Source organism: Lytechinus variegatus, chromosome 2, assembly GCF_018143015.1.
Source record: "Lytechinus variegatus isolate NC3 chromosome 2, Lvar_3.0, whole genome shotgun sequence".
Taxonomy (NCBI): Eukaryota; Metazoa; Echinodermata; class Echinoidea; order Temnopleuroida; family Toxopneustidae; genus Lytechinus; species Lytechinus variegatus.
In genome coordinates, this window is record NC_054741.1 from 24,368,636 (window position 1) to 24,508,519 (window position 139,884).

The window sequence follows — 139,884 nt, forward strand, 5'->3', positions numbered from 1 at the left end:
TTCGAAACACACCTCAAAATAATCATTTACCACCATCAAAACCTGTGATATTGAGAAACATATATATATATATATATATTTTACCAGCAACGTCACTCGGGGAATTGTGGATACGCTAAAATGTTTTCATAGGTTGTTTTCCATAATCATGATAACGATAGAAAAAAACCGGTGATTTTTCTCTGTCTAGCTGTATCCGTCTTTCTGTCACGGATATATCTGTTGTCTATTTCTGTATACGTCTCTTTCTTTCTTCTTCACTCTTTTTCACTCGTCCTTTTCTATTTCTTCTTTCAATCTACATAATACATTCCTCTATCTTCATGTAGCCCTCTGTCCCCCCCCTGACTATTTTTTATATCTATTTCTCGCTTTGAATGTTTGTGTTTTTTTTCCGCTTATTAAACAAATAGATGTCCACGTGTGTTCGGACTGGAAGTGTAAGATGAAGAAGTACATGTGAACTTCTTTTTTTATCAGACGCAGTATTAATTGGCGCTTGGCTAATTCTTTCCAATACGCCGGGGGCGCGATTAGCCCCTTCATTCAAGCGACCATTTTGTTGCATGTAATCGGCAAGTATGTCGAGATGCTTCGTCTCGTCATTTCATCAAAGTCAATGGCTGCGTTTTTCTTCCGTCTTTACAATGTTTCACAATTTCTTCCCGCCCCAACGCCTCGCCCGCGACACCTTTTAAAAATACGGTTATAATCAACGCGATTGACTTGTAAGTGACGTCGCAAAGAGAGAGGCCTTTATATATTTTACTCTTAGAATCAACTGGTTTTGGCGTTTGGGGATCTTGAGGACATCCTAGATTTTGTTTCCTCGCTCAAAACAATCCTGCATGCTCACAGGTACAAAAGCAATGAAATTATGTTGCAGACCTAATCTCTGGACGTGACCTCATCGTGATAAATGAGCCATGATAGAATGATGATTGTGGGTTTTTGTGGGGGGGGGGGCAGGTGATAACGGTGAGATACCGAGGCGACAACAATGAAGTTAATACGCAGATATAAACTTGAAGATCTCACGATTTTCAATACAATTCAATGATCGTGATATGAATATATTTCATTCAAACATGGAAGTTAAATAATCGGATCACTCGGAGAAAAAATATGGCATCAGCGGCATAGTAAGCCAAAAATTTTGAGGGGTCAGATATGCATGGAGCAATAGTTCTTTACATTAATACGCGAGCGAGCAAAATATTTTTACATAATATTTAGAAATAATTTAACATTTCACTCTTTCTTTTCCTCTTTCTATTTATTTATTCATTTTTTTTAAATTTAATGTGATTTAATTTAATTTAATTTATTAATTTATGAAAATTTATGTATTTGATTTATTTATTTATTCATGTATTTTATTTTATTTCACTTTATTTTAATTAATTTATTTTATTTTTTATTTATTTATCTTTTAACTTTTTTTTTTGGGGGGGGGGTGGCCCCATACATCCTACATACGTACGCCAGTGGAGAGTTAATACCAATTTCGGAACATGTATTACGGAGAAGTGTACGTAGTCTCAGGCAGATGAACAGACCTTTGGTTTTTGCAATTTGCATTGTGCGTATAATGCAGAGCCTGAAGCTGTGTGACTAAATTCACTATGTAATATTGCTGCCTCTGGACACATTCAGAGAGTTTGGGGTCTAGTCTTCACTACTAGTATGGTTTAATAAATATTGGTAAAAGTTAAATAACATATAATATATTGGGTCTGTGATTGCAGACTAATGTATACGCGCACGTTGAAAGGGAGTCTCGTGATTGGCTGAAAGTTTTGGTCGCTAAGCTTCGTATGGTATCGATTTCTGGTGATCGATAACAGATATATTGAGACACCGTTGGTTGTGTCTCGAGTACTTTGCAGATCAGATTCTTGTTGATAACTTGCCCCAAGAAAAAAATATTGATAAGTTAATATCCTGAGATGGCTAGCATTTATTACTTTGAAGAAACTTCCATTAAACTGACATTAGTGAAGGTATAAGGTAAATCTGTAAACAAAAGAAAATTACCATTATGTGTGTTACCATTTATGGTGGGTGTGTGTGTTTTATCATTAACTTCCTCAAATTAATTTGATGTATTAGTAGTGTAAAGGAAAAAAAATCATATAGTCATATAGATATCTCGAAATATTTAGACAACTTTTATCAGTAAATCACTATTCTCTTTGTGATTTTAAATTGTTATAGAAATATATACAGATTGATTCTAAGTGTACTTTTGGAATATTCAATTTAATTTGTTTATGTATGAATTCTGATTCAATTGTGTTAATGATTTCATGTTATCCATCATTTTCACATTAAGAAGAAGAAATAAAGCATGATTTTTAAAGAAAAAAAAGTATGCTCCTTTAAGTAAACATGTGATAAAACGTACTCGCGTTCTAAATAGAAGAATAATGTCATTTAGAAAAATTACTGTGAAACAATATGGTTTGGTGAAAGGGTTGACTGAATTTTATTTGGTCTAAACAGAAATGAAAAAAAAATACATCACACAATTCAAACTAAATACAATGTTTGCATGGTAACAAAGTACACAAATTTAAGATAATGGAAAATCAAAGCTCGTATTGAGTTTTTGTATTAAGGAAATAATAAGATTATTAATGTTTAATCTAAAAGTATGAATTCACTATTAGATAACACATATTGTGCAAGAGATCCGATCGAAACTAACAAAATCAACACAAAATATGATGAGAATGTATGACTACAAAACAATTCAGACACTTGGGGGTGAGAAATCCGTTATTCAACAGTTTTTCAACGAAGATACATTTTAGGAAAAGCCATCTGTATTCTGATAAATTCGAACCCCTCCCCCAAAAATGAAAATAATGAAATATAAATAAATAGATAAAAAATAGATAAATAGATAAATGAATAAATGAATAATAAATAAATAGGATTTCACGAATGGGCTGGGAGGTAGGGGGTGCCAAACTTTTACCAATGCATTAAGGTTGACAATTTATTAAAATACCCAATTCAACAGAATTCAAATCATTACCATGAGAAAATATTCTTCATGGTATATAGAGTAACAGAGAGCGTTTTCGGCTACGTTGAAAAGGGGTGTCGTGATTGGCTAGAAGTTTTAGTTGCTAAGCATTGTAAGCTATCGATTTCAACCCTGATGATCGATAACAGATATGTAGACAATTTCCCGAAAAGAAGTTTTAACTTGAAATGTTCCTCCGTTGAAAAAAAACAACATCAGGCGTCTGGATTTCCTATTCTTGGGTTTATAGTGATATTTGTTAGAGCTGATATATCAATAATTATTCTTAATATTATGCCGCAATTCATATAAAGATTTCTAATAAGGAATTTCGAAATACAATTGTCGACATAAACTTATAATCAATTCGGAACACATTTGATTTGATTTTGATTTTATTTATTTATCTGACATAAATATTACAGGGTATTATGTTGGAGAAATTATCCTGGATTAATAATAACGTGAATAATAACGATCAACTAGAGTGAATGTACTAGTGAAGAAGCGAAACACCATGGACAGCTTCAGAAATGAGAGACGTCGAAAGAGAAGAGTAAAGATAGTAAGTTATGGTGACAAAGAGAGAAGGGGAGGGAGAATTTCTTACAACGTACCAATGTCAAGTTTATTGACACACATAATTCATCACAGGAATGTTTTAATTATGCTGTACGCGACTGAGCAAGAGTGCGCGGGAACGAGCGACCGTACTTCAAGCCACAATATCCATACTCTCCAAACATTCATAAATACACCGCCAGGATTCGTCGTGTTTTCCCAAATGTAGGCCTATATCCATACAGGACAATCCCCAAATTCTGTTTATTCAAATATGATGGAGGAGAATTATGGCTTTCTTCTTAATCAGCTACGGCCGAGCGGGCCCGCTTTCTGCCAACAAGTATGACGGATGGTTGTATTCATGATGACAGTCTCAAAAACTAGATTTAATTCGCCCTCGCAAAATGGAAGCACGCACCACCCACACGTGTGCGTCACGCGCACGTCTAAAATAATTAGCGAGGAGCGCAGGTCGGGAAGAATTAGTTGGCGGCAGAGAGTCGTAACAATCGTTTTTGTATTAGGGAGTTGAGATTACAAGAGAGGTTGTCATATCGAATGCCATATATTGATGGGAAATATCAACCTCTTAGAATGTTTGAACGATCTTTCAAAACCGAAACTTGTAAATAAAACAAGAATCAACAACTAAACAAGCAACCAAAGGGGGAAAGCAATATAAAAAACAGACCGGGGCATTTTTGTGCTTTTCAATATTACGTGAATAGGGTAATAATGGCTCTCAGTGCTTTCATCATGGAAATATTAATACAAAGTATTGTGGTTCACAAACTGTACTTTCGGATTTGTTTATGCTGATACTATAACGATTTTTATTTCATCAACGTAAGGAAACTTTATCAAGTGCAAGACGAATAAGAAAAACACCTACCGAAATTAATATATGGCACTTATTATAAGACGTGTCTGATATTCTAAAAAGACAAATCTAGCGCAAGTTATCATGATGATAACATTTTAAAAGCATATTTTATTTTTTCATCATTATATATAACACATGAAAATAATGGTTTACATGAAATCATTAACATAATTGAATCAAAATTCATTTTAAAAAATAGATAAAAATTAACAATTTATAATCACAAAAGGAATAATACAGAATAAAATCTTTTACATATTGTAGAAATCTCTCTGAGCATAATAATAAAACACAAACATACTTATAATCTATATAGACTAATCTTTAGTTGAACAAATATTTTTCTTTTACAATGCCATAATATCAAACTAATTTGAGGTTAATGATGATGACGATGACAGCGATGGCGGCGATAGGTAATTGTGACCATGAAAGTAATCGTCATTAGGCATATGCACTTTGATGGTGACGATGATGCTGGTGGTGCAGACGATGACGATGATGGTGATACTGATTATGATGATGATGACGACGGCTATGACGATTTTGATGATGATGAAGATAATGATACCGACACTGATGATGGCGTTGATATTGATGACGACGATACCGATGACGAGAATGGTAGTGATGATGATGATGATGACGACGATAATGACTATGATGACTACGGTGGTAATTGAGATGATGATGCCGACGCTGATGATGATGTTGATATTGATTACGATGATGATTACGATGGTGATAATGATTATGATGATGATGGTGATGATGATGATGAAGATGGTGATGATGGAGATGGTGATGATGATGATGATGATGACGATGATGACGATAGTATCAAACATCAAACTCCTCTTGGATGATGGATAGTCGTTTCAGACGGGGAGATGCAAGCAAGCCATGAAACCCGAAACAAACTGGCTCTGCATTAATATCCTCGCCTAGATGATGCATGAGCACATCGTTAATGTCCTTAGTCCCATACATCATCATCCGTGTCCTTCTCTTACCCCTTTCTTCTCATCTCTCGCCTCTCTCCTCTTAAGCTTACCCCTCTCCTCCTTTTTATGGCTTCATATTATACAAATAACAACCTGTCATTGCATCGCACAAATAAAGACATAAGAAGATGCATCTCTATTTTGTTTATGCGTTACTTATTGGGTAAATGCATGATGAGGCGTGTTTCACATCTTGTGTTATATTTTCAAGATGACGTGGGAATATATACACACTTGTCTCGGTCGAGTCGTTTCTGGGGAAAATTGTAAATGGCAGCAATTTATTTTCATAAGTGTTGTTTCTCTGTTTAGTGCTCCGCTGAAATATTTTTCGACATAGTTTAAAAATTACTTTATAGTTCGAAGTAAAGAAGAGTTCTATTTGAAATAGTGATTAAGATTTTCTATTTTTACTCAACTTGAGCCATCAACGGTAAAAAATTGTTTCCCGAAACTCCTTCCATTATTTTTGTAAGACCGTTTTAACACTAATGTACACAACATACGATTACAGTTCCGTCCCAGATAATATATATAGGGCCTAGTTCACAAGCGCTAATTTTGTGTCTTGTATGCCACTCCCATCATATTCATTTCACTTAAACTTTACCGAAATAAGAATTTGCAGTATAAAAAATCGACAAACAACAAATATTAGACAAATAAAATCGAGCTCAAAAGAGTTCCATACAATATGATGTTGGTAACATTATTCATAAGGTTTCAGTAACAGATAAGTTAATCCCATTTAAAGGAAATGACCATGAACACAGATAGATATTGTCATTTAAATTATTTCTTGCATTATCAAGTTTGAACAAATATATTTTTATATATCATGCTTAAGTTTTTATTCAAATAAATCAAACCAAATTACTGTTTTTTTTCAAGTTAGTATTTTTTGGCAACCTAGCTTCCAGGCGTCTGTTCCAAATTTCGCATTGGTTGGACATGACCAACCCGATATTGGAGAATGGGGTTTATTTCACTTAAAGATTTGAAAAGGCTTAAATTGAATAAGGTTAATAAAGAAGAAATCAACCTTATATCACGATGTTTCATAGAATACGAAAGATGAAAGGAACATATTGATGAAAGTTTGGGAACAATAACAGAATTTAAAAAAAATGATGTCACGTGTGCTGATTCTTCTTATGTAAAGTAATATAAATTCCATAAAGTGTCATACATTGATGATGATTCTGTGTATGCATTTTCTTCATCAAACAGATATTTCATGCATGCTCGTATGGAAATAAAAATTAATTATTATGAACCATTTCAAAATGGCACTTAGTGGAAACTATATACCAAGACATGCAGGAGAATGCATACATGCCCCATCGAAAGATTATTTGATTTTGGGGGGCAAAATGTAAATGATAAAATTCTCTCATTTTCTATATAATACTCCTACTTTTGTTGGACATGAACAGATATGTCTATAAATGAGATCATTTCATTCATATAGATCTACTTTCCAATTTTAGGAATAAAGAAAAGTTAGGAAGATCGATTTAATTATACACATCAACACTATAATAAACATAGTGATTTTTAAAATTGAAGTATTATATCGGGCAATAATTTTGCTAAAGTAAAATTTATTTTCATATTTTCTTGAATGTTTGTATACCTACCGCTTGTGATACCTCATTTGACCTCGTACCCTTAACCAGTTTAGGAAAGAATTGCTTTCGATTGTGTATTTAAAAATTTGGGAAAATAAAGGTTATTATGCAAAAATGTAATTGGAATTTAATTCACTTATTCCATCTCCAGTGGTATATGGGGGAGCAGATACACTTTATTCAAGGTGTTATGTAACATTATTAACGCGATTTCCAGCTCTGAATGCATCAGAAAAAAAATATATGTAACTTGTGATTTGTGTCTAACGCTTGATGACGCATTTAAACCTTCGGGGAAAGTTTGGCCCATATTTCTTCTTTCCTTTGGCAACAAGAAAGTTGAAATAGTGTTTAGATTTAAAAACAAAGAATTATCGTTCGTAGATGTCATGATTAAAGACGAAGAGAAAGAGATTGGTGAGGAAATGGAATGATGGATGGTGCGGAGTATTGCGAACGCGCGTGATCGATGCACAAATAAATAGAACTTTCATAGAACAAAACCAGCAAAAATGATGGATTGTTTTAGAAATAGGAGGCAAAGAAATTGCGAGAGATACATGAAACGGGATCTTACAAGGGGAAGAGATTGGTTCAGCCTGTCGTATTCTGTGACATGTAAAGTTTTGGCGGTACAATGAATCAAAGTTCAGAGAAAACATGGATTGCATGCGTTAATTTGTTTTTCGAAGGTGAAAGCAGTGCTTTCAATCTGAGGCTCCAATGTCCACTGTTTGTTTATTTACGAAAACTCACCTGAATCATAATACATACAATTAATTAGGATTTAGGCAATTAGCGTGATTTGAAAACAAAATCTTTTGGGGTTATATCACACGACACCGTATTTTTCTTCTGTTTGACAATAGTTTTGACATCGGATGCAACTACAACAGCATAGAGAAATGTATGTGACTGAAATGGAAAAAAAATGTTGGGTACATTTCACATGACGATCACGCTAATTCAACCTGCAATTCATTAATTCTCATTATCGCAGAAAGTGCATGTGAAGAGTGGGGAGGCAAGATTATATGATAATGAGGAAAGTATGATAGCAGGGACGTGAGAGGAAGATGAAAGCGATCAGAAGAATTGAAAAAAAATCATCAGATCATGACCTTTTCAGAGAATGCGATGGAATAAATAATAATCATCTATTATAAATTCCATTTGCTTCGACTAAAAGTTCATCCAATCTTCAAAAGGTTCGAGGAAAACTAGGGAGGATCATCGATAAAGATTCCAAATATTGATCAAGCAATCGCGAGCAATCTCAAAATAGAATGTTGACACACTAGAATGAATGAGAGATGGAGTCAATGGCCGTATAGAAAATCATAATCATATTTATTTCATCTATTGTTTGTGTAGTTGTGTTGACACTGCTCCGCCACGCGAGCACGCTCCAGGCACATTCATTGAATTGAGATCTTATCGACAAATTCATCTCTCCTCCCCATTCTCTTTTTCTCTCTCTCATTTTTGTTGTTGTTGTTGCTCGTTTTGCATTTCCATTTTTTGGAAGTATTTCTTTTCTCCTTATCCTTCTTTGCTTTATTGCTCTTTCTTTCTTTCTTTCTATCTTTCTATATTTCTTTCTTTCTATCTATCTATCTATCTTTCTTTCTATCTATCTATCTATCTATCTATCTATCTATCTATCTATCTTTCTTTCTTTCTTTCTTCCTTCCTTCCTTTATTCCTTTCTTTCCTCCTTCTTTTCTTCTTTTCTATCTCTCTCTCCATTATTTTTCTTCTCCTTATTTTCTTTTCTTTTGCTTCTTCTTCTTCCTCTGTTTTAATCTTTTTCTTCTATTCTCCTCAGACCTTGTCCTTTTTTCTCCACTTTTCTTTTTCTTTCCCTTATTCCTCTTTTGCTTCTTCAAATATATTCTCCATGTTATTAATATCATCATTATTTCTATTAGTTAGTATTATCATTATATAATTATCGTTATCATTATTAAATTACTATTATAATTATTGTTATTATTATTATTATCACGATCACCATTGTTATAATCATTTAATCATTATTTTTACTATTATCACCATCATCATCATCGCTTTAAATTGTCAATTGGAAGAGAAATAAATGTTTATTTGAATTGAATTTAATTGAATATTGTAAATTTCATAATCATCATAGTTGCTAATGTCATTATTGCAATCGCTTATGCACTCTGTAGGCAGTGAGGGAGTGAGCAATAAAGAGAGAGAGAGAAAGAGAGAGAGAGGCACATTAAAGAATCAATTCAATTTCTTTAACTCTGTTACCCACATGGACGTTAAATTTAGACATATTGGCATATGATTCATATTTGGTTATTTGCTTCCCCTGTGAAAATGTGTGTCGAATTGGAGGCAAATAAAGGTCAAGTTTTGGCAGACGAGTAATACTTTCTAATCGGTTTCAGTCACTGTCATCGAACGCAAGAAATGAAAGGTGACTCGATCATTGTCAATATTATATATCATTCACAGCTGTACAGGGTGGGGAGCGATAGAAAGAAATAGATATAGGTAAGAGAGAAAGAGGGGGGGGGGGGGGGAGGGAAAAAGAAAGAGGAAGAGAAGTGGGGGTGACCATCACGACAATCCATGTGAAGATCAAAACTGAAAATTTATTTGAAATGAGATAATTACAGTCTTTTAGGAAAGCATAAAAATGAGTGAAAAATAAGAAGAATGAAGAAAAATATGAAATGATAGGAATATTGACAAACGGAAAAACCAATAGCTTTTTAGCTTGAAAATGGATTTGAAGAGATGGGGAGGGTGCATGAGAGAGATAGTGAGTGGGACAGAGAGAAGGGAAATAAATGAGAGGCAGTGCATGGCGTATATAACCCCCCCCCCCAAAAAAAAAAAGAACTGGCAGAACATGAGGCGTGGGGCAAAAATTTCTAAAAAAGTTGCGAGCGAGCTAAAATTTTGACCTTTTATAAATGAAAATCTGATCTTGTGACAGATTGTGGCATAATATTCAGATAATATCCGTTCACCTTTTTTCTTTTTCTTTTTTTTAAATATAATTTCATACATCATTCGTTTCTTTGGCTGTAAGACTCTTTTGGGGACAAGTACCCCCACGCCCCCAATACACGCTAATGATTAGAGGGGGATCAAATAAAATCAAGAAAGGGAGACCCGGAGATAGCTAAAGAGAGGAGAGATGTAATGGAATTGACATGATATTTGCAACTCTCTCTTGTGACCGTATTTGCGTAGGATATCTCCCCCTGTTTGCACGATGAAATGATATTTGACTTCCGCACATGTAGCAAGTGCTTAAATATTTTTTTGTTGATATACGTTTTCTTAAGCTTGACGGCATAGCAGAGAAGATTTTTAAAGACAAACGCAGACCTCTACTGTATTCGAATTGTTTGATAGATTCATGGTATTATTCATTGATCATTATGCGATATCATTTTGTCTTTAAAATATTGATATATTATATATAATCAATGAGAAATTAGTGAAATAATATTCAGGTGCACTTGGGTAGTATACGAAAGAAGAAATAAAAGGGAAGACATAGTGAGAAAGGGAGAGAGAAGGGGTGGTGACCCAAAATGACTTTTTTATGCAGGTTCCTTCATATTTCACTTTATTTACTGCCATTATCTTTGTATTTTCTATGTAATCAAATGTATTTCTTGTATTATTTTGTTATCTTGTGAAGTATGAAAATAAATTCAATTCAATTCAAAATAGGACACGCCCCTCCCCATTTGATTTTTTTGTAGCATAGATTGTTAATGATTTTTTTACTCACTCGCCACGCCCTCTCGTAAATATTAATTCAGGGTGGTTTATAGCAATCGCTTTTTATCATTGAGACTAGATGTCGATCACCATTCACATTATAACAGCAAGGTGCCTGACTGTTATTTTCTTTTAATATTTTGTCAAACAGTATTGTTTATCTTTTCTCAATTCGCTTTTTTTTTTATATATATTATGGTGTTTATAAAAGCAAACAACTTAAGGAAGCGAGTGAAAAAAATAGTATCTTTCTATTATGAACAGAGACCAAGGCCGTGTGGATCTCTGACCCCCCTTTTAATCGCTTGCTTCACTCGCTCGTAACATAGAAATCATGGTACTTTCGGGTGCAAGTTGCGTATACCTACAGCTGTTGAAAATGGATTGACGCCCATATTATTGACAAATGATCAATGGACTTTCCTTTGGATCATTGTGGATCTATGCATCATTGTGACATGGTAATCAGCATCAAAATAATGTAAAGCATTATTAAAACGTCATTAAAATTTACGAATAAGGATAAGGAGTGAAGGAAGGGGGAGGGGCAATATGACCCAAAATGAGAGCTGTTAAAATTTGTATATAACAAAAGATGGGAAATATTGCTGGAAAAATCGGCTAGACGTTCATGACATTCTGACAGGCTTCAATCACTACTTTCGATACCCTTCAAAGCTAGGTAGGAAACGAGAAGGATTTGGGGGAAAAAAGAAGAAGAATATATATTCAATATCTTGGATCTGCTCTGCCTGAGTAGCAAAGGATGACATTTTAAACCATATTGATATAATTCCCAGTGTCCCGTTTCGCTACTGGATACAGGTCTCGCGGTTACGGGTTACATCTTTCCATGAATATATTTCGGAAATATTTCAATATATCCGCTCAGAAAATATCGCGTGTCGATTTATAGTTTCATTGCTTTTGGGGGAGAATTCAATTTTTCGTCGTATTATTGTGGACACTGGATACAGGATAAGGGTGTGTGTTCAATTAGCACGTTAATCTCGGGCCGGTTATGTATATCATAAAGGAGAAATAGATTGTCCAAGGAATTGCGAATATTGAGTATTCATGAAAGTATCGGACCGTCGAAATGGACGCCTCGAATTTTTTTCTTCAAAGATCACATAATATTGTTGCGTTTAACACCCGCATACAGGTGTACGCCAGGGACGCAGAATGCAGGTTAAAATTTAATTATCTGCATGAACCAAGTTTTAAGATAAATTCCATCATATTGCCCTTTTCTCACTTGATGTTAATGACGACAATTGTGTGAATTCCATAATATTTTCTATCCTATCACGTAGCACAGGTGTATTTCCTTGCGCAAAATAATACTTATTTCCAGAGAAATTTCATTTGGTGTTCAATGAAAATATGAGAATTTAATTATTTCATTATATTTACAATTTTACAATATTTTTACCAATGTTACTTACCATTGTCATTTTCATGAGTCAACTACTAGCAACATACTACTACTACTACTACTACTACTACTACTACTACTACTACTACTACTACTACTACTACTACTACTACTACTACTACTACTTCTACTTCTCATACTACTCCTATTACTACTACTACTAATACTAATACTCCTCCCACTCCTGCTACTACCACCACTCCTCCTCCTCCTACTAATCATAATAATACTCCTACTACTACTACTTCTACTACTACTATTACTAATACTTCTGCTACTACTACTACTACCACCACCACCACTACATTACTACTACTGTTACTATGACTAATACTGTTCATACTGCTAAACTCTCACCACAACTCTACTACTTTGACTATTTCTTTTTATCTTTCTACTGCTAATACTACTATTTTATCTGCTATTGCTACTACTTCCAGTCTTCCACTCCACTGACTGCTACACTACTTCTACTAAAAACTACTACTGATGCATGCCGACACTGTATCAATGTTTTCTTTTTTGCTCTTATACTTCTTCTTGTTGTCTTTATTTTTCTGTGACGCAATGATGCACCCGAATTCACATTAACATTGCTATGTAGGGCAGGTGTCATGCACGCATCAGTACATGTGCTTTAATTTAGCGCAGTAAATATCTACGTCAACATGTACGGTAATTATTAATTTGCTTTGGATGTGTGAGTTTTGGAATGTGCGATTAAACTCACACGATGTGTTCCACGGTTGTGTATAAACACACGTTGCATTTTCGACAATTAGTTTTTTTTTATTTAAATGCAGTAAGACCTGATACTTGCACGTGTATACCGTGATAGGTAATTACCGAGCCTTTTTCTATTGAGTGTTTTCATCATAATCATATATCAGATGTAATGAAAAGGCCAATATATTTTCCTCTATATGGTTATGAGTGACGTATCATATTACACAGTTTTGCGTAATAACTTTATGATTCATACACCCGCCGAAATTTTATAGTCTCACCAATGAACAACAACCATTTGCTCTGTGCCGCTTATAATATGCAATACCGATGTGATATATCGACCTGATGTATTATATTACACACACAATATATGCATCGCTGAATGCAGATATGCATGTATACTTTTGTTACGTAACGCTGAATATGCCTATTTGTTGAGTCTTATTGAAGATCAGATTATAGTAGGTCAAAAGAAATCATTAGACGAATTTCAATGTGCTTCTCCGGTCAATAAAAAAACCTTAATTCTCGAGGACAAAAGGGCTTGTTTCTAACCAGAGATACTGCTCTGAGAGGACCAAAATGGGAGTATGACAAACAATAGATGTAGAAATAACACGCCATAATCAAAAGAAGACAATATGGGCCAATGTATGACCCCTTTTTAGTTGCTTGGCGAGAGGAGGGGTATATGTTTGATAGGGCGAAACGGATGGCTAATTTCAGACATGCATTCATGATATTTATTGTTCGTTACACTTACATGTCATCATAATGAAAGGACGTGTGAAGTTTGAAAAAAAAATGTTTCCCCCTGCATGTATGATATAGTGACGACATAATCTTCAATTAAAATGGGCTTGTACAATTGGGTGGTTACGTGGGCGTGGGCCTGGGCCTTCGAGATGATGCAAGTTTATGGACATTAGTTAATACCATTGCTAATCGAGTCACTAGTTTTCAATGTGACGTCATTATCTCTTTCTGTGTAAGAATGGGGTTCTTGGTAAAAGTAAGATTGGGAGGGGCCCGGAGAATGAAGCAAAAGACCTTGTAAAGGTTTTAACTGGACCAAAATATGAATGTCCTTGAGACAAGGTCAATAAATTAAGACATGAATGGATGACGAAAGAAATGAATTAAAAGAGAAATATACAAGGAAACAACGTCAATAAACGCGAAAGGAATGAATTTAGGTTTTTATACCTCAAGTGATTTTTTAGCGCTCTCTTCCACTTTTCTTGGTCGCGTCAATACAATCTGAATATCGTGGAGATGAGAGGACGAGAGATGAGTGTGTGTGTGTGTGGGGGGGGTGAGGTTGAAAATATATGTTTTTTCTCCAGCCAGCTCATATGATTACAAATTATTGCTTGTGGATGAGGAAAATCATAGCAGCAGAGGCATCACCCCCCCAAAAAAATAGATAAAGAAGAGAAATGTGCAAACAATAACGGAAAAATGAAAAGATTGAAATTTTAAAATATGTATATGAATACGTAGTCCTTAGCAGTTAGTTGAAATTCAATCAAGATGTCTTTATTTTTTGTTCTTAATTATTTTATGTTCACTAAAAGATATTGAGTATATAGTATTTTATTCAAATTCCTCTCTAACAAAAGTGAAAATATGTATTCTTCCAGTTAAGATAACTGCATCAGTGTGAGTAATAAACACAATGCGTTTCACATGAGCGATGCATTGTATTTCAGTTACCATGGTTCGTAATATAAGTTTATATATTTTTCAATTCAAATTCAATTCAATTTTTTGAGGAAGATACAATCATTATTTTCTTTTAGGGCCTTCATGCAGAAACCGAAGGCATATTTTATGTGTATTGACCATTAATAGGCCTGTTTGCAAAACTATCAGTTAATGTTACACCATAACATTTACATTTCATCATTGTGTATGTGCTAAATTTTCCTGAAATATGCGGAAAAGACTATTATGTAAAGAATCGAAGGTTGTATGTCGGGTTTCGTTTATTTGTAATTTTCATTTCTGCGTTGACTTTCCAACACTTCCGTATCATCTCATCTGCCATTAAACATGACTAAATCTTCTTCCTGTCGGGGCTACAAAACAGCATTTTCTTATCACTCAGAAGATAATAAAAATTGCAAATTGTGATTGATGGTTAAAGGTTAAACTCCCTTATCATTTATAAGTACGCTGTTACGTAACACATCAAAATTTTAATATGCTCGTATGTCGGCAGGTTTAATCAGGCGTATCTGCAGTGAACGATCGCGATAGAAAATTGGATTGGTCAGAAATTGTTTCACGTCAGGCACAAAGCGACCATGACATACCACACGTAGTATCTGATTTTGCCCAGTAACTCGGACAGCAGGCGAAAATGAATTGAATACATTCCTCGAAAAAAATGAAGAGTCTGCTATGAGAGTGGTCAATAGAGCATGTTTGTCCCTGAAAATGACAGATAATGGCACTTGGATTGAGAGAGCCCGCGCGAAAGGAGTTTTGTTAAACTTTTCGACACCTAATTAGTATATCGACCAATCAGAAAGGACCATTCATAGCGGAGCAACAAGCTCTCTATTGCATAAATCATAAATTGGTGTACATGCGCACACATGTAGGCGGATCTCCCAACACCGTGTGTGTACACATTCGGCATTCACCGCATACACACACACAATTCCTGTATGTGTATGAATATGCGGAATACCCCACTATGAGATTTTACGTTTTAGTATGTGATTGAATGCACCTAAGTAATCGAGCGCATTTAGGATACGAGGATCCCCAGATCGGACTTTTTTCACCTCGAAAAGATCGCGGATTTTTGACAGAAAAACCTGGTTTCACCTTGGACGCCGCTTTTTCCCGTCCATGATGTCGCGGCGAAAGCAGGCGAAACCTCAGCACATCGGAAGCGAGAGGAACCCCCTAACTTCCATTGAGAACGGTAGGTAGACTAACTTTTATCTTCTATGTCAGGTAGTCGGTAGTAGCTGCCACTTGGTGGAAACGTGGTATCTGTTTCTATTCCTCGGCGGAATTTGGAGGAGCATCCATGCCGCATCCTCCCGCGGAGGGAACACCTCCAGCCCGAGCGCTCAATCACACTCTGCGTCATTTCTTCGATTTTTCTATCCAATCATATTTTCTTCATTTCGATTGTGCTTGATGTGTTAGTTATCTTTCATATATCACCACTTTAAGGACATGAAGATATTTCTGGTATTATTTCATAGCTTGGACTTGTAATTGTGATGGGGTAATCGAATTGATGCCTTCCTCCACTCTAGTCTCTACACCGTTGTGGAACGAGATATCCACGCCGCTCACTCGGCAATAGTCGGACAGGAAACTCCGCTTCGCATTCCGAGCAGTGGCACTCGCCTTTTCAACTGTTTTCATGTTCTCTACACAAAACTGCTGCTTCTTTCTAGAAATGATATATCTTTTCACAGAATTGCACTCAGAATGTAATAACAGAAGAAGATAGGGAAGAAAGAAAATTACCAGCCAGTGCTACCTGACTCAAGTCAAGTTGAGAGAAAGTGATCCATTTTAGTTGAAGGCACAGAGCAGTGTTGTTTTTTTCTATTTGGCTTTTGACAGCTACAACTTTCTTTTAGTTTTTGTTACCCACCCGCCAGAAGTACTTGTTGACGTTATGTTGGTTTCGTGTCAATTCTGCATCCGGACGCCCGTACTTCATAAGAGAATTCACCCGGCGCTAACATGTAAGGAAACGGCTCTAAGCTTTATATTTCCCCCCTGCATGACAAAAATTATGCCACAAATGAATTTTGCAGATGTTGGTTCATCTATTGTTTTGTCAGATTTTGCCAATATTTGCTGAGGAAGTTACTTTCTTTTCCACCCTATCATTTTGGTTGTCATCTTTTGGAAGTTCACTCTTTTATGTGCTAGTTTGTGGTTTCAAAGTGATTTTGATTGGTTGACCTATTGATCCCTTTATGAAATCTGAAAACATGATATATATATATATATATTTGGATCAATTGTAGTTTGTATTGTTCTTGAAAGTTTAACCCAAAAAAGTATAACACCACTCATATAAAAATATGACAAATACCTGTTTGAGATATGTCTTGTCTTTATATCCAAATATGATTTATTATCAGGGTGTTGTTATATGTGTATGGAATTTGGTTTTATTAATTATTTTGTAAAACTGGGAATGCATAGTATAAGCATATGATAGGGCATTCAATTAGAATGGGGAGATGATTTTCTCTCTGAGTCTAAAGTGATTTCATTTCGAGTGTGATCTGGTTTTGTAAATATGTAGAAAACTTTGGATACCTGTTCAAATTTTTACACAAATATGTAACCGGTTGTAAAATTTCAGTGTTTTGTGAAAGAGGATCATGTAGAATTATTGGAAAGGAGAGTTATGCATGTTGGATTGTTTTTAAGACATTCATCATGAAAAATTAATTTGTGATTACTCACACATGGCTTTCTGCCCTACAGATTATGATCATGTATTGAAAATGTTTGTCACATTATTGAGGGTTTTTTTTATCAACAAAATTCATTATTTACTTGAAAATTATCTTTTTATGTATTAAAAAAATATATATGTATAGGCCTATAATATACCTATGATAATATACATGTTGATTTCTTTTGGCAAAGACATGATATTTAATTTTCTGGTCTTGTGATTGAATTGATGCTTGTACATGGACTGTATCCATTTAAAGAAGCAGTGTCCATTTAAGGATTTATATTCAAGTTTATCAAAGAAGCATACTAGCGTATGTGAGCTTGTGTTTCATTTCTATGAACTAGGTGTTAAAGAAAGAATATAGACAAGTGTAAAGGCATTGCTGAGTGTTTGGTGTTTTTGGTAATATTGAATGTTAAATACAACAAGCTTTAACACTATTCTGCCATTGCATAAATCCAAATCAATCGAGATCTTACTTCCAGGAAGTTGAAATATATTTTGTGAAAGTTTGGGGTGTTTTTTTTTTGTCATATTGATTTTGTGTTTGTTATATATCATTTCAGCACTTAAAACTTTTCCTTTTTTTCAAATTTGCTGCATATATGTATCAATAGTATAATAATATTATTTCAAATTATTGTTATTTGGAAGATGCACCAAACATTTTTTATATGCAGACATTTAGTGCAAATTGATGTACACATACAATTTTAGATTTCCTCACCTGATCAGTGATGGGTTTTTAATAATTTTTTTTTGATATCCTATTGAAATTACAGAAAAATGATGTTGTGAAATCACACCCACTAACATAAAAGCAGGATTGATTTTAGAGTTCTTAAAAACGAAAAAAATCAATTTCACATCATAAAACATCAGTAAAAAAATCAATTTAAGATGAGATCATATTTCTTGGATACACTGCCATATTATATGGAGATTACAGCATCATTCTGTTTAGTATTGAATGGCATAGGCCTTGCATATTTTTTTCCATAAATATTTTTTTAGGAATTTGATTAGGGGCGGTTTTCTTTTCTTTTTTTAAAGAGGGGGGGGGGTGGTATGGTGGCACATGTAGGCCTGCTGGCTCTGTATTTGAATATTGATATTGGATTTGCATTATTAGTTTCCAATGGGGATTGAAAAATCAATTAAAAGTTTTGTTGAAGGTGGTGTCAGATGTAAAGTATATTACTCATATTTTCAGAAGTGATAATTTATGACTTTATGATACCAAGGGTGTTTCTTGCTGTGTGGCTCAATTTCTCTATTAGAATAATCTATTGAGCACCAAAAACAAGCTGAATAATTGATTGCTTGTATTCATATTTCAGCTGCCCCTATCTTTATGTACCATCCCATAAAGCAAAAACTAAATTGAAAAAGAAGAGAAATTGATGATATATTGTGCTACTCAAGGATAGGCATATTACATTTTTTTTTGGCTTTCTGTAGTTACAGAGTAGATGCAACCCTCAGCATGTGAAAAGAGCAGACTCCCTCAAATTTCCTTTTTAATTGAAAGAGGCAGCATGCAGACACAGTGAATAATTGATAAATGTTAGAAATTAATATTTTAATTTCTGATGTATGAAACCATTTTGCCAAACAGACACGATAGATGCGGGGAAGCTTGCATCAAGGCTAAGATTCAATTAACTACCAAAAATTAATATCGAGAGATGGGCCAGACATTGAGGGATGGGTTCGTTTGATTGGGAATGCAGCGGTGAATTTGTGAAATCCATTTTCTTTCGACCCTCACAAATGATAAATCTTTCCGTCTGGGACAGGTGTGGAAACCTAATTCATCGTTGACACCTTCTAAATTCATTTCGATTCATTTCTTTTGATTTTTTGTGGGGATCCTGCGGTGATCCTTTCAGCGCATCTTCTGTTATCGGTGGGCCCAGCCGTGTGTTAACGATGGTACAGGTGTGGGATATGCTCCTGTTTCGTTAGAGTAATCCACACTCACATGCAATATCTTTCTGTCAAAAAATGTCATTGGCGCTTCATTTCCATGATAGGAATTTATTTGGCTGTCATCTTTCAGGAGGGTAGGAGTAGGAGGCTGTTTGGCATGAAGGGCATCCTCTCTCGGCTAGCTAGCCATCGCTCTGCTCCCTCCGTTGTTCCAGCAGACTTAATTTAGATCATAGCTCGTTCCAATGAATGGGATTGAGTAAACTGTGGAAATGCTATATGACCATTGTTTGTGATACAAGTATCATATTCATAATCCAATATCTCTGCTCACTCCCTTAACGCTTCACTTCATCTGAAATGATCTCGTAACACAAATCATGCATCCTTAATACTTATTTTTTAAAAGGGAAGAAAATTACAGATTGTGAGGGAAAAATGGTTGATGTCTTGGTGTAGTTGTTCATTTTTGTAGTCATGTTACATGAAATAGTGGAGCACAGCTGCCGTGGTGGTTATTTACTTTAGATGTAGAGCTCTCCCGTCCAGGCCCGTGTCGCATTCCCATACTTGAGAAACACCAAGATTGTAGTTTGATCCGAATTCATAATCATTGCGCCAAGTTTGTATTGTGTGGGTCCATTGTGTCTGTGAAGTCAAAAGGTCCACTGAGCTGAAATATGAGATAATGGTAATGTAACTTAAGTCCTTTTTCACCTCAAAACCATTTTCAGAACCAAGACTTTTGAATAAACAGAAATATTACCTCGCTAGTTGGTGATACAGAATTCGACTTATCAATATTATTTTTAAGAGTGCATATTTCGGTTCCATACTTCCATTTTACCTGAAATGAAAAACTTTTAACTTTTGACTGAATAAGTTTCAAGTTCTTTTCTGTCTGTGTGATATTATGACAGAACTATTACTAGACAGAGAATGATGGAGAAATAGGAGAAATACCTTAAAAAGAGTTTGTTGATACTTAATGCTTGAATGTGACCCATTCATCTACATTCATAACCTTTCTTGCTTTGTTACATATGTATCGTCATTAGAAAACTTACTTTTGCCATAGTACGCGACTAAATGTTGGTCATTAATTCAACTGACATTAATTGACCTACACTTGGCGTGGTTGCCTAGATATGACACAAAATCCCAAATACCATTTATCAATGATCAGGCCATAAAATTATAGAGCTACCCCCCTTCTTTTTTGTCTCAAGTTTGGGTATCTTTCATCCCGGTGCAAGCGAGGTGGTGCCATAAAACTCATCTTGTGTCTATTTCCAAACAGAGATGATGCATTGATGGCCATTTGTTGCAAACCAGAAGTAAACAGCAGAGATGTTTCCATATACCAAGGGAGAGACACTAGCTGACGAGGGGAGCACTTAAGAAATTTAAGCAGAAATCTTGAGACTCATAAAAGGGGGGGCACACTTCTCCCCGTGTGTCGGAACATCCATCAATGACAACCAACAAATATAAATATCAAACAAGTGAATTTCTTTTCCATTTTGATGAGAACAAGCATGATTTTTTTTTATGTGTGTGTGAGTGTGTGGGTTAACACGGTGTCTCATTCTCTCTCTCTCTTTCTTGTATCTGTATTCGGTTCTGATTCAATCTTCGTTTTTACGACACGATCCATCCCGCTCAGCGCCTAGTGGCATTACGACTGATTGCCACGCGCATGTCCTGTGCTCATGAATGCCCATTAAAAGTGGAGAGCTAGGGCGAATATTCCCCAGCATGTACATCTTGTCTTATCGGCTGCATGTTTGTTCAGATTTGAGGGGCTGTATCGGCAAACTAAGAGCTCTGATTGATAAGATATGCCTTAAAACCTTCTGCACAATTACCATTTGATCCTTCTTGTACTTGTCTATGGCCGTGATCATCCCTCTCCTCGGTGTCGGAAGAAAAGCAAAATCAAATCCTAACATTTTCAGCTCTCTAGTTCACTTCATCTCCTCTAATTTTCCAGAGAATAGCTGTCAGTTTAGTAAACGGGAGGGTAGGTGTTGAAGTTAACTAGAAGATTTTCTGACTCCCCGATGTATGTCGGGCATTGCGTCCGTAAGAATCCTTGAAGATTGGCAGCACCATTGCCGAGCAAATCTTTCATAACAACCAACGATTACTGCACGGGCCTATCACTACAAGTTCAGAATTCCAAAGAAAAATAAAAGCTACTCTCCCTGGATCAGCGGAGTGTATCTGCCAAATGAAAATTGCCCTCAAGGGTTTCATATTCAATATTTTCCCTAGAATTTAAGTTTAATTTGGGAGAGATATTTCAACACAAAAAGGAAAATAAACATGCCTATTGTGAGAACAAATCTTGAAACTTGTTTCCCCCCAAAGTGCAACAAGCAATTGCTAAAAACAAAAGGCTGACCTCTTTTTCCTTTCAACTGATAATCAAAATTCCGTATAAATCCAGTACATTGATGGTAAGTTGCTGAAGATATACTGTCTTTCAACATGTACATGTAATTGTCTGTCTGTCACTTTGGTCAAAATTTAGCTTGTGTTTTTCTCTGTTATGGTTGTATAGAATATTCATTCAGTAGTCAATGTATTCTATCTTACTGCTTTTACTTTTACCAAAATTAGGCAATATTGATATTGGGAGCATATGTTTAGATATGATTTAAACTAGCATCTCCCCAATAAGAAAACAATGATTTGGTAGTTTGGGGTGTCATTTTCATCCATGCATTTACTAATTGTATTTATTTATTTCAATTCTGTTTTGAAATTTTTTTAAAGGTAATTTTTTATTATTAACCTTTTTTTTTGGGGGGGGGTGTTGGCCTTTATTATGATTAATGGTGAATTTTGTACTAAAATACCAGATAATTGTTTGTGTACATGTACATGTATCTGGTAGATATATTGCTTTGAAAATTAGAACAAAATTCACACAAACAAAATATACATGAAAAGATTGATGCAATTAGAGTGCTTTTGCAGAACTTAAGTGATTTTAAGTGATTCATTTGATTAGAACCCCTCTTTTACAATAAGGTTGATTAACGATGTAAAATATATCAAGCTACTCGGTCTTTCTCTTTTTTGTGAAAAGGAGGATATATTTATTCACGTTTCATTTGATAACTTCATCAATGTTATTCTGAGCCCTTGTGGGATGGGTATATGCACACAATATATCCATGAGAAAAACGGTGGGTGAACAAAAAGTCCATCTCATTTTGAAATTATCCATGCCTCCAGCAGTTTTCCATGATATCAAAGTAGGAAAATCGATCGTGTTTTTGAAATTTGATAGATTAAAGATTTTCCAATGAGAAACCCGATACCACATGACTGATTAAGAATTGTGGGAGTTTATCCTTTTTGTAAATAAGAGCATAAGAGCTTATTACCGAATCATAACTCAAGTTATCAAGACATTCTTTTCTATTCATCCACTCCAAGATAAGACTTCTTAATTTTTCTCTTCTCTCTGCTCATCGCACATAATCCCAATGCTAACAATTTTTATTTTTTGCTGAAACCCTGCATGAAGTGGCATACATAGGAATTAAGGGACTTAAGGCCACTTAAATCCCTGATAATTGTATGGATTTTGTGACACAGTTTTTGAATAGTAATTGACATACGCTGCGCCAGTTCCAGGCGCAGTATTCACACCTGTTGCCAGTGTCAAGATTTGCCGCTTGGGCAGAATACGAATTAAAATCCTATTTGTCATCTATAGGTTTGGTCGGAAAGAAGAGGGAGAAATTGTTCTTATCAAAACAAGCCTATGTGAAGCCCCCTCAAGTGTGCAAACAGAAAGAGAAAAGAAACTTCGGGAAAAATCATGATTATTTGGCAAGAAATATGCCTCGCAGGAAGGGGCACAATCTCTCCGTCTCCTTGGCATAATTTTCATCTCTATTTGGGTAGTGTATTCACTTTCATTGTGAACTATGAAGGATGAATCAATAACAGGTTACATAACTTAGAATGACAAGATCATTGTTCTCATGAAGACATTTTCATATTGTCAATTGTTGAGCACATTAATCTCTTGCATTGTCTTGCCCCTTGTATTCCTTCTAATGTAATGATTAAATTTCAGTTTTCAACCCTTGAAATTTCCTGTGATTCCCCCCAAAAGGAAAACATGATTCACTCAGTCGAACTTGAAGCAATTTATTGGTCATGAAATATTAACCTGGCATTAAAATATTGCAGATGTTAAAATTATTAATATGATAATGACCTGTTTGTTACCTTGATATTATTTTTTAGTTGTCATGATTAAATTGAAAAGGAAGGGGTGGGGGTGTCCAAAATTGATATTTAACTTTTAATTAATTTTAATAACCCCTTTGCGATATTGCTTCATATTTACAACATACTCTCATCTAGTATTAATCGCTCAAAACTAATATTTGTTAATTTCTTTCTCCTTTAGTAAACAGACATCAATTTTAATATTCAATTGCTGATGACAACATTTGAGGAATGTTTCTCCTATTCTCTCAAAGGCAAGTTATTTACCAGATCCCCCTAATCGATCTAAATGGGATTAACAGTCCTAGTCACTTCATATTTCTTCGTCTCCGCATCATTTTTTCTGTCGTATGTCGTTTGTCACGGCTCGGCTTCCCGGCACTGTCAAAACGTGGATCGCAACCTGTACGGGACCTTTTTTTTGTCAACATTCCTCTGCGAGAGAATGCCCAGACGAGCATTTGCAAAATTAATTTTGTCATGTAATTATTATTCTATATTCAGCTGTATGATGATTGTAGCAGGTAGGTTATTGGAATTGAGCTGTCGGTCTCGGCTATTTTGCATGGAATAGTGCAACAATATTGCACAATCGTAATGGATGGTCACTTTTGGTGAGTGAGAGATTGGCGTCTAATCGGCAAGACATGAATGGAAAAACAATTGAAATAGGTTCTGTAATTTGTAATTACAAAATTGTCAAGAGGTCAAATATTAACAGAGTGACTGTAACAGAGTACTATATATCAGTATACTGTTGTGATCAGTAAACCTTGTGAGTGAGACGTGTATCAGAACAGTGCATGAATTTATTCATCTGTAAATAGTGCATGAAAAAAAATATTCGGAGGTAATTTTCAGAGAGAAAAAAAATTCTTGTTGAAATCACTCTTTATTTATGACTCAAATTGGCAGTAGATGATTTGCAAATGACATTTATTAAGCATCGCTAGTCAGATGAAGAGGCAAGCACCCGAGGTATAAATTTCATCATGAATTGCAAAATTCTCCTTATGTTTCACGGATACAATTATTACATTATTTTTGTCCAATGATTTTTCCGTTAAACCGAGTGATCTCATTGAAAATTTTCGCTGCACGATTATCATTTTGTATCAGATTAGCACAGAGAGCGACAGGCATATGGCCGAGTGCTGTTTAACAAAAAATAGAAGACGGCCCTCAAACTCCCCACTGAAAATGTATCAATAATTAGATTTCAGAATGGTTAAGCGGAATAAATTTGGTTTTATTTGTCAATCACACTTTCAGTGACACTTTGAGATCAGTAAAAGGGAGTGTTTGGAGGAGGTATTTGTCATAATTCGGGGGAGAGCTTGCGAAGTAAAGGGCTATCGCTGACAGGTCTTCCTCGCTCTTTAAGCAAGGGAAACATATTTAGTGCTCTAGATATTACAGGGTAACACTACATGTAGATGAAATTGATAAGGCATGATATGGTTCCTAATTAGGTTAAAGATGTAATTGGAGAAGAGTGATATGTGCGTTCACTCCTAGACTTTTATTCCAATGCTAAGAGAGGTAACTTCTTAATCAGTTCTAGCCTTCGGCTCATATTTCCATGGCTCTATTAATTAATGAAGAAAAATCTGGGGTCGATACTGCTGCTTATACTACATGTTTCATCAAATGGTACGTCATAGAGACTTTAGAATTATTTAATTGATTTATTGTCAATCTCGGAGGCCATTGGTTAACTTTACGACTTGCTGAAAGGACATTCTATTGAAAATGATAATTCAACTAAAAACTTATATTGGATTACATTTGGGATAAGTATGGAACTTAAAAGACTATCCATAAACTTATGCATATACATGTAGAAGGCAGATTATAACAAATTACTTTTTGTCAATCATCAATGTATCCCAAAATGCAAAGGTTAATTATAAATTCTCCTGTTCACTTACATGTAAAGCAAAGAACAATTTGTGAATTTGAATAGAGACAGTTTCACTGTAAATCATAACTGGGGTGTAATGTTATCCACCTCGGTGATTTGATTTGTTACTATTGTTGACGATAGAATCAATATTTTTTTTACATGTATGTCAGGCAAGATTTGAAATTATATTATTCTGTTAACAGTGTTTGGAGCCAGCAAATTTTACCTCATTCATTAAGAAGTGGAACTTACGTCTTTCTGGTTTTAACAGTTTAACATTTTACATTCAAATTGTATATGAGTGACATTGTTAAGTCATTAGAATGTACATTTAGACATTTGTATTATACCCCCCTGAAGCTGTTCCTAATAGGATCACAAAGTTGTCAGTTGTGTAGCTCGTTGCATAACATCCACATATCACACACTCATGTGCACCGCAGTTCGGTATTGTCAGTCAGCACAGTTGTATTTATAAAATGTAATATCTGGCTCTCTTTTGGATCAGAAATAATTTCATGTGGGTTTGATGATGATAAAACAGCTGCTTGCATCTTGTTTGAGTGATGATGAAAGATAGAAGATGATATTGTTAAGACAGATGTCTTTCCTCTGCTCTCGCTGTGTAGGCCCGTTTCCTGGAGCCCCGCGCTGGATCTTTGTCGCATCCACTGAGCAAAAGTGGCTGTTTCCCAGAAAATATTGACGCCATTTGATTGGGATTTGATTAAAAAGTTGTGATGGAACTTGGCAAGATGGCTGCTTTATGAATTTTTTGTTGAAACCCTTCCTTGTCTCCCTCCCTCTCTCCCCTCCTTGTTTCATACCATCATATGAGGTGGAGGATGTTGCATGTGATAGATCTTTGGGGTGTGGAAATGTCGAGAGTTGAGAAGGGATAGTGGAGACCTCAAACAAGCATGAATTCATATTGTATTCAGAATCATTCTATGTGCCAAGGATGTAGGCTCAATCACATCTGTGTTCTTGATTTTCTGTCTTTTTGTATTTTTCTGACAGATTGATTTCTTTTCTGTCTTTGAATCTACCCACTTTGATCATTCCATCAAGGATTTGAAGGGAAATTATGGGGTCTTTGAAAACGTGCATTTATTTTAGTATGAACGTGAAAAGTGAAAACTGACCCCCCCCAAAAAAAAAAAAAGAGGAAAAAAGCGGATGGAAATGAAGGAGAGATGAATGCCTTAGAGAAGAGTGGATTTCATGTTGTAAGTTGAACTCTGAATAAGTAGTTCTGTTTTCTGTGGAAATCCAGTAAGTTATTGCAAGAAATTTAATTGGAGCAAGAACCGTGCATCTTTCTTCACATCCATACTTATTTATGCACAATAGGTATTATCTCAAACTCTATTAAAAAAATGTACCAGGAGTTCCCAGTGGCTATATTCTTCAAAATAGAGGGCAGTGGACCTTCAATTTGAAGTTGGAACAAAAGAAATTCCAAGGAATTTTGTCATAAACAAGCCCATCATCTTCATAATGGCCATGGAAGTTCTTTCATGCGGTGGACATTATATTGATCTGATTTTCCTGTCTCTGTATCTATCTTATGATCAATCAGGCATGAAATACTAAAGAATCTTCAGTCACCCCCGTGCTCTTAAATTAGGAGATCCAAATTTGAATGATTTAAAGAAAAATACTTTGAATCGCTAGGAGGTTTATAAGGGAATTGAGTTTGGAGTTTCAGAAGGAATTCTAAATCAATTTATCTCCAATTGATCCCTTTATATGAAATTGAGTAGTTCATTTTTCATAGATAAATGTACATGAAATATAAAGGCCAAGTTCAATGTATCAACAAAGAATAGATCGTTTGTAGTTATTTTGGAAAAAGGGTAAGGAGATTTATGGAAGAACACCTTTTTGAAACAAGTATTGTACGACATACAAACAGGGTTCACTGGGCACAGGTTTGACGAGTGCATCATTTCTAAGATTTTAAATAAATAATCATTCTCACATTGACTTTTGGGAAAGATATTTGAGACTGACTTCCCATGATTTATTCATCCAACGTTTTTTATTGAATGAAATGTCGTCTTTCTCCAATCTTCTCTTTTCTTTCCATTTCTTCTTTGCCAACTAACCCCATGGCATCCATTTTTAAGGACCAATGTGTGTATCCCTGGCCTTCATGGCCCTGAACATGGATAGTAATGAGATCATTAGATCTTTGAATTGTCTATTCCACCATGATCAGCACTCTTGAATTTTGTAAATTCTATTTCATTCTGTTTGATAATTTATTTTTTAATTTTTTTTTTAATTTTCAATTTATAATTATGTTATTTATTTAGTTTTTAATTTGAATTTTTATTTTATTATTATTATTATTTTTTTTTTTTTGGGGGGAGCAGTGGTTGCACATAGTCAGATGATTGACAGCTTGTACTAGAACCAAGCTGTAGCAGGGGGTCTGGGCAGGGGTTGCCATTTCCACTAAAGTGAAATGCTCTCCTTTTTGCAATTGTGGTTTCCTTACTTGATGGTGAAGTAAGAAATATTTTGAAGAAAGAATATAGAGTAGAAATTTTGAACAGATAATGGCCAAAGGAGTGGTGAATTACCCTTTTTGTTTTTGTCGATATGAGCTTTTTAGGCAAGAGTGCACGTGGGTTAGGTTGAATGATGTAGGCCCCAAATAGTTTGATATTAAATTGAATGCTGTTTCATATTCAATATCCTCGCAACTACTTGTTGAGATGCATCAGCATATCTGCAACAAAGTACAATGCTTTAGTGGTAATAGTTTGACTAGCTTCATCATTTATGCATTGATGCCACCCCGCTCTATTTATTTCCTGCGATTGTTTGTGAAGAAATATTCCCAAGATGTCAGCCAATATTGATCAATAACAAAGGAAGATGGGGTTATTTTATAAGTCCAGCTCTGGCCTATTATCCTCCTTTCTGACCATTCTTCATCCTTCTTCATGCAAGTCCAGTCAAGAGTGACCACTGTTGGTCTTCCTTCATAAAAAAAGATGGTCTAAGAAACCACTGACCATTGAATATTCCTGATCTAAGGGATACAAGCAAACATTACATGCAAATTGCGATGGAATTTTCTATTGACATGCATACGTCAATACACACAACACCCCCCTTTTGACCAATGTATGGGGGGCCATGAGCACAATTCATGTGTGTATTAAAAAGTTTTTCTTTCCACCCATGACTGCCCATGTATAAGCCGTTTACAATGGTCAGCGGGAGAACAACAGATGATGACATATGAGGCTTTGATAAAGGAACTCTGATAACCTTTATTTCACTGTGTCACTTAATAGCTCTCCTCCCTATTACACAAGAAATGCCTTCCACACCTAGTCTACTCTTGAACTTATCATCCCCATTTTCTTGTCGAGGGGGTGAGAGAGAACAATTGCTGGATTAAAGACCCTTTCATATTCCAGATTCCATATAAATATCCTCCTTCCTTGTTTCTTTTCAAGCTTTCCTCCATGACCAAGAGCCTCCAATTAATCCTCTTATCTAATATCAAAAGGATGTAGACTATCTATTGGAAATAAAGAAATAAAAAAGCTGTAGAAAGACGTACAGCCCTATGTGTAGGCTGTCCTATTTGGTCAAATGTGTATGGTGACAAAGATGTGTTAATTTGGCTGTCTACTTCTCCTGCTTTATTTATTGTATTTACAAGTCATCAACTTATCATAAATATTTCTTTTTAAATGCAAAAGCAGTTGAATCTTGAATTTTCTTTGTGCTAAATTAAAACTGGTTAACCCCACATCAAAGGTACTTGGACAAGGTTTACTTGGAGAACAAGAAGGGAATAACCCCTTCAACTTTACACAAAATTTTACCACCTTTTGTCTCCAACCCTCTGCTATATAATACCTGATAGCACAGACTGTGTATGGAATATATCCAGTTATGACATATGAGCCGGCCATCATAAACTGGCCTGCTGCCCAGCAACAAGCAACCAGTTGGTCAACATTCATTTTGTTAATTTACAATCTTACATAACTTTATGACAAGCTTGAGCTGCGTTTGGTCCTTGAGCATATGTTTTATCACAGTTTATTCTCTTTGTTTCCTGCATTAGCCGAATATAGATCTAATTCTCCCAAACCATATATCAAATTCTTTCTTGCTTGGCAAGCAGTTTTGATTTCAACCCAACTGACTGTTATCATGACATATCATATTGTTATGTTTATAAATCAGCAGCAATTTTTAACAGGGTTTGAATGCTGGGAATGGTATCATGGAGTAATATCACAACTATTCCTTTGTCTCTAAGACCACAAAATTTAGAAAGTTCAATCATTGGACAGGATAACATTGATTTTTATTACTTTTCTCCATATCTGGTCTCAGTTTACCTTTCTGTGAGCAAGAGAACGAGGCTAAAATGATTGCTAGGTGATTGTCAATTTTTTTTTGTTTTGGGAGAGTGAATCTGATTATAAATTCCCACGGTTAACCAGCCAGAGTAGTTTTTACAAAAATCTTCCCTTTATTTATTCAAATGTTACGCATCCTGCCAGGCTGCCAGTGAAAATACGAAGTTCGAGTCATAGGTATTTAGAATTTATTCTGTTTTATTTTTGTTTTGCTAATGCTGTGAACACCCATATTTTTTTAATTTGAGAAATCCAATGGACTTCTCTCAGCGATTCCCATGGGTTATTGATGATGTAGATTCGGTTAACACCTGAACTGCAGTATGAGCAAATTGATTATGAATGGAAATATCCCCATTTATTCCTTAGCACAGCAAATCGTGTCAAATATAGCAGTCAATCGAAGTGTTATCCCCGAGGGCAGAGGAATATCCATAATTTTGCAGTATGATTCACTGATGGAACGAAACGTGATTGTACCCGCCGGCAATACATGAGAGGCAGGCTCACTGAGTTAAGATCTGATTGCCACCCTCCCCATCCAAATCAACTCATACGTTATCTTCGTCAAAATCTGATTTGCCCGATATCGGTCGTTATAACGCTTGAGTGATTCTCCCTGTCTGTCAATTTTTCCATCAGCTATGGTTGACAAATTATATGCTATAAAAACAGAATGGGTGAGCTGGGAGGGGGTCAACTATTTAAAATGGTCCTATTCTTCCAATTTGGGAACGTGAATTCGAATGTTTATCGAGGAAAAAGTATCAATTAGAATAATGGAATGGAAATGCAGATAGATTGATCTCGTTTTTCTCTGTGTCTCTCCCCTTATTTGTTTCAAAATTTTATTGCATGCAGTGCACTCCATCTACATGTACATGTATTGGCTCTGTATTGCTTCTTCCATGGAGGCTGCTTTGATGAACTCGAAAGAAAATTGAAATGTGCATTGGGTGAAAAGTGTCGCTGTAAAAACAAATTAGTGTAGTGAGGTGATGCAGGGGGAGGGCGAACAGAAATAACGATATGAAACAGCGCCTCCCCAAAATTATTCAATATGCGCGCCCTGCGGTCATTTTCATAGGTCTAATCGATACAGGTGAGTGATCATAGAAGCTTAAAGGAATTGTTAGTATGGCACTGGGCGACATCGATTTCCTCGCCGTGAGCGTCCACCTCGCGCTCGGATGCGACGCTGAGCGTGAAAATGAGTGCCACTCATCTTAATCGACAGTGCAGCGATATGCATGTTTTAGCTTCTCTCATTTACTTAGCACCTTTCCCCCATATTTGGGATCTGTACCGTCGCCCAGAAATAATAGAGGAAATTCTTGGATGAGTCGAAAGTGCAGTATAGGTTCACCTTGGTTATACGTTGTAACCTGCATTACTGTGGATCTCTCACCCCTCCCTGTTGAATCGTACTCCTCAAGCATACTCCAATTCTTCGTCAATCTGTTACCAACCCCCAATATTTGCCGCACTCTCGTCGGCTGCAGGTGTGCTAGATATTATCTCTCGCACTTGAGATATGATGCCCCGGGTTCGTTGGTTTTTCCCCTCATCCCCAATATACCCATCTCATCTTCTTTCCACCACTTTTATTATCCTTTTCCTTTGGCTTCATCCCTGACACGTGTAGCATACTGCATTGATTTGTAATGTGCAGAGCAATTTTGGGGTCGCGAGTTTGCGATGTCCCATTTTTGCACTTCATGCCCCCACTTTTTGTGCGATGTTGAGTGCAATAGTGTGAACTTTTGTTTTCATTTACTTCATCAGTTGTATTTTCAGGTTGAATGTGGTAAATGCCACAGACTGAATCTATTAAAAAGATTTCTTTTGATTGTCTGATTGCCTTTTGGTTTAAAACACTTTTCAAAGTGTTCCATTTGTCTGTCAATATCCCCTCTTTTCTCTTCAGTTGGCAGTGTAGGCCTACATTTAATATTTGTCTTATCTCTTTGCCTCATCCCATTAAATTCAACAAATTAGTCCGAAATTTGGTTGCATTTGTTATATTTGAGTCTTTACCTTTTTATAGTAGCCAGCCAGTTCTATAAATTACATGAAAATTCACCTGTTCCAACAAGCCATTATAAGGTGGCACTTTGCATGTTTCTACGCCAAACCAGTTCCCCGACCTCATTTTCCGCTATTCCATTGCCCCACAAAGACAATTCTATGTAGGGTGCTTGCGTAAGGAAATGACTTGGTGTTGGCATATAGGTATACAGGGAGCCACTTCACCTACAAATCATTTGCAAAATTTGTAATTTCCCTGTTTAAAGCAGGGCGAGTGACTTTTCATCTAAATGGAGGAGGAGAACGTCGAGTTTAGATCAAACCTAATCAACACTTGGTATTAACTTAGAGACCATTTTGGAGTGTTGGACTAACATCCCGGCCCAAATTATCTCAGCATCTTGTGGACTACTTTCTCCTTTACTGTGTCGTGCTGGCACCATGTTAGCCATGCTCAGTGGCTGATAGAATATTGACTTTTCCACTCTTTGCCATCCACAAGAAGAAAAAAATATGTAAAAGTTCACTGTCCTTATTCGAGAAAAGAAACAGAAAGTGTTAAAAGGATTTTGCCTTTTTTTAAAAGGTATTTGACTTTTAAGAATCTTGCACACTTTGTGCAATGATTACCTGCTTTAAAAGTGCACCCAGCTGCATGCATACATAAACCATTTTGTTTACACACTTTCTAAACAAGTTTAAAATGATTGACTATATCTATAAAGCTTTGTAAAGAGAGGTTTGATAATATTCAAAACACCCTCTGAAAAAAAAAATGTTTTTAATATAGTCAAACACAATTGTTTACATGATATCCCAATTGTACTAACTACTGAATATGGTCATCTATTCATTTTTTTTTTAATTGTCAAAAATTGATTTGAGGTTTAAAGAAATGAAATTAGCTGTCCATCTTGAAATATGAAGAAAATAGGAAAATACTAATGTACTTGTTGAATTTCATGTCCTTGTCTCTCATGCAATGTCTATGGAAATATCAAGAGGGAATCGCACAAAGTGTCGATGCAAGACTCTCAATAGTCCAATTTCCACTCTCTTTTGATAGTCGAAGGCTGGCTTTTCCCCTCTCCATTATGTGGCGCCCCACCCCAGGGGAGCCCATCTCACAAATGTGGGCTGTCTCGAAGTGACAGATGATGCACAAATTGATGTCCAGGATGGCACTCTTATCACCATTCTTTTGCATCGTTCTCAAAGTGCTTGTGTTACCCCCCCGCCCGCCTCCTGTGGCTAAAAATTGAAGAATTTGTTCTCTTTTTATAGCTTTTTGATTCTTTCTTCCTATTCCCCCATGATAATTTTCTTTGCTGTGGCATTTGCAGCACATGGGATGAAAGTCAATATCTACCTTGATATGTCACATTCTTGTCCCATATACATGTGAGGACTGGACAGAGCGTATAGGATGATGTTTTGAAGTAAAACAAATTATAGAAGTGATAAGAGCCTATTCAAATGAAAGGATATGCGTATGCACCATAATTTAAGCTTTATATTTGATGCTGCATAAAGGACTTTGATGGAATAAGAAGATATGGTGTATGTAAGCCATCAATTGTCGGTGTGAAATGTGGACAAATTAGTCTAAATTAAAAGCATTGATATTAATAAAATGCAAATTATTCAAGATGATTATATTCAGGTGCATATTGATTAGTGATGGAACAAGTAATTTACAAAGCAACAAGAGCAAGCATATTTTTATGAATTTTTCATCAAAGAGAATCTTGCATTTGCAGATCGAAACACGCACAATGCATGTAGGCCAAATATTAATTCTGTTTACAAGGCTCGCTAAAATTGACATTCATAACATGGAGCCACTAAGCTAAAAGTGACTGCTTTAGGGGAATATGGAGACTGATTTTTCATAATAAAGCATTATTTTAAGGATGAGGAGTCAGGGGAATTCTGGGATACTTGATTCGAGGGTGGCCAATACAACCACTGAATTCTAATATGCTCATCATCGGAAACAACATGTGACATAAAGGTGTGACTTTATGCCATGTCAAAGATGTTTTCCATCTCTTGATATTTTGAAGCCACCATCATCAGTTCATCACTCCTTTCATCTCTGTCTCCAATCCTCCCTGTTTTCTTTAAATCCTTATCCCTCTTTCATTTTTAGGGATGATTTATATGTACTGTATTAATTTAAACAGAGCAATACATGTACTCTTATTGTTCTATATTTGCCTGTGCTTGATTAATTTTGATTTATTTCTTCAGCATTTTTAACATGTAGTGCTTGGTATCCATTTTATTTTAGCTCCAGTGCTACATATTTTCATTTGATAAACACATACATATTTATCAAATTTTCATAAAACAAGACAAAATAGGAAATTGAAAAATACAGGTGAGGAAAAAGATATTGCAATGAACTTTCAATCGCCTGATTCGGTATCTCCCAAATTGGCATAGAAATGGCCGAAACAACGGATTTCGTTTCCATAAAAGGGCAAGCAATATAGCCCTTGTCTTGCCAACTAATCAAATTGACTTCCTTACCATCATACTTCCTGCAAAAAATGTTATGTAATAGTTTGTTGAATAAACAATATGCAAAATTCTAATACTTCTGGGCCAGCCTAGCCTACCTTTAGCCAGGCCAGGGCGGGAGACCCGATTGTTCAACAACTCCTGCGATAGGAGACAAGGGGCATGTTGGTGTTGTATTTCCTGTATAAGGAAATCAAATTGCTCCAATCAGGAGAGTAATTACTTTTATGGAGCAGCTTGTACGCTGGTCTGGAGGTGTTAATGAATAAGAATGATGAATGCTGATTTTCATATTGCATCCTGTAATTGGTGTCTCATATTGGTTCTTATTAAAGACTCCATATTTTCTTGTTGCTTAACTGCTCAGTAAGAACCCTGATAATCAAAGGTTGATGATGCATCGAGTTTTCAAATTGCATATTCTTTTGTCATGACTCGGAAGTAGGGTTAAAAAAAAATAATGATGAAATTAATGCATTGTCTCTTCACACACTCTCCCCATTTTACACGTAAGTTGCTAATAGAGGATGTAAATAATTAACCTCTCTGTTATGTGGGGGGGGGTAGTATCACCATGACATTCACATGACCCCACCCGTTCATATTCTCAGTTTCTTACAATATTTCAGATGTTCCTTTTGAGCCAAATTTCATCATCATCCTTTTTTTTTCAATTGTGAGTCATCATGGTATATGAATAGAAATCAAGGTTATCAAATTGTTACACTGTCTAATAATTGCTAAGAAAGAGACAAATAAAATCATGACAAAAACAGAAACTGAATATTCTCTTAGATTGACCTCTTGGTACAAAACAACAAAATCCAATTTCTTTGTCATGTAGAAATAAAATACCAAAAACTGTTTATAGAGTTCGAGAAAATTGCTGTGAAGAAAGGAAATTCCTTTTTGATGAAGTGAAATTTGAATCAATAAAGACATAAGATCCCAAAACTGCAAATTTTATATGAAGGGGAATGAAAGTCCCATCATTGTATTTGAAGTGGCAATGCCTTTTCAAAAACTTTGGAATTCATTTCCCTCAGAGGGGGGACCTGTTGCACTTTTTCGTCGATGATGAGTTCTCATATTGAGATTCATCATTCAATGTTGCTCTCGTCCCAAACTATTTCTTGATATATCATCCTCACGAATGTGGCCGAGGAGAGATGAAATATAATGACCTTTTGATGAATGGAAAAAATATTGGTCTGGAAGTGGGAATATCCAGCAAGAAAATTAGGATAAGTATTTTTTTTCTCCTTCGCAAGCCGCTGCAGCAGCACTATTGGTGATTCATAGTTCTGGATAGATGCATCAGGAGGAATGAATTTTATTGCGAAAAAATTGACGAGATCCCAGAGGAGGCTCCGGCGTAATTGGCGCATCATCACGGCGGTCTAATCTCACCCCGACATGTTGGTTGGATGGACGGTGAGCGCAGCCGAGTATTGGATTTGTTTCTTGGCGTGAGGCTCTAAATGCAGATAAATATTTGCGGCGCTGTTATAATAGAGATATTACAAAGGCAGCCCGCCGGTGAGTAGCGGCCGGGTGAAGAGCGATGAACTTGCCGAAGAGTTGTGGTCGAGACTGGAGAGAGAGAGGGATATTGTCTTGTGTCATTGTGTCTAGGGGTTGCCTTCTGGTGAAATGGAACAAATGATTTCAAGATCACTGTACCAGTTTCTCCTCTCAAACACAGCAATATTGACGTAATACATGTAGTTAAGAAATCTAGGATAAAACTCTTTTATGTTATTAAAGAAAGTGGGCTGATGAAATTTTCTCAAATTGTTCAGTGGTCAGCTTAATTATGTTCAATCTTGCTATCAATTGAATGCAGTTATTTAGACATCAGCAAACTCTTATTTCCTCCCTGTGCTACTTATAGGAATTATTTGTTAGAAACAAGTGGGCATTTGATCAAATGGAATTTACTCGACTTTTAGTCTCATTTTGCTTGAGTAAATGAACATTGGGGAATTTGTATTTGTAAGTGCCAATAAATTTGTTTTTCATTTCAAGTCTGACAATGATATTGAATTAGTGGTTCTGTTGTAGACTTTTCACTGGCCAGCCATATAGCCTACACTTCAAAGATGACAGAAGTAGATTCATCTTATCTCCCAATGGAAAGAGGTAGCACAGAAACTAAACAATTTCAAATAAAAATGTTTATTTTGGTTTATGGGGCTAGTTTATATCACTGAAAGATCATGCAATCTCTGGTCATATTTTGGTTAAAGATAGGATCATTTACAAGGAAACTCTTAATTCTGAGGTTGTTCAGGATTATATAATAATTTTGATCAATGTAGATTGCAGAATATTTCTGTATTATTGTTTTTCCTAATAAAAAAAATAGTACTATCCAAATACAGGTGAAAACAAGAAGTTTTGCAACTAATATACAAAACATAAATTTCTTTTTTTAAGTGGGCAATTTAAGCCTTTTCTGCATTTATCACTTTGCCTTTTTCTTTTTAACCATAATAACCTTGGGGAACAATGATCAGGATTTATCATTCAAACCCAAGAATGACCCAGAAGACATTACAACTTTAAAATTATTGGCTTTAAACATACATTAGTGGATAAGATGGAGGTAGATAGGAGATAATCCAAATCGCTCAAAGGATCAAGGATTCGGACTATTACTCTTCATTATGTCCTTATTGAAAAAAAAACCCACAAGGTGGTTTTCGTAGCAAGTTATAGAAGAATATCACTGATTCTTCTTTAAAAAGATTGTTGAACATGTAGCTTATTTGAGAATGATATTGCCCCCTTGAAAATTGCTTTTACCCATGCCATAAATGCAGATCTTTCAAATAAATTCTGAAACCCACTGATCTGATAAATGATTTAAAACAGGGTTATTCATTTTCTTCATATTTTTTTCATGTCCTGTATGCAGTGCATCATGAATATGGTGTATTTGTTGAATATTTATTCAATTTTTAGCAAACTGAAAATATGAAAAATCTGAAAAAAGTAGAAATTCTCACGATTCTCACCATTTCATGTCTTGCTATCATTAGGAATGAAAGTTTTTACAGTCACAAATTTTTATCAAAAGTTGAAGAGGAAGTGAGGTTAAAACCCAAGGCTGAAAAGTCACAAATGAGGGTGGGAAACATTTATATGCCATATAATAAGTCTTAATATCTATTGTTTATGGCTTGGGTATACCCTTTTTTTTCAAAGACAAGTAGGCCTATGGAGTTCAGAAAATAATTGTATGTATTCATTAGTCCAAAAACATTTTGGCACATAATAGCTAATCATATTAGCTGCATCAGCAGATTTTTTTCTGAAAACAAATGACATCACTTCTTCTAGTTTGGATGTCTATAGGAAATTAAATTTAATGAAAAAATGTCAGATTTTAAAAATTTATTCCTATTTTTTTATTCAAAGGAAAAAGAAGCAATTAGACCTATGTTATGAATGAATTATTATTCATTCATAACATAGGTCTAATTATGTGGTGATTGCACCCCTTTTGTGCACAGAAGGCATGGACTTGTAAATAGTCTTACTTCTTTCATGGAGCAAGTATAGCCTGCATAAAATAGTCAAGAATTACAAAAGTAATCAACTAATTTGATTTTATTGCATTTTGTAAACATTTTGATTTCATGAATTCCATAACCAAGGTAGACAAGTAATAAGTGCACCTGAACATACTTGGGGGAAAAATTGTATCTTTTGGATGGCACTAAAAGTTATTTTGTCATAATATTATTCATCCAAATTACCCACTACCCATATATCTCCAAAACAGCTTCAAAGTTTTTGATTGTGTAATGAGAGTCAGGGCTCGCCAATTTCCTTATCAGGAAAGAAATCATCACCAATATTGCAAATTAATTTCACAAATTTACGTTCCCTCCCCATTTTACTTGCTCATTTCCTGTGTGAAAATGAGCGCAAAGGAAGAGTCTGTGTTATTATTTTTGAATTCCTGCCATCTTATAATTTGTTGTGGATAGTTCTGAATATGCTGGGAAATTTCTCTTATTCGACTCATCAAGGCTGCGATTCTTGACATTATGTGGGAGTTTATAAAATAAGTGTCCTCTTAAATTTCTAAGAAGGCAACAAAAATTATTACAAAAGCCCTTGAAATGAAAAAAGTGTAGTGATATTAAGTTTTGTTTATAACAGGTGGATTGCTTAGTTACCTAAAAAAAAAAACAGGTCCCAGGTGATCTTCGAAGAAATGACAAACCAGTTTAAATGTCCATTGAAAAATTGTGCATCAAAATGCATGCCAGAAACTTATTTGTCTGCTTGGTTCAAATGTATTATTATTTATTAGAAATGAATAGCAACTTGTGTTATTTCTTCAGGATACTGGAAACATCAAGTGGGGGTAAAATTATGGCTTTCTTGACAATAGGAAAATTGCAAATGTTCAGTTCTTTCTGTATTCATAACATCTGTTGCTGTTCGGCGTAACACACAAAATGTAATGTGCTCAATAGCCCTGCTTGTTCTTTGCCACACTGCCAAATCTCTAATTGTGCTTGTCTTGAGTTTCTCTATAGAGGGCAGTATAGCCCAGCAACCCTGTGGCCCAGATCTTCCTTTGCATCAGGTCAAGCGCTAAGCAGCGGATCAATGGCAGTGAAAGTTAAGGGTGTTGAACCTCTGGATGATCATTAGATTTAGCAAGGATAATGCCTCACTCAACCAACTAGAGACAGATCACCAAATTCAGGGGCAATCTGATTTGAAAATTATTTTCCTAGGGGATCATTTGGCCTGTCAGGTCATATCAGGTCTTTTATGGCATTAGGCCATCCTCTAAATTAACCAGGCAAATACTCCAGACTATTTTCAGATATGTACTAGCACCATGGTTTTCTTCCTCTAAACCCAATGACTTCCATCTTTTCAGATCGAATTGGGGCCATCTTTGTTGAGAAGTATTGGATAGGATCTATTCCTTATGTCTTTCGTGTCTTTTTTATTTTTGCGTAGCGAGGACGGAAACAGTGATACCTTAAATTTGCTTTGAAGTTTGTCGAACGTTCCCCACAAGAGAGAGAGAGTGAGAGAGATTATGATTTATGAACGATATCTATTTTTTTAAATGTTTTTTTTCTTCTCCTCTCCTGCCTCCATCTCTTTTTATGAGGAATAGCCCGAAGACTGGGGCAGGGAGCGTAAGTGGACAATTTTGAAAATTTGCAAAGAAAAAGCGAAATGCCACTCCTGGGAAATCAGAGGCTGATTAGCTGTAAATCGTTGCGAGAGCTGCACGTTGACGAAGTTAAGAAGGTAGGAGATAACAGGTATACAGAGAGAGTAAAAGAAGGAAATATGGTTTGCCACAAATTTTCCCTGATTATCATAGCAAGCTTCTTCTTTCCCCTCATGTAGGGTTGAGTTTCTGATTTATAGAGGGGGAGTAGTTTTGACAACGAAATGATGCATACAAGAATCATGTCCTCTTCCGTCAGAGTGCTGATCGCCACGGAAACCACACACCTTTCGTGTGTCTGTATATCATTATATCACTCGCTGTATCATAGGCAGATTCCCCAGAGAGCTGGATTATACAGCACCTGTGATTTATTAAAAAATGGCAAGATTACTGATGTATTGGATTAGATCTTGCTGTATTCAGCAAAGGCAGTAAATTATCTTGGATTTATTCACTCCGATGTTTCCATCTTTCTGCGAGGGACAGAAGAGGGTTTGTCTTGATTAAAATGCTCTCATTTTGGTAAAGTTAAAATATTGAGAGATGGTTTTATGAAAATCACTTGTCCAATGTTTTATTGCGTATAAGAAAAAGGAGTTTTCACATGAATACGTCATGTTATAATAAGATTTAATTTGGGAATATTAGTTATGTAACTGAGTCTTGCCTGACATAGACTCCGTGGATGCAGGGTTATCTAGCTTATATTTGAAGCCCATTATTACTTACGGTGGGGAACAGAGGATATTAGTTATGGAATCAAAGAGATGATGAAATTGAGAAAAACATTTTCTCCGAGAAAAGGAAATTGTGGGAATTTTAGGAGAAAGTAAGTCAGCGAATCGACTCCAGGGATGAAGTCGTCGTGGAACATCTTGGTTGTTGGGCAGGGTATGAAACAAGATGGGTCAAGGAGGAAGGAGAAAGAGGGGTGGGAATATTGAATTATAACTGTGCCACAAGATTCTCAACCAGAGAAAGGATAAGGGACATAGAAAGAAAGTAGCCGAGGTTGTCATATATATTGAACCGTTCCAGTTTATTGAACAGACGTCCGTCATTTTCTCCTCCTCCCGTCTTTCCTTACGGTGAAGACAAAAATCTCCAATTCAACAACGGGTCTGTTTTTTATTTTCTCTCCCTCTCTGGTCTCTGATTGACACGAGATCCAATCTCCTACAAGAGGGCAGTTCATGCTTTCTTCATTTGACACCGAATACACTTCTCCCCTCTGTGTTCCTCGATTGATGCGGAACACCGCTTTTCCAACTCCACTGTTTTTTTTTTCCCTCTCCTGTGCATCGGCAAGAACTTTCTCCTCTTACCCCCATCTCTCTTTTCTCTGGATGATAAGATACCTATACATGAATTCATGTCAACTCTCGCTACCCACGTCTGTTTTTTCCCTATCTCACTGCGCTCGTTGCCAACCAGCGTCTCTTCTTCCCCTCTCAAATCGTCCTCTCCGCGGAGCACAGATTTCTTTACGTTGCACCCCGCTCAATTATTCATTCGGAAGCAACTGGAGATGACGGCTTGGACACTGTTACACCGAACCTCTTTTCCCATGCCATTAAATTTTTATCTCGTCTTCGATTCTCACCGGTTCTCCTTTTTTTTCCATTTTGAAGACGCTTGGTAGGTTGACACATTTCTGCTCTGCCAAAGTGCCTAGTTTGGTTTCATCCAAGAAAAACAGTTATTCTAGGCACGGATTGTAACTACACTTGTTGCTCTTTCATTCAAGTCAAGAGTGGCTCTCATAAATACGCAATGACGGCATGTCACAATATTTGTCATATGTGCAGTCCCAGTCCGCTAAGTGCCATGGGAGATGCCATATGTGCAGTCCGACGACGACGTCTGTCATCCCATCCCAAAAATATTCATAATATTTAGGAAATCAAAGCTATCGCCAAGTATCAGATATTCAAACACAATTCTTACTCATCACCTCATATTTATGTTTTGTCTCTTCTCTCAATTTCAGCAATTGAAAATCTTAAACCCATTTTAGTTTCTTTCTTCAAAAACATGACCATCAGTCATTCAGTCACATTTGTTTTTGTCTTTGATGAGTTTTGTTTATCACTCAGAAAAATCAAGCTCTAACTTTTTCTAGGAACTCTGGGCACAGTTTTTGCAATCCAATAAAATCCTGCTTTTTTCATATATGATTGCAATTGTCCTAGAGGTTTTCATTTCTTGAAAAAGACAAGAAATTCTCGTCAACATCTCAGTCAGAAAAGAGAGAAGATGCTCACCTTTTTTATGTTATCAATCTTTCTAAAAACTCAACTTGCCCTGAGAGCACAAAGAACGCAGATCATATAATTTCCCTGGAAGGTCCAAAGAAAATCAGAACATTCGAGAGAGACTAAAGGAGGGTTGTAACCCAACCCCTCACAAATGAAATAATTGCAAGCAATATTGATAAGTTGGCTATTGGACTTGGTGTCGTATGTCTCCCCGCTTTTCTAGTGTAATAAGCGACAAATTCCTTTACTCAATATCCGAGGGTAGGGAGGGGATGAAAGTCATCGGGCGTTCTTTGGTCTTCTTGTTCTCGTGCGTCGATACATTGCTCCCAAGGAAAGCTGGAGTTGTGATCGTTGGTTGCTCTACTTCTTTGTTAGCTGCACCTCTCCCAGGCATCAAACAATTTTCCATCTCTAATTACACCCTGGTCCCATGATTTCTTTCTTTTTTATTCAACTGTCTTGCTTTTTTCCATTTTGTTTAGATATGTTTCTCCCCCACTGGTTCCCAGCATTTGCTACGATGCCGTTTCATTTCTTCATGTTTTTCTTCGGAGGGTTTGTAGGGCACTTAATATTAACCCATTTGAAAGAATTTTTTTTTTTTTGGGGGGGGGGGTATTTTCTCAGATTTTCTTTAGTTTGGGTCCTATTTGATCAACATTTGTGTTTAACCCAAGTCTTGTGTACATTCAGTGTACGACATTTGGAAACCGATTTCCTTTGTTTAACATGATGTTGATCAGTTGTTGAATTTAGCAAGCCCTTGTTAGGAGGCATAGGCTTTCATGTGCAGACAAATGTCACATGCCTTTGATTTTTGTTTTAATTTCTCTTGAAATATTACCAGTTTCCTATTTTGTTGTGGTTTCCTCAAGGTTAATAAATAGTTTTACCCCCTTTGTTATTCATCCTTAAATTTCTGTGTAGATCAAATCCTCCCCATCCATCTCAATCCATCTTTCAAGACTGGTCTTCCAGTAGTTGTTTTCAACCCCTATCCTCCCCCCTCTACCTCATCCATTCTCCCAGGTCTTTATTTTGCGGTGTCACTCATATTCCATTTTGGCTCCAGGGGTGCCACAGGTCCCCATTGTCAGCTCTTGATACAACAATACTATTGTTTACATTACCCTTCTCATAGCTTCATGCCATAAAAAACTTATATTCACCCTCTCCAATCTGTTTATTTTTCCTCCTCATTTTTCCATTCATATCAAAGACATGGAGGCATCCATGTCCAAGTGGTGCTCTCAAGTAGGAGCAATGGACTCCCTAGTGCACCTTTCTCCTATCTCCTGCCCAGCAAACTCCCTGGAATACCAGATGAAAGTTTCAAGCTAATCCTCATTGTCGCAGCTATTGCTTCTTTCGTAACCCTTGGCGATTAATGTGAGTTGGGCCTGCAAAATTGCATGGAAAACAGTATGAAATTTGATTTTGAGATGGTGTCAATTTCCTCCAGACTTTTCTTTCCTCACAAAAGATTGCCTATTGTCTTCAGTTACACTCTGTTTTTGTTCAGGTGTGTATTACGCTGGCTCCTTTTGCAGTCGGGCTAAAGGTGTCTGGAGAGAAAGGCTTTAGAAATGCTGGGGTTCAGGCAATACTCTGACGATTGTCAACTGCTGAGAAAATATTTATGATTATGGAAATGTCCTCCAAGCTGTTTGACTGTCAAGGGGAACTTTCTGGATAGTTAGGGTGTGTTTAGTCTTATTGAATGCGGAATTGAAACACACTAGGTATAGGCCTGTGCAGATTAAAAACACATGTTCATACTCAAATCTCCCAAACACAAGAAAGAGCTTATCTTTAAAAATACTTTCATCTGTGAAGTTTTGTATTCCGCCCTAGGAATCTATTTTTTTTGTCACTCTAGGAATTTCTAAAAATCAAAATGCTTATGCATTCTTTTCAGAAGTAAATGATGATCACCCCTTTTGATCTGCATGTATTTTGAAACAAAAAAGGACCAAATCATCCTTAAAATGCTTACTTTCGCCCAAAGTGATTGAGCGTGAACACATCCTCTTATGATAGAAAAGGAGAATTAAAATATAGAGAGCATAAAGAGTGAGACTGTTATCAAAAGAGAGTAAAATGAAAGTGAGTGAAAAGGGGAAATTGAAATTACAGAAGTTTGTTGAAAGAAGATTTTTTTACAAGCTCGAAGCCATTTTAGTTTACTCATTCAATAATTGAGTATGCAATGTATGCTTTACTTTTCATCTTCTCGAATAAGCCTTCTGGTTTGGTTATTTGATTACCTTTTTTATAATCCACTATCAGGTGATATTTCAGTTAAAAGATATAATCATTATAACTGCCTTTTGTTTACTTAATTTTGAATTCCTGTATTTTGCTTTACATCATCTTATTGAATGTGAAGCCAGTATGAGTAGTGCATGTTTGAACATTTCCTTGTATAACTTCCCTTTCCTCAGAAAATTGTTATGAATAAACCATAGGTGTATGAGTAATCTTGATTTTATCTTTCTCTCTCTGTAATAATTTTTAACCAGCTTTTGTTTTCAATGTGTTCTTTATCATTATGCAACAAGCAGGAAGTGAAGTCATCTGGAGCTGAATTCAATGTGTGAATTGAAATTGCTTGAATTCCATGAAGTACTCAATTAGTATACTGGCTTGCTTTATGACAGGGAATAGTTTGTTGTATCCTCCATTTGAGTGGTAAATTCATATTTCCTGGTAAGATAACAATGATAAGAGGTGTCCACCTATGCATGTGATAAACTTTATATTGTATGTTGTTGTTTTTTATCCCATACATCAAAACACTGTTTCTATGTCCAGTAGTACAGTACATTCATTTAGGAATATGAAGCATTTGTGAAAACACAGCACATTGATGAATAAAGAGCCAATTCTACAATTCTTCATAACACAAGGATTTGACAGTACGTTTAACCGGGGTCAGTGACATCCACCTTATATACAAAAAGGACATTTTTCCAAGAATGAGACCATCCAAGCTATAAGTCAAACAATATACAATGTAGATAGACTTACAATATCCAATATCAATGGTCAGCCTGACCACTGTGTTAATAGAATGACCACCACCCAAACTGGTACTGAATGAACGATTATATCCCTTTTTTAGCCATCCCCCTATTCAATTTGTGTATATATTTATTGTTATTATTGTGGAAAGGAGGGAGGGGGGGCAGATGGATTTTTTGTCCTTTAATTGATTAATGATAAATTGCCATTAGTCGAGTCATGCAGATACATACAACTAGTAGGCCTACAGGTTTCACTTTGACAGATCAGAGAAATGGCAGCCCCCGAGCTTGAAATACTTTTAATTACTAATTAATGACTACCAATTTTACTGCCTGATGTGTACATTTCCATAAAATTCCATTATTAAATAAAAGATGGGGCACTGTCCTTGGGAAAGGTTATTCATAATTAGCAAATAATTGGCTTTATCTTTGGTAGAATCTAATTCTTCCACTCCAGAAATGTTTAGATCACGACCATATGTTGTCCATTGCGTTAAGTGCCATATTGAATAGAATGTTGATACGTACATCAAGGAGCACTCCACTCAATATGAAGTATGTTTTTCTGTAATTAGTGGCTAGTCCTGGGAGTAATTATTTTGTCCTTATGATAGAGATCTGTTCGTTATCCAAGTAATTTTAACAACTGAAGATGATGGAGGTGGGCGGTGCATGGCAATATTACATGTAACTGCAAGGCTTGACTGTTTATGCCTAATGTTTGCCATGTGTTGAAATTCCCAGTTTAATTAATGAAATTAATTAGCAATGCTAGGGACATCTGTCCTCTTGGAGTTGCCTTGGTGGATCTTTACTGTAGGCATCCCTTTAAGGAGTAGATCTATGGGTGGGCATTTTCTTAAAGACATAAAGATACAGTAAATAAGATAGGAAAGTGGACTGTGGTTTTATTCTGAATTGGGGGTTTAGAATGATGAATGTAATTCATTGGTCTTAGATATAAATAGCCACCTACTTAAATGTCATAGCACTGTGGGGTGGCATGAAGGTTTACAATTTGACTTGTATCATGCTTGTAAGTATAGTTGTGTGTTGATGTGAAATTGGAAGTTAAAAAAGGAAATATTTCCCTTTGACTTTTTTTCACTTCACTTGGTCTTCAGTCTACATAGCTCGATACTGAATCAAAATCACATAGAATATTGACATTTATTTACAATCAAGAAGTATGGAAAATGAAGAATATGATAGTTTTATTTTGCATGTAAGCCCTACATTATGTGCAAAGTTTGACCAACAAGTTATTTTCATTTTAATTGTATCTTGATCACTGAAAATATTCTGACCATGAGTCAGTAACACACTATTCATTAAGATAAGTGATTAAACCCTTCTCCAATTTTTCTCCCTATCTATTCAAATTGCCATATACCTTCTTATCACTGTGTAATCCTCTTTTTATGGTATAATCCTTCACTCATTTTATAATATCACAAAGACCCCCACATTATGACATGGAGTATGTGTATTAAGACCCCAAGTGTTTTGCATACCACAATGTTGATTCAATGGTCAATTTCCTGGTATAGGCCAAATACAGATATGAATAGCTGGGGTGCATAACGCATACTTAATCAAATGGTCACTCTGAATGGTCAGTTTGGGGGGTTTTACTGCTCTTTGTCCACCCACAATAGGTCTCCATGGTTCTAGGGTGTATATGATTATGCAATGTGCCCCTTTGGACTGCTGATTTCAAACAATGGAACAGTTTTTGGAATATTTTTCTTGTTCAGGGACTTGTGTTTGGATAAATATGGGCAGTGGTTTCTGAATGGGGCGTTGAATTGGAGGGAGTGGGGAGGTATTGACAATAAAGATGGTCATATGTTTATGTCCAGTATGGAGATTATCTTGACCAAGGGGATTAATTGGTCATCCTTTTCTGCACTTGTAATTGACCATGGAGTGGACATGGTCATTGTACCATGAAAAGAACCGATACCTATATAACCTAACAGAAGCCTTATAATATAGTAAATAAAATCATTCCCTTTTTAGTAGAACTTTTTTAGACCCACAGTTCGTGGAAGGCCAATGTCATTACATTAATCCTCTTTTATGATATTCCTTCATCATTGTCATACTGAAAATTATAAATATAGGCCTACATAATCATTTTCACATACATAAATTTTACGGTAGGCTTGAAATTATGGAGATTTCTATGCAGGCCTATGTGTGGGGCACGAAAGAATCACTGTCTTAGCATTCATTTCCTATTTATTACATATACATGTATGTCAAAAAGGAAATCAAGTATTGTTGCCTTACACCTTATTACAAAATAATATATTTCATTATTTCAGTGAATGTAAACGTTCAATTTCCTGCTTGGCAAAAATATTGATTGAAATATTTTTTATGGCTGATTTGATCTATAAGCCTATTCACTGTGCCCATGAATCATATATCAACACATGACAATGAATTTTGGTTTTATGAAAACAAGGATTTGGTTATGAATATAGGCCTACATGTCATGTTGCTCAATTGTCTTGTGATTGTTTACTATTCCAAGTCATTGCACTCTCGATAAGTCTGAGGATTGCTTATGATTAGTATAAATTGTATTGAAATATTAATGAAAATGATAAAATGAAAGGAAATGATACGAAATTAATGCTTCCTACCGTTTATGGAAGAAATTAACATATGGGCCTCGTTTCCACCTATATTACAACAATAATCCTTGTGAGGTTGGTTTTACTACCCCCAAAAATATCTTCATCAAAGTTGAAAAGGATTCCTCCATGTTTGTGTAAATTGACATGTATTGCTTTTACATGTATTTAAAGAGGGTCCTTTATGAGTTAGTTTATGGCTTTATGACCCATAGTTGGGCTGACCAACAAACAAGATTAATTTTTCTTCCTTTCAAATGAAGTAGCAGCCGTCCATCCTTTATCTCATTTGTTAGAAAGGCGTCTTGGTCGAGCCAGCGAACATTGGAGGGACAAATATTTATTAGAGGCTGTTATGCAACAAGGAATTTCTCATCAGGAAGTCTAATGAATATGTGTTATTGGCAGTTTAATTTATGGAAAGGTAAATTGGCTAGTTATTATTCAAGTGATGTCACGGGAGGGGGGGGGCTGTTTGTGGTGGTGCGGCATAGGGGAGGGTGGAGATTGAGGAAATGAGGATAGCATGAGGCACGTTGCTGCGAATCGATACCTGAATGAAGCACGAAAACCTGATTGTATCATTAATCAGAGTAACAGATTCACCATGATGATGAATATAATAAAGATGGGAGCATTTTTTAATCAATTATTTGGTTCACTGTTTATGAGCTTATTAGACATTTTTCGTGAAGATAAGTTTTTTTTATTTCGCGTCAAAGCTTTGCTCATTTTTCCTCGTGTGATCTATTTCTGTGCCTTTTCTTTTCTCCCTTGCTCCGTTGCCTCTTTGATGTCCAAGATAGTTATCAGGAGGAGGGTAACTAAAATTGAACCCTTTTAGGTAAAAAAGAGTACCTCAACTTGTACAAGCAGCATTTAGTTGGTTTATAATGATGAATTCAAGCAAACCCTAAAAGGTTTTCTTTATTGCTTTTGATGATAACAGTTAGATGCTTTGTGATTCATATAAACTGTACTTAACGGGGGAGATAGGAACTAACCTGATATTACAAATCTGGGTTGTTTTTAGGACTCGGATCGAGTCGACTGGAAGAGGAGTTTGTTTATCAAGTAAATACATGTAGAAAGTAATAAAAGCCCAATAATACTGTGGTCATTTTAGCAAGTTTCTTAATTTCGTGAGGGTAAAGTGGGGGAAAGGAAACAAGACGATGAGAACTGAAAAGGAAGGTGATTTGTACTTCTCCAGGGGTCATTTTACTTCGATAGAATCAGAATCGTCCCAAGCATGGCCGCGGGGCATGCTATCGCTAAACGATGCTACAAGAAACTGTTGCTTCTTGCGCAACAACGGACTAATGACGAATTAGATGCACCCAAGCTTAGAAAATGTTTCACTTTTTTATTTTGCTGCTGCCTCCTAGTTTTCTGAGGGTTTGTGACTGTTTTTGCCCAGTGTATCCTGGGGGCTTGGCATATGTTCCGGGGCTTGATGGGTGAGAGTCTTTATGGTGTTTTGGTTGGTGTGAAGGCAGTGAAGGGGTAAGAGAATGGGGGTGTTTCAGGCTGGATGGATGATGAGGAATGGCTCATTCATTATAACACACACCTGAAATTCTTGATGGAAATTTTAAGGGTAGGGAAAGAAATAAGGGATGGGGAAATGATTGGAGGTAAGTGCAATGGAAATTGAATCATTGGGGAGTTAATAAAAGAGAATAGTAGTGCAAGATAGGAAGGAATTAGGTAGAAATAGCAACCTTATGAAGCAAAGTGCCAAATGGCAAGGCTTAATAACAAATCAAAAGCACCTCTAACGTCCGTTACATCATGATGCAGGCGTATTCCCTTTCCCCCTTGGTAACTTTTGAGATGCCATTGTTTTTTGACAAAAAAGTTGGAAGTTAAATTTGGAAAGAATCAAAGCGAAGATATCTTTCATTATTCAAAGAGTTAGTTGAAAACACAACAACACCATCCTTGTGATTCCAAGGAATGCAAAGCTAACAGGCCCATCGAGGAGCAACTCAGCACCCTTCGGTTTGCCCGTGATACCGCTCCGAATCGGGCAGAGATGAATTATTCAGCGAATGGTCGGACGCTTGTCATCTGAAGGGGAGAAGCGTTTTCACACTTGTTGAGGAGAAAGACATGAAGGGGTTTATGCTCGGCGGAGCTAATTGCAATTATATTTATGACTTATTATCAAGTAACTGATGGACTAAGTGCCGTTTGGAGATGAGGCATGGAGCAGTGGGTCCCTTGGATCAGGAGATGGGGGCTGAACGAAAGGGAAAGGGGAAGAAACGTTCCATCTAATCATATTTCTTTCCTGGAGTGGGTGTAGGCTGCTCATTGACAGCAGTTTCCAAGATTATTATCTACCTGCTGAGCAAAGAAAAGGGGAACGTGATGAAAAGGAAATTAAGAGGCATTTTTGAAAACTAAAAAAAACATTAGGGAAGTGAATTGATATGAAAACCATCTTTATTACTATTTGATGTATACTTTCATGTATATATTTTGAAATATATATGTCAACCAAGGCGGATGCTCTCATTAAAGCAATTAATTGATACATTTTCTTTTTTTTCATAGACTGTGACCTACATTCGATGTGTTGGTGCGGCCTTCAAGTTCTAGTTTATCAATTTGTTCACTTGTCTATCATTTTTTGTGTGTGTTTATACAAAAGTATGGTATCAGAAAGAGATATATTTGTATGTAATATATTTATAGCAAAACCTAAAGGTCAGAAAGGTTAACAGTAATTGGCATGACCATGGAATGATTATACATATATGCTTAATTTTGCATGTATTCAGTGGGCCAAATTGAAATGGTATTTGCATTAAGAATTTCTAATGATGAAACATTCATATGCAGTACAGTGCATTACACTAATCAGTGACTGAAAGCTTTATAAAGATATAAAAGGTAGACAATTGAAGTAGACCATTAATGGAATGAGATAGTTGGGTAGAGTGGAACAAAAAAGGACAAAGAAAAGGGAAATAACATGCAAATTGGCAATATGACAAGATAAGCGTGAGAAAACCTTGGGATTCTGAGTATGTTGTGTGAGGGGAGAAATGTGCCTGAATTAATTCTGTTAATTATTAACCCTCCGCGAGACATGTAGCTGCAAAGCCAGGCGATAATTATGGAAATATTGATGAAATTATTACGGCCATTCTGCGAGTGCATTTTGACACGGATGAACGATGGCTTTCAAGCGGGGGCTAATCGAGCGAGCGTGGCAAATCGCAGCTCTTTCTTAAACCGTTACCCGTGATTATGAAGCCCTTTCCATAAGCCTGATTATTTTATCCAATCCTTAAGTGGTTCCAACTCCAATATTTTCTGAATATTACCTGACTTAATCATAAACAAGCAAAAGGAGAAAATTTCTTCCGGTGCAACGGATACCATCTCCGGCCTGCCTTGCTCTGGTTTTACTTTGCAGTGTAGGTAATTTAGGTGACTGACTTCACTGCATTAGCTGTAATCAAATAAGGTCTTACTAATTACTGCAATTAATCTGATTGTTCATTTTAATTTCATCATTGAATTTCATGCTCTGCACACTACAAGACGCTGATTGCACAACAAGAGTCGGGAATGAATCATATAATGAAAGCATAATCCTGTAATTGATACATGTAATGAAGTCATCTCTTTTATTGTTACTTTATGAAAAGAAGATGCTTTACTGCTTCATGGCCTGGGAATCGCAGTAAAAATATTTTCAAAACATTTTGGAATTTGAAGTATTACTTGTATAAATGGCCAATGACGCAACTAAATTATAATGCCTTATGTGGTTGAGGTCAAGATGTAATGGAAATTATACACAAGTAACATCAACATGTTGATGGTCATCTTCGTAGAAATTATCAAAAACTTGTTTTGTGGTAAGTAAATTAAGAATAAATCATTTTTTAATAGTTCTCAAGCATGTTTGAGATATTAAAAAGATGTGGATTAAATCTTTTCATACGCCTGTAGACAGATGATTGAGGGAGATGAACTTTCACTAGTAGTCAGGTCCAGATTTGAGAAAAGTAGACTGCCTTAGGCAAATCGTGTTAATGCTGAATTGAGAAGTGTTTTAACATAATTTGAGGGCGCTGAGCCCAAATTTGCTGTTTGCCAACCTTGATTTTGATGTTAAAATCCTCAAATTGGCAAAAACAAAATGGCCGCCATTCTACACCCATTTTACTCTATTCTGACCCCCAAAACTTGTAGCAAAAATGCTTGTCAACGGTTTTTGGTACTTTTTGATCTAAAAAATAACATACTAAAAATCCACCAAAATCCGTATCCGGGAAAGTGGTTATTTTCAAGATGGCATCTAAGATGGCCGCCATTAACTGAAAATTAAAATAACCGGCACTTTATCTACCCTAGACACCTTTTCCGGTGCATACATGTATTCAATGGTGGAAGGCGAAAAAGGAAAGAGTAACATAAACATACAAGGGTACCTGAAAATCCAAGTTTGCGCAAAAATGGCTGCCATATGGCCTAAAAATTCATAATTCATCTTTTACGTATTTTAGTGTCTTTAATTTGGGTTGTATTCATTGGTGATTTTAAGGGTCACGAAGTAAACCAGGAAAAGTTACAAGGACAGTCAACAGTCCACTATATCCAAAAATCCAAGATGGCTTTCAAAATTGGAGTCTAAAATAGCTGTTGTTATCTAAAAACCCCCAAACCTGACAAAGTTTGTTTAATACCAGCCTTGGGCATAATTATGATGTTGGTGTCTAACCCATGGTTTAATGGGTCAAGAAATACGTTGGGACAAGTAAAAAGACAGTCTATGGTCCTCCATGTCCAAAAATCCAGGATGGTTTGCAAAAATGGAGTATAAAATGTCTGTCGTTAATTACAAACCGACACAGTTTGTTTAATAACCGCCTGGAGAATATGATTTTTTAGTACATCACATGGTTTAAAAGGTCAAGTATTAGATTGGGACAAGTTACAAGGACAGTTAGTGGTTCCATTATGTCCAAATATCCATAATGGCTTCCAAAAATGGAGTCTATATAGGCCGTTCTCACCAAAAAAACTGATATAGTTTGTTTAGTATCAGCCCGGGGTATATGATTTTGGTGTTTAATCCATGGTTTAAAGGGTCAAGTAATAAACAAAGACAAGTTACAAGGACAGTCAAAGATCCAGCATGTCCAAGAACCCAAAAAGGCTTCCAAAATTGCGGGTCTAAAATGGCTATTGTTACCTAAAAACTGTCATAGTTTGTTTAATATCTGCCTGGGGTATATGATTATGTTGTCTAACCCTTGGTTTAAATGGTCAAGTAATACATTAGGATAAGTTACAAGGGCAATCAATGGTCCTGTATGTCTAAAAATCCAAGATGGCTTCCAATTAAGGAGACTAAAATGGCTGCTGATACTAAAAAATTGACATAATCTATTTAAAATCCATTTGGGAAATATGATGTTGGTGTCTACACTATGGTTTCAAGGGTTGAATAATACCTTTGGATTAGTTACAATGGTATGAAGCGGTCCATTTTGCTTTCGAAGTGAGTCTTAAAAGACTTCCATCAGCTAAACATAGTCATAATTAGGTGAACAAAATCTACACTACATGCATTGTGGCTTGAAGGCTGAAATAATAAATCGGAACAAATAAAAAAAAAGATGGTCAGTTTCCTTTTCATCGTAAAAAGTCCAAAGCGACTTCTAAAATTGCGTGAAAGTGACTGCTGTCCCCTTATCATGAAACCCTAGGAAAGTCCTGAACACAAAAATGACGTATCAGTGAATTATGGAAATTTTTAGGTGAAAGAGTACCTTATTTTTTAAAGTTTGTTTTTGAATGTTTACTTATTGGTGCACCACCACCTGATTATGTCACTAATTCTTGTAAAACATATTTTCATGAGTCTTAGAAACAGAGACACCAAAATAGCGGCACAAGATGGGATATGAAGTATATTGTCATTTTTGTAACAATGGTGGCCAAATTGAATGTATTTTTGGGAGCGTTCTTCCATTTTCTGACAAAATGGGCAACAGTGCTTCCCTGTAATCTGTCTTCACCTATATCATATGACCCTTGAAATCATGAGAAAGGCCCGAAAATGTTCTTACATTGTAGGTAGATAGTATATGAAATTTGCAGCCAGATTTTTAAGAAATAGCAAGTATTTTTGAAGCCATCATTATTTTATTTATTTTTTTTGGGGGGGGCAAAACTGCACCACCGATATACCTTAATATTTTTCCAATGTGATTTTTCCCTTTGGAATCATGATTTTTTATATGTTTTATTTTATTCTCGGTAGACCCAAAGTTATTTCTACCAGGTGGATATTATAAGAATTTGGACCATTTCAAAGTTACAACGTCCATTATAGACGCCATTAAGGTAATCTTGGATTCTCTGACACACTCATTGACTATCTTGTAAACATGTCCTGATTCATTATTTGCCTTGAAAGCTTTTTGATGATTTGATTTTGAGGATTTACTTCATTTTTGGAGTTGATGGTACGACTGCCGTTGTGGACGCTATGTTGGATTTCCAGGTAACCTTGACAACGTTTTGTAACTATAACCTGTGTCAATAGACTTTGTTTAATCCTGACATGCCTAAGTTTCATGAATTAAACATCTAAACCCTAAAAGTTATGAAATTTCAAAAACTTAATATCGGTTAAGATTTGATGTTGACTTCGCCGCCGCCGTCGGAAAAGCGACGTCCATGTCTTGCTTCTGCTATGCACGCAAGGAAAAAATGGCGGACACGTTAAAGATATCCAATGTGAATATGCCATTATCACCCCCAACTTATAAAACATTTTGCCATATTATTTATCAAATCAGCAGCTGTGAATCATGGCAGCCATCTTGGAATTAAAGATGGCTGACGAATCAATCGGACACCTTATGTTTGCGACCCTGGGTATCAAAAATAACGCATAGATCCCAATTTTTTAAATATAATCACCCATGAAAAATCGTTTAATATGGGAAACTACATTAAAAATGCCGCCATTTTGTTTTTTGCCGATTTGAGGATGAAAACGTCTGAATCATGTTTGGCAAACAGCATTTTTGGGTTCAGCACCCCTGAATTACCTTAAAACAATTGATAAATCAGCATTAACACAAAATGCCTAAAGCACTTTTTCTAAGCACATTTTTAAAAATCTGGACCTGACTATATACTAGTATTAGTATTTTTAGGATTTTGAGAATATGTTGATAAAAAAAGTGAAAGGATAAGCTAGAATATATCAAGCAATATCTTGATGTGGACCTTTTGAATAGCTATGTCAAAAGACTATTATACATAAAGACGCTGTTATGTAACCTTTATCTATTCATATAGCATACTGGTTTCACTTTTGTTCTTACCAAACTGCTTTTGAGGGTAAATTGAAGTAAATATGTACATTGGAGCATGCAGCTCTGTTTCCCCATTGTATGAATGCAAATATTATCTTGTTTGAGTTACTCCTGTGGCAAGTGAAATCCTTTTCTTTTTCTTTCTTTTTTGTGGGCACTCCTTTTTTTTTTAAATTCTCATCTCTATGTGTGTATATAAAGTATAGCAAGGACTTCTATGGCTTTGAGGCTTATGAGAAAACAGTTTGGTTAAGATATATGTTCACTCTCTCTCTCTCTTTCTATTGTTGGGGCTGTTTGAGATGGGGGTGTCCAAACCAAACTAAAGGTTTATATCTTTATGAATTTTCAAGTGTTCTCTTGTTTTCTCAGGCTCCATTTGGATAGGGAAATTTAATGTTTGCAAGGAGATTGTGGCATTTGGCCTACAGTTTTCAGGTTTCTTTTGTAATATTTTATACGCGTTTGATATTTGTTTCTTTTTGGAATCTCTCATGAAGGGTGTTCTCGATTACATTCATCATGAAATGAAAATAAGAACCCCTCCTAAAGTTCAAAATACAGACCCTATGCAGCATTGATTGATTAGCTGTTGATAACAGAGTCATTTTAAACTAATTTGTTAATTGAAAAAAAATCCTCATTCTGGTACAATAAAGCAACTTCACTGTAAGAAAAAGAAATGCCATGTTTTAGAGCAATTACCCATCACAGCTATTTTATCAATGTCATCAAACATCAAACGCAATCAAGTAAATGGGTTGAATGCAAAAAGTCAGATTTGCTTGCATTTTACTTCAAAATTGATTTTCATATCTGTACTCCTGTCCTGATTAGGATGTCATGAAGAAACAAACATTGAACCAATGATTCATACCATTTGCTGATCCCATGTCCATTTAATCTCTGTATTGATGATACCCACAACAGGTGGAGCAGCTAATTGTGCTCTATCACCAGGTGCTGCCCTATTATTTTCATTTCTCGTCTTCCAGATATTTCCTCTCCAAATTACCGCACCTGCTTTCAACCCAATTGATTTACGTAATTCCTATCTCCTTGTCATCTTTCGGCTTCATGTTTTCCAATCTCAAAGCAGAATTTAAAAGTTTTGGGCTTTTTGGCTTGTTTTCCTAGTGCTCCCCCAAAGTCTGCACTTGAAATGCATTGATATGACGTGACTGTCACTTGAGATTCAGAAGGATCTTTGTTACAGTGCAGACGTTCGCTTTGAATAGATGTCCTTCTGTCGCTGAAAGGATGATGTATGATTTGCAAACCAAACCTGTTCATGTGCAGCATGTTGTGACTCATTCATCGATAGCTGAGAAAAATTGGGCAGTCGACCCATCTTCCAAGTGTCAAAATTCACAGCTCCATCTTTTCAATTGATTGGGGCATTACAAACTAACTAGCACATTGCGCTTGAAAGTATGCCATTATGAGTAATAAAAATTATTGACTTTGGAGAAAGGTTGTCACAAGTGTTGCATTTGTTGACCATGCCTGAAGCTGAGGAAAAGTGTCATTTTTAGATTAATTGCTCCCTTAATGAACCTAGAATATATTGGTATTCATGGCCCCCTCCCGAAAAAACAAAGCAATGTATGTTGATTTTCATCTTTAACAACCAATGGTAATGAATTATGTAGACTAAAGAATAGCAGCTTCCTTGTTGACAAATACCAAATGTGATTTATAAGAAAATGTGATGTTTTCATAAATATCAATTCTAGGTGGATAGCTGTGTTGAATTTTCTTTGGGTTGGGGTGGTGCTACAAGACAGTATGAAATTGAATGCTTGTTCCAAAAATTAATGTTTCTCCCTTAATGAAATAGATCTTGACGGATTATTTTTCAACTTTAAGGAGGGAAAGGTCGGCAGAAGATGAAACCTAGGAAGGTAAAAGAGTAACATCTGCATAGAGTCAAGGAATAAATGAATGTTATGATATTTGATAAATAATCAAGAAAGAGCATAAAAAGAGAGGAATGAAACTGGTCCCTGGAAGGAGCAGACTAGGCTTGTTAGCAAGGCATTTGGGGTAACATGTCGCCAGGGGCAGCGGGTGATGACAGCCTCTTTAAAATCACTCTCAATCACTCCTGCATGGCAGGGGTGCAAACATGACCCCCTTCTCTTTTCTGCACCCTTCCTCCAATCATGGACCCACTCATGCTACCACCGCAAATGTCATCTGGAAAGTTTTTAAGTCATTTTAATTTCTAGAAACCTTTTTTTCTGACTTATCATTTAAAAAAGATAGAAATTATAATTATTTTTGATAAGGCTTTAACTTCTGAAATCACAATTTTCAAAATAGAAATGATATGCGATATTCCTATAGAGAGAATAAAAGGGAATTGGTTGTTTGAAAAAAAAACAAGCTAAAAATAAAAATGCAAAGGGTTTATTGCAAATGCTGCTATTAAATGAGCATCACATTTTTAGAAAGAAAAGAAATGCTGTGAAATTGACAATTTTATAGTAAGTTGATATAGTTCCATTAAAATAAAGCCGAATTCAGCAGGGTCTCCAGAAAAAATCTGACTTGCATTTAGTACATGTGACATTTAGTGCCCAGAGAGTAAGAGATCAACAAACTTCTTATATTTTGTTTACTTCTTAAAAAAAAAAAATATTCGGAAATTCTTTCCATCTCACTTCTCATCGACTGCCTAATAAAGTGAAATTGGCAGAAATACCCCCAAAGATGAGAAATTCTGAAGAAAGAAAGAAGACGGGTGAGAGAAATGGGAGGAAAATGTTTTTCCATCCGTGAAAGAGAGAGGACAAATCTTTATGCATTTTTTTGCATGCACCTCACTAGCTGTCATATCATCTCGAGTCATTTTCTCCTGAAATTATCATTGATTTTTCTCACCTGATTTGACTAATATTTCCTGCTGAATTTTTTCCTTCATGCAACAGCAGCACTTACTTGTTCTAATATGTCCTCTTGGTTGCTTCGTGGGAGTTCAAGGTTGTCTGCCCTTGGATTTGTTGGGGGAAAGGAATTATTTTGTATCTGAGAGTTCACTTCTAAACACCTTTACAAGATCCTGATTTTGCTTTGCTAATTTTTATTTAGCTGGTTTAATAAAGTTGATCCCTGGGTACATTTCAAAGTAATTTACCAGGTGTTGATTTTGCTCTGCTAAGTTCTGTTCAGCTATGATAGAAATTGATCTATTGGTGAATTTCAAAGAAGTTTATGAAGGTATCGACTTGGCTAGTTTCTATTGCTAATTTGTATCAAGTGAATTGACTTTTATTGAATTTTTTTAGTCTTATTCTAAAGAGTTTACAATTTGTTGCCTTTGGTTTGCTAAATTCTATAATGCAAATTCAGTAAAACTGATCTTGATTGGAATCTAAAACAGTGGTTTCTTCTATGATTTTCTTATGATATAGTTTTTTTGACATGTTTGCAAGATTAAATTTAACAAATTAGTTTCTAAGAATTTTGTTTTGTATTTATCATGGAAGGAAAAATATTCCTTTGATGAAAATACAAATGAAATGAGCAAATGATGAACAAATAATGAACAAAAACATGAACTGTCATGAACAAGGTGATACTTTCTATGACCTGTTTATGGCATTCATTGTTCACTTTCTTGATCTGTGTGTCACCTTTTGGAATGGAAACTTTCGGAACAGATGTGATCCGCGGAAAAATAAAAGACCTAGAACTTGAAAGAAAAAAAGAGATAGATGCCGATAAAATGACACGAAAGAGGGCTGGTAAAGTGAGCAAAATTTCATGTCCGTCAGCAGTAATATTTGATGCCAAATAAGGTGGCATTTGTGAAAAACATTTAGCCACTTTGCTATCTATAATTTAATAATCACATCAAAACTAAGCTTCAGTGCAAGTGCGAGAAAAAGACAGAACGAAAAAAAAAATTGTAGCTGGTTATGAGTAGCGAGAGGTTATGAAGTTCAGGGTTTAGGGCCATAAATTGAAAATTGGTAAATTGTTATGGGGCTTTTGCCTCTTTTCTCTTTACGCTTTTTTTTTCTTCGGCATTTCCTGTTCGCAGATGCTTGGTAGTTTTTATGTCAACATTGGGATCTGATGTGTGGTCTAAACTGGGAGAGATAAATGATTTCACAACATTCTATGATTGGATGATGCTCCTTGTTCAAAGAAAAGAAGGAAATTTGAATCATCCATCAGAATGATGGCAATTGTTCTCATGTTTTAGTTTTGACAAACACCACGGCAGCTTTAAAGATGTTCTAGTTTTGCTTGTCATACTCATTTTCCAGGTTTTTGCCTCTTCGACTTGTTAAACTTCTTATCTGACTATCCTACACTTTTGGACTAATTACAAAGACCACTGATATGGAGACCATAAAAACAAATCTTTTACTTAATTCAAATCTGTAACAAATGTCATTTTCTAGGAATTTTTAGAAATTATATAAAAAACCAACCCATTTCTTATTCAACCAATCAAAAGAACAAGTAGAAAAAATTGAAAGGATCTTGTTTTCTTTGATTAGAAGTCATGATTGCCGTGTTTTCCTTGATGGGCTAATTCTATTGTTTGTAGAGTAAGCGTAGAGATCCGGAAATGCCTTTGCGATGCTATAAGGTCTGACAAGCAATTTACTCTGAGTCAGATCCTCCTTCTCACCCTTGATCAACGCAAGGAGTTGTGCCTCCTCACTGATGAGGCCTACATCCCCGGCTTTTGAAATCATAAAAATCATCTTTGCCCTTACTCGTCCTGACAGCTCGGCTAAACATCTGTAATCCAACCGATATGGATTTTACAGATTGTGGAAAATGGGGATAAACATCCCCCAAGCGCTTTCTCATTTCCATTGTTACCTTTGCATCTGTCAACGACATGGTAAAAAGCAGGACTGAAGAAGCATCGGCCTGCTCTTGCGCATTGACCGACCATTCGTACACAGAGTCTTCTTTAGTTGTGACGGGAAAGATTTGTGACATTTTCATTTTTCTTTTTGATTTGATGACCGATGCTCAACAATTACACAAGCACCGTGTAAGTGAAATATAAATGATTAAAAAATTGTAGTCGGAAAACAAGCTTTTGTTGCCATTTTTTGGTGCAATTGTCTTTAAAGTCCCCCTAAATTACCTGGAGTAAATAAAATAAAATGAAAAAAAAAGAACTGGTTGAAAAATTTTAGTTGGAGAAGAGGCTTGTATTGCCATTTCTTGATTTATTTTTTGACAGACATCGGCTTAAAGTGCTTCTGCCATGCAGTTCTTGATAGTCTGATTTTGTTTCTTCAAACCTTCCCAGATATCAGCAAAACCCCATCAAATTATGGAATCTATTTTCTGATTGATCTCTGTTTACCTTGCACAGGTGTTGAAGTGAAGATGGAATGGCCAAATGCTTGCTTTCAGATATTCCTCCCCTCAAGAATAATTTTGAGGTTCAAAAAACTTGTAGCATTTCCATTTTCGGTACCCTCAGGTCGGTCTTTCTACTGTTGATCTGCCTATCTTTTTTTCTCCTTCAAGAAAACCCTCCACGTCCTAACTTTTTTCCATTTTCTTTTAAGTCACATGTTTTGTCAAAATTCCTTTTCTCTGTTAGCACAATCACAATTTATGATAGTGTTTACATGAATGACACGCCCAGAGGCAATTTTTAGTACAGGGCATTATTGAAGGAGAAAAATGGAGAGTTTTATTCCATTTACAGCTCTTTTTTTTGCTCGGATATGTCTTGTGATGAATGATCAGTCAGAATATGGTGTATTACCCATTTCAGTTGTCATGTCATTCAACTCATTTTTACTTTTTACCACTGTTTGAAGGATTTGGAGATGGAGAATGAGAGATGGAAAGAGAGGTGGAGGTGGGGGGTTTAGAGAGAGAAGGGGGAGGGGAACAGAGGGAGGAAGGACAGAAGTGAAAGAGAGAGGGGGGGGGGACAGTATCAAGTAGAAGAAAAGTGCACAGGGAAAACATAAAGAGACAAAGGGAAACATGAAAAAAAATGGAAAATGGGAGAGGAAAACAAAATATGATTTTCACAGACCTGCCATTTACCTATTGAAATAAACATAGGCCTACATTTATCCCATTTTCCTGTTTTAATGATAACATTAAAAAAATTACAGTGGTAGTTGATAATTATATTACACTACATTTCTTGTTTCAAAGTAAGAATCTGCGAAGTAAAGGTATCCTTGCTCCAGCTATTTATTTCTTTTCCTTCTCATTCTGGCATCTGCCTTTGAATGCAATACACACTTTTCTATTTTGATGCAATCTCTGTTCCCTCAGACTGAATTTGAAGGGCAAGAAATTTTTGAAAATCATGTTGCCCATTTGGGGAAGGGTCGAGGCTGACGTTTCTGAGGAGCGCATCTCTTGTAACCGTCACTCTCGACAGACATTTTTCATAAATGAAAGAGCTAAAGAAGATGGCCCACTTCTCTAAAATCACTGTCAAGGTGTTTAATTGCATCGTGAAAAAGTAATATCTCTCATGGAATAGTATCTTTCACAAAGGAAATATGTAGATCAGGTTTCATGTATCCTTGCCTGTTTTTATTGATTTCTCATTTTCATTGATATTACTGAAAAATACATAGGTAAACTTGGATAGACAAAATATATTCATCGATGTATAAGCTTACTGATGAAGAGGCTGTCTGAGCAATCAACATTTACAGGAATGACCCCCTTTTCTTTCTATTCTGGGAATTTAAACATGTAGCATAACTAGGTCATTGGTCATAATTTTCTTTCCAGCTTATTCAACTATAATGTGATGAAATATTTCTAGAGGAATCTACACAATGCTATGTCACAGATCTCGTAGGCAATATTCCGTACTTGTATGCAACTTTCAGTTTTTTAATTTTGACTCGTCGTCTGGGCATACAAAAAAGATGTAACCATTTTCCTCTGCCATTTCCTATTTAATATCCTGTTAGTCTCGGCTTCCACAGTGTAAGCAAATATTGCCCATCTGTAAATAGCCTAAAAAATTAATAATTGGAGCGTGGTTTCTATTTTTTCGGAACAGAATCGTGCCATGTTTGTTTTGTGCAATATTCCAACCCCGCAGTGTCGATTCGTCTTGCAGCATTGCAATGCATTGTGGGAGAGATGTGTATGGATTTCATCTTGTAAAAAGGGCCGAGGGAATTTATTAAGCAACGCTCATCGGAATTGACCGATTAATCGTGGTTTGGCCATCCATCATGCAGTGAGAGCATTGTGTGTTCAATACGAATGTGGCTGTCATGATGCGTAATGAGTAAGAAGGTTGTATGATTGCAGGGGGACATGGAACAAGAGACTCAAATGAAGAGATATTGTGATGGATATAAAAAAAGAGAGAGAGAGAGGGGAGGAGAGCAAGATGCTGAGGGAGAAAGAAGAGTAGTTAAAATGAACGTTGAAGTCTGCGGATAAAGGAAATGAACTTTCATAAAGACGTGGGCCCGACAATGATTATGCAAGGTAATATGAATGCCCACTGTGCATGATGGCTCTAGCTTATTAAAGAACTGGCAATTAAATCATATTACTGTTAATTCAATTACCTGGGGACGTAATGACATCAAAATTAAATCTGAAAATCTTGGAAGGGGCGAAATGACTTCAATTCGGACTGGCCAAACATTAAAAAAAGGTTTCTTGGGTGGACTGAGAGAATTCCATCAGTGCTGTCCATTAGGTGTGTCGCAACTGAGGAAGATGTTAAGTGAATGGGATCGGTATGGCATGATATTCATATACAGGAATCCATAAATTTCTGATTTGCTGAATGGCTCGGGGCTAATTTGGGTCTTAAGCACTACCTCTAGAATAAACTTTGAGCATAACTTGTGTGAGAGCTTTCGATTTTGACATTGTCCCCTTTGGTGTATCTGCTAATGCCTATCTCCATTCTTGATGACTTGGCCTATGTCTTGCCTTGTTGTGGATGTCCACTTTGCAATTTTCTCCCGTCTTTGGTTCCCTTTATGGTGAACTTTCGGTAGACTCTCAACTTGATCTACATAATTATGTATTCTGCTGCTGGGAGACAGAAGGGCACCAACCCTACATGCCGATGGTCTGTCAGCAAAAGCCCCTCTAGAACTCAAATTTTACCAATATTCCCTTTTATGTTGTATGATAGCTGTCCAAAATCAGAAGGATGTTGTCTTTGTAACCTTTCTTCACTAACTTGATAAATAATTTCATGAACAATTGTGAGTTATGTCTTTCTGTGAAATCAAAGTAGTAATTCCACAAAAAAAATCTTATTGATATGATGTTTGTAAATCATCATCATATCATGATGGAGCACTTTAGGAACAAGTGTAACTCATATTTTGTAGAAGAAAAAGATAAACCCCATATTATAAATCATATCAGTATAATTTTGTTCCAACTCAAAGCATTTTTAAGAGAAGACATGATAATTAATCATTGTTTATTAAAATTGTGGCATCTGAAAGGCTTGAAGGTGTATTATTTTGTCATAAAAAATATAAGGGTGATTAGTTTAACATTACTGTTACACCACAAACAAGTACAATTTCCTTGTTAAAAATAGCTGAATTTTTCCATTGAAACACACCTGATGACACGTTTAATGGTTATAGTTATCAAGGAAATCTATAAGTTTTTTTGTATATAATGAGACCAAGGACCATATGTTAAGATCTATATAAAAATGTCTAGAAATGTCTGATCATGAAGGATATAGGCTACATATATACAATGAATGATGAAGAAATAGTTTGAAGCATTGTACCTTGAAAACCATACCATCTCACCGATCGCATGTATTAAATATTCTATGGATTGTTCACATGAATAACTTGAAATTTTGAAAAGTGAGATTAGCCGGGGCCTGTTGTTGGGTTTCGGGATAATAATCAGCCTTCTACTTCTTACAAGTATGAAAAGAAATTTCCCCAAAAAAACGTTTTGAATAGAGAGATGGCTTTGTGAGTTTCAACCAAGAAACTTATGGAATGCAATGTATTGTTATTGATGCTGAGTTATTGCATATATATAAATAGTTGGAGGTGAATAGGGAGGGGTGTAAAAAGGGTAGATAGGAAAAGATAGAGAAAACAAAGAAATATGGAGAATAGAACTCTGATAGAGAGATGGAGGGGAGGGGGCTGTTGAAAACATTCTAGTAAAGTATACCTGTATACATTTATGTGGAAAAGGTTGGATTTTAGATAACTTTATCTTTACAAGATAAGAGATGTTTGAAAGATGGAGGGAGGAAGAGATATTTGTTGAAACTAGACAATGAAAATGGATAAGACAAGATTGAAGGAAGAATTTGCAGAGCATAAAGAGGGAGAAGATGGAATAGGTACAGATTGGTACAGTTATGAGGATTAGTGTTGCAAATTGTGCCATGATTCATTGTGAATGACCATAACCCCCTGAAGAAAATGATGATGCAAAAAAAAAAGCTTAGGGATTATATCACCCAATTTTCTGTGGCAGGAGTAGTGTAGCACATGGATGACTGCCCCCTATTGTTGACTCTCTCTCTCGCCTACGTCAGGTAGAAATGATAGATAGTTCCATCTTACTAGAAATAAACTTATATCATTTGAATGATGGCCTAGGGCTTGGCATTAATAGGAGGCCTAAGTAAGGTTCTCAGTACACTTTTACTTTTTGTTTTTTAAGTCTGAAGTTCACCTTACAGTCGAGGAATTCAGAAGCATGTCTGCTTTCATGTAATGTAGACCTACAGTACCAATGTCGATTGGAATAAGAGGCGAGTTTTGATTGGTATTAAGAATTCACATTGTGGCTGATGCATGTTATCATGTATAGATATGCTTTGTCGAATATTGAGAGGAGATTATCTGTGAAGGTTTACGAAGCTTCGCATTGAATTATAATCTCTTGCTCTTAGGCGACTGTCCATATATCCATTCGGACGGACGCCTCGCACATCATTGTGATGTCTGGATTTTCTTCTGCCGATAGCAACCTATGAATGACCACCAAAACACAATAGAGAAATGAAAGTATGCCATAAATAGTTAGAGAAACCTTTTCATCGTAAGATTGTTGTTATTGTGCCCTTTCATGTATAGAGGAATTTCTTATCTCTTTCTGGGTTCATCTTGCAATTCATACAGCTTTGGGAATTGCATCAAATTTTATTTCATCACCTGGTAATACAATGGAGTAACTCTAATTCCTTTTCCCCAAAGGGCCCCCATCATGCCATATTTCAAGGAGGTTAAGGAAAAGAAATGCATGGAAGACTCGAGATTCAATACATTTTAGGTGTTTGCCAAAGTTGACAGGGATTATAAATTCATTAAATCCCATTTCTGTTTTTGTTATAAAGAGAAGTTAGAAGCTACACAAGATCTATACTGTTCTCTTGTCACATGGCATAAATTCATCATTGGTCACATGATATCTCACATGACTCCCTATGTCAACAGGGAGAGTGAATAGGCTGTGTATAATTATATTATTATGTTGGTCCTAAATTAATCAATCCAAGGCTTCATCACCTGATGTAAAATGCTGTCTGACAAGTGAATTCAATCAGTGAAACTTATTTTGAAAATAATAAGAGCAATCTTACTGATTCACTCTTTCTTTCGCAGTAATACAAAGAAAAGATAGTGGTATAAGCCATAGCCGGAAAGTATCCAGTGATGTTGGATGCTTTAGGGTCATTCTTACAGACGTTGCTCATTGCATTGTTGCTATTTAATTGTTTCAAACCAGCCGATCTACCCAGACTTGACCCTTGCTCCTTCTTGTGGTGCAAAATAACTGACCACTGGGTCACAGCTGTCTCGCGGCACGTGAATGATTGGATAGGTAATATTAATCTCCTCTCACCAGCTAAAAAAGCAATACTGGTAGGACAAGGATTCCGTAGTATACAAACTTCTCCCATTCACACCCCCCCCCCCCCCCCTCCTTTTCAAATCTACCCTCTATGTCCAGCTGATTAAAAGTTAGCAGATGAAAAATAAGAGAATCATATAGATGAACCCTTGGCAAAAATCCATTAAAGAATAACAGTGTTATGAATTTTTTATCGTTTTAATTTTGTGATGTCACATGCCAGCAGCTTTCCCATAAATCACACGATATACATTCCATAAATTGCCATTTTTAATGGTTCATGATGATGGAATGCATTTTCCCCCCATGGAAGCGTGTATGAAATAATATGTCTGATTTTAAATATTGAATTCATTTTCAATTTTCTGAGAAAATTGCATTTTAAGAAATTCGTATCACATGACATATGGGTGAGAAGCTCGTGTGTGATGTCAGAAAATTTAAGAATTCATAACTCTTGTTTATGCATTTCTCCAAACTTTGGTCAATATGCTTTTCTCACATTTTAATGTTCTGTTAACTTCTGTCTGGATGAGCCTCCCTTTAATCACTTTCCTGTCTGTGATGTCACATTATGAATAGATTGTTTATTGTTGGAGAATTTCTTTTTATGATCTTTTCTATCAGTACCTGCTCAATGTTTCTCTTTCTCATTCTCCGCCTCCTTTTGCTTCTCTTTAATATTTCAATTTATCTTTGTGTCTTTTATTTTTTTTTTCTCATTTCTCTCTTTCCGTCTTTTTTTTCTCTTTCTTTGTTTTACCTCTCTCTTTCCCTCTCACTCTCTTACTTTAACTCCTCCCCCCCTCTCCCACCCATTCCTTCTCATTTATTCCTCATGATCAATGCTCCGATCATAGGGCTGGGAGGGTTCTTGATCTGGCAGGCCTGACCGTTGTGGCCTGCTAATAAGCATCAATTTGGGATTAGTTGGGGGAGCGCAACAGGAGATTAAGTGTCTGAATGATTCCATCATGGTTGGAATGATCTCTGTCACAGATATCATGAACACACACACACCACCACCAGGAGGACTCCCGAATCTGGAGTAACGTTGATTAACAACGAGAAAGCTGCTGCATCCTTGTTTTATCCCATCCCAAGTCGGAGCGAGGTTGCGCTTGACTGAGTTCCCTTTAAAAAACTAATTAAATTGATGCAAAGTTCAGTCATGGTACACATCTGCTACAGGTGAAATAAAGACATTATTTCCTTGTGTACCTTTTCAACTTCTTTTCCTTGGTGATCGGAGAACCATGTTTTCTCGATCTCGTGTCTCTAAATACAAACTTGATCTCTTCCTATGGCGTTTGGTTTATTTGATTATGTGTCTGTTGGATGACATTGATTAAAGAGGTTATTTGCAATTTTTTCATCATGATCATCATCTTTATGATACATGGTGTCCGAAAGCCGGAGAATGTTATTTTGTCTTTTGACTTGCTTATTTGATGCTCTTTTCAGTCGAGCATTTGTCATTTATATAATAATAGTATAATAATAATATAGGGTATTTATATTGCGCACATATCCACCTTGTTAGGTGCTCAAGGCGCTTCTATATTACCCGGCTAAGCTAGGCGTTCATAGCGCACAGCTTTTTAAGGAATTACTTCCTACCAGTACCCATTTACCTCACCTGGGTTGAGTGCAGCACATTGTGGATCAGTTTCTTGCTGAAGGAAATTACGCCATGGCTGGGATTCGAACCCATGACCCTCTGTTTCAAAGTCCGAAGACTAATCCACTGGGCCACAACGCTCCACAAAATTTATGTCATGTTTTATGTATTGTTCCTATCTACGACTAGTTTTACAATACATGTATTTATGCATTGCTGATATCATAAGCTATTACTTTTGCATGAAAAGCGTCCTTTATGCAAGCATGTATCACTTCATGAATTCAGCCACGCTTGGCCCTTTTATGCTTGATTTATCGGGCTATTGCCCGCCTTGCAAATGTGAAATACTCGACTGATTCAAGTGAAAGATATTATCAATATTTGATATATCAGATTCCCAAACCCTGCACGTTCACTTCCACCTGTATGAGGATCTGTTCCAGGCGATCAATTTTCGGTCGGCTGGAAGGGGCAGCGCGGCGCATCAGTTACATATTTCTACGACCCCAAGCACTAAAGAGAATTAAGAATGTATGAAATGTGACTCCTTTTTATCTTACTATTGTATGGGAGGCTGCGCCAAACCCCCTTCAATTCAGATGTGAAATGGTGTTAAGAGGTGGAAATTGCAGTTGGGATGAAAAGGAACGATTTCTTAACCTGAAGGAAAAAGATTTGAGAAAAAATGGTAGATGAACAAAAGAAAAGAAGGAAATAAAAGAAAGGGAGCAAAAGAAAGAAAGGTATGAACTAGATATGGAGAGAGTTTTTGCCATGTTTATTATACCTGCTTAAAGAATAAATCAAATGTAATGTTATGAAACTACTACCTTAGTATTTTTTTAGGTAATCTTAAAACACCATCCAGCCTGAGGGCTCAGAATCTAAGATCTTGCTTCAATTTCTAAGGATATTTTAATGACTTTGAATTTTAATTGATACATGACATATAAAGAAGGATCATTTCAAACCCAATAGTGTTGTGATCATACCCTTCCCTTCCAAATTTATCCTTATTAGTCCAATCCATCCAATTCTTTCATTTATCAAATTCATTTTGGGAATAACTTTATGATATTCTATTTCCAGTTACTATCATATATATATTCATAGTGAAGGTGTATACTTTGTATATCCTTTTCATCGCTAATAGAATCAGAAGATTAAAAGATTTTTTTTTTAATCATCAAATAAATGACATCCATCATGCAATGCATTTCAAACGTGAGGTATCACCCATGAGTCAAAAATTTATGAGATGATAATCAGAAATTTTAATTGCATATTCGCAGAGGTCTTCTTCATTTATTCAATATCGAAAGGATGATATGAAAATGTATCATTAAAGTGGAGGAGGGGAAAAAAAGCAGGTGTTTCTGCCGGCAAACATAATGATCATATCAATCATTAGAAAATTCATTTCCAAATGCGATATCACGTTTTATTGTTCATATTCAATTTTGTTAAGCTGCTGCTCCAGCGGTCATAAATCATACCAATCTCATTTTGCTGTCTTTCACGGCTCTTGTCATAAAAAAAATTCTGCAAGCGGCATCTGATAATGAGGTACACGTAAGGAGAACAGCTAACTGATGTGCCCCCTTTTCTTAACCAAATCACCATAGTCATTTTGAGATGAAATATCATGGCTGGGTCTAATATCTTCTTCAAACACTCTTGTATGATGTATCAACCAGATATTGGGAATGTCATGGGCATAAAAGAAATTTATGTCCCATTAAATGATGAATTCACCCATTTTTCACAGTTTCATGACAAAAGGAAATGGCAGCAAAATAAATGAAGATGACATTTTTGCACAAAGGAATGATGTTAAATGATAAGGGTTTTTTATTCCCCTTACATTGGTGTTGATTTAAAGGGTATTCATTTTTGTGTGAGCCATTAAAAAGGGTTGAAAACTTTGGGCTTGTATATATTTTCATCGTCGATGCAATTTGAGCTGAAATCGTGTATTCAATCTACGACGAGAGCTTTTGTTCTACATGAGAAGGGTGACTTTAACAAAATCACCAATTACCATCGCACACCAATCCAATAGATGAAAAATGATATTGCATTATCAGCTGAATTTAAATGGGCAACCCTAAAAAATGCTACCACAAAGTAATTGAAGCGATTAGATGAATTTTGACGCTACCACTTTAATATTTGATGAATGATGTGATCATATCTATGGCATCACTGCGCCACTCGTATTAATTTGTGCCCCGAGGGTTTAGTGTGTCACTTCAGTTATCACGACCAACAGCCGACCCACTCAGCCATTCACTGCTATCATAGCATGCTATTTACAAGAGGGATAAGAAAAAAAAATGTCTATTTACGCTTTTGTCAGTTGATGGCAGAGCGACAAAAGATTGCTGAGGCTTTTCATATCATAATGTTATGCATTGGAGAGCTCACCAATGTTTGATTATTATTGTTATCATAATAATCCAGCCAGCCAATATACGGGGATGTGTCACCCATAAATGCGATGATATTCTGACTGTAAACATGCGTAGCTGATGTTCCTCGGCTCGGCTCTCTTCCCGCCCGGAGAACGGTAACAAGCTTGTCGCTGAGAGATCTCTAGGAGATTACATGATGAGGGGATAGCAAGCGTTTCTCTTTGGTTATCTCTGATTCCCTGATCTGAATTCGCTCAAGTGATGTAGTCATGTGCACAATTTCATGCTTCAGTGAATAGATACTGTCAAATAATATTCTGTTTGAATAGACAACTTTCAATTCTCACAGTTTTTTTTATCGCATTTGCTGTTCAATTGACGGGCATCATCCAATCTACCCATGCAAAGGAATCAGTTGTGTTGAAGAGGAAATGAACTGAAATGGACTTGGCTCTTTTTTTTCTCATTTAAGAGAACATTAGACTTTTTACCAGATATGTAGAAAAACAAACATATTTTGCTCACTTTTGAGTTGTTCTTGTGGATTAGTACTGGAAGAGGAAAGAAATCTCGGAGCCTGTACATAAATTGGACCTCAAACCGAATATGTTGAATTTCGTACACTAATGTTTTGACACTGTCCATAGTGATATTTTACTTGGATTGCTTTCAGCTTGTGTTGTACACTTAAGATATTTGTCAAGTTCTCTTCATCTTTCTACTGACGTGAATTTTACATTTCACTTGCCTTTCATACATCATATCACTTGTAAGTTAGAATCATAGTGATGCTATTGTTGCTAATTATTTCATAGCTTGTGTTGATACCTTTGTTTTGTGGGGGAAATTTCTTCATGGGGAGTGTTGCTATTATTGGTAGTTCATTTCAAATATGTACTGATCCTTTTTACCTTATTTCAGTCAACCTCGTAAAAAGAAGTGCAAATGAATGATTAACTGGTCATGTTAGGTTACTGAGAGCACTGTCAAAATGAAATGATTACCAGTTGTACTGATACAAGCCTCCTGACAGAACATAAACCAAAACAGAAAAAAAAAATGTTCAGAAGGAAATGAGGTTTAGTTCTTTCCTCAGAGGGCACCTCTTATCAGTTTGTGAAATAGAATTACACAAGCATTTGACAAGGGTGAAACTTGGTGTTTGTATAGCTGCTGAGTGAAGGACGTTGTCTATGATAACATTTGTTTCTTTAATATGTAGTTGTTGGAACGGCCTCTGTTCATGTTATTAGCATTTCCCTCACTTCTGTCAATTGCAAGCACTTTCTATATGTACTTAATTTCTTGATTGAAAAATGTCAGATGTCTAAATTTAATTTTAATCCATGGCACTAATTCCTTAAAACAACCAAGTTTTGCCCTTTGTCCTCTTATCATAAAAATGAAATTACCTCACCAGCTTTGGAGTGAGATATAGAGTATATAGCCCATAATTGCAAGATTGTTCTTGTTTTAATGTACACTGTACATTATATGTACTTCAATTGAAAGTATGTATATATATATTTAAAAAAAGCTTTTTGATGATTTGTGACATTTTTATTAAATCATGTTCTTCTCTTTTTGTTTTCCCATGTACAGGTTCATCTGAAGGCATCAACCAGCCTCTAGATGCCATGAACTCAGACGAACATGATGAAGTTATCGGAGATGTCCATGTCTGTGGCAACTGCCGTGGGGAGTTTGTTGTCTTTGCTGACTTTGTAAAACATAAGCAGAACTGCATCAAGAAGCAGGTCGTGATGATCTACAATGAGGGACAGGAGCAGATGGAAGATTCTAGCAGGATGTCTGAGAAAGACCAGGACACTGCCTCTGATCGTTCAATGACCCCTGATAGCAGGAAATCCGTTGAACCAAACTATGTCTCTGAAGGAAAAGCTCAACAGCAGGATGAACAACCTGGCAGGTCTTCAGATCAAAGCCCAAACCCAAGTCTCCCACCTTCAAATGTTTCCTTGGATAACCTTGAAAACACTCCATATGCTGTGGCACAGTTTCCTCGAGAATCTGCTATGGTTCCTGGGCACCCTGATGTAGTGATGATACGAGAACAGCTGTATGCCCTTCAACAGCAGCATCTTCACCAACTTCATATGATCCAGAGCATCCAGCACCAGATCAACCACTTAACTGCCCAGCAACAAAGGCAGCAGATTCAGCACCAACAACTTCAGCAGCTTCAGCAACAAAATCAACCGAAACAAGAACCAAAAGATTCCTCAGGGAGTCAGGAATCGCCAGAACTTGATGAAAAGCCTTTAGAAAGCAAAACTGAACCAGCCCCCAGTTCTGACACAAACACTGCTACCACATCTAGCATTCCATCCACACCCATTGTACCAATCCCTACCATACCTGGTATGATTCATCCACCACATATATTGTCTCCTGCAGGAGCTGCAGCAGCATCAGCTGTGCAACAATCTGCTATAGAGGCCATGCATGCTCAAGGAAGGTTGCTGCCACCTCTACCACCACCATTCCATCTGCCTAGCCAGAAGTCACCTTTTGAGATGCTTCAACAGCATGCCAACCGACATATGCCGCTCAACCCTCTTGGAATTCCGCCACCGCTCCCTTATCATGAGAGTTTGCTTTCTGGTAACCAAAAAGCAAAGCCCCCCAATGTCTCAGTTTTTGACCCCAAATTCAGTGCTGATGATCCCTTCTTCCGTCACAAATGCAGATTCTGTCACAAAGTATTTGGAAGTGACAGTGCCCTCCAGATCCACATTCGCTCCCACACCGGTGAACGACCATACAAGTGCAACATCTGTGGGAACCGATTTTCTACCAAGGGTAACCTGAAGGTACATTTCCAGCGCCACCAGTCTAGGTACCCCCACATCCATATGGATGTCAGACACCATCCACCAACACCACCTCTTATGGACCAGCCTCTCCAACCACCTTCAATCCACCAGATTCCCATTTCCACCATTCCAAATGACCAAGCCAGAGCTATGTATGAAGAAGACATGTTACCTCATCAACCATCCAAGAGCACTTCCCCCAGAGAATCTGAAGGAAGTATGGCAGACAGCTCTCGGCATTATCAGGAGGAAGAGATGAAGCAGTACAACAGCGCTGACAGGAATGGTGATGATGATCATGACAGTCCATCAACAAGTCAGTCTGGAAGTTTATCCCCAAATGAAAGGAGGCAAACCACATCCACCTCTCCTTCCATTGCCCTGTCCTCCAATGTCTTCCCTGTCATGTCTGCAGGTGGTATTCCGATGTCTTCTGGATATCCCCTACCATATACTGGTTTTCCGAGAATGGCATTTGGCCAGAATGGTATTATGCCATTTGAGTCTTCCAAAAGTGCTGCAGACGTAGACCCAGTCAAACCTGAAACACCTCCATCATTGGCTAACCTTGCCGAGGCTGGTATGCGGGCATCTGAAACATCCAAACTCCAGCAATTAGTGGAGAACATCGAGCAGAAAATAACTGACCCAAACCAATGTGTCATCTGTCACCGGGTTCTGAGTTGCAAGAGCTCTCTCCAGCTTCACTATCGCACACATACTGGTGAACGCCCCTTCAAATGTAAAATCTGTGGTCGTTCATTTACTACCAAAGGGAACCTCAAGACGCATTATGCTGTCCATAGAAGTAAAGGACCAATCAGAATTCTCCATGACTGTCCCATCTGTGAGAAGCGCTTCAGCAACCCACTCGTGCTACAACAGCATTTGCGCCTTCATGCAGCAGAAGGGATGACAATACCTCCACATCTGGATCATCCAAGATCTGAAGAAATGCACATGAAGGACGATGAAGATGATTTAGAAAAGACAGTTGGTGAAGACAACCACATGGATGTGGATGAGCGTAATGACCTTCCAACACCTGAGGAAGGAGAACTCCCTGATGATACATTTCCTGAAGGTGACAAGCCTGAAGATGGTACCCTCCCATCAGATGTCAATTCGCCACCAGCAGAAAACCATGCATCTGAAAGTCGGGCATCTGATGACGAAAAAGAGACAGGTCAGCTCCAAAGCAGACCGTTCATGCCAAGTATCCTTGGATTGCAGCCTGTTAGTTCCATGGCAAATGGAGATTCCTCTACTGCTCCAAGCCCTGGACACAGTGTCGATACAAAATCAATGATGTCTGAAGATGAAAATCGAAATATCAATATGGCCATGTATAACCATGATGGACCTGAATCTATCTCATCTAGCATGGCTGATGAAGAATATGATGGGAACTATAAAAATGAGGAGAACGATACTGATATGAGCGGAGCACTTGATTTAAGACCAAAGGGAACTCCTCAGGAAAACATTCCTCCACATTCTAGAGATACTGGTGATATGCCAGGCTACTACCAACATGATGGTCATTATCTTGAAGATGTAAAGCCAAATATGACATCTGCTGGCTTGCTGATGAGTGTCCCTAGCATGCAACTTGGAAGCAGAAGGCCTATGAGACCAAACACAACCTGCCACTACTGCGGAAAGGTGTTTGCATGCACCAGTGCCCTGAATATCCACTATCGCAGCCACACCAAGGAGCGTCCATTCCGCTGTGATGTCTGCAGCAAGGGGTTCTCAACCAAAGGTAACCTCAAGCAGCATATGCTTACACACAAAATCAGAGATATGCCCATGCCAAGATATGATTCACCAATTAATATCCCTGGAAACTCCAATGCCAAATCTCCAGTCATGCCAAAACCAATTAGCCAGGAACTCCCTCTACAGCAGACAACCACTACCAACTCCCAAACCCCACCCCTGAAGCGCAGCTTGAGTGTCTCTCCAGAAGAAGCCAACAAGCGCAGTCAATTCAAGCACTCCTGCTCTGTCTGTGGGAAACAGTTCCAGACCAACAGTGCCCTGGAGATTCATATGCGCACGCATACAGGAGAGAAACCATTCCGTTGCCACATCTGCAGCCGAGCCTTCACCACCAAAGGCAACCTGAAGGTTCATCTTGGCACCCATATGTGGAATGGAGGCGGACGACGGGGACGGCGCATCGCTGTTGAACCTCCATTCATTGTCAGCCCCAAAGAAGGAGAGATCTTCCGTGGGGATCTCTTCGGCATGCACCCAGGTTTTGCAGAGGGTGCTTTTTACCACTACCCTCCTCCTCATCTTCTGAATGGCTTTGCCGCAGCAGCTGCAAACTCAAAGGCCAATGAGATCTCGGTCATTCAGCAGCCCACTAGCCTCCATCTTCAAGATTCTGGGTCAGTCATCATGAGGAACAGCTTGGCTCCATCTGTAGAGAGCAGGGAGGCAACATACAGCCGAGAAGCAGAGCGCCACCGTGAAATGGTCCTGAGCAGAGATGAGGCACTCAACCATGAGATTGCTCTTAACAGAGAAGAAGCTCTCGCCCGTGAAATTGCAATGAACCGAGAGGAGGCATTTTCTCGCGAGCTGGCCCATAGCAGGGAAGAGGCACTATCTCGCGAGAGGGCCCATAGCAGAGAAGAAGCTCGCGAGTTGGCCCATACAAGGGAAGAGGTGCTCTCTCGTGACAGGGAAGAAGCTCTCTCTCGTGAGATGGCCCTTAGCAGGGAAGAAGCTCTCTCTCGTGAGATGGCCATCAGCAGGGAAGAGGCTCTTTCGCGTGAAATGACAATTAAAAGAGAAGAGGCTCTCAACCGTGAAATCGCTCTGAATAGAGAAGAAGCCTTCTCCAGGGAGATGGCCCTGAAAAGAGAATTAGCCCAGAATAAGGAGTTAGCCCTAGAAAGATCCAACAGCAGAACCCCACCTGTTGCACCACAATTGAGTTCATAGTCTTGAATTATTTGAGTTTGATTCACCCACCTTTTTTTACACACAATCTTGATTAAACCTTTATATGTCATTTGTGGGAAAGTCCTACGTGACTTTAGTCAGGAGAGCTTCCAATTTCTTTTCTTCCAAGACCTTGGTTTTGCGATGTTATTTTGTATGTTTATATATACATATATGCGTTTTCTCTTGAGGGAGACCTGTTAGTATGACAAAATTGTCAAAGTTGTACATTTTTTTTAAGGAAAGGAATGATATCAGATGATTTTGTTTGTTATTTCTTGCTTCCATCAGGGTTATTTTTTGTGCATGCTGTAGATTCATCCATCTCGTGTTATTGTTTTCTTCATTTTTGGTGCTTATTTTCCCAGCTAGTTATCAACTTGAACTCTCCCTGCATCCCATCCCCCAAAGGCAATTTATTTACGACAGGGTAAATTTTGAAATGGTATGCTACACCATTTTTTTTAAGATGTATTTTTGGCATTGTTATATAGGAACGTCATTTAGATATTACAAAGGATTCCAATTATGTTTTGCAAAGAGCTTAGAGTCTGGCTTTGGAGTATATCAGCCAGTATTTGATCTCTTATTGGAAGTTGTAACTTGTAATCTCTTTTTGAGTATCATGAATATGGAAGTATTTATGAATGATTACTTAATTTTATGTATATGGCATGATGCAGAAAATGCTTCGGTATGATGAAACGGAAAGCTAACGAGACACCTGCGATACCTCAGAAATGACTTGAAACAAAATCAGCTTAACATGAAATAGGTTTTTTTGTACTTACTCCGGATTGAGGGCGTGATATTTACGATTGACAGCAGTGTAGTCACTCTCGCTGCGAGTCATGATTGTGATGATTAACAAATTGAGAATGCAAATGATATGTAATCTGTGGATGAGGATATATGTATGTGTGGACTAATTCAGTGTCTGAATGTGAATCAGTATTTATATAACAAATTTATATAATATATATATCAAATTATGAAGGGTAATCATGTTCATGTGTAATTAAAATCCTATGCTGTAACCCCTTCAGCTGCCTGTTTGGGAAGAAAGAAAAATGGTTTTAATCCTACAGTCATGCCTAGATTATTACAACCTTGGAATGAAATTGAAATGGACAATTGCTTAAAGTACTGTATATCATGGACATGAAACCAGATTTGCTGAAGATATAAGGCAATATGAACTAGCTTAATGTCTTGGTGTATAAAGGTGTTTTCAAAATCATGTGTTGAGGATTTATTTGGGTATTTTTATTTACATATCTCCTATCATGAGCTTCAGTTAATCATCCTTAAAATTTGTTTTGATTAAAACCAAAGACTTTGTTCAGTTGAACAATGTACAGAATTTAACAGTAGCTTTGCGTATGACTTTAGAGAAAGTGTAATATATGAAGAAAAAAGGACATAAGAAAAAAAAAGTTTGTTGTAAATAGGAAATCCGAAGAACTGTCGTCTAATTAGAAATACAAAATGTATCTGCCACCTGCTCCGATGAAGCAAGTAGTGTGCTAAGATTGTTGATTATGATAAAATGATCTATGAGTGTTGTTTAAAAGTTAGAATACATGTGATGTTGTGAACCTTTGTTCTTATGATGGAAAAAAATTGAATATGAAAACTACATCTGTTTGTACAGCATTCAAAACCGTATTTATTCACCTCGTAGTCTAAACTGTTAGTGCATATTTAAGGAATAAGGAAAGAAACCGCATTCTCCCCCTTTTTGGATAAATTTCAAATTTGAAATGGAGTCGAAAATTGTGGTTCTTTCTTCTGCTAGATTTGTGAACTAAGGAGCCATGAACTGCTTAAAACTTGTGTGTGCTATTGTTACTTGTTTTGTCAAATATAATGTGAGTTTGTTGATAAAAGTACACCATTTTTCTTTTGGTTTCGTAACCCTTTGAAAAAACTATTTTCCTTGGTTCTGTTTGAAATGTAATGCACCTTGATCCCCCCCCCTCCATGTGATATTTCCAACTTGAAAATGATCCTATTTGCCACACCTCCCCCACCAAACTTGGTTAAGAAGTGATGATTGGTGATTGTAGACATCAAAGTGGTATTTTAGAAATGTAATGCCCTTTAATGTTAAACATGTTATGGATGGTACATATTTGCATCCCTTTGGAAAAATATGGTCAATTTTAGAAATGAGTCTTTGTGGTAACTTCCAGTCATTCAAGTATATTGTACTAGTTGCATAATCTCTTGGGGCCAAGACTTTTTTTAGTAATATATTTATCTGCTAATGGTGAAATTTCATATTCAGTTTGTACCACATGATGCATATACCATGCAAAAGTGAGAATGCCCCCCCCCCCTGTTTGGCCCTTTTTAGTTTTATCCAAGTATGTTGTAATCAAAAGTGAAAATTCATTTTTATTTAGGCCATAATTTATTGCCCATTTGATGCAAAATTCACGATGGGAATCCTGTCTTGGCAAAAAGGGTGTTTGTTTGTATACATTTCAAATACATGTACTGTGAAATATACAATGCCTGTTCATGATATTTAAAAACTCTTTCTTTTAGAATGATAAACCCGTTATACTCTCTATAAAGGAGATTCAAGTACAGTTCAAGTTTTGTATGTTACCACCAGAACTTTTTATTTTTTTAGATTTTCTAAATCGTGATCTTGTGTAGATGAGTTGCTATGAAGATAACACTATTGGAATCACACTCTTAAAGACCAATTAGCAACGTCAGAATCTGTCCTGTCCTAGTACAGGGGAGTGTTTCATCAGTCATCTTGTCAGTGATGTCCACAGTCAAATTATCTTTTAGCCAATCAGATGCAAAGATTTCAATAGCTTGTAACAATTGCCAATGGAAATGACAGACACAACGTTTCATGAAAGGCAGCCCTAAATGGAAGGTCATTCTCTGGTCAGGGTTACCCTCTTTGATTTGCTCCAACTGGTCCATCCAACGGGAGTGTTTCATGAAGTGACTCGTCAATGAATTTTTATTTGCAACTGTGACAAGCTACTGAAATGCCTGAATCTGATTGACTGAGAGCTAATTTGTCATTGGCGATCACTGTTGATTTGTTTCATGAAACGCTCACATCTTTTCCAACTGAAAAAAGGGCATAAGTTTAAAAGGTCTGAGACTTTATTTAACGTTCCACCAAACCACATCGGGATCGAGATGTCGGGTATGTAACCTGCCCTTACTTAAAGTAGGCGTATATGTACATTTCATTTCATTGTTTTTCAATAATTTGGACACTTGTTTTTATTTCACTTTATTTCACTTCATTTCTTTTTAATGCTGTTAACTGTATCAATTGAAGATGCCCCTGGTTTAACATAATTTTGAATATCCCAAATATGTTGATAGATTAATCTTCAAATAAGAGAGAAAAGAGAGAAAACTGTTCGTGGGAGAAAACAACCCAAAGTAAAACAGAGTTTGGTTTTGAGGGTTAAGAAAGCTTGTATTGATCATTGGTTACTTGAATACGTGGAATGGGCCTCTTTTTGTGAAGTTTGATTAACTTTGCTAAATCAATGACGGGCATTTTATATACATTATATATATATCAATGTTGCTAATAGCACAAGTTATTTTTTGTTTGTTCAATTTGTGATTCTCAGGGAAGTTAGCGTTGTAAACTGTCATTCACAATCAAGGTCACAAAAACAACTGAAAAAAAAAGCGAAGAACTGCCAGATTAATCATTCTTTTTCTTTATTTGTTTACATGTTGCTGTAATATTATATAACCGGTTTACAAAAACTAGGCACTTGTCTGCAGTAATCATTTTGGAACCAAATACTCTTCGATTTTCAGACATGTTACTGCAACGGTATGTTACAGTGTTGACATGTCATATTTTGATCAATATCAGCCGATCAGTCATTCAAAGGAAAATGCTTTTTATATTGACAAGAAAATCTCTGATTCAACTCTGCAAACAAATCGCCTGTTTTTTCCAAATTTCTTGTCACGAATTGCGTGTTCTACTTAGTGGAAAGCAGTGTCAGAAAATCTGATTTTTAAACATCAGACTGGCATTGCATGAGATGATATCATGTAAAGATAATTTCTTTTCAGGAAAGATTATTTTATTAATGTTTTTTAATGATGGATGTCTGTTTAAAAAGTGTGGTATCTGGTATGAACTCTGTAAGAGTTTGAGGTCTATTTTAATTGGGTGGTTGAACTCCTAATTATTCTACACACTGCTCTCGTGAGAAAATCCAGAAAAATCTGTCGACCGCAAAATTAATGCATACAATAAATGATAACAAACAAAAGTGGATCGAACAGGAACCCCTTTGAAGTCAAAACAGTTTTTTTTTTTTGCTTCATATATCATACCCTGGTTTTTTGACAACCATGGAATATCAAAATCACTTCGCCACTTGTCCAAACTTCCTGCGAATTTCATTATGAAAATAAAATTTAGGGAAGCCCGGTAGGATAGTTATGACAGATAAAAAGCATAGTTGCAAACAATGCCCTATCTAGCTAACATCTGCCTTTTTGGACTTTTTATGAACTCTCTCTCACTATCTCTCTCTGTATTTCTATCTGGTACAAATTGTGAGATATTGGAGTATGTTTCCTTTCTTTTTTGGATGGGGTAAATGAATGGGACGTAGTGTCCAAGGCAAGTACGCTGGCAATTTCATTTGCAATATGACAATTTTTTTCCTGTCAAACTTTTCCTTTTTGATTGGGATGGGGGGATGAGGAAAGTTTTCAAAACTCCAGTTGGCTCCTCTCTTGATTAAATCAACTTTTTGATGTCTTTAACGGCTGTAACCAATTTCTGTCTAGTTATTTCATTATGAATGATCCATGCATCTTGCTAGTTTTTGGCCTTCTTTTCCTAGTTTGTGGAATATCGTGGGATTGCTGGCGCGATGAAAATAAAACACAAGTGGGAAAAAATGATGAAGAAGGGTAGACAATCGATAGCCCTGTTTCGGCATTGGCCTTGAGTATTTTAATCATAATGAGAATTCATGATTTTTTTCTTCTCTATCTCTTTATAGCAGTATCTCAGTCAAACTGTCAAGTTCATTTTTGATGAGAAATTATCTGTCCATGCTGACTTCGCAAACTAGTTTTGATGATATTGCAGAAGCTCATGCCATAGCTCTTCTTTTGATCCCATTTACTGGTAGAAATTGACATCATTGATTGCAAGAATTTTATTTTAGTTATAGATTAATTATTTTTTTTCTATGCATATTTGACATCAGCACACTCTCAGTATTATTTTAAGTATTTTCATTTGAATTGTAGATTTCACTATTTTTTGTATATTGTTTTGTATGTTTTCTAGAGTATTTGTAATGGCAACAAGAATTTGATTTTTTCTGAAAGTACTCTGCACATTTTCTCCCCACAAACATAGCACAATCATTATTTATAGCGGACAGAAAGCATGAAATTGTCTGCTGCTATCATTCAAATGAACTTTGTTTTTATCATAACTGATGATTTGTGATTTGTGAATTATTTAGGCTCATTTGGTCTATTTCAGAGAGGAAACATGAAAATATATCAGAAAGTGAGAGAATATAATTTCTAAGATGTTACCAATCAAATTCTTGCTGCTATTCATAGATACTGTGTGGAAATTCATGTTTTGGTTTCCAAATATTTTATGATTTTGTTGTTTTTTCATTGAGATTTGTACATAAAAGATTATCAATTTGCAGCTGGTATGTGAGAGATTACTAGTGACAATTAAATATATAGGTTAAAGCAATTATTTCTTTTAATTCTTGCAATAATGATAGCACTTACAATGGCTTTTCGCCCTGCCCCCAAATCACTTTTTTTTTACATTCCACAAAGTACATAAATTTGCACCCATTTCCTTACTATGGCATATCATTTGATTTTCTCCAAAGTTGTATTCAAGTATCAGTATTGAAAGAAACTGCCATAAACAATGAATTTGAAAAAAAAGTGGCAACAAAATAGTTTTCTAAAATGAATACTAATACAGTGTTTTCTAGAATGAGAATCATTATAGTTTTAGTCAATGTAAAGGGCCAACTTCTCGAAAAAGTTTGTATGTCGGTTTTCACAAGGATTTGGCATCAAGATTTAGTTTAGTTGCTCAACAAATGGCTTCAAAATTTATGTTAACATGATCGATGTTCATAAAACATTTCAGTTGACTTTGAATGAAAATGTGAACATTTTCAGAACGATACCATTACTGCATTTTGTGTTGTGATAGTAGGATTTTGCTTGGGTGTTAAGACAGGCAAACCAGTTAGGATATTTATTTCATTTGTCTTGACATGTCTGCTTCATTTGGGGTTTAAAAAAATAGAGATTATACAGAGAAATAATCTCACCTCGATAATGATAAAGAAATTCCTATTTGTCCAAAAAAGTGCAAAGTTAAAATCTAAAGAATAAAGCTTGCAAGTAGCATTAACAATGCAGCTTAAAAAGAAAAGAATTAGTGTCATGAAATTAGTCTGAAAGTGTTATTCATGTTTTCATTTATTTTGTCACTACAATTCGTAAGAAATTTTTTGGGGAAATAGGATCCATTAGCAAAGCACAATGTTTTTGGTTACAATTTGATTAACTATGTCCATACTTTGTTGGAGAATATAACCAATACTGTAGTTCATGTAATAATGTATGTTGCTAGTATTTATGACTGTTTTATGTGTGTGAACAATGAAAAAAAAATGTGTACTCTTATTCTAATGGCCAAGACAAGGTTTATGTTGTAAAGATCATATAAATGAGAACTATTGCATTATTTGTGGTAGTAATTACTTGGTTTTTGTCTGAAGGCTTTTGATTTACTGGCCATAAAGATCCCTTGTTGTAATTTCTTTACACGATCGTATGTACATGTGTACCAATTCACAAATATATGTATGCACTGGAGTAGAATATAGTGAAGCTTGTATATTTTATTATACTGAAGTCTAACAAAATAAATTGAGAAGAAGGAATATTTGTTTGTGATGGTTTGATTTATTGAATGGGTTCCATAACAATTGCTCTGGCGACAATTACTCGGCTCTAGATTCCACACACTAATCAAATGACCAACTTCAACCCTTGGTTTAACACTACAACCTACCCTAAATCTTACCCTAAGCCTAACATAAAACCCTTTTGCAACCTTAACCCTTCATCTTGTACAAAATTAAAGCGGTAATCCAGGCTGAAAATATGATTTGAACAGACTGAGCAACATCAGACAAACAAAATACTGAAAATTTGATCAGAATCGGACAAGGAATTACAAAGTCATGGCATTTTAAAGACTAGCATTATTTCGGGGAAACAGTTCTAGGCATGCTTCATGAATATTCAGTGGCAAACGATGTCATATCCCCACTTCATTTGCATTTTATTATATGAAATTAGGTTTATTCAATTTTTTTTTCTTCAAGAACCAAAAATATTGGAATAACGACTGATTAAGTGCATTAGATATTCATTGCTGCAAGTTAATTCATTACGATGGCGACATATTCACATGTATGAACAAAATGAAATGATTGATTTCATGTAATAATGGAAAAAGGAAAGTGGGAATGTTACATAATCAGTCCATCTAATGAATATTCATGAGATGTGCATATAACTGTGTTACAATATATTGCTAAACTTTAAAATTCAATAACTTTGCTATTATATTTTGATGAAATTTTCAGCCCAGAGCAAATGTGTCGCCATTGAATATTCTCTGATTTTGGTAATGATATAGTTTTGTTGCCATTATTTGACAGCTTATAAAAATTCAGGTTATAATGTACATATGAAGGAGGTTCAGTCTTATAGCTTAGTTGTTCGGGGGGGGGGGGGATTCTGATGACCCTTGTTCGATTCCTACTTGGTGTGCTGCTGCCCATTGGGAAGGTGTCCTCGTTACCAGGGTCCCGTCACACAAAGGTTAGCGATTGATCGTACGCTTGGTTTTCACGATTGTACATTGTAGTCAATGCAGTCAATCTTAGAAAAATATTTTACGATCATTGCCAAGCTTTGTTTTACGGGCCCTATGTCACCTCAGAGGACCCTCATTTTTAAAGGGGTATTCTCCGGGCTGAAAAAATTTGTATCTAAATAAATGGAGTAAATTCACTGAGCAAAATGCTGACATTTTATCAAAACAATATAATGAAGCTACTGAATTTTAAAGTTCAGCAGTATTCTATGGAAACAATTATATGCACATCATGAATATTCATTATTGGCTAACGATGTCATAATTCATATTTTCATACATGAGTATACCGTATGTTCCCTTTATGATAAAGTAAGTTGCAGCAATGAACATCTCGCGCATTAAATCAGTGTCCATTCCATTATTTTTTATACCTTTTTTGGAGGACAAAATTTGAATGAACATTAAACAAAATACTAAAGAACAAGTGGGGATATGACATCAGTTTGCTCATTGAATATTGATAAAGACATGCATAGAACTGTTTCACCAATATAATGCAATTTTTTAAAATGTCGTAACTTCCTTTATTCATTGTCCAATTTTAGAGGGGAAGTTCACCCTGACAAAAAGTTTTTGTAAAAATAATAAAAAAATCAATGGTGAAGGTTGGAGAAAAATCTGTTTAAGGTGAAGAAAATTATTAGAATTTTCATTTTTTTAAATTTTTGACGCACAGACGAGCAACTGCCCCATATGCTATGTGATATAAAAAGCCTAAATTTCTTTATTGATGGTGATAATTTTTTTCTCTCTCAGGAGCGGGTGTAAATGATTTGTCTGTCGATATATTGAAAGTAAAGTACAAATTTTCTGTGTTATGTGTGTCTGTATTGTCATTATCTGTTCGAATAATTTATTTTTAGTCTGGAGTACCCCTTGAAGCTTAATTGGGTCCACTGGTTGCTTGTATTGTTTTACAATCTGGTTTTAAAAAAAATCACCACCACAATGTACATCATTTCAGCCACTATGGTCTTGATCATAATTGATTTACAAATGTGGAAAATCTACAAATTAATGAAAATTATACCTATTTACCATACCTACCATCCGTTGATTTTATGCATGCACTGAATCAAAGGTATATGTACACTAATATAAACTATTAAAATTATGAAAAAGAAAATATTTAGGATTTTAATGTATAGCATATGAATATATATTTTAAATTCCCGATAGATTACCTACCATCACATTGTAGGTTTAAATGTGCTACACCTGCCTTTTGATCTGATTTGAAACTAAACATTCCCATGATATGATGGTCTTTTATGCTTCAAAGATTACTCGAGATAGGGTGTATATATATATATATATATATATATATATATTATGCTTCAAATACTACTCAAGAAAGGTGAGCCATCATTATATGCATTGCAGTACACATGTACAACCAAATAAATGCACAAAATAGGGCATGTCCTCCCCCCTCCCCCAAAAAGAAAAAAATATATATATGTTATGGTCTATTATGCTTCAAATACTACTCTGGGTAGGGTGGGCCCTCTATTATATACATTGCAGTAAACATGCACAACCCAAAAATTGATAAAATAGGGTGTGTCCCCCCCCAAAAAAATATATATATAAATATATATGAACTATTATGCTTCAAATACTGCTCGTGGTAGGGTGGGCCCTTTATCATATACATTGCAGTACACAATTATGTACAACCCAAAAATGAATAAAATGGAGTGAGTCCTCCCCCCCCCCCCCCCCCCCGCTCCTGGTTGAGGCTCAACATGCACATGACAACAACTACAAACATACCAATCTATCTAAATTTACATCGTCAAAATTTCACATTAGATAAGATTGTATGCTTCTATATATGGAAGTGTTGGTGGTATGCTAATGAGACAATGATGTTGCACAAGCACATTACCTTGTATTGTGTAGTTGATTTGATTATTCGAATTATCAAATATTTCCATTTTTCCCCCAATAATATAAAAGTGGGTTCGATTCGTCAAGGAATGTGTCAAGTCATTATTCAGTTTATTGTGAATCGGTGAAGAATAAAAATTAATAAATTTCATATTACATAGCATGAAATAAAAAAAGTGTGAGACATCTGCGCCGTCATTAGCATACTGCCAGAATGTGCCGTTTTGTGAAAATCAGAAAAGTTTTAAAATGTCACAGCTTTCTTGTCTTGAACCCGATTTTGATGAAATTTTTTAGCATTGCAATTGTCATGCTTGTTTGATTTTCCTTTCTTTTCAAATAAATTTGTTGGGGTGGACTTCACCTTAAGTATACAGATGTTGAATAGAGTTTTTCTTCAAGAAACACATTTTAGGGGAAGGAAAACTTCAAATTAATTTGAAAGAAAGCCATGAATTTTAAAACATGAGGAAATTGTAGATTTGGCTCTTCAGTTTGGCTCTTCAAATTCAAGTTTTTGCATCCACATTGATTTGGCGGGGGATAATGGAGTTATTTGGATAACTTTTGCGAGTCCACATGACAGGTTAGTTTTATAATCAGGAGCTATGAACTTGAAAATATCTGTTTTATAAAGTCAAATACAATCAACTCAAAGGTGAAGATCACCATGACAATAAGTCGGTTTTAAAATAAACAACAACTAAAAAAAATAAATAAAATTATTACTGAAGGTTTGATAAAAATTTGACAAAGAATAATGATGTCACAGACTAGCAGTTTCTCCATTATGTTGTAACGAGATTTTTTTTAAATGCCATTTTCTAATAAAAATTGAAAATGGTAAATTTATCTGCAGGCAAGTCATTTCATACCCCCTTTTAGAAGAAAAACATTTTGATTCATCATTTTCCATCAAAAACTTAGAATTTGTGTTACGTGATATGGGGGAACTGCTCGCACATGATGTCACAAATCAAAAACTTTAAACATTCAGCGGAACTCTCATGCTTTGATGGATTTTCATAAAACTTTCAGTTTACCAATATTTTTCTCAATTTTTCTGCTTTATTTCAAACCATCTCACTGTCAAGGGGAACTTCCTCTTCAACTGCCACTTTCATGATCCATGATGCTTTGAGAAATAATTCAGAGCATGTTTGAAATAATGATCTGCTTACACCTCTTTCTTAGAAATGGCACATCATGGAACGAATATAAAAATGAGGTAGGGGGGGGGTGTTCCATCCTGTGAAATTCAGAAAAATCCATGAGCTTCATGAACTCTGCTTTAAATCAACAAATGAAATCGTGTCAGTGACATAAACACCTGAAAGTGGCCGCAAATCCTGGTGCATCATTCCTCCTTGAGAATAAAACATGTGAACATGAAAAGACAATAAAAAGGTGTAAAACAAAATTACCCCTCCTGGTAAAAGGAATAATGGCTGTTGATTTAGAGTGATGACTTTTTCATGGGATTACCTACTTGGGCAAGAAAAGAATCTATATACAGCATAATAAGCTTTATAATTTCAAAATGAGGGTATATAGAACAAAATTCCGGGGGTTAGTATTACCAGGGGTGATGTTACAGGGGGCAACTTCCCCACCCCTCTCGTCATTTTTTAAGGAGTGAAAAAGGGTTAAAAGCAGACAGAAGAATATCAAAAGGAGGCAGATGTGGGTCATTTACTCTTATAACCCTGTAATTCACTTGAGAAAAAAATATGCCATTTTTAAGGCCTTCTTGCCCACCTATCGGAATACACCGCCCCCTGAGTATTACCTCTCTATTCTGGTTCTCTTATTCAAATCAACATGTGTGAATTCTTTTATATCATTTATATCCAAAATGAGTTTGAAGTAGTTGAAATAACTGGGGGTTATTACTCAATAGAATTCAAAATTGTTAGATATGGATTAAAAAATTAATGAAAGGGAAGTCCATCCTGTCATTAAGTGTATAATGCAGCAAAATAAGAGAAGCATAAACTCTATCAAAGAATAATAGGGTTATGAATTTTTTCAATTTTGTGGCACCACATGCGGGCAGTACACCATAAATCAAGTAATACAAATTCCTTAAATTGCCATGTTTTTATGTTTTATGAAGACAGGGAAAAAAATCATAGAGGCATGGTACAAAATGAATTTGAGAAACTATTTTCAATTTTCTGAAAAATATGAACATGATGGAATTTATATTACAAGATATATAGAAGAGCTGTTTGCATGTGACATCTCCAAATTGAAATGTTTCAAAATCTATAACTCTTGCTATTTATTTTGTTATATCTCACTCATAACTTTCGTATAATATAACCAACTTGACATCACGGCCCTATCTTATAAAGAGTTACGATTGATCCAATCAATCTTAACTCTATGGAAATCCATCAGTGTCATAATTTTTTATACAGGAAATTTGCATAATGTCCTTTGTAAACAAAGGAGAATACACCAAATTGTCAAGAAATCAATGGATTTATGGATAATCATTCATATCTAGAATTTTTTTAACGAACATGCATTTCTGTTGACTTTGCTGGCTTTCCATAGTTGCGATCGATCGGATCAATCACAACCCTTTGTAAGACGGGACCCAGATTGGCTTCCCATTTCAAACTACAGTTTTAAAGCAGGAATATTGTTAAATCACGCCCTTCGAGGACTCCTAACCAGTCCTTATTTCTGTTAGCGTAGTACGAAAATCATTAGTCCCACCCCTTCCTGCCATCCTTCTTTAATCAACTGCATGTACATTAACATGTATAATCAAATGCATTAAAAATTATTTGCCACGATTTTATAAAGGTATTTGAACAAACATGTCCTATACAAGAGGACCCACTAAATTTTCAACATGCGTGGGTTTTGGCCTTGTTGCACAAATAGTTACAATTGACTCAATTAATCTTAACTATGGCAAGCCAATGGTATCATAATCCTTTATAGGTGTATGCACAACCCCTTTGCATAAACCTATTAAAAAAACAGATTCACTGATTGGTCAAACCAGAGATACATAAGCTTTTATCATATATTTAGGACTCTTTGATCAAACATAATAAACATTAGATGAAAACGTATCACCAACCTTCCATACAGAAGATGGAATTGAATGGATCAATAACAACTCCTAGTAGGACATGACCCAGAAAATTTGATCAATTGTCGATTAACAATACATGTATTGCCATATCATGATATTCATAGTTGGAGCTGAACTTCCTTTGTTTTGTTATTTTAATCCTAAAATATTATTTGCAGAGATCAAATTGTCAGTAATGTTTGATGAGGTCATTTTAAGCCTATTGGATGTGGCAATTTTCAGTAGATTTTAGATTTAATTAATTTTTAAAGACCCCTAGCTCCCAAACAAATTGTCAGTAATTCATGATGAAGTTCCTTTCAACCAATTGGATGTAGGGATTTTTAGCACATTTTAGTTTCGATTCATTGTTCAAGACCCATCCCACTGTCTCCAATCCCCCCTCCATGATGAAGTTCAAGCCAGCCCATACACCCTTTATTCTGTATCGTCTTTTTACCTAAAATCTATTTAACAGACTCCTCACAAAGATGGCCAGGAAGGTCAAGGAGGTACATGTACAAATCCCAAACAATCTCTTTTTAATTTGTAATATTTACCTACCCCTTTTCGCTCAATACATCTTCTTATCCATCTAACAGATGGTCTTCAAGCCATGAAGAGGATGGCTCAAAACTCTTGTATTATCTTTTCCCTTTTCTTTTTTCACAGCTTGTTACTCCCCATTATACTTTAAACATGCATTTATCTTTACCTAAATGTTTTTTTTCTTCCAATACTGTATATTTTGTTGTCTTATGTTATAGCATATCCTTCTAAATTGTCATTTTTTTATACAAGTAAACAATTTTGAATCTTAGATTCCCCCTTCCTCTCTCTAAGACTAACATATCATTGAAATATGTATGAATAAACAGAACAATAATTCAACTTAAAGATTATGTACATGTTCCTTTCCTTTTTAACAAATTGCTGTCACAGTGAAACTGTAATTTTAACAAACAGAACATTTGTTATATTGGTTAATCTTTGACTCCCCCCCCCATCTCTCTCTACGCATACATTCGTAATTCCGAAGCTTCGTTATTCCGAAGGTTCGGTTATTCCGAAGGTTCGTATTTCCGAAGGTTCGTAATTCCGAAGGTTCGTAATTCCGAAGGTTCGTCAATCCGAAAACGAAATAAGGTTCGTAATTCCGAAGGTTCGTTAATCCGAAAACGAAATAAGGTTCGTAATTCCGAAGGTTCGTTAATCCGAAAACAAAATAAGGTTCGTAATTCCGAAGGTTCGTTAATCCGAAAACGAAATAAGGTTCGTAATTCCGAAGGTTCGTTAATCCGAAAACGAAATAAGGTTCGTTAATCCGAAAACGAAATAAGGTTCGTTAATCCGAAAACGAAATAAGGTTCGTTAATCCGAAAATTAAATAAGGTTCGTATTTCCGAAAATGAAAATAATTCATTTTGGTAACAAAAACGATGTCATTACAAGATTACACGATATTATGCAATGATAGTAATAACGATCGATGATGTGTGTTGGGGCCAAAGCATGTATTTCATTAAGAATGGCGCCCTGATCAAGCATAGGCTAATTTCGATTTTATCTGAGCAATTGCTGCCTATAAGCAAATGGTTTAATTAAAGATGCAGGGGATCAAGTGTGTTGGAAGCGTGCGAGCAACCTCTAGATAATAGGATTTGTATTGGAGGGGATGTCATTTTTAATAACAGCTTCTGCTGGTAATAAAAATAAAAATGATACTAATAATGATCCTTGTGAGATGTTGAAAGCGCGAATTGCAAGCTGAAACTAGTAGACATGTCATGTAACAAGACGTGAAGTGAGCATTCGGAGCATTTTTTGTAATCGTGAGAAAGATGTGTATCTTTCTAAAGAATTAATGCGAGGGCAAGTTGTAATTTGTTTATATACTGACCTGGGGCCCGTTGCATGAATTTTTTTACCTGAGAAAACTCAGATTGTTTTTACAGGAGTTTTTGCCCTGTGCTAAAGTATTTGGCGGAAATCAGACTAACCTTAGTTTTCAGTTTTTACCAGAGTTTTCTCAGGTAAAAAGTTTTATGCAACAGGCTTCAGAAAGTAATCTTTTAAGGACTGCATTTAGTGATTCATGAATAGAATATATATCTCACGAGCTAAATAATGAGAGCGCGAACCGCAAGCTTAAAATTTGTGATATTCCAACCTGAAAACTGGACATTTCATACTTCTTTTTTGTAACCAGGAATAGAATGAGTTCCTCAATAGACAATACCTGATGCGAGCGAGAAACGTGGGCTAACCTGAAAACTGGACATTCTATAGCATTCTTGTAAAAAAAATAATAATAGCTGGGAGAATAGTTTTCAGAACTGAAGTGGCTTCCCTGGGTAAATGATATCTTTATCAATATCATCATTCTAGGCCCAAATGAAATTTCCAAAAGTTTGAGCACGTGATTCGCTCGCAACATCTCACAAGGATGCCCTTTTCACAGTATTGACCAAAAAGGTGAATTTAACATCTTCAGATTTGACTTTTCCCCCCAAACCGCTTGCTCTCTACGCTCGCAGAAATGAAACGTAAATATATAACTTTAGCATGTTTAGTGATCACTTAAAAAATTGTGCTCAATTTAGTTACTACAAAAACACACAACCTCTTTACACAGATGATAATCTAATGATGAAAATATCCGTTTGCACCAAATTGGCCCCTGTTTTTTTTACTTTGCCCCCCCCAAAAAAAAAAAATACGTTCCGCCGCCATTGGCTAAAACACGCATCGTCTTCATGGCTAACTGCAAAAAGTTCTTAAAATGTCCCCTTTAGATCAGATCAGAGCTTATCAGAGCTTTTGTTACCAAAATGAATTATTTTCATTTCCGGAAATACGAACCTTATTTAATTTTCGGATTAACGAACCTTATTTCGTTTTCGGATTAACGAACCTTATTTCGTTTTCGGATTAACGAACCTTATTTCGTTTTCGGATTAACGAACCTTCGGAATTACGAACCTTATTTCGTTTTCGGATTAACGAACCTTCGGAAAAACGAACCTTATTTCGTTTTCGGATCAACGAACCTTCGGAATAACGAACCTTTTTTCGTTTTCGGATTAACGAACCTTCGGAACAACGAACCTTATTTCGTTTTCGGATTAACGAACCTTCGGAACAACGAACCTTATTTCGTTTTCGGATTATCGAACCTTCGGAATAACGAATCGTCGGAATTACGCCACAAATGTTCGGATTAACGAACCCTTTTTCGTTTTCGGATTAACGAACATCGAGGTATAGGCAATTTACGTGTTTCGGAATTACGAACCTTCGGAATAAAGAACCTTCGGAATTACGAAGCTTCGGAAATACGAAGTGTAACCCTCTCTCTAAGACTAACATATACAAATACGTATGAATAAAAAGAACAATTCTTCAACTTAAAGATCATGTACATGTTTATTTCCTTGTTTAACAAATTGCTGTCACAGTAACACTGTAATCAAACCATATTAACAAACAGAAAATTGGTTATAATAACCTGACACCATTAATTCACATTGGTTAATATCGCTATTATTCATATGAAATCTCCATCGTCATAAAGTACTAAGTGCTTTTCAAAAGGAGTGAAAAGGTTGATTTGATTGGATGACTATCATAGAAATACATTTCATAATGCTATTCATTATATTTGTAAAGCAACAAGAGTTTCATTTTTCAACAGAATGCCAAATTTTGTTCTTCCCCAACACATCTTTGACATTTTCCCACCAAATGAATACCATAAATATTGTTATTAGAATTTTTGTTGAAAAAGCTGTGTAATCATCTAGAACATTATGGATACTTGGGGAATTTTTACTCTGAGATTCATTTTCAATAAAAGCTCATCAAATAGAGCATACAATATTAGATACATCACAAATAGGGAGGCATTTCAAAGGAAAAATTTCAACATTAAATAAAGCAACAAGAGTTTCATTTTTCAACAGAATGCCAAATTTTGTTCTTCTCCAACACATCTTTGACATTTTCCCACCAAATGAATACCATAAATATTGTTATTAGAATTTTTGTTGAAAAAGCTGTGTAATCATCTAGAACATTATGTATACTTGGGGAATTTTTACTCTGAGATTCATTTTCAATAAAAGCTCATCAAATAGAGCATACAATATTAGATACATCACAAATAGGGAGGCATTTCAAAGGAAAAATTTCAACATTCAATATCTAAGATCTTATTCTTCCTTTAAAAATGATAGATTTTCTTCTTTGTAGTTTGATAAATGATAGAAAAAGAAAAGGGAGTTGACATAGCATGTAATGTACAGATTCAAAAGAAAAAGATAAAGAAATTTGGCAATGCGACATACCCCATAGGCATTTAGGTCTGTTGAATTAGTAGAACATATCAGATGGACATAAATCAGTAACTTTTTGCCCTGTAATGAAATTTTCCCATTAAAAGCATTACTCTACAAAACGAAATGATTTTCATAGACACTTTTCCTCCAAACTAAGTGATTTTGAATAATGTAAACAAATTTCCCACAGCATAAATGTTGAGATACTTATACTTCTCCTAACTTCTTGCTAGAACTTAATCTCAATTATTAATCCAAATATGTTCATTTTATTCTACACCACTTAAAAAATATGCTCAAGGACATTGGATGCTACACCTGGTTCAAATGTAAAAGAAAGAAATCTTGTATAATGCAGTAAGCTGCGAGTCAATTAAAAGTATGGAGACGAAAAACATAAATAGAAAATAGTCAAAAAGACAAAACTATAAATTTATCACTCTATGCATCGAAAACATGAGATGAAAGAAAGTGATATTCACATCTGCAATTTTTGTTTCACTTCCAAGAGCAAAGCTATTGGTTAAAAGTTATTGATTGCAGAAACAAAGCGTTGTAGAAACACCTAGATAGATTAAAAACTAGATCAGCTCATCGAACATTGCTCGGAACATTCAAGTTGATTGGAGGAAGGAAAGTGAGCATGGTTCAAACGGTGAAGGTTAAGAGAAACAAGACACCTTTAATAGAACACACCTAAACAACATACTCCTGGCTCATATCATGTGTGAATTTTAGCTTGATAAGTTGTTTGTCGCTATATATACCAAGGCGTTGCAAGAGGATAAGTCGTCTGCAGTTTACCCCATGGACACGATCGGGAGCAAAGACGAAATCACGCCCATTTGTGTCGAACAATGAATTAAAATGTATCTTCACTTTATGGGGGAGGATAGAGCACCAAAAATATCTGATTTCCGAAAAAAACCAGTGGCAAAAATCAATTAATGGAAAAACAGATATCACCCTACCTAAATGGGAGCTCCGATTCCATCATAAATTGCAGCGCAGTTATCCCGTGGAGCAAAACCACAAGGAGATGGCTAGCCCATCCCGGCCCAAGCCGGATAGCATCGGAGGAGCATGCACTCCCCCCCAATACTGGATAGATGAGATGGGGCTCGGGTTTCGCGAACGGCCCGCAACACCAGAGCAGGGTTTCATCCCCTTACTTCTATTGTTTACGCGAGAGGCGTTGCGAGTTTAAACGAAGGGAAACAGGAGAGGCGGGCCTGTAAGCGAGCACCCCAACATTGCTGCAAGCGAAGCATCCTTGCAAGAGGAAAACTTGGAAAACAAATAACATATAATAGACGTATCATTTCAAAAAATAAAAGATTGTTTCTTTCCAATGGCTATAATAGCTTACAACTCCTCTTCTTCTTCTTGAGATGCCCGAGACCATCATTGACTCTCATCCGTCATCTAGAAAACATCCCCGGCCATCTTTCTTATTATATTTCCTTATCTTTTCTTCTGATCAGGTATCTCCTCCTGTTCTGTATCATGTTAGGCAATTATTGACTGAAGGTATAGTTTCATGGCTGATAACCATAAATCCTTTCCCTTGTCTGTCCCGTAATTTTGCCTCGCTGAAGTCCATCTCAATTTCTATTCTCAATACTTCCGATATTGATCCGAGTTTACTCTGGCCTGGGACGTACAAATGTAATGAATTTGCTTTTATACTAGAAAGGGTCTCTCTCTATATATACCTACCCTTAACACCTCTGCCACACAAATACACAATGACGGAAGACTACAAAACACCACTTAAAGAGAAATGCCAGTAGTTGCAATAAACACTGATTTCATGAGAAAGACTGTAAAACCAGGCTTAATTGTCAGTATATCATCGAGGATCTAGATCTGGTACAGTTACATAAACTGAACTTTGTGAAATCTTGAAATCTACGCCGAAAATTTTTCACACTGAAGATCACCAACACAGATAGGCACATGTGGGACAGTGTATTATTATTGCTGGAATAAAGACCCAACGGAAGTGACCAAATCCGCGCTTATTTTGCTTATTTCTTAGCAATTACACAATTTCTTCCAGAATCCTTTGGCACATATTTTTTATTCATACAAACAGACACTTGGGTGGTCATGATATAAGATTCTGTAAAAAGTCATTTTGAGATCGTTACCAATACTGGAATTTATCTTTAAATCACTTAATTGTGTTCGCTTGACCAAATACCCCAAACCTTCCTGAAGTGGGACCTACTCTATTAAAATGCAATGTCAAAATATGACCAAATTGAAACTTAATGCCAAATTTTACAGGGTCAAATCAAACAAAAATGTCAACTGACCTAGAAATACACTAATGTCCAATTTACAGGGATGTAATGAGTGTCATTAAGTACATTTTATTAGGAACTTGAAACACTGATGTACATTATAGTACATTCAAAGGACTATGTCCTTGATTGCTTATAACCACATGTTAACAATGGACAACATAAAATATTTAAATATTTTAAATTCAATTCAATCTGCTTCAATTTTATTTTTTTACTACAATTTTTTTAAGGAATGAAATACAAAATGTACAATATTCTATTGTTGCTATAAGCCTCCCCTCCCCAAATAAAAGCAAAAGTAAAATATTAACATGATCACAATATTTCCCGAATAAATATTCTGCTTGTTACCAGAACTGTAATGTCTATATCGGCAAATAAAATACATGCAGATATTTACATATAAAAAATTTGAGCCTAGAGTAAAAGCAACTGTACAAATGAAACACATCCACGAGAATATTTAAGGTGATCCATAGCATTTTGTAACTCATAATTAGAGTATAAGAAGTAAAATACATGTGAAACCACTGAGATCCCATACAAAAAAGCTTACATTTATAGTAACTTTTCCATTATTGTAACTGCAATGGTAAATTGACTCAATAGCTAAGTCAATACATCATAGTAGCAATTTAAAAGGAAAATGACTGTAAAATGTTTTTTTTTTGTCACACAAGGGGGCCCAAAGCATTCTTGATAGCTGCTCAGAAATTGGAGTATTTGCTGGCTAGTTATAAAGGTTGTTATAAGGGATCACCATTCATTAATTTACTATGTTATAGATTACAATACTTATGAACAATGGTATTTGTCAATAGCAGTCTTTCGTGAGTTTTGAACAAAGAATCTGGATGTATTTAAGTTGAAAGAAAAATGTATTTAGGAACATGAAAGTCTCTTCCACCTCTGTTTAATACAAAACGAAGAAATCATATTAAACAAGTCAATGCAGAAATATGTTATCAAAGATGTAAAAGAAACAATAATGCTAAATAGATGATATTCGACATAAACCACTACCACAATCAAGGCTAAATAATGATAGACTTCCAATGTGGGACACGGTGGCTCAGTGGTTGAGTGCTTGAATCAGGAATGCATGTGTGTTGGATCCACGGCCTGGTCATTCTAAAAACTTTCATAACAGGTGATGGGGACCTTCTGCCTTCTCATCATGCGCTATGTATTTAAAGAACAAATTTACCCCGACAAAAAGTTTATTGTAAAGTTGGCAGAAAGAAATGATAAAAATACAGATGAAGGTATGATGAAAATCAATCAAAGATAAAAAAAAGTTATGAGAATTAATTTTTGATTTGTGATGTCGTATGCAAGCAGCTTCCCAATACATTGTGTAGTAAAAACAAAATCATATCAAATCAAATCATCAAATGACATATTCTCAAAACAACATTTTAAAATGGTTTTTATTGTATTTTAAATATATCAACAGACAAATTGTTTCTCACCTGCTCACAAAAGAAAATTCTAGTCAGCATGAACCATCAAAAATGAAACTTATGAATATTACATAACAGATGGGACAGCTGCTCATATATATATATATATATATATATATATATGACTTCAAGAATAAGAACCTAAACATTATCATGCATTTATTAATCTTTGGAGTTTCCTCAAACTTTACTTTAAAACTGCTTCTGATATTTTTACAACATACTTTTCGTTGGGGTGAAACTCCCCTTCAAGAATGGAAGAGAGTCAAATATCATGCAGGGACTGCTGAAAGATCTGCTAGGAGTTGAAATGGCTATCCTATGAATATAAGCATTATTACTATTATCTTTTGAAGATATCTCTATATAATTGAATTGAAACCCGTCTGTAGTCACCAACCAAGGGAAAGAAATCCTACGGCCTTTAGAGGCAGGTGGTTGCTAAAGACAGGTTCTTATACACAATATTCCCCCTTTAGAATCTGTTTTAGTGGTCCTACAGACAAGTGGCTGCTATACACGAAGAGTGAAGGCTGCTAATACAAAGTTGACTGCATGTGCTTTTAAGGTAAAGTATTTAGAAATCAGAGATCTAAACCAGTTTAGGATGTTTAGCATGCACACATTCAATGTTGACCGTTTGCTGACATACTAGCTAAATAACCAGCTAGATCAAAGAATGAACTCAGTATGAGGGGTAAGTCAAGGCTTGATAAACATCTATATATCAGTGATTTGATAAATAGGTGATGGTGCTAGAAGCTAACATCACATGCAAGGGACTTGAGAGAGGATATATAAAAGGCGCTTGCTTACATCGCCGATCAATCGAACAAAAACCAAAGCTAGAGTAATAAAGAAAAAGGATTCTTCATTCAGCCTTTGAAAAACAAATTTGATAGCCATTTAGTTGACAACTTTCTCAACCGCCCCGAGCATGGCAAGTTTTCAGTTACTTCTGTGGTTCTGTGCATCCGCCAGCCGGCATCGCAAAACCTTCTCTTTCCTCCCCATCCGTTTTTTTTCCTTCCTCAAACTACCACGATAAAGTTTCAGTAATTAAATTTTCTGACAACAATCTGCTTTCATTGAATTTTTTTGGTTATATCTCGACCGAGGTAATTAGGAATGAGACGCAAGAGAGTGGAAATAGCAAATCTTGAAAAACTTCTTTCTGCTTTCCATTGACATTGGGGGTTTTGTTTTTCACTTGTCTTCAAAATGGCAGTTTAACTGGGGTATTCTCTTTCATGCATATGTTATAGGTATTGACATTTCTGTCCATGATTTCATTAAAGATACTGTCACTTATTTCTCTTTTTGGAATATCCAGTGATTTTATCCCACCATGAATTAATCATGAACTGCTCTTAAATACCTTTTATTTTTTATTTGGTTGAAATGGAATGATACATCCCATTGCATTTTGAAACAAACCTGATATTGCAGAAGGAAGTCTGTTTCTTTTACTTCTATCTAATTTTGAATAGATGCAATTTACATTTTCTAAACAGATGGAACCTTTTTCCCTTGATTCTTCCTTTATTATTCCCTTTTTTCTTGACCAGAAACTGGACAACATTACAATACTTCATGGCACTTGATGTTCCCTGATCACATTTGTGAGAAGGAAAAAATATCATTTTGAAATAGGAGCGCCTTGAGCACCTAACAAGGTGGACATGTGCGCAATATAAATACCCTATATTATTATTATTAAAAAAAATATAGAGTATCGATATGTGAACAGTCTTCATCCTATTATTTTTTCCCCTTAATGTCACCCTCAAATAATTTCTGTTGTTATATTTGACAGTTCTAGGATACATGTAAGTATCTAAAAACAAGTTGAGTACATTAATACTCTCATTACAAGATTGCCCCGTTTTGGGGTATAAAAGTAAGAAGGTAGGTAAGTAGGTTGGTGGGTAAGTGAGGTAAGTAATTTAGTAAGTAACTAAGTAAAGTAAATTAATAATTTTTTGCCTCATTTCACCTCCGACGAAAATTCTGCTAGGATCGAAAGCTCAGGCCCCTTTTGACTCTCTAATTTACTCCATTGGCTCTCTTTTATTAGATAAGCAGTTTTCAGCAGCTTCTTTCTACCAAACAAGTAAAATAAGTAAGTTAGTAAATTTAAAGTAAGTAAGCAAGCTAGTCTGTAACTTAGTTGATAGATTGGACTTGTGCAATACCCTGAGTGTGAATTTTACTTTTGAAATTGGGTCACCATGGTAACTATATATAAAAGAAACCTGTCATATATGACAGCCGTAACATGAATAACTCTTTCGTTATCTTCTCACAAAACTTTTCAGTTTCTTGTTTAATAGAGAATTGAAATGCATTCGGATCAATCTGTGTTCTTTAGAGATAGGAGACAAGAAAACTTTGAATCATATAACAAGTCTTAAAATGTACGGGGCACAGTAATACTATACTCGTAATGATTACTATTATTTTATATTTCATTTATAACGAATATTTTCAAAACCCGGATTAAGCAAAGAAAGAAATTAGAAAAAAAAATGTGAGGTTTAAAATTAAAGTTTACATCACTACAAACATCAAATACAAATGGTAAAATTAGAATAGGTAGATTTTCAGACAATTCTTGAATGAGAAAAGTGTTTTTGGATATTCTTTAACATAATTAGCAATAGGTGATAAACAAAAGAATGAGAACCAATTACATGAATAGTACGGTGTATTAAGTTTTATAAACCTGAACCGATCAGGTCGGATCATTGTAAAATGTCTGAATTTAGCGGAAAATACTTCCACACAAAGTTGGCTTATCAAACTAGGATTAATGAGGTATTCCTAAAGCAATGAAACAATGAACTAATAAAAAACACCTTCTCACTTCATTTCCAAGGCATTAACATTTCAAAAACATTCCCATCGGCATGAAGTTTCCTTCACTTGGATGCTAATAACAGCTTAAATATAACCTTTTAAAGTACTGTAATCTTTCAAATTATGAAAACCTGATAGTTTTTTTCATGCTTCTTGTGAATGTAATATCTGAAGGCTAGAATCTGCAAGTATTCTTCGCGTCCAATAGTACAGCACGTTTGAAGATCCTTTCTTGTTATCATTAAGGTCTCTCAGGAGCCAAAAGAATATCACATTATCATAAAAGACTAAAGGCCATCTCAAAATATTTACCAAAGTTGTAAAGAAATTACAAAAGAATTGGTGGAAAAAAGAGAAGTACCTATATGCAATGAAGGCTTCGTGTCATTTTTCTGATTAAAACGTGGTATTGCATTACATTACACAGCTACTTGAAGAAATAATGTACATTACATTGATAAGCACTCTGTATTAATGTAATGCACTAATATACCCCTTTCATTTCGATCAGGCTACAAATTCAATCAAATAATTATTCATAAAACCTAATAGTGTATGCAAATTTTTAACATTGGTCTGTATTTAATCATTTTAATAATTATTAAACAAATATAGAATAACAATAAATTGATAAGTTTTCTTTCCTTTTTGGGGGTAGTGTAGTATACTGAATACCTGTAAAAGGGAAGGCAAGCCTGAGACCTGTCTTACAAAGAGTTGCAATTGATGTTATCAATCGCAACTATGGAAAGCCAGCAAAGTCAACGTATAAAATGCATGTTTGTTCTAAAAAATTTCTAGATATGAATGTATATCCATAAATTCATTGATTTCTTGACAATTTGGTGTGTTCTCCTTTGTTTACAAAGGACATATTGCAAATTTCCCATAGAAAAATGGTGACACTGATGAATTTCAATAGTTATGATTGATTGGATCAATCGTAAATCTTTGTAAGAAGGTGCTCTGATGCAACTTTGTAATTTCACAAACATGTGTTCAGAATGTTTTCACAGACAAACATTCCACTTTTAAAAAAAAATCTTTCTTTCATTTATAGCTTCAATACTGGAAGGGAATTTCATACATTTTTCCCTGTTGCATTGAAAAGTTGAAAAAAAATCTAAGAGATGAAAAAGGTTTGAATGGCATGATGAGGCTATATAATAAAAAGTACAGTGAGAGACTTTTACCATTGAGAATTCATTTACAGTTTATTGACAATATTCCATGCAGGGAACAGAACAGGTGACAATCGTTTACAAACATTCCAGTTTAAAAAAAATTCTTTCTTTCATTTAGAGTTTCAATACTGCAAGGGAATTCCATATATTCCCCCCCCCCCCCAGTTGCATGACATGGAAATTATACTTGAACCAAACAGTTTTATACAATATAGTTCTGACTGATTGAATGAATCATCTTATACTATGGAAAGCAATGGATGTCATCATCTACATCTATGCCTTCCAGGTAACACTGAATGGATATATGCATTCCAGATAATGGTGAAACTGGCTTTCCATAGTTGAAAGTGATTGATTCAGTTTATTTCTTTGATAGGCAGGGCCCCTGTAAACGTTACTAAAAGTATTACAAGTAATAGGATGGTGAAAAAGACCTTCAGTGCTATAATACAATATATGATAAGATTTTATTCCAGTGACTACATGACATTTATTAAATGAAATTTGTGTTGAAATGAGATAAGCAGGAACAAGTGTGAGTTTTGTTTTACAAGCAAAGTTTGTCTTATCCAACATGAGAAATTAATAAAAAGGGTGATCTTCTATCTTGAATTTGGGAAACGATTCTTATCACAGATGAGAAAATTATGTGGAAACATGACAAAATAATAACATATCTTTTGATAGTGGAACTAGAAAAACAAAAGTTTAATTCCAATTTGCAAATTGTGCAATTTCAAATAAACTTTACTATTAGAAAACTGAGTGAAATAATTCAACAAAATCATAAATATACATGGTTGTATAGTGAAAGTTGCTTGCTATTGCTCCTTGCAAGTCCCTGTACACAGTTATTTTGGCCTGAAAATGGAACAATCCAATAATGTATATGTATATTTCACATCTTCCATTTTGCAGTAAACCCGGGAGGTGGTTTCACAAAGAGTGACGTTTGATTAAAAATCACACTTAAATTCCCACAAAATGCACCAGCGCATTGGTCAGATCATGATTAGAGGACGCGAAGTACTGCATAGTCGTCAATGAGATTAGGCATTAAATATCATGTGCTCCTCGACATGACTCTAAGTAACAATAAGTTCTTTGTGAAACCCCCTCCCCAGGTTATCATCACATACCAATCAATGCAGTAATGCTGTACAAGTGTGCCTTGAAAACATATATCACACATAACTGAAAATAACCTCTAATGAAAATGAAATCATAATTATGTTAAAACTGATTAAAAAGAAGTCTTAGTTACAACACAAGTAACAAACATAAAAAGAAGGAAAGACAAAAAGTTAAAAGATGCTTTTGTAAAATATATTTCGGAACATAGAAGTACATGTCCAATCACCGTAACTACATCAGAGTGATAATTAAAGGTGGCTTACCAATATGTATTGCCTTTCTAAGAGGGAAATTCAAACAAATATCAAAAAAATAATATCACAATTAAAATGCAAGAATTTCATATACACACTAACACAGAGGAACAGGTTTTAAGAAATACAGGGTTATCCAATTTTGCAATGTTTTGCTTTATCTTTCTAGTTTTCAGGAAATTTTTGTTCCAATGCAAAATAACTTCAGAAATCTATTTACACTGAATCTGTGTCTAAATATGTGAAACTGCTTTTGGGTCAGGCTTCAATGTTTGAAACACAAAAGAAGTACCATTTATGTAATACAATGGTTGAAATACAGTGGAATCTCTCCCTAATAAAGACCATCTTTTGTATTGCAGTACCTAAAATGAAAAAAAATTAACATAAAATAATGGCGACTTAAAATGAGCGACTTAAAAATAGATGTGAATACTTCGTGCTAAGTGCAATTTGGGAAGTATGTTTTACTTTAAAATGTAGCATTATATGTTATATGATGAATTATATCATGATAATGGTGCTATATATGCACATGATATGAACTCAAAACAATGCAAAGAGAAGCAATTTCCCACTTTTAAAAGCAATATGTAATTTTTTTTCTTTACTTACAAAAAATAACAAATTTTGCAGGGTTTTATGTCTACACTGTTGCAAAATGAATCCTCTTTAAACCTTAAGAAAGTTTTAGTATATTCAAAAAAATGATCTTTCAAGTTAATGTAATATCCTCTTTTACCTTTAGTCAATTACAATAGATGATTATCATTTGAGGAATTTTGTGTTTTTATATTCCACATGGCATCAATTTCACATGCATCATAAATGCTTCTCTGCTATGATCATATGAAGAGAAGAAAGTAACATTCAAATGCATTGACATGATAATCATACATGTATATAAAACACACCAGTATCATAACATGTTGCCTCATTAAAAAAAAAACACCTCTCTCCTTACTATGTCTATGCACATTTGTAAACCGCAACATGCGACAAATTCTCTTATAATAAAAAAAACATCCAAAACATCTCTCTACCTACACTCCCATTCATATAAAATATCCGTAATTTCTTTTTTTTTCACAGAGCACAATTTGCGAATTAAAGCTTCCTCCATTATACAAATCTTTGATAATCCTGATACTGTCACCGTATCATCAAATTCAATCAGTCCCGATGTCTGTCCATTCCGTCTCCATCTTGTCTCTCCAAATATCAAAGTAACAGACCATCACTTTCCTTTGGCAAATACACATTGAAACACTGGACTGCACTCTCACTGATGCAAGCATCCTCTAGCTGCTACTTTCAAAGCTGCTCTTCATAACAAGTCTTTATCAGCGTAGTTCGCACCCACTCTCAGTACGTCATTACAAAACATGATTAAATTCCTTGTCTTATGGAACAAGACGACACATTCCTTCAACATCTCATGGTATTATTTTCTCTTACCAAGAAACGTTATCAAATGTTTTCCTGCATGATGTAGATAACACAAGCACAGGGATGGTGCCACTATCAGGGTGAACCTTCACCAAGCGATCACAGATGTCTTCCAAAATCAGAATGTCCACAGACCAACGCCAAACAGGACAAGCTCATCAACACGAACCAGCTATTAAAATTGTATTATGGGTACGGACTGCAACACTTATTATACAAAGATGAAGCGCCTAGAAAGCCAAGTAGGCTAGAATTTGCTTCATCTCCAAAAACATTGATACATTTGCATATTCTTGACATCATCTGGTGATTCAACAGTTTCATCTACCAAGGATGAGCCATGCCATTGTCAATGTTATTTAAACAACAAATGTTTAGATGTAAACAGGCGATGAGGCTCATAAACAGAAAGAAAACTAATTATATCTACACCACGATGTCGGGACCCTCTGATTAAATTCCTTAAAAGCATCCTGGAAGAATAAACATTACAGTTTTATTCATATTTACTAGTCGTATCCTACAGTCGTGCATCTTTCTTGCCTTTAACTATACTGCGCGTGATATCTAAAAAAATACATATAACTTTCAATTAAATCTTATCCCGATTAGAAAATGAAAGGAATTGTACCATTTTCATTCTTACGGCATCTCAACGATACAACTACACCTTGCATTGATAAAGAGGACCCGCTAAAGTCGCATTTCCCCGTTCCAGAAGACAGAGTTCATGAACTTTCAAAAAAGTTTAGAAATCCATGTTCTTCTGCCAAAATCCTGCAGATTCAAATTCTAACTAAGGACTCTGTGGGCACGGTTTCACAAATACCCACTAAAATCACTGATATCCCAATGAAACACTGATATTGAAACTGATATTCCAATGGGATCTAATGTAGTTTCGTGAAACAATGCCATCGTGAATCCTAACAGACAAATCGTTTCATTAATGATATCGCTAAGAGACCTCCCTTTTCCAATATTAAGGCAAGAAAGAATGTAGATGACAAAGGGGGGAGGGGGGTTAATGGTTAAGTGGCTCGCCTCAACTGGTGCGGAGAGGAGCGTGCTGATGTTCCGTACAGGGGAAGAGGTCGTCCTTATGAAGATAGTGGGCAACGGTCAAGGAGGAGTGGGTGTTACCACTGACCAGTAGACTGACCATGTCCTTCCACTTGGAGAAACTGATGCAAGAGCTCTGTATTGAGAAAAGGGAAAATAAGAGAGCACAAGATGAATGGAAAGAAATAAAATTGAAAGCAAGCATGAGAATGAAAGAACAGACAAAAGATACAAAGAAGAGGACTAATCAATCCCAGATCAATTGATAATAATAATCTCAATAACTATGATTGTCACAATACCCAATCTGACTTTCAAAGACTTTTGTACGATATCTTATAGATATATTTATCCAAGAAGACAGTAACTCAAGTATTCATATTCCAACAAGGGTGGTATAATGAAATCAATAGATTTATAATAATACATATCATAATGGAGTGATGTAATTTTTAGAATGATATCACACAGCACTCTTACACTAGATGAAAGGCCAGAATTGGTTGACATTGTTGAATGACGGTCAAGAGACCGATTTGACCATTTTGAACCATAATACTGTCAGCATACGGCCTTATAGACATGGAACAAAAACAATTTTTGTATCACCATTCAGAATAGCCACAATGGTCACTAAGCTGTCATTGACAAACCTTATCTGTTGCTCTAGCACGAGTGCACCTAATGGTAGGTTTTTGACTGTACTGCAAAAGGACAATTCACATCGCCTGGGTGGCATTTTATAAAGTTGTTCACAAGTAACAAATGACTTTATGCATGAACGGTGACCATTTCTCGTGGTAATCAAAATATATCTATGTAGCTGATTTAGCACCTACAAACATTACCATTTATTCATAAAGTTATACATAACTTTATGGTCTATTATGAATAAAAATACTACCCAGGTTTCAAAAAGCTGTCTGAAAATAACACCAGAGTTTGCACACAACTGGTGAAAGGGTAGGAAACATTCTTTATTTTAGGGGCTATTTCTTTCATTTGAAGGGCTACTTTTTAGGGGTAAAAAGTAAATGTGCAGTACAAGTAATTATTACTCTTCTGCTACAGTTAGCATATTGATTTTTCTTAATAATCTTGAATATTGTTTGGATTCTTTGGAACAGATCTTCGGGTGACTCTAGAAAGATCGGTCGCCCCAAAGTATGCATTTTAGGTGAATTTTAGGGGCGATTTGGGCTCTCTTGAGGGTGAAGCCTGTTGACCCTCATGTATTTCCTATGCTGACTGGTGACCATTTCTTGTGCTAACTGAAATATCCCTATATAGCTGTATTGCCACCTAAGAACAACTGGTGAAAGGGTAGGAAACATTCTTTATTTTAGGGGCTATTTCTTTCATTTGAAGGGCTACTTTTTAGGGGTAAAAAGTAACTGTGCAGTACAAGTAATTATTACTCTTCTGCTACAGTTAGCATATTGATTTTCTTAATAATCTTGAATATTGTTTGGATTCTTTGGAACAGATCTTGGGGTGGCTCTAGAAAAATCGGTCGCCCCTAAGTATGCATTTTGGGTGAATTTTAGGGGCGATTTGGGCTCTCTTGAGGGTGAAGCCTGTTGACCCTCATGTATTTCCTATGCTGACTGGTGACCATTTCTTGTGCTAACTGAAATATCCCTATATAGCTGTATTGCCACCTAAGAACATGTTCCAGTCTTTCGTAAAGTTATGCATAGCTCAGACCTGCCAACCTTTAAAAGTAAAATGTACTAATCCAGAAGCTCATAAGTCATAATTCTGAGATAAAAGTTATCATTTCATACATTATCCAGGGTAATACATAACTTTTGATAAGCACTAGCTTGCCTAGTCAGGTAAGTTAATTTCGCCACTGTGCAATGTATTACTACGTGTGTATTGTGTACATATCCATCCTACCTCAAAAGCGTAATAATTAGGGTCAAAAGCATAATGGAGTAATTTGACATGAAAATCATAATTTTTTTTACTTTTTCTTAATAGTTGGCAGCTATGATAACTTTAAGAACAGCTTTATAAAAAAAAACTACCCAGGCCCATATATACATAAAGCTGTTTGAAAATAAGTGTTTAAGCCCAACTGGTGACCCTTTCTCATTCTCATATACAGTGTGTCCCACAAAAAGGGAAACCTGTTTTTCATAGATATATTTCACAATCATTAAACATGTTTTTAAAATGAATTTGAAGCGTCGTGGTGTAGCGGTTCTGACTCTCGCCTTGTAATCAGAGGGTCGTGTGTTCGAATCCCACCATGGCCTAGCGTCCTTTGGCAAGGCGTTAATCCACACTTTGCCACTCTCCACCCAGGTGTTAAATGGGTACCCGGTAGGATGTGAAAGCCTATATGTAGTATGCCTAGAAATTGAGTCTTGGAACTCTTGTTGGAATGCTCCCCAGGGAGTGGAGAAGGTGCATACATTGTATGCGGGCATGCAAGGATCCGATGACCGGGGTAATAATATGTCTGTAAAGCGCTTAGAGACGTCGTTCCGATGTATTAAGCGCTATATAAATGCGGAATATTATTATTATTATGGTAAGAGTGGAATCTCCTTTTTAATTTGAGACCAACAGCTTAGCAAATAATTCAAGCATGGCAGATTACAAACAATAAATATTGAGGCATATCAGAAACAATTTGCACAGAAACTCACATGTTAATCTGACACCACTCTCATTTCAGGGATCAGTGATAGAAACTTAACAGGGAATACAGAAGAATTTTAATGAGCAAATCGTCAAATAAGTTTGGTTGCCTTATCATCTCTATATAGCTGACTTAGCACCTAAGAACACGTTTCAGTTGTTTGTCATATGTAACTTAACAGCTTTATAAAACATAAGCTAGGGTGACACCGGAACCAAGTCAGCTGCGTATTCATCCCAATACACGTACTTGGGTGGTTTCGGGAAATACTAATAATAATATTCCGCATTTATATTGCGCTTAATACATCAGAATGAAGTCTCTAAGCGGGCAGAAACGGTCCGAATTTATTCAGGGAATTCGGCTTTGTTGTAACCCTAGCTTTAGATATGACACACTAGTGAGGTAAAGTAAGAAAAGATGTCCCAGAGTCCTTGCGCACGGGGGTGGTCGAGACTTCCTTATCGAGATGGCTTGTAGCGCTTGGCCGTTACCTCCGCCAGCGCCCGATTTAAGCGCGTTGTTTATTGTTTAATCCTTAGAAATTGATCAGTGTTTAATTCCTTAGAAGTATTATTTTAAGTATTATTGTACCATTTTGGGTGCGCTTATAGTTCCTTTGCCTGTGTCAATTTTTCTTTTCCTTTCCCACTCCCCTCTCTCTCTCTCTCTCTCTCCAACTCTCTCCTTTCCTTTCTTTTTGTCACTTTCATTTAGCTTTCTTAATGTTCTTTCCCCGTCATTTCCAATTACAAGTAACTAAATTTATCTATATATTTTTATTAATCGCATGCTACACCCCTTTATAATTAAGAGTATTTTATCATTGTTTAGTTATTAATATATATTGTATACATCAACCATTGGAATTAGGACGGAAGGCTTCATGCCACAGTAATTAAGTTAACTTTTTCTGTCCCTGGCGTTCCAATGGTTGATATTTCTTATTTTGTATTGTTTGCATTGAAATGTATTTAGGAATACTATTTGCCGAATAAATAAATAATAATAATGTCTCACCTTCTCAAGGGCGCTGCAGTCCTTGTCTTTGTGAAGATAGTGTTCCTGCCAGAAAAACAGAAGCTCCCTGCAGAGATAAAGCAAAACAAATGGAAATATGTTACAGTATGGAGCATTTTTCAAGTCCACCTCAGAAAAATGTTGATTTGAATCAATAGAGAAAAATCATACAAGCACAATGCTGAAAATTTCATCAAAATTGAATGTAAAACAAGAAAGTTATGACATTTCGCTTATTTTTAACAAAATAGTTATATGAACGAGCCAGTTACATCCAAATGAGAGAGTCGATGATGTCACTCACTATTTCTTTTGTTTTTTATTGTTTGAATTATACAATATTTCAATTTTTACAAATTTGATGATTAGGACCTCCTTTCCTGAAGCACAAAATGTTAAAATAATGGAATTACACGTGTTCAGGTAGGAATGAAACTTCACGTCGCATGACAATGTCGAGAAATGTCGTAATGTCGTAAAAATAACAGAAAAAGAATAAAAATATTAGTGAAGGTTTGAGAAAAATCGTTTAAAGATTAAGAAAGTTATTAGAATTCTAAGTTTTGGATTTTTCATGTCATAAACGTGCAGCTGCTCCATATGTTATGTAATATAGAATGCACAAATTTCAATTTTTGAATGGTTGGTGATGAGTTATTTCTTTTTTCTTTCTAGGAACATGTTTGAAATAAATTGTCTATTGGTAAACTGTAGTTATAGTAAAAACATTAAAAATTTTCTGAAAAAATGACATTTCAGTAACTTTTTTACCATAAAATATGTAGGAAAGCTGCTCGCATATGAAGTCACAAATCGAATAATCAAAATTCTAATAACAATTTTATTCTTTGATGGAATTTTCTCATACTTTTCATTTTTTTTTCCTGCTATTTTTACAATAAGCTTTTTCGTCAGGGTGAATTTCCCCTTAAAAAAATGTTCACAAACTCCTCCAAACAAAGGGGTTTCAGCAGACTACCAACAATTATACTTGTTCTTAAAATGTTTTGATTTCTTACCTAAAGTTCTGTAGGAGGAATCCTGGTCTACACTGCTTCTGCTCTTCTTTCCTTAGGTCCGTCAGATAGCGGGATAGCTCACCAATACGATCAGCAAACATCAGGAAGATGATGGTGGTGTTCAGACAACTCACGTTCTCCTAAAAGATATTACAAAATGAGTACAACTCAGGGTTGTTTCACAAAGATCAAAGTGTGACTATATGAGTAAGTGTTGACTCACACTGGAGCTCTTGCCGTGTGTGTGTAACTTTTAAGAAATAGCCAGAAACTTTTAAGAAATAGCCAGATTTACTGGTCTGGTAAAAATGGCTCTCAAGAATTATGGTGTATTTGTGTGTGTACCGTTTTTTTTTTTGGGGGGGGGCTATAAAAGCAATAAAAGACAGCAACATTTACTCAAGTCTTTTTTTATGTTTTTCCTTATTTTGGGGGGACAGTAAATTTTGGGTTCGGACTAATAAATAAATGATAAACTGGGTATTTACTGATCCTACAGAAACAGGTTGGACCAGTAGAGGAAAAAAAAGGGTAAGTGTAGAGCCCAGCAATAAAACAAGTCATTGGCAAATTTGCTCATTAGCTTGAAATAAAGATGATCATGTGATAGATATCAGCCAATCATATTAGTAAGGATCCACATCGCCATTTATGAACATTTTATCAAATTCTTTTTAAAAAATGACTCAAAACAATTTGTCTAGAGCTGCAAGGACAATCTCACGACATCATTCATCACGAAATGTGATGTCGCAATTAAATAAGTTATGATCCCATAAGTATAGATCCCTACCCCCCCCCAAAAAAAAAGGAAAAAGAAAACAAACCAAAAAAGGAAGATTTTTATCCTTGAAGCAGACAATGTGTTCATCATCACAAAAGTGGCGATTGGCCTCTACTTGTCTGAAAAATATCAAAGATATCGCTGAGAATTTTTTACACTGTATGTGATCAAGGCTTTAACCGTTAATATTACCTGTGTGAGGATCTCAACATGGATGATGTTGATAAGCTTGTAGAGGAAGCTCAAACGATTCTCTCTCTTTGATATGAACTGAAGAAGACGACAAGACTGTATTCCCCAATCTAAAACAAACAAATTAAAAAATAGGGTATTAAAATCCTACAATACGGTACAAAATGAAGAGGAAAAAGCTCATAAATCACATGTTTGTGGGCAAATCTTATTTTAGAAACACATCATACATAAAGACGGACAGTCAACCTGCCCGAAACGTCGAGTCTCTCTACTGCTACTACTCATCATCTCTACTCGCCGACTCAAGCCAGCAACTCCTCATCCGCCCTACAACTCACGCTTTCTTCAACTCATCTATCTCTTCTGGTTTACAGTCCTTTTTAGGACTACTTTCAAAAAAGAATAATCTACTCTCAAACCTCCACTTTCTTGCCTATTCATTCCTTTTTCTTCTTCTATCCACTGTTTCTATGACACTCCACATGGTGTACCATAAACCACATCAGTGATTGTACATGCCACCATGCAAACCTTAAAAAAACTTCCTGTATCATACATGATCATGAGAATGCCTTATTATTTATAACTGTTCATCCATATATCAAATTAAAAAAAAAGGAAACCCTCTGGCTTCTTGATATTCATCTTATTTCAGAATGGTGTCCAGTAACCTTCAAGTGCTCAGACTGATATTATAATGGATGCTTGTAAGATGTGAATCTCATTGCTTTAGAATATTCATCCAAGGTTTGGTTCTTTCCATGTCATCAAAATTTCCTTCAGGTGAAAAAAAAAATGCCAACAACCTTGGACATTGGTATAAGAGACCGGAGTACTTTGATATAGACTTATTAATAAATTGAGTAAATATGCTCAAAGAATGGATCTGCTCCAAGGTCTTGATCTGATGAAAGTTTGTTATATTATGACAAAGCGAAGCCCTAATATGATGTGCACACTTAAGTTAGTCTTTAATGTTCAAGGGCCTATGTTCTACTGCTGAATTGATATCATTGAAAAAAAAAGACAGATCAAAAATTGGATCTAGAATATTTCAAAGGATTAGTTTAGGAAAATTGGGGAAAATATCTCCACCCCACCCCCTCCTTCAAAAATAATAATACATCTAAACATCAGCCATCTGAATGTTCGTTGTGTGGATCCCTTGCATGTAAAAATGTCTGGATTTTAATTGAAAATGCTTGATTTCTAGATAGAAGCTTGAGTATTCTTACCATAATTTTCTGGCTGCTCCTTCTCGAAGTGCTCGATGGTGAGCGCCAGACACCTCACAAACATGTTGGAGTCAACAATGTGACTACGCACCAGAAGTACAAACTGCTTGAACTGTACAGAGAAAACATTAAAAATTGGCGTGAAATAATCGTAGGATATAATCATTTTATTTGTCAAGCATTGTAATTTATGCAAGATTATGTTTCAAAATTTTGAAAGAAATCTATTAGAGTGCCTTGATATTAATGGTGTAATGCAGATCATCATCATCAACATCATTGTCATCATCATAGTCATCGTCATCATCATCACTGTAATAATAATCATCATTATCATAGCAACCATCATCGCCATCATCATCACCACAACCACCCCACCATCATCACAACCATCATCATCATAAAATCCATTACCATTATCACTATCTCACCATCATAATCACCACTCCCACCACCATCATCCTCTTCATCACTACAAACACTACTACCATTACCATCATAAGCACCACTACCACCACCATCCACATCTCCACCATAACCACCACTACAACCACAGCCATCATCAACATCATTCCCATCAACACCAATAAAGCAAGTGCCATCACCATCATCACTACCACCACCACAACCATCATCCCTATCATAACCAACATTACAACTGCCATCATTTTCATTTACACTTTCATGGATGCAGGCGGGACAAAGCTGGTCCATGCCCCCCTATTAAGAGGCACAATTAAAATTTGTAATGTAAAAATGCTGTTAAAACAGAAGTGTGCCCACCCCCCCCCCACCCTTTGAATGTGAAGACCTTTTTTTTTTTGCTTGTTGGGGAAAACATGCCCCCACTTTTGGAAAATCCTGGATCGGCCCCTGACCACCATGATCACCAACACCACCACTACCAACATCAAATCCCATCATAACAGCTACCACCATCACTGCCATCATGACTGTTACCATAATCACTGAGAATGCCCACCTGATGTTCTGAGTGGATGGCCTTGTTGAATCTCTTGAAAGCCAGGATGTTGAACTTCATCAACTCAGCCAGGAGATCAAAGTAGCTCTGGAGTACCTCCTTCGAGTGGTGCTCACTACTCAGGATGTGCTGTACAACGTGCTGTGTTGGAGGAAAGAAAAAAGAACTGTTATTTCACCAGTCAAAGCGCTACTTTGTATCATTCAAAGGCTAGAGTGGTATTAATTTCATGAATTGATAAACACAAGGATTGGGATTCGAGAATTGCCAAGTGTCAATCAAATCTTAGAATCCTGGAAGTCTTTGACACAAGTTGGGATGTCATTTAAACATATAAAATCTGACAAGCAGCCCTACAATCTGTTTACATAAATTGTAACAATGATAATTTTTAACTGCTATGATCACCCTATAATGGTATAATGAAGCAGACATTTAACATGCATATGTTAAAACCCCACATGTATAAACAAGATTCTGTTCGAAAGCATGGTAAAAAAAAAACCTTGAAAGGAGTTTACACAACCTAATGATTTGGCGCAAATATTCACTACTGAAGGATATGCGCCGTATACGCTAAAACAACAACATAAACTTCTTTTGTGAAATTATATTAAAGATGGAAATATTATATACTACCTCTAAGAGCCCTTTCCTGATGAGGAAGGTCTGGTCTGCATATGATGTCTTTCCTCTCAAGAAACTCTCTATAGCACGAGCCATCCAAAACCTAAAGAAATAAAATGATCATTAGAAGAGAATTTTGTCAACATCAGTCTGATAAGTTGTCAGATCTGACTACTTTTCCTCCTTTTGATTGGCCGACTGTTACCATGGCACTATCAGATAAACTATCTGACAAACTCTTTACAGGATTATTAATAAGTTGCATGTTTCTACAAATATGTATTCTGAATATATGTTTCATTTTATTCCTAATGAATAACCTCAAAAGAAGTGTGTCATATATTTCAAAAAAGTTTGGGAAAAACCTCTTTAAAAAATGCTTTCTCTTTATTGGTTTAGTTATTTCTGCATGCTTGGATTACATCAAATATAACAGTAACAGTGTTTTACATACACTGTCTAACTAGTAAACTTTTTAACGGGCAGGGGGAATCATTTTGTAATATGATGTAATATGATAGGAACATACAGATTTTAAGACCAGTCTTGAATGTATCTGCAATCTTATCATTAACACCAAAAAGGAAGGAAGTGCTTTCCATAGAGCAAGAGCACGATTAGTATTTTTTATTCACCAGATGAATATCCACCTGATTCTGCAAGGCGTCAACATTGCTGTCCTTTAAAGATTTCTGGGAGGATATTCTTATCTTACCTGAAGGGTGAATCTCTTGGTTCTTTCTTCATCACTTCAACCAACTTGGTGAGGATACCTTTCTGACCTTGACAGAGTAATGTCCTAGATATAAGAAGACAGATTGGCTGATCATAGAGAACTGAAGTGTGACATCAATTTTCATTTTTTGCATGTCAGTGTTTTTTATACCATATTTCGATAGAGCATGATACAAATATTTCCACAGCAAAAACGTGGTGGGAATCGGTCCTTGGGGGCTTAGATATGACCTTGTGAATACATAATCAGCCCCACTGATATCAATGTATTACTGGCCTGGTGGGTGTTTCATAAAGCTGTTCGTAAGTTAAGAGCAACTTCAAGAACGACTGGTGACACTTTCTTGTGGTAAATGGTATTGAATTGACGATTATTTGGGGCATATGAGAAGGGTTCACCAGTCGTTCTTAACTTAAGAACAGCTTTATGAAACGGCCCCCTGGTTCTAAATGTTGGGAGCCAGGCTAATAATACATCGACTTAAAGGGGGCTAATTGTGTATTCATGAGGTCATATCTAAGGCCCCCATGAACTGATTCCCACCAAATTTTGGTAGTGGGTGTTTTTCATCATGCACTGCCAAGGTATGGTATAAATAACACTGAAATGCAAAAAAAGTTTTATTTGCGACGTCGTCACTTCGGTACTCTATTACCAAGGCGGCATGACTAGTCTGCTGTGCAAACTCTTCACTAAAAATAAGTGGTCTGAAATAGCAGTCTACGATGGCTTGTGTTCTGTAGGCCCTATCGCACAGGGTGTGCTTCATCTTCTCAGTTTTAGCACAGATTTGTAGATAAAAATTTCAATTGGGGTCTGTGCTAGTAGATTAGGCACGACAACTGAGTGAGGAGGCATAATAGCTCAGTCGGTTTTGCAATCCGGTGACCAGAGTTAGATCCCAATGAAGTGTGTTAGTGCCTGTTGGTAAGGCATATATCCTCATCAAAGCCATGTCCCTCGGAGAGGACCTTCAGCCTTCTGTCCTCTGGTTGCTTGCTTACAAGCAATCATGCTATAAATAAATCAACACAACTAAGTAACTCCCTAGACATAGGGCAGCTTGAGATTGTGAATCAATTCATGGGTGCTGTTTCATAAAGAACTTAATAATAAAAAATGCAGTTTCTACAACAAGTTTATTATCAATCAAAATGAACTAAAAATGTCCCTCATAGAGAGGGCAAGTGCATGTAACTCTACAGTATCTTACACATATCTGGAGAAAAATAATCATGTTATCTTGCCCCCCCCCCCATCAGAAGTGGAATGCCTCTGGCTGGTAGTTTTACCTGAATAGCACCATTCAATACTGTACCAGTGCTGACTTTGAAAACCACCACATGTATATATAAGATTGACAATCTTTCAAAAGGAGAGGGAAAAATCATTTGATAATGAAATTGACCTCAAATGACCTTTCGCCTTGATTAAAAAATAAACCCTCCTTACAATTTACATCATTTGTGTAATACATGCAACTAGTCTAGTTGGTAAACTTTCCAAGCCTCTTTCATCTATATTGTTTCTATTTCTTGTTCTCACAGTTTCAGCCCTAAGAAGGATCATCACCCATTCATAAGAGAAACATGATATAAATAGTCCTCCGGGCAATCACTATAAAGTATAATATTTCTGCTACTCTTGTTGGCTCACTCTTATCTCAATATACTTCTGTATATAAATAGCACTAGTAACATCTCATATAGATTTTGAGACAGATTCTTATACAGAAAAAACAACCTTGGGAAAATATCAATTCTAAAGAAATATTGAAGCTAGAATTTTACCATCATGACTGATCTCTGAAAACAATATGGTGGACCTTTTTTAAAATCCCAATGCCTAATTGCATAAATGTTGCTACATAAGATTGAAAAATCAACTGCTGAAATGGTAGAAGGAAACAAGATTAAGTAGGTTACAGACTATCTCTTTACCTGTCAATCTTCTTGACTGCTTCTAGTTGGGGAATGTTGGAACTTGTCGATATTCTATTCAGATCATTGATTTCGTGCCGGGTCATGATCAGATACTTGTTGCTGTCGAAGAAAAACAAAATATACCTGTGAAAATCCTGCATAACAGAAGTCCATTATTAAATCATCCTAAAGAAACTCAGTTAAAGAAAAGCAAAGAGAAAAGAAAAATATCTGAATACAATAGAAGAAAGTGGAGGTGATTTCAATATTATATAAAATATAAAACTTCCCTAAAATTCATCCAATAAAGTAGACACATTGTAAAATAGAGATTTTTTTCACAAAATTGAAACAAACAAAGGCATTTCATTGGCAAACAAACCCAGAAGGTAGTGATGAGTCTATAGCCTTTCTTAGTATGATGTTTCCATAATGACCCATCCTTTTTTGACCAATGACAAGAGGTGAGAGTATACAATTGGAAAATATATATATCTGAGCCAAATCGGCAACACCTGTGGCAGCAAATCATAGAACAAGACACAAATGCTTCTCCGATGCACAACCTAGTGCAGAAGGGCAATTGTCTTGATAAAAATGCATGTGGAAAAGAAATCAATACCCTTATTCCTAATCCTTGATCTACTAAATATTCTGAAGTTCATGATGAATAACCCTCCTGGGGGTGTTCAACAAAGATTTAAGTATGACTTAGAGTCGAACTTTAATGCCTAGTTGCGTGCAATATAAAAGGCATGACCGCATTGGTCAGATCATGCCAAGAGGGCGTGCAGTACTGCACAATGATCAATAAAATTGCTCATTGCATATCATGTACGCGTCAGCATTTAAGTGCGACTCTAAGTCACACTTAAATCTTTGTGAAACACCCCCCCTGAAATCCAGAATTGCCATTTTACTTACTCATGGTGATCACAGTAGGTGTGCAGAAGTCTGAGGAACTGGACCTTGAGGGCCACCTCCGGGCTGCAGTCGCAGTTCTCGTTGACCCCATGGATAGGGGCTCGAAGATTGCATCTCCAGATGACCTTATCAAACAGGTTGTTCAGTCCAGGCATCAGTTTGTATTGGGCAAGGATCTCATGGACCTGCAAAGGATAAGCCACAGATATCACTAAATGATTGGTTGGCAACTGGTCTAATTGAGTGATCAGAAAAAGCTTATCTCAGAAGTTTAGACTGGACTTAAAGTATTAATCCCAACTACAGAAAGCCAGAATCCTTTGTGATATCAACCTCTGAGCATGATGCACTCAGAAGATAATATGTAACCAGCTACATCAAAACCAGAAGGGTCACCAAAATAAATTTTGAGATATTTAGGTGAAAATCACATCCTAAGATTTTACCCGATATATAACTTGTCAAAATTGATCAATGATAAACTGCATAAATTCTTGATTGAATGTAGAAGAAACCCAGCAAGAGATCCAAGAAAAAAGGAGAAATCAATGTTGAAGTTTAGAGTTCATTCAAGCATGAGATGTGCACACTGTGCCATTTCAATGAAACTTCCAAGCAGACAGTCCACAAAACTTGTGTCAAAGAAACTCTTGTATCCTGCTTTTTAATCGACTTCACTGTCACAATTTGAAATTGAAACATTACTCTCTAATACGAGTTAATTTTCTAATGTTTGAGCTGTGAAGACCAAATTATCATTTTGGCTATTTACAGAGAACCTTCCCTGGCAACTAGTGTGTTGGTTTTGGTGTGGCTGGTCAAATATATACCAGTGTATGCATCATCAATTTGACCAATCAACTTACTCTTTTTTGTTCAAAGAGAGACAGAGGGTAAGGCTTGTAAAGGTACATAGCATTTTCTAAAATCATAACTGCCCAAACCCACAAAATCCTATCAAAATGGTCAAGTACGAAAATAGATATATTTTATCAGATGATGTTTGAATGAGTTTAATTGTAAAAATTAGGTGAACAACAAAATGGCATCCTGATTAATCATGCAATTATGTGTATATAAAAAGCTCTAGTTTGTGTACTTCAAAAGAGCAGAACCATAAAAAGGTGAATTAACTTACATCTCTGTTCTCCTCCATAGATAATGTATATGACAAATATATGCATTTTACTTTGAGTAGAAGAAACTAATAGAAAATTCCAAGAAAATGAGAAAATATATCTTACAATCTAATTAAGGCTTTCAAGAACTTAATTTTACCAATTTTCATAAGTGTCAATTCATTTAACTAAAATTAATGATGGCCACCAACCTTATGCCTCTGCTTTCCTCCAAGTAGAAGACAGAGAACATGAAGGACCTCCACCTTATAGACAACCTCATGCATGGTCTTGAGAGAATCCGGAAGGGGCAAGGACAAGTCATGGAGGGGGAGGTTGAGGTAGACACCCTCGTCCTCGTTGGCGACCTCGGCCAGGGCGTCAAAGGCCAAGGAGCTGTCCAGCCAGGTCACCCAGCTGTCGATCTGAGAGAAGAGGGTGTCCATGTCTGCGACGCCATCGGGCTCTGCTGCAGGGGGTGAACGGTTGGATGGGCCAAAGAGAGGGAGAGTGATAGAGAGGAGAGAGGGGAAAAGAGGGGGGAGAAAAGAGAGGTAGAGGGGGGTAGAGGGAAAGATAAAGAGAGGAAGGAGAGAGGGAAAGATAAAGAGAAGAGAAAAGAGATAAAGAGAATTAAAAAAGGAGGTGTTATATTTCTCTTGAGTAGTGTTATTTAGAATAGTGTTCCATGATTCCATGTAGCACTCAAGGTTATTCTATGATGAACATCATTGATACTGGCTCTGAGGAAATATTGTCATTGATCGCATAATCTTTGATTCTTCACCCATTAGGCCCTATGGCGGTGATAAAATGGGTAGGGTCTCTAGAAAATCTACATCCTACTAAATCAAATAGGGGTCAGCGAGCTAACTGCAACTTATTTATCTCATTTTCAATGAATAGGTAGAGATAATATATCGTTATGATTATGGCTGCAATGAAAAGTAATTCAAAGGACATTCAGAACATTTCATAAATTATATGTCACTGTTAAATTACTCATTACGTTCAATGTGGAACTAGTTGCCCACTTTGTCTATCCTTGCAAGTAGCATATGCAGGATTTTTTTAAGGGGGGGTTCGAGCTGAATGAAATGTTGATAAACCAAAAAAGGGGAGGGTTTGAACCTCTGTAACCACCCCCCCTGCATATGCTACTGATCCTTGCACCCCCAATTTGCAAAGTGCAATGTCATACAAATATTTGAATAATTTTTTTTCTCAATATCAATATAATTCTAAACTTCAAATGCCAAATCTAAATTACAAATAAAAATTAAACATATCACACTAAATGTGAGATTACATTATCACATAGAAACCAGTTTAAAAAATGATGATTGCAATGCAAGCCTTTGAAATCATCTAATTTTCATTACCAATTGAAGAGATTCACAGTGACCATCATCTGACTTGACAATACATACTTACCAACTGACTTGCAGGCGATCTTGACAAGTTTCTGAACAAAGCCAGGGAGCTCAACTACCGTTTCTGTGGTTAAAAAAAAAACACATTTGAAATAATTAAATTCTTAAAATAAACTGAAAACATGACCTTCATAATATCACATCAGATTTGCCAACATTTTATCTGTAAAAACGGTTATTGGGAGTACTTGCTAATAATTCATGAAAATCAAGCAAATGACAAGAAAATATATAGTAAAACTTCATCATTGCAATCTATCTCTATAGAATGACAAATAAACATATATCTTTGGCCATATGCCTTGTCACTAACGATAACTATCGCCATTCCACCACCAAAATACATTTGCGCAAGAATTGCTTACTTTGGTTGACTTCTGAGATGGGTGTATCACTGCGATTCCTGCAGGCCTTGTCCTGGGCAGCCAAGGTACAAGGGTCATCCTTGGGGTCAAGCTCCGAGATGGTGATGGAGAGGACGCGGCAGAAGTTGGCAAGCTGGTCCTCCTCAAACTTCTTGACCAGTTCTTCAAGCTCAGCTGTGATAAATAGAACGAATGAGATATGAAAATATAGTCAACCTTCGAATGCTAATTCATGGGTTTAGACTCCTCTCATTAATTATCTATTTTTCTTTAGTCATGTAAATGGAAGTGCAATTATTCCAAGTCAAGTCAATATATGGACTAAAACACAAAGACAATATGCAAAGGGAATACTCTTATCTGCAAAATCTGAGAGTTATGTCAATAATAATATAAGTATACAACCTATTGCTCTACGGGGCATTGTGTCTAAAGTAATCAGATGACAACTTTATTAAGCATGTGTTAAAAATTTTAAAGGACAGAACTAAAGTGTACAAAATCAATAGCATATAAGTTTTCTCCTTTTTTGGTCAGCTTTTTTTCTTTCCAATCATTTAACACTTAATGTCACTGAAGTATAGCTCCCTATACATGTACATATAAACAAGAATAACTTACGGATATCTTGCAGTTTAAACATCTGTGTTCTGACACCGAGGATATCTTCTATGAGGGTTGCAGCTTTGAGGAAACACTGTTTTTCCGTCAGTAGGGTGAAGAGATAGACTATGAGGTCATCATGGTCCGAGAGAGGCGTGGCCATATCTGTTCCCATCTATATAACAGGTATACGTAAGGTATTTATTGAAAACAATATCTATGTATGATGCAATTCATGCACATTCAATATTGTGCTTTAAAAAAAAATCGGTAGCATTGGGGAGGCTAAAGTGTTTATTTTTTTCATTTTTTTTTTTGAAGAAAAAAAATACATAGTTTTTCTTCTAAAGTAAATGCCTTAAACTCTATACCCCAATTCCATCCTTCTTTTACTGCTAGAAGGATCCTCTTGGAGTGCCCCTCAAATGCATTGTTTTATTCTTTACCCTACTTCTAGCCTCTATTACCGCACTTCAAAATGGGTCCATTTGATGCCTTGATTTGGGGGAAATGAAAAACATCATACAAAATAGGGAGCTTGCACCCCCAAACCTGGATGATTTCTGTCGTAACAATCTTTGGAACCCTTCCATTTCTTTGATTTTCCAAGACCAGTTATACCATAAAATACATTAATTGGGATCACGAAATGCATGACAACCTTTACAACGCAATTTTTCTTATCAAGTCTGACAACTACAAAACAATGTCGCAAAGCTCTGCTTATATATAAACACAGCAAGTTTAGACAGCACATATTAAAGGTAAAACACAGTAGTTGCAAACAATTATTTCATGAAAAAGTCTTTCAAATCAAGATTGATTGTTAAGATATTGTCATACATCTAGATCTGGTATGTTTATGTAAAATCATCTTTGTAAAATCATGAAATCTTAGCTCAAAATCAATAATTATGATGATCACTAACACAGAAATGCATACATGGGACAGTGTATCATTATTGCGTCAAGAAATACCAAACGTATGATGAAATTCCGAGCTTATTTGCTTATTTCTCAGCAATTACGTATTTTCTTCCAGAGTAGTTTGGCACATATTTTTCATTTAATACACTTTGGTGGTAATTTCATTGGATTCTGTTCAAAGTCATTTTGAGATTGTTACAATTGGTATTTACCTTTAACTAACCACAAACAAATCTAAATTGCAGTCTTCATCAAGACATATTCCCACTTGCTAACTCTGCAAACTTTCCATTGCATCATTTACATGTCCCTTAAACCACAAAACAGTTGAGGTTATTTCTGTTTGGTAGATATTCTCTGCAGATAAGCTTACATTTGCTACCCAAGCACAAGCACAAGAGGCCTCCCAGGCCCCTTGCTCCATGCTTCTCACATGAAAGTCTGAATTCTAAATATACTTTTTTATTGCAAGGTATCTCTTTCATCTTACATGTATGAGAAAAAATGATGTGGTGCACAGGTAGGCGATTTTCAAGGTACTTATAATAATACATGTACTTGCACTTGGATTAAAAAAAGGCTTAAATTAAGGTAATAAGAATCCAATTTATTTATAAATCATTTTTTTCAGTTAAAACTTATCACTATTATTAACTAGTATATTAATTAGAAATTATAAAGAAAACAATAAGATGTATATTAGAATCACATTTTTTTGGCATCATGAACCTCGGGGGGGGGGGGGGGGGGTCAGTTGTCAGCACTGACAATTTCAGTGAAATACTTGGTTTTCACTGGCTTAGAGGCACATGCCTCTGACTGTTACTATGGTAACTGTCGGAGAAAGATAATTTGTCAGAGCTGACAAATTTCATGAAATGGTTCCCCAGCTTTCCCACACTTTAACATGTTTTTTCTTCTTTGATAAAATGCATTGATGAGCAGTGAAAAGACACTTGTTTTATTCTTGAAAGGAAGACAAAATTATGATTTTTGGCCAGGCATCTTATTAACTACAACTAGCTGGTGCAAGATATCAAATGAAATGAGATAACTATATTTCTGGTATAGATCTATATACAGTTGTCCTCAAAATTATTCATACCCCTTGTGGAAAAACATTCTTTGGTAGATTCTTTACTTGTAAAAGCTATTATGATGTAACTTTTTTGTATCTTTTGTCTGCTTGTTGCTATGCATGATTTGACATATGAGCTGGCAAGTCTTCATTAGCATAATAATAGATAGGGTCGAAACTTATTTTTTGCACTTGTTCAGAATTATTCATACCCTTGCCAATACCTCAGCAAAAATGTCCTTTTATGACAATGCGCATTATTTTCACTGTCTGGGAATGTGCTATTCTTTGTTCTATAGTTATTTCAAGATGTTCCAATGAATTAAATACCCTCTTTGTTAAAGAAGCCATTAAACAATGATAGAAAATAGCATCTTTCTAAAAGGGTATAAATAGAGGAAAGCATTCTGGTTATTCTCAGTCTCTGATAATCATGGCCAAGAAGAAGGAGCTCAGTGAGGACCTACGGCAACGTCTTGTGAATGCCCACATTGAGGGAAAAGGTTACAAGGCCATTTCCAAGCAGTATGACGTCCCTGTGGCAACAGTCCAGAGAGTAATCAAGAAGCACAAGAGGTACAACACTGTGAAGAACCTTAGTGGGTGTGGCAGGAAGTGCAAGGTGTCCCCTAAACTTGCCAGGAAAATCTGCAGAGAGGTCAACAACAACCCCCGGACCACAACCAAGGCCCTACTTGAAACGCTTGACCGGTCAGGGACGAAGGTGTCCCGGTCCACCATCGAGCGAGTCTTGCACAAAGGAGGTCTCCATGGACGCAGGCCTCGGAAGACACCGTTGCTTAGGAAGAAACACCTGAAGGATTGACTGGCCTTTGCTAGAGGTCATCTGAAGCAAAATCCAAGCTTTTGGTCAACCATCCTGTGGTCTGATGAGATGAAGTTGGAGTTATTTGGCCATATGGATGTTGAATACGTCTGGAGGAAGAAAGGGCAAGCATACAATCCAAAGAACACTGTGCCAACCGTCAAGCATGGTGGTGGGCACATAATGCTATGGAGATGTTTCTCTTCCAGTGGCACAGGGAACCTCGTTAGAGTCAAAGGAATCATGAAAAAGGAGGATTACATCCAGATCCTTGATGAGACCTTGAAGGAATCTGTCGAAAAACTCCAGCTTGGCCCTAACTGGAAGTACCAACAAGACAATGACCCAAAGCATACCGCCAAGCTGGTGAAGAAATGGTTCAAGGACCATGATGTCAACGTCCTAGAATGGCCAAGTCAGAGTCCTGACCTGAATCCGATCGAGAACTTGTGGCGAGACCTGAAAGTCAGAGTGATGGCTAGGAACCCGACTAACCTGACCCAGCTTGAGGCCTACGCCAAGGAAGAATGGGCCAACATCCCGCAGGAGACGTGCAGGAAGCTTGTGGACACTTACAGGAATCGTCTAGAAGCAGTCGTAAAGAACAAAGGCTATGCTATTGACTATTAATGAAAGACATTGGACTCAGAAAACCTAGGGTATGAATAATTTTGAACATGACATTGTTTGAATATCTATGAATAAAATACCCCTGAAAAGAGAAATTTCTTGAATTGTGCATTGTTGTTATTCTTTCACTAGTAGGTCACACATGAATCATAGAGAAACTTGATAAAATGCATTCTTTTCATCACAAACATGAAAAATCACAAATATCAACAAGGGTATGAATAATTTTGAGGACGACTGTATGTTCTCCAAATGCAGGGTGCAACTGAGTTAGCAAGAAATCCTCAAGCTCAGAATTTTGTACCCAGATATCCAGCACATTTGGAAGTTGCTAGAAAAGTCCTCTAGAATATTTTGGTACACACTTGTAATATACAGAATAATCATGATACATATTCAGACTTACATTTTGACACATGTAGTGAAGAAGGTCCATAGCATTGTAAGCTATCTTATGTCTCAGAACTTTCTGTGGATCTAAGGAAGGACAATAATGAAATTATAATGGCATACTTCAAAATGAGTCTCAACATTAAAATCTATAATCCAACTATTGCTGAATCAGAAATATTAGGTTAATTCAAATTCAAAAGCAAATTCAGTTTTATATTCATCAGAACATGTATAATACAAATTATTTCCATATATTTATAACAAACATTTACAATACGATTGTAATAATAATCATATTCAACGACATAAATGATAATTATCACATAAATATATTGACAAAATATGGAACATATTATGTGATAATGCCAATTCGTCCACTCATCACATGGTCTACATGTAGTCTAATGCCATTCTGTCCATTAACATTTTGTCTATCAACCATTTGGATTTGGTTGAATCATAACTTTGTGTCATCACCAGTTTGTCTATGACATTTTTGTCTCATAATCAGTTGGTTTAAAACTTTAATATCCATTTTTGTCTTCATTCATTTTAACACTTAGTCTATTTAGACAAAATGGTATGTGAACTATATGGCTATTGGACCAACAGGTTATTTAGACAAAATGGTGAGTGGACAAAATGGCAATTAGACCATGATAGTGGACGAACTGATGGTAGACCGAATGACAGTAGACGAGTTGGTAAATGGATGAAATGGCATTAGACCAATTGAAAATAAACCGAAATATATAACACATGCCACACTTAAAATATTTTTAAAAATTCAATAATCAAATCACCAATGTGAATCAAGGTAAATTCTTATTCATCCAGTCCATCTACAAGTGACTGTAACAATAAGTAATAACTGCTTTGAACTTTGACCTTGCGACCAAAATAAAACAAAGCAATGTCCATCATATGCATACATGAGAAAATTTTGAAGTCTAACCCTTGAATTTTTCTTTTGCGACCCCAAATTATTATTATTTTTTTTTTTTGTTATTATATGGACAAGTTGTTTTATGGATATATTGCCCTATTTGACCTTTGACCTTCACCCTCCTATACATATTATTTACCATTCTCAATCATCAGCTACATCACAACAATCATTCACATAGTCAACAGTGATGGGCAAATCCTAGTAAACTACATTTACATGTCCACTCTCAAGATACATCAATCATCACTGACATTTCAATGTACCTTGTGATGCTGGGTGACCCGAACTGCCAGCACTGTAGCTGTCTCGGACCAGGCGGAACTGATACGATCCTGATGCCTGCTGAGTGGATGACGCTGATGTCGTTACTGTGGACGATGAGGACGATGCTGCAGCCGACGATGACGACAATGATGTGGCTGTTGATGAAGTGGCTGTTGACGAAGCTGGCGGAGAGTCCTCCATCTCTGTTGCTTCAGCTTCTGCTCCAGTTTCAGTTGTTGATGCTGCAGCAGCAGCTTCAGTTGCTGTTGATGCTGCATCATCTGTTGCTGGTGGAGTGGTTTCCGTTGATGTTGCTGCTTCAGGAGTGCTTGTGGTAGACGTTTCTGGTGTGTCACTTGTGGAGGGTTTCTCCTCAGCTTTAGATTCCTTGCTCTCGCTGCTAGCTGCCACCTTTTTCTTCTGTTTTTTCTTGTAGAAGTGCGGTTGAAGGAGAAGGTCAACGGTTACCTAGATTGGTGGAATGAAATAATGAGATTTAAGATTTTGTTTCAGATGAACGTCATATCTGCTAAACTGAAAAATGGCTTATACTTTTAACACAATAAAGATAAGTACTACTTCAAATGTGTGGTCTGAAGAATTGCTCAGAACCAAAGGAAAACTGACATATATAAAGGAGAGGCCAACCTATACTAGGTTGGCTGTAGACTTACCTCAACACCACCAAACAGTAAGAATATTTCCGCATTAATGGTCTTGCTTTCCTTAAATTTACCACTATCAGTAGGATACTCGATTGTTGACTCCGACATCAGCTTCTGTGTTACTTTCTGGAGACCGAAGAAAAACAAGAGGGAAAAAATATTCAAATGCATGTGGTAATATTCGGTAATACATGCAAAGTCTCAATCCTCAATTGTGGTACTGTTATAATCAAATCACATTATCAATTCTGTCTGTGTAACACGCCCACGATTCCCAACCAATATAATGAATACATAATAAGGGAGATGTAAAAGGGGCATTCACCCTGATATTGTTGGTTTCCATAAAAAACAGAAAGTAAAGGGAACATACAGTGTATTAATGAAGCTTCAGTGGAAAAATTATCACAGAATAACTGTTACAATCCACTTTGATATAAAAATAATGAGATACATATAATACTGCACTTTTTTTAGTGTACAAATCAGTGTTTTGTTGACTGGTTTATTGCTACCGTCACATTTCTCCTACAGGGGTCATACAGCAAGTAGAAAATGGCCATTTTATTCATTTTCATTCAAACCAACTATATGTAGCTGGTACAAAAAATGTTATAACAGCTGTTTTCGACTTGCCGTACTGCTGCCTTAGAGGAAATATGACTGTGCCATTACTGACAAAATATCCATAGAGATATCACCATATAATAACAATCTTAATGGGATATATCTAGTGGTTTGACGATGCTTAGCCCCTGACCCTACCTTGAGCAACTTGAGACAGAGGTAGTACTGCTGCAACTCTGGGTTGGTGTTCAGTAGACTCTTGGCTGCTTCCGACAGTTCAGCAGCAATGATAGGGATGGTAGGGTTAGCAGGAGACGGACTCTGAGTGTTGGAGGAAGGCTGCACAAGACCGATCCTGCTCTCGCAGCTCATCAGGAGCTCACGAGGGAGCTGGAGAAAGGAAATGAAGAGAATGGTAATTCAAAGTACTAGAGCATCTCATAAAAGGAGCTCACAGGAACTCAGGAGTTCACAAATAAGCTGAAGAGAGGAAATTTTAGAGAATAGTTTTTCAGAGCTACCAAGTCTCACGCATTATGCGTAAGACTCAAGCATTTTGGACTCTTGTTCATCCCCTCAAATCTCTGTCTCACGCAACTATCACAGCCTATCCCCATATACATTGTACACAATTGTCTGTGATCTCACTCGGATTCACAGAAAATCTCACGCATAGCTGGTCTGTGAGCTTGGCATCTCTGGTTTTTAAGCAGCTCACAAAAAGAGCTCATTAGCTCAAGATTAAGCTGAAGAAATGAAATTAAGAGAATGATAATTAAAAGTACTAGAGCATTTTATAAAAGGAGCGCACAAGGAAGCTGAAGAAAGGAAATTGGAGAATCATTCTTAATACTAGACTAACTAGAGCTTTTAATGAAAAGAGCTCATAATGAGCTTATGATTTAACTGAAAAAAATGAAATTCAGAGAATGATAATTTGAAGTACTAGAGCATTTCATAAAAGGAGCTAACAGGAGCTCACAAGGAAGCTGAAGAAAGGCAATTGGAGAAAATTCTTAAAACTAAAATTATTAAACTAGAGAATCTCATGAAAAGAGCTCATATGGAGCTTACATGTATGACTAAGCTGAAATTAGAGGATAATTCTTAATACTAGAGCATCTCATAAAAGTAGTTAATCAGCTAAGGGTGGAGCTAAACAAAAGAAATCAGAGAATGATAATTCTTAATAATATTAGAACACAGGGAAGGAAATGATCCCTTATTTTTAGGGGATCTCATTAATTTTACAGTTTTGGGTTTATATCTTTTTTCGAGGGCTAATTTTTGCACAAGTAGTTACAATGCAAACATATTCTGCTGTATACATGTAGTACATCTGTTTTCTAAATATTCTTAAACATTGTTTGGCAGGTCTTGGGGTTTCGCATATTTCAATAATCAATTCTGAAAAAAAAACAGTAATTTTGGACCTATAATGACAGATACGGTCAATATTGAGAAAAAACATGTAGTTTAAGAACTATTTTGTAAGTTGCCCTAACAGTGCCCAATAGCTTGCCATCATAGATTTGATATTACAGAACACATTTTCTTTAAATAATGTAAAGAAGACTTTTCCTTTACAATACATGTAGGTATACCCTGATGGTAAAACAACCTACATCTACATCCTTTTTTTGCGAATGCTTTTCATTCTTTATTTTCCATTGTTTTTCTTTTTAATTTTTTCTCATATTACTTAGAGTGAAATTTGAATTTTCTTATTATAAATATTAAACAAATTTTAATTGACCTCAACAAACATGAGGCCATTTCAGCCTTAGCTCTTCCTGGATAGTATTTCCTGATTTCTTGCTCAAATAATAAATATTGGCAGTAAGATTCTGAATTTGTCTACATATTTAACTCATTACAAGTAAATTTCTAAATACCAATTGAATGGGCAAAATTGATATCAATATTTTGAGTAGATACATGTAAATACTATGCACCTTGCTTAGATTTTTTAAGACATGTTTTAATAATAATTTATCCTAATTCTTCATTAGATATTAAGTGAAATATACAAATATTTCTTTTATCACATAATCTTTGATATCAAAATCAATTTCCCATGCAGATTGGAAATATATTTTTCAAAAATCACGCTTTGATGTGAAAAATCTGCAGTTCATCAGTACCATATTTTTATCTCAAAATCAAATAAAAATGTAAAAATCCTTGCCTGAAATTCACATTTTAATATTTTTCCATCTCTGGGGTCAACACCAATTTAAAATTTTGTTCCTTAGCCTAGGTCCATCGAAAGATTTGGTAAAGGGTCACTCAAGTATCATTTAACATTCCAACATAAGAAATTAGTAGCCATTAAATGAGTTCTTCAGCTATTGAAATTCAAATTTGGCATGTTCTCTGCTGTTAGAATTTTTAAAAAATATTATTTAGCTCACTATAAACCAAGAAGAACATTGAGAAACTAGAAAAGGTACTTACAGACCAAATGTCTATGTCTTGGAAATAAGCGAATTCCATCTGAATCTTTGGAGGAGAGGAGAATTAAAGCAGATCTTATCATCACTTACAAATATTTAAATGTGTACTATGGAAATTCAGCCCAAAGTTTCTTCTCTCAACCTAAAAAATTTCTTAAGAGGTCATTCTAAAATTTTTTTTCCAAATAAGTTCCAGAACACAACTAACCAGCCACTTCTTCAGCAACAGAGTGGTCCACCTGTGGAACAAACTTCCGGAAGAAGTTTCTGCTGCACCTACAGTGGCTACCTTTAAGAAACGACTAATAGCCTGTCCCTTAGGAATTGAGGGCTAATCTACCAAGTATACCAAGTAAGTTAAAATAGCCCTTGGTATTAGTAATTGGTCATTATAAGAAAGCTAATGACAAAAGGTCTATCCTGACATTATTAGCCCATTCGATGATTGAAAAGGGGTTTTCTATAAACTCGATGCGCAGATATTTTATTACTGTATGTTCTCGCAACTGACTGAAATGTTAACTCTGTAAAGTTATCTTTTTTTTAAATCGTTCACATCCTTTGGGCACATGCAGTCAAGTATGCACTTTTGGGGATTAAAAACAAAACCTGGCCAACAGGTTCTAACTAAATTAACAAATATATCAAACATGAAATGAATATTAAAAACAAACACTTGGAATGACAATCAAATTCAACATGTCTAATAGTAATAAGAAACAAGAACATTATCAAACAAAATATAAATGAGATGATCGTATTGCGAAAGCCAAAAGATGTGGAAATCCCCGCACCTCTGTGGCAGATTTGAATGGTCGCTTTCCATGTTGAGAATCACGGACACCCAAAAACACATTCTTCAAGAGAGGATTCCGCTTCACTCGTTTCCTTGGGATTGTGGAATCATTCCCAGTATTTGAATTAGTTGATATCCTCGAACTAGTAGTTTTTGCTGTTGATGTATTACAGACACTGGCTGAAGTTGCAGTTGACGTAGTCTGAGTAGTTGATGTAAATGAATTCATACTACTTTCAGTGCTACATGTATTGCCATTAGCGGCTGCCGCTGCTGCTGCAGCTCTTCGACTTCTCGTTACACGAAGTCCGTCTAGATCTATACTAAGTTCAGTTTTTCGTTCCATTTTCCCGCTGTTTTAGGCTTTATCCTAAGGCCAAATTCACAATATGGTAGTTAGCATATATGCCAGTTGTTCATTTGAGTATTTGAAGGCGATCTTTGGACGAAAAGACAGGAAAACTAAAATGTTGCGGTACTGGTCGATGGTCCTCACACTGCTCTGCACTGGCGCTGCACAGTTTATCTATTATCATCTGCGTCATGTACTTCACACGGCGCGCCCCAGCCGTTTCTGCGAACAATGTAAATGCAATCTGTTTTCTAAAACACACATTTTAATTTTAGAGCTAAAAAGGTCTGTCTGTAAAGCCTATGTTTATGTGTCAAAGGGTATTTCGGAAGAGCTTGGCCGATGGCCGACATCCATCTCTCGGGGAATTTTAGGTGGAATTTTATAATTTCAATTAGACTAATAAAATACATAGAACTATTTCATCCACTGGCTTTCACATTAAAAATTGCACTCGTGGACATGATATGTATTAAAACATTATATACTAGATCCAGAGGGAAGGGGGACTTCGGCTCATCATCCAGCCAAAAAAAAAAAAAAAAAAAGGGAAAGAAGGAGAGAGAGAGAGAATTAGGAATTTTGGAGAGGGAAAAGAAAAGGAAGAATTTCGAAGAAAAGGAAGGGAAGAGGGGAAAGGGAAAGAAATGGATGAGGAAAAAAGTAAAAGAAGGAAAAGGGATAGAGAAATAAAAGGAAAGGAAAGGGGGAAGAGCAATCAGTTTCGGGGTGCAGTCCGGGGTGCAGTCCTTCAGTATTTTAAGTTGATGTATTTGCATTTAAGTTGATGACCTATATACTCAGAAATTATGTTAGTATGTGCATATGTGGGTGGATGTGGTTGTGTGTTGGGTATGTGTATATGTGTGTGTTTGTAATAGTTTTCCATTTTATTTTTAGCATCTTAACCTCATCATATATATATATATTTTCTCTCCTTTTGTATTTTGTAGATTAGTATATCCTTATGTTTAAATCATATAAAATACAGGGCCCTACTCACAAGCTTTAAAAGGGGTCCTAAAACCAATTCAAGTTTCATTTATTTCTCCTCAAGAGATCAAGATAAAAATACATTAAAAAATAGAATACAAAATGTGAATACAATGAATATCAAATTTAAAGAAAGAGAGGAAGGCAATGGCCAAAAAGGAAGAACTTGTGTGAGGCCAACCAATAACAAAATTGTACTTAAAGAAATATTAAAAACATCATATAATCACCAATTCAATGAGAAAAACCCAAAAAAACATAACAAACAAACACCTAACTAAACCTTAACTAAATGAGAATGGGGGGGGGGGGGAGAGAATTCGTCTATGCTATAATCTAATTCAATTCAATTCAATTCAAATTTATTTTCATTCTTCAAAATGATACAAATAAGTACAAAATAGATTGATTCAATTTAAATAAACAATAGCATGAACAAAATTCAATATTGGAAGAAAAAAAAATACATATTTGAAAGTAATCTAAATATAAATTAACATACATGTCAAATTAAATCAATATAATCAATATCATTAGATATAATTGAATCAACGCAATTATATATCATAAGAAGAATGGAGGGGTCCACTGAAAAGCAAAGCTTGTATAATGTGGACCCCTCAAAAAATAGATACAAGGAATATAGAAATATACGTAAAGTAATACATGAAGATAACGAAAAGGCAAGTAATAATAGTAAATAACACGAAACAACACAACACATGAACATGAGGTGGACAATAGTACGATAACAACTGCCTAGAATATAGAAAGAAAATAGAGATAGGGAGAGGGATGCAAAGCTAATTTGCTGCATATAATTATATTATGTCTACACATACATACACATCAATACACGCACACACACACACATATATATATATACATATATACACACACATACACACAAATACATACACGCATACATATACACATTACACATAAACATACACACACACACCCCACCATACACACATATACAAATACACCATTACACACGCACATACACACACACACATACAATAAAAAAGGTACAATATAATGTATAGACAAGATATAACTTTCAAATTTTATGTCTAACTGGAAAAAAAAATAATAATAAGGCTTTATGTTCTGTATAAACATAGATTAGCAAAAAATGATACAAAATTTTAGTTTAAACAGTGAATATAATTCATTAGGAAATAAGGAGCATAAATTTTAATTTGTTTTTAAAGGACAGTAAAGAACGGGCATCTTTAATCTCATCGCCAAGGGAGTTCCAAAATCTTGGACCTGTATATAAATAAGTATTTTGTGCTAGATGCGTTCTGAGGAGGGGCAAGTGATATTCATTTGACTGCCTGGTGGGATAGTTATGGAGGGATTGGTTTTGGTGAAACATAGAGTCAAATATGCGTGGCAACGAATTATTTTTGTATCTATACATGAATTGACCTAATTGAAATAAATATAAATTTTTTATTTTCATGATTTTATGTTCCAGGAACAATTGATCTGTATGAGAACGAACTGGTGCATTACATATAATTCGGAGTGTTTTCTTTTGTAAAATTAATATTTTGTCCAATAAAGAATTATGGGTATTTCCCCATGCTAATATTCCATAATTAAGGTACGGTAAAATTAAGGAGGAATATAACATGAGTAATGTGACCTGAGGAAAATAGTGTTTTAACTTATTAATTATACCAATATTACGAGATAATATTTTGCTCACATGAAGAACGTGGGGTTTCCAAGAAAGTTTATTATCAACTATAATTCCTAAAAATTTAATTTGGGAAACACATTGTAAAGGTGTATCATCAAAGATAATGTCAGAAGGTAAAGATTCAATAGAATTACTAAATATCATATATTTGGTTTTGTTTAAATTAAGAGATAGTTTATTGGCGCGTATCCATTGAGTCAAATTTAGCAGTTCTAAATTCATGATCTGAACTAGAGTTTGAGGGTTTTTGTGAGCAAAAAATACATTGGAATCATCTGCAAAAAGAATGAAAGAAAGAATGTCAGATGATCTATGAAAATCGTTAATGTAAATAATGAATAAAAGAGGCCCTAATATACTACCTTGTGGGACACCACAATTAATGTCATGTTGATCAGAGATGTGATTATTTAAATAAACATATTGTTTTCTATTTTTAAGGTAATTCCTGAACCACTCCAAGGCAATTCCACGTATTCCATAATGAGAAAGCTTGTAAAGTAAAATGTCGTGGTTAATAGTGTCAAATGCCTTGGAGAAGTCCAGGAATATACCAATTAGATGCGAATGATCATCTAAAGAATGGGCTACTTTATGCACAAAATTTAAAAGAGCGTGGATAGTGCTATGTTTTTGTCTAAAACCAAATTGGAAGTTAGTGAATATATTATTGATTTTAAGAAATTTAGTTGTTCTAATAAAAATTAATCTCTCTAAAATCTTAGAAAGAGAAGAGAGTAAGGATATAGGACGGTAATTACCAGCATCAAGCTCGTCTCCCTTTTTAAATAAGGGAATAACTTTCGCAATTTTCATTTGTTTAGGAAAAATACCACTTAATATAGATTTATTTAATATATGTGTCAAGGGCTCAACAATAGACGATATGGTTCCTTTTAATATAAAATTACTTATGTCATCATGACCAGCACTGTGTTTATTATTTAAGGAGGAAACAATATCGGTCACTTCATAAATAGTAGTCGGATAGAAGAAAATGGAATTGGCATTAGGTTGTCCCAGGAATTTAGAAAAATGCTTATTGGATTGTGGAATTTTTTGTGCCAAATTTTCCCCTATCGTAGAAAAGTAAGAATTCAAAACATTGGCGATTTCTGTGGGATCTTCTATATTCCGATTATTAAATCTTATTTTAGTAATATTTGATTTCTTTTTTGAAATATTCAAAGCTTGCTTAATAACTTTCCATGTGTTTTTCATATCATGTTTATATTGTTCTAATTGAATCGAGTAATATTTCTTTTTTTCTGCACGCAAGACTTTTATTAATGTATTTTTATAAGAAGTATACTTAATTTTTGAATGTTCATTCTTCTTCAATTTGAATTTATAGTACAGTCGGTTTTTTTTATTAATTGAGCGCAAGAGGGAGTTAGAAATCCAGGGAAGTCTGGGTGATGTTTTATAATTAACTCGATTATCATTCTTTTTAGGAATATGATCATCTAGATGTTTTTTAAATATACTTAAAAAATTGCCTAAAGATAAATCAACATCGTCAGTGTTATAAACGCTAGACCAGTCAACTCTGTCTAAACTGACACCAAGACTAGCTAATTTTTCTGGGGTGGCCCTACGTCTAGCTGGTAGGGGATATACTTTATTTAAGGAACATTTAAGATTGAAAAATGACATAATTGGATAATGATCAGTAATATCAGAAAGGACTATTAAGGATTCTGGGGGTGGTAATGAGTTACATAAAATATTGTCAAGGAGAGTGGCTGAGTGATTACTAACACGCGTAGGTTTAGAAATTAATGGCAAGAACGAGGCTGAGTAAAGTGTTTCAAGAAACTCATGTGAGAAATTGTTGTTAGCATGTTTTAATAGATCGATATTAAAATCGCCCATTACAAATACATCTTTGTTGACAAAATTCGCATTACTCAGAATAGATGTTATAAATTGAAAGAAATCATTATTATTTGAATTTGGGGGTCTATAAATAATTCCAACTATTATATTTTTGCTATGAGGAATAGAAATTTCAATAAATAGTGACTCAATAAACTCATTCATAAAATTAAGTTCGTTTAGGACAGTGAATTCAAAATTAATGGAAAGATAAAGTGCTACGCCCCCACCCAACTTTTTTGATCTGTTATTAACAATGAAGTCATATCCATCTATTGCATAAGGTAAATTTGTGTCAGTGGAAAGCCAAGTTTCGGTCAAGCCAATAACCAGTTAGGAGTCATGTTTATGTACTCATTTACGTTGTATCTATTGTGATTATATTTTTGGTTTTGAACAAATAAACTTGAAACTTGAGTCCCGGGGTGCAGTACGTCTGCCCCCCCCCCGGACCAAAATCCAATTGAAACCAATTTCCAACTAGTTTCAATTTATTTTAACTGGAATGTAACAGTTTCCAATTAAAACCAATTGGAACACGGTTGGGTAATTTGAAATCTAGCTAACTGAACCAGCTGAGTAACTGGAAATGTCTTCCAACTGGAAATGACTTCTAAGTGGAACCTGTTGGGTAACTGGAAACTCTTCCAACTGGAAATGACTTCTAACTGGAACCAGTTGGGTAACTGGAAATCCTAACTGGAACCTGTTGGGTAACTGGAAATGTCTTCCAACTGGAAATTACCGTTCTAACTGGAACCAGTTGGGTAACTGGAAATCCTAACTGGAACCTGTTGGGTAACTGGAAATGTCTTCCAACTGGAAATGACTTCTAACTGGAACCAGTTGGGTAACTGGAAATCCTAACTGGAACCTGTTGGGTAACTGGAAATGTCTTCTAACTGGAAATGCAGGAACCCCGGGCAGGAACTTCTTTTATTTTAAGGATAAATTTTAAATAAACAGTGCACCCGAGACCACGACTTTTGCAATACCAACTTAACTTTGAAAGATTCACATCTACGGACATATCAATCCTTTGAGTGCATAAAAATGTCTGTTTTAGGTAAAAAAAAATAATAAAAAAGCTTCCATTTCGCCTTCGTATAAACTTTCCAGTTTGTGAATCAGCCACCGTGTGCCTGGACAAGAAGCTATTTGTACGCATAAAGCATTTAAAATCCTGTTCACACCATGCACTTAGCGGGAAAGTTTTGACTTTTGCCCCCCGTCCCCCCCCCATAGCCTCTTGTCGAGGCCTTGCATGGCGGCTGCTTCGCTATATCCCTCGCTTTGCTCGGAAAGCAGCCGACAGGGCATCGACAAGAGGCTACCCCCCCCCCCACCCCCGGCAAATACACCCGGGCTTATACATCAGTCACATTTCCCCTACGGCAACCTTGCGGCGAGTCGAAAACATTTTTGTATCAGCTACATTTAGGTGATATAAAAAATGAATAAAACAGATGTTTTATTTGTAAATATTGACCCCAAACATGAAGATTTTAAGGACTATATTTTAGGAAACCATTAAGAGTATACACATCTCGCCATAGTCATCTAATGCGAGTGCCAATAAGCGCTTGCTGATTTTGTTAGAATTTTTAAAACATGCACATGAAGCACTTATAATCATGATTAACGTACCCATGTCACTAATCAAATCTTGCGAGCGCAAAGCGCGAGCTGAAAATTTAGACCTGAAGAGGGGCTTTTTAAGGCCTGTTTGTAGGAATTCACAACCAGTAAACGTAGTTCACTAACCAGATGATACGAGCTTGAAGCGCGAGCTGATTTTTTTTACATTCAGATCAGAAAAGGGGACATTTTAAGGACTGATTCTAGGAATTCATGGAGAGCAGACATATCTCACCAATCCATACTGCGAACGTAAGCACGGACAGGAAATGTTTTATATTAAGACCTTAAAATGGGGCAATCACTTTAAGTAGTCACAAAACAATAATAACTCGAAGTGCGAGGAAATATATTTGGCAGCTTTGTATATTGACTTGAAAATGGGAGGTTTTAGTATAACAGGATTAATAATTATCGGTAAACAGACAATACGAGCACCAGGAACAATGAAGACATAGGCCCTGAGCAAATTATGTTTCATGAAGTTATGAAACAAAGGTTCTTATGTAATATAACATAACATAATTATGATATAATATATTATAATGAACAATAATGTCTTCTTTTCCACTTTTTTTTTTTTTTTTTTTTGGGGGGGGGTTAGCCGATGGGGGGGGGCACGTGCCCCCCCCCGTAGTTACGCCACTGGTGACTGAGCTAAGTATTATGAAGAGAAGGGAAATAGGCCGAAAGTAAATAAAAGAAGGGAAAATAGAGAATGGTATGATGGGAAAGAGGGAAGAGAAAAGGAAAAGAGAAATGTATAAAAGCTTAGAAAGGGAAATACATGTTGGAAAATAAATAAAGGGAAGAATGAGAGAGATAGGAAAACGGTGGAAGTGGGAATAAAGTGTTAGGGGTAAAGATGTAGAAAATGAATAAAGGAAAGAGTTAGAGAGGGGGAGATATAGGAAAACGGTTGAAGTGGGAATAAAGTGTGAGGGGATAAGTTTAGAAAATGAATAAATGAAAGATATAGAGAGGGAAAATAGGAAATTAATTGGAATAAAGTGTTAGGGGATAAATTGCAAGGAGTTATGCCATGCTGTATAATTATTCAATATTTAATCCTATTGTAATATATTAATTTCATTGACAATTCTGTATATTATAAGTTAAGATATTATATGTGAAAGGCATAGAGACTTAGTGTATAATGCGCTATATAGAAATGTAATTATTATTATTATCATAAAGATATAGAAAATGAATAAAGGAAAGAGTATAAGAGGGGGAGATAGGAAAACGGTGGAAGTGGGAATAAAGTAGTAGGGGATAAAGATATAGAATGATAGAGAAAATTGAGGAAGGGAGAAATATGACGCAAGTAAGAGAAAAAGTGAGAGAGATACTTGAGATTATAAAACATGTGCGGTGGTATATTTTCAATGTCCCTTTTTCGTTTGCATTTCATTTGTTTTGCCTGAAAGCCTCCCCCCTCTCTCTCTCTTCTTTCCCTCGCCTTATCCCCTTTTATCTCTTCTTTCCATCCCCTCTCTCTGCTCTTCTTTCGATTGCCTAATCCCTCTCTCTGTTCTTTCCATCGCCTTATCTTCTTTCTCTATCTTTTTATCCCCCTTTCCCTCTTCTTTCCATCGCCTTGTCACCTCCTCTCTCTGTCTTCATTCCATCGCCTAATCCCCCTCTGACCCTATCTCGTTTCCAACCCTTTCCCCTCTTCTTTCAATCGCCTTAACCCCCTCTCCCTCTATCTTTTTATTCCATCGCATTTTCCCCCTTCTCTTCTTTCCATTGCCTTACCCCCCCCCCCCCTCTGTCTTCATTCCATCGCCTTATCCCCTCTCTCCTTTCCATCGTCTTACCCCCTCTCTTCTTTTCATCACCTTACCCCCTCCCACTCTATCTCATTTCCATTGCCTTATCCCCTCTCTCCTTTCCCTCGTCTTACCCCCTCTCTTCTTTTCATCACCTTACCCCCTCCCACTCTGTCTTCATTCCATCGCCTTATCCCCTCTCTCCTTTCCATCGTCTTACCCCCTCTCTTCTTTTCATCACCTTACCCCCTCTCTTCTTTTCATCGCCTTAGCCCCCCCCTCACTACTCTATCTCCTTTCTATTGCCTTACCCCCCTCTCTTCTTTCCATCGGCTTATCCCCCATCTATTTCTAAATCTTCTTTCCATCGGCTTATCCCCCATCTATTTCTAAATCTCCTTTTCATCACCTTATCTCCCCATCTACTTTCCATTGCCTCATTCCCCCTCTCCTTATCTCTCACTTCTACACAAACAAATCTAATCGATTTGTAAATAGCAACATATTTAAACATAATTCGTGAAATCTAGGTTACATATATATTTTATTTCATTTAAAAAAAACAAAATAAAGCAGAAATAACAGAGATCAAAATAATTGATTATGATGAAAATTAAGGTATTGAAAATAAACTGTACATGTGACCTGCCGCCCCAAATCCAACAATACATTGCCCAAAATGAATTTTAAACTTTCACTGAGCTTTAAAAAAACAAATGCTTAGGTTTGAATTGATACATAATAACAAATTTGATCAAAAATAACTCACACAAGTACTTGATTGAATGTAGAAGAAATTCAGCAACAGCTTCAAAAAGCAAGGAGGAAACAAGGTTTGGACTTGAAGTTTGGGGTTCATTCAAGCTGTGCACACTGTGCAATCTCAATGAATAATTTACAAGCAGTCAAGAAAAAGTGATTTTAGAGAAACTATTGCATCTTGTCTTACAATATTTAACTTTACAACTTCAAATTTTGATCGTATGAAGAAGAATCACTCTTTCAGAGAAGGTAATTTTCTAATTCTTACCTTTTGAAGGCCAAATTAGTATTCTGGCTATTTACAAAGACCCTTCCCAGGCGACTTATTGTTGGTTTTGGGGTGGCTAGTAACATGTTTTGAACCTTGTCTTTTCCATGGATGATACCGCCTAATCATCGTGGTTGAATAAGAAATTGCTGTATTTTGGGGGTAATCTGTCTGCTTCATGAAAAGCAGTGTGCCATCTATGACTTCAGTCTCGTCAGGCGACATAGTTCAACCCACTATGAATTACCAAGGCATGATTTTATTTGTAACCAAAATCTGGAGACCATACACAGTTGATTTAAAGCATTAGATTTTGATAGCCAAAATTGAATTACAAAGATTAAATTGTTAAACTTTGCTACACATAATCTTCCTGATTTTCGATCAAAAGAAAAAACATGGTCAAATCACTGAAGACTCCATGCTTAATGACAGGTACAAGAATGAGTTTTGTAAAAGCAATTTATTGTGTTGCAAATAACTATACATAATTATTCCACACATTAATGGGAGGGATTCAATTATATAAAAAAAAAAAATCCTACTTAAAGGACA

At 35.9% G+C, this 139,884-nt stretch overlaps 2 protein-coding genes across 2 annotated transcripts; one reads left to right on the top strand and one right to left on the bottom strand.

The window, feature by feature from the left end:
• The first annotated feature begins 4,909 nt into the window (after window positions 1–4,909).
• Window positions 4,910–77,677, top strand: LOC121409696 (sal-like protein 3). Its single transcript, XM_041601604.1, has 3 exons — window positions 4,910–5,105; window positions 70,594–70,734; window positions 71,568–77,677. The coding sequence occupies exons 1-3, from the start codon at window positions 4,910–4,912 to the stop codon at window positions 75,758–75,760; spliced, it is 4,530 nt and encodes a 1,509-aa protein (XP_041457538.1). The 3' UTR covers window positions 75,761–77,677.
• A 25,568-nt stretch (window positions 77,678–103,245) lies between these two features.
• Window positions 103,246–130,464, bottom strand: LOC121407651 (short transient receptor potential channel 4-associated protein-like). The gene is made up of 19 exons (XM_041598825.1): window positions 129,948–130,464; window positions 126,896–127,087; window positions 126,140–126,256; window positions 125,465–125,933; window positions 124,266–124,336; window positions 120,417–120,573; window positions 119,796–119,969; window positions 119,432–119,494; window positions 118,210–118,466; window positions 116,880–117,064; window positions 115,974–116,075; window positions 114,013–114,096; window positions 113,310–113,400; window positions 112,671–112,811; window positions 111,689–111,800; window positions 110,451–110,560; window positions 109,475–109,614; window positions 108,456–108,522; window positions 103,246–104,918 (listed from the first exon to the last, which is right to left on the bottom strand). Exons 1-19 carry the CDS (start codon window positions 130,293–130,295, stop codon window positions 104,766–104,768), a joined length of 3,033 nt encoding a protein of 1,010 aa, XP_041454759.1. The 5' UTR covers window positions 130,296–130,464; the 3' UTR covers window positions 103,246–104,765.
• Between the last annotated feature and the right edge of the window lie 9,420 nt (window positions 130,465–139,884).

What these genes read in the sequence shown, in the direction of transcription:
- LOC121409696 (XM_041601604.1), top strand. Translation starts at nt 4,910, where the DNA reads ATGAAAGTAATCGTCATTAGGCATATGCACTTTGATGGTGACGATGAT. An exon ending in CGATACCGATGACGAGAATG is followed by an intron (nt 5,106 to 70,593) that starts GTAGTGATGATG and finishes TCGTACACTAAT; the next exon opens with GTTTTGACACTGTCCATAGT. An exon ending in TTTCATACATCATATCACTT is followed by an intron (nt 70,735 to 71,567) that starts GTAAGTTAGAAT and finishes TCCCATGTACAG; the next exon opens with GTTCATCTGAAGGCATCAAC.
- LOC121407651 (XM_041598825.1), bottom strand. Translation starts at nt 130,295, where the DNA reads ATGGAACGAAAAACTGAACTTAGTATAGATCTAGACGGACTTCGTGTA. An exon ending in TTCACTACATGTGTCAAAAT is followed by an intron (nt 120,574 to 124,265) that starts GTAAGTCTGAAT and finishes CCTGTTATATAG; the next exon opens with ATGGGAACAGATATGGCCAC. An exon ending in CCAAGAGATTCACCCTTCAG is followed by an intron (nt 113,401 to 114,012) that starts GTAAGATAAGAA and finishes TTATTTCTTTAG; the next exon opens with GTTTTGGATGGCTCGTGCTA.